The sequence below is a fragment of the Pleurodeles waltl genome, chromosome 10 (assembly GCF_031143425.1).
Source record: "Pleurodeles waltl isolate 20211129_DDA chromosome 10, aPleWal1.hap1.20221129, whole genome shotgun sequence".
In the NCBI taxonomy this organism is placed as follows: Eukaryota; Metazoa; Chordata; class Amphibia; order Caudata; family Salamandridae; genus Pleurodeles; species Pleurodeles waltl.
The window spans coordinates 56083988-56228166 of record NC_090449.1 but is presented as its reverse complement, the minus strand read 5'-3'; the positions used below and the strand labels follow the sequence as shown (position 1 = coordinate 56228166).

The 144179-nt window shown below is 45.1% G+C and overlaps 2 protein-coding genes across 3 annotated transcripts; both read left to right on the top strand.

Moving 5' to 3' along the window:
- Nucleotides 1–32319: 32319 nt before the first annotated feature.
- Nucleotides 32320–33252, top strand: LOC138262374 (olfactory receptor 1f45-like). The gene has a single exon (XM_069212272.1). The coding sequence runs from the start codon at nucleotides 32320–32322 to the stop codon at nucleotides 33250–33252; it is 933 nt and encodes a 310-aa protein (XP_069068373.1).
- A 20987-nt stretch (nucleotides 33253–54239) lies between these two features.
- Nucleotides 54240–127855, top strand: LOC138261030 (metalloproteinase inhibitor 1-like). Of its 2 annotated transcripts, XM_069209645.1 has the most exons (7): nucleotides 54240–54372; nucleotides 71094–71252; nucleotides 83691–83753; nucleotides 85313–85410; nucleotides 86144–86258; nucleotides 103616–103731; nucleotides 125999–127855. In XM_069209645.1, the coding sequence occupies exons 2-7, from the start codon at nucleotides 71129–71131 to the stop codon at nucleotides 126167–126169; spliced, it is 687 nt and encodes a 228-aa protein (XP_069065746.1). In that variant the 5' UTR covers nucleotides 54240–54372; nucleotides 71094–71128; the 3' UTR covers nucleotides 126170–127855. The 2 variants fall into 2 exon arrangements, with proteins under 2 accessions (XP_069065746.1, XP_069065747.1); XM_069209646.1 differs by lacking the exon at nucleotides 83691–83753.
- The last annotated feature ends 16324 nt before the right edge of the window (nucleotides 127856–144179 follow it).

Genomic DNA, 144179 nt, shown 5'->3' with positions numbered 1-144179 from the left:
GGCATGAGTCAGAGTCAATGGGATGCTGTTGTGGGCTTTCAGCCTGGGTAAAGGTAGCCAACAGGGTTTCCCACTATCCACAATGATTTTTACGATCACACTAGAGCCACTGGCTGCCTGGGTTTGTAGTGACCCTCTCATTCGGGGAATACGCAGTGCGGGTGACTGGGAAGAGCCTGTCTCCCTATAAGCTGATGATGTACTGCTTTACCTCACCAATCCAATAATGTGGATTGTTAGGGTGCTAGACTTTTTTTTGTATTTTTGGTGATCACTCGGGCTACTGTATTAACTGGGACAAATTGTCCCTGTATCTCTTGGTGGGTGAGGTGCCAGTCTTGCCAAGGGGAAATGTGATACCGGTGGAGCTCAAGGGCATTACCTGCTGGGGCATATATGTCACGCGAGATGCCATGGAGTCTTGAGATAGACTTTATATGAAGTTCTTAATAGGTTCCGTCGAGATGTTAGCCACTGGCATACACCGCCGCTTTCCCTAATGAGCAGGGCTGCCTTGTATAAAATGATGACCCTGTCTCACTTTTTGTATGTCCTACAGAATACACCATTCTCTGTACCCGTGGCCTTCTTTCAGAAAATAGAACAGGACATCTGCTTTCTTTGGTGAGACGGAGGGAGTGCCAGGATAGTTCTTCACAAGCTTCGGGGGAGGGCCTATGAATGTGGCCCGGCTGTACCCAATATCCTTGAATACCATTGAGCCTCCCAGCTCATAGTAATAAATGAATAGATATATGCAGATCACCAAGAACCATCTCTCCAGGTGGATAGGGAAGCCTGATGGGCTTCTCATGTTGGGGGCTACTGGGCATTGACCGTTCGTGGGATGTTTGGAAGGGGAAGGAGCCCCTACCCTTTGCGTTGCTCCAGGCAGTGTTTCAACTTGCAGTCTCGGTATATTATCACTATTTGCAGATGGTCTGTGCCCTTAGGGTACACATGCTGGGGGGCGATAGGTGGAGAAGTGTTCCTCCCTCTGAGGCAGGCTTTTACTTCACCCAGTGCAGATAAGGCCATTTCCCTAGTATATAAGAATATTATGAACAATGCATGAGACACACCAGGCTCCATCAGGAATCTTAGGGTGGCGGATCTGGCAGAAAAGGATGCTGAGTAGTAGGGGAAGCAAAGCAGGTCCAAAGGGTGAGAACAATAATGGCAGGATTTCAACTGTTCCCACTCCGCATCCTGCACAGGTCCTACTACTCAACAACACGGTTACACAAGTTAGGAAGGGCACCTAGACGATACCATAACAGACAGGCATGTTTATATATATGTTGTGGACATGCCCAATTATCCAGTCCTTCTTTGAGAGGGTGACAAGATTGATGTCCAAAGTAATGTCCATAGATGTCCTGATGGATGGCAAGTGGCTGTTTTTTAATATACACAGGGAGTGTAACTGGCCTAAATATACTGGCTGGGGGTTGGGGCTGGCGCATCAACGCCTCCCGCGATTCATGGATGGAAGAAGGTTGTGGACTGGTGCCAAGAGGCTGAAAACGTGGTATACCAGGGCAGAGGTTGTCCCAAAAAATGGGGAAAAATATGGGGCAGGTGGTGCTCTTACCAGGATGATGGAGCGGGCCTGGGATAGATAGTTGGTGGTTTTGGTGGGGACGAGAATGCAGGGATGTTGAAGGGAGGATACAGAGCTTATACAGCTGCTTGTGTATTGTGGACTGTCACAGTGTTTCTACGCTATGGGAATATGGGCCAGATGCAGGAAAGAAGCAAATTGCGACTTGCAATTTGCGAGTCCGTGCGACTTGCAAATTGCAAGTCGCAATTTGCTATGCAGAAAGGTGTCTCAGACACCTTCTGCAACTCGCAATGGGGTCGCAAAGACCCACCTCATTAATATTAATGAGGTGGGTCGCAGTTTGCGACCCCATTGCGAGTATGGGCACTCACGGGGATGGTGGCCTGCTGGAGACAGCAGACCACCATGTCCGTGACTGCTTTTTAATAAAGCAGTTTTTTTTTTTCCATCTGCAGCCCGTTTTCCTTAAAGGAAAACGAGCTGCACTTGGAAAAAAATACCGAAATCTTTAGTTTCGTTTTTTTTCAGAGCAGGCAGTGTTCCATTGGACCACTGCCTGTTCTGAATTTTTTTTTTTTTTCCATTCACAAAAGGGAAGGGGTCCCATGGGGACCCCTTCCCGTTTGCGACTGGGTTACCATCCACTTCAAGTGGATGGAAACTGCGATTACATTTGCGACCGCGAATGAAATTGCATAGCGCTGCGATTCGCAAATAGGAAGGGAACACCCCTTCCTATTTGCGAGTCGGAAATGCATTTTGCGAGTCGGATCCGACTCGCAAAATGCATTTCTGCATCGCGGAGAGGCTTTTGCAACTTGCAAATGGCGTTTTTCGCCGTTTGCGAGTCGCAAAACCCTTCCTACATCTGGCCCTATGTGCGGTTTCAATGTGAGGCAGTCTGAATCTTCCTTATCACGCTGGACCTGTACTGCTGTTCTTCAAATAAAAAGATGGTATAAAAAACATTCCTCAAATACATACATTTATAAACATTTTCTCCACTCCGTGCAGTATAATAAAATCACCCAAAGAGATAAGTACAGTAATCATAAAAAAAGAGATAATACATTGCAAGAGACAATTTTTCATGATATGAACCTAGGACCTATTAAAAAAGAAAAAGCTACAACGGACTTGTGATCGATGCTATAGACAGATTTAGAGGCCCAGTGCAGGTTAAAAAAGAGCCTTACAGGGTCGTATACATTTCCTTGCTCCTGTCCAGTTATCACGCACCGTAGAAGTAAACTATCGGCTCCGTGGTTTATAGATAAACTAAGGACTCAGTAACACTGCTGTAGGAGACAGGAACGAAAATGGAGAAAGGCATATAATAACTTAGAGAAAGGTGAATACAAGCATTGTATGACTGATTATAAAATCTTGTTGGAGAAAAATAATCTTGCCTCTTCACTCAAAAAACTGAATCTTCAAAAATGTCTCTAAAATAAGTGTTTCAGACAGTCAGCAAACTGACCAATGTCTCCAGCAAAAATTTGGTAGGGAGCAGCCAATCTTTTTTTGCAATACTCTTCCAAATATTTTTCAAAATAAAGTTGAACAGGTTTTTAGTAGGTTCTCACTAAATATGGCAACTGTCCCACCCCTTGTTCAGACAATTATATTTGTAGAGAATTCAGCTCCCGAATGGTTGAGCAGGTAAAATTGCAAATTAATTCTATAAAGTTGGGCTCTCCACTTGATCCATGCCCTCTGTCAGTTGTAAAGTTAGCACCTGAGATTATTGCATCTCATCTCACCAGTATTTTTAACGAAATGCTTGTCAGGTTACTTCCCCGTGCAGTGGAAAATAGCTTTAGTCCTTCCACTGATTAAAAATCAAATCTTAATCCTAAGGATCCTAACAGCTATCGCCCAGCTGCCAGGAATCAGCAACTTGCCTGCTTCACACAAAAAACACATTCCTGGATTCCACTCAGTTAGGATTCAGGAGTGACCACAGCATCAAAACAACCTTGATTGTGATGACAGATGAGATAGGAGCAGCTCTTGAAAAAGGAGGGAGAGTAGATTTTATCTTACTGGATCTATCGGCAGCATTGGATACGGTCAATCATGATTGGTTGATTGACCTTCCCCATAACATCGGGATCAAACGGGCCATGCTGGCTCTTGTAAGATCTTTTCTTTCTGTTCAAGAACAATCTGTGGCATTGAAGGAGTTTGTTTCAGGACCCGTTTCGTTGCCCTGGGGCCCCTCAGTGGTCCTTGCAGAGCACGACTTTGTTTAATGTTTATGTTACCTCTCTGGACACTTTGATTAGATCATTCTCCGTGACATCCTATGCTGGTGACACCCAGATTGTTGTCTCGCTCTCTAGTAATGATTACAATATTGGAACCAGACTTCACGACTTTATGAGGGCAGTGGGTGACTGGATAAATAATAACTGCTTATGGTTGAACACTGGGAAGACAGAGGTCCTCCTGTTTCACAATGAGGTTTCCTTCTGGTTCCTGTCCTGATGGCCTCATCAGTTAGGAACTCTGCCTACTACAGTTAGGAAGGCAAGGCATCTGGGAGTTATAGTTGACAACAAGCTTGCCTATGGTGATCAAGTCAATGCTATAATCGCCTCCTCCTTTTATACATTAAGAATAATAAAAAAAATTCCATACATTCATCTTGATCTACAGGATTTGGTAGTGATGGCCATAGTCATATCTAAATAGACTACTGTAATTATCTCTACCTAAACATCCAACAACAATTTATGAGTAAGCTTCAAACGCTGCAGAATGCCGCAGCACGCATGCTTGTAGTGATCCATAAATTTCTATCTGCATCTCAATCTATACGGAAACTACATTGAATACCAATCAAGCAGCTGATTACTTTCAGGGCCCCGTGAATCGCCTACAAGGGGCTGCACAACATGGGCCTTGACTCTCCGAAAGGCAACTTTAAATGGTGTTGTCCGAGCAGGATGTTGTGGCCTGCCGGGCCTAAAAAATGCCATAGTCCCTAAATTTAAATGCTCCTCCTGGGGTGGGAGAAGCCTTGTTGTTTGTATGGCTAAAGTATGGAACAATTTACCTCTCAATATCAAATCCATGACTAATCATCTAGAAAAGCACTAAAAACCTGGCTACTTGGTAATGACGAAGGGCTGTGGGGATACTCCATTAAATGTCAATAGGAAAGGAGGGCCTAGGGTGCACCTCCAGTTCTCTGGGGTCCACCGAGGCCAGAGTCACACCAAAGCACACTGTAACCTGTAAGAAACAAATGATGCAGTAGGTTACAAGAGCATAGTTGTACGACTTATGGGTCATTCATGGATGTCATCTTTCTCTGACTCAGCTCAGGATTAGGGCTAATTACTGCTCTGTCCAGTTGCTTGAGTAGGGCCTTGCATCAATCAGCCAGCTGTCATTCCATGCCAGGTGCGGCTGGAGAGGCCCTGCGAGGAATTTCAAGGAGGAGGGGCTGAGACTTTCAGAGCACATGTGCCAACTAACTCCTGGAGGATGCCATTTTGAGCTATCCAAGAAGACTGTGCAAGAAGGCTGGGGCGGGGGCAAGGAAGTGATGTGGCACATCTGGATAGGCCAGAGGTGCAGACCTGCTGGACACTTCCGCCCCCACTTAAAAGGTCCGGCACAGGGGAGAGCTCTCTCTCTTGGATGTGCTTCACTGCGGGACACTGGGACTGCAGACGGGCGTTATGGACAACTGGAAGGAAGAACCTCCTGACTGCCCTTGGGGCAGGGACTCTGCCCCTGAAGGACTCCAGGTCAGCGAGGCGAATGCCTGGGCCAGGCAAGCTGGCCCCCTTACCCCCCAAAAGGACTAGTTGGGGGAAGGACTGGGCTAGCGCAAGGAGAGCACGCTGCCCAGAATGAAAAGAGGGAACCCAGAGGAAAGGCTGGCGCAGGGAGTCAGTGGGACTGGCTCCCTATGATCTGGGACCCTTTGAGGCCAAGAGGCCTGAGGAGAGTGCTCCTGGTGGCAAGGGCTTGTCACCAGGAGCAAAACAACACCATAATGATGAAAATCAGCCTTTGGGGGCCCGAGATATCTAGGGAAAAAGGATGGTGACCTTTGACCTCTGGAGAAGCAGCTACGAAGCATGGGGCCTCCAGCAGAAGTCAAGTCAGGGGACGCCGTAGCGCCCCCGTGAAAATCCCTAGGAGGGACCCCAGACCCCATCCCGGGACCCCAAGAAAAAGGTGGCATCGGGGAGCGATGTCGCGCTCCCTGTGGAGATGAAGAGGGGCCCCAGACCCCATCCCGGGGCTGCAGGTTGGAAGGGGAGGAGTGCTGTTGCACTCCCCCAAGCGGCCCGTCCAGCCGCGAGCCTGCACGCGTCTGCCCGCTGGAGCAGGCACACACCACAGAGAAGGCCAACTCCCACGGCAGCACACGGAGGTGCTAGCCGTGCGGGGAGCCGGCGGGGCAGCGAGGGGGAAGTCTCCCCCAGGAAGAAGCATCGATTTTTGGCGGCACAGCAGCACTCCCCGGCGCAGCGGGAGAGCTGCTCATTCCAAATGGGGCCGCCCCAGCATACTTTGCGGGGCAGGAACAGGGGAATAGTCCCCTAAACCAGCTTGTGGTGGTCCCAGGAAGATGGGCCACCACCATATCCATGCCCATGGACAGTGGGAGCTGCAGGAGAAGCGTAGCCTCCCCCCAAGGCAGTTTGTGTCCCCACCCTAGGTAGGGTGGTACAAAAGAAGGATAAACCCCCAAGGGTTCTACATGTAGCTTGAGCCCAAGCTTCTGTGAACTTTTGTTCCGGCTTGTGGGAGTGTGTCTACTAGAGGTGTATGCTGGTATTACCCAATGTATTGAACTGTTATTTGATGGTCAATTAAGAGTAATTTTAAAATAATCTAAAAGTAATTCTAATGGTTAAATTGCTTGAATATGGTCCTATATGTTCCCTGTTGATGCTAATTTGAATAATGCGATTGATAGCCGTCTCTTGGCAAGATAGATGTACTTAATTGCAGATGTAGGCATGTTCATTCCACATTGCTGTCAAATGTTCAAATGTCACAGGGGGGACACCTGGGATTGTTTTGCCATGTGGGTTGATGGATTATATCCTCCCTTGGAGGAGACATGAAAGATTACACAATGCCCTCCTAGAGTGATTCCATCACTTTGTGTATATTTGTAGATTGTTGCATAGTATTGAGTAGTATGTGTGTGAGTAATAAATGTACCTTTACTTTATCAAAAGAAAAGCACAGACTGGACAATTATTTATTGAGAGTCATGCTTGTGTGCTCGTGAATGGGGATTACTAGCCCACACCAACTCCCTTGAGTAAGCCTTGGACTGCTCTGCAATGCTACTCTATGAGAGTCAAGCGCTACAATGGGGTGTTTAGTTCCAGTGGCGGTTGTGTGCGGACTCATTACTTGTGCAGGCCGCAGAACTAGTGACCCACCTTCCAACAGTTTTGCATACAGAGTCTTAGCCAGTTGAGCATGGGAGACATCCACAAAACTCCTCAAAGTAAGGTCTAGGCTTATAGACCAGAAATTGAGCTGTCATTCTCTACAGAGTAGTACTTCGTGGAGGCTTTTAATAATACAGCCCCAGAAGGAGGATTTTAGTTGCTTTTTCAAAGTCACATTTAAAGTAAGGGTCAGACCAAAAACTCCCAATATCTATTTCGGAGAACGATGATTGAACATGCCTAAGCCAAGGGAAGGTGATGTTTTTATCTTAGTCCAAATGTTTAATTGCAGCCTTTCCATAAGGCATAAGCTCCTCAACAGTCCAGATCCTCCCCCAGTACAGACGTGGCCTTAGCACTGCTATTTGTTCTACGCACAGCGTTGAAAAGCATGGAAACAAGGGAGTACTTTTTGGGAGGTGAAGAAGCGAATGAACACAGTTGTTCTAGCTATGGGTAAGAAGTTCAGTATTAGCAAAGCCCCAGAATTCAACACCATATAAGGCAGTGGATTGAGATTTTAGTTTATACAGATCGATAGCCCGAAGTATTGCTCTAGACAACTTTGCCTGGTGTTTCTTAGAAATGGCCATGACTTGGTGCTGAAGTACTTCCTTGCTTTATTTATGTGGAGCCCAGGATATTTTTCTGTCAATCATAATACCCTAATACTCAAAACTTGATACATGTTTTAGATCCTCTGGTTGTAGACATAATCATAAACTGGTTCTTTAGGAGAGGAACAACAGAAGTTTGTTTCCAAAATCTGGTAACAAACCCATTGGAGAGAGGTGAAGAACCAGAGAAAGGAGATTTTTGCTTATTGAGAACTGCTTTTTACATAATAGAGATGAAACATGGAAACCTATTCTCTGATAATGGAGGGACAGGAGAGAAATTTGTGAGAAAGCCAGTTTGGATAGGAAGCATTCTTGCTATAGGAGGCCTGTAATGTAGGTGAGATTTTATTGTGATAAATTGAGATAGACTACAATATAGAGCTTGGAAAGGAATGCACAATGAATAGCAAATAACAAGGGAGGACATATATGAAAAATGCAGAAGACCTATTTAATTTTGTTTGAAAACTGATTGATAGGTTTGCAATAATACTCAGATCTAGCTGCATGAAAGACATTTTTGTATTCATGAAGCATTTTGAATTCGAAGGATTGACATTTTGAAAGAATGTGCTTCCCATCTTAATGTGTTCTGTTACAGAAACTTTGAGATTAGAGTTCGGGTGGATTATCACCAGGTATACAGGAGAATCCCAAGTTCTTTTGTTCTTCGTCAGTGCTGTACTCATGTCTGGACATACCTGTCGCACTTAGGAAACGTCTACTGCAACAAACAAAAAAAGTGAGAGAGGATATACCTGAATATATCTCAGCCATGATTGAAGTAGACAACATACATGCAATGGGTATGTCCAGATGTGGTTCCCCTTCTCACTGTGCCACAGGGCTCAAGCTATACTTTACCAATGAAGCTTAAGGAGGCTGAAACTGGTCTGGGTTGCTTATGACCTCATTTGGAGGGAGCCTGGCTGGCTAGTTTGCATTGAATTGTTTCTCTTGTAGTGAGATCAAGAATGGTTTGCATATGGACAGTCTCTGTCTGCAATGGCGTAATATGTGAAAAACAATTGACTGTAGTCTAGCATTGAGCGATTAAAAAGTAGCTGAGATTAATTAAAGCAGTCCTTTTGGCATGTTTTTCTTTGTTGTCACAACCTACTATTAAGCATCCTCTGTTTCCTTCATCCGAGGTGCATTGTATTCTTGTATAAAAGTTGGAGGCATATTCAAGTATAAAAAGTATTTCTCCATTAAAACTTTCCTGCTAGCTTGCATGTTATTCAGGAAGGTTCGTCCCACTAAATTTATATTAAATAGTATTCAATAGCCTTTGCCTTGTTCCGTGTGTTTTTGGGACCAAAAGATACTTTCAGAATAACGACTTATGAATTTATGATTAATGTCAGAGTTATCAATCTATGCTCCTACTTTTCCAATTAATATTTTGCCAATTATCTCAACTATGTTTCAAGGCATCAAGGGCATCTTTTTCATTTTCATTTATTGAAGTCTTTTATGCATCCTTCTATGCAGTGTCTTCCTTGAGAAATCCAGTTATGTTATTCTCACACCCAGAGCATTTTTCAGTGTTGAGTTTCTCGTTGTGCGTATGTTTGGAGATCCATTGTATATATTCCTTTTTTTCTGCAATGTAATGGTAAAGTCAATGTTGAGGACAAGCCATTTTTGTAGGTTGATAGGTTAACATAATATATTGGTAGAATACCCATTATGTACTGTTATGCTTCTCTCAGTAAATATTATCTACCTTGGGTCCTAGTCACCTAGATAGCTGGAGCTTGGATCTTATTGTTTGTGTTGTTGCTGAGAACCTTTCAGTGAAAAACATCTGTACTGTTGAAATGAAACCCATGTAAATGTTTCATGTTTCTTATCTCCCAAGAAGTGTGATTTCAACTTTAGTTGCCTATTATAACTTCACAGGTACTGCAGAAAATGCAAATCCAGTTCTAATGTTATAAATCTCAATACTGTATTGTTATCTTGCACTTATAACTGATCCCTCTTCCTCAACTCAAGAAGAAAAATAACTTTTAAAGTTTCCTGCTTATGTGACCTGTGCAAACAGGTAATGTGTCACAAAGTTTAGTACCTCTCCCTTGGATCTTTGAAAATTTACAGAATTTATGGAAAATAAGTGTCAGAAGTTGGATTTTCACTAATACACTATACTATTTGATCAGTGAAAATTATAGTGCTAGAGCTCTGTGAAGTCAGATTACACCGGCGTGATTAAGGTAGCATATGACTCATAATAGTGAGTGATAGGGCCTTTGATTCTTTCACAGTCAGAGGACTAGCATGAAACTAAAAGGATCAATCATTGTAAAATCATATACTTAAAGTCAACCTGTTATATGGTTCCCACAAAAAGTAGAACTGTGTATTAGGATGACAGTAACTTCAGGATGTAGGAACTGGGTCTGTTTACATCATCAGGAAATGTTGGCCCAAATCCTAGCTCGCTGTGCCTCATCTGAACCTCTAACCTTCCTAGGATAGCACGTGATTCTGGCAACCTTGAACAGGACAACTCTGATTCCCAAGGAAATTGTGGAAACAGATCTTACCACTTTCATTGTTTACTTATGCAGGCCCAGGGTAAACATAAGAAAGATACATACAGGGATTTCAATACATGTAGTGAAATAATCATATTATTGCATAAAAAGAATGAGCTGTGATTACATGTAGATGAAACAAAGCATTGTAACCAGCGTTACCAACATGGTGATTAGAATAAACAATCCAACCATGACAACATTATGTGATTATAGTTCTGTAGGGTCCTATCTATTACCACCTACACTCTGAGAGCATAGTAGGACTGCCATTGCTGGAAGAATAGCTTGATCCTCCATAACTGAATAATGTGTCATGAAGCCGTTCCGGTGTAGAATAGGCTATCATTCTCTACATGGTGAAAGGTCAGCATCAGCAGGGCTGCATGTCGATCACTGTACTCGCTCCAGGACAAGCTCGGACGAAATGCTACTCTGATCCATGTAGGGCAGCACATTGTTTCTTTAATAAAATCACACTATGTTAGAGGCGCAGCTCTGATGCGATGATATGTCTAGAACTTTGAAGCTGTCTACAAATGGACAGCACAAGCACTAGGCTATCTTGTTCTATGTTCCTAGCCTTGATCAGAGTGTACAGATTACATGGTGAGAAAGACTTACTGAAAAGAAACAGCATTTACAGCTTATTCTCAGTAAGTTATTATGCAAGCATAAAAACATGTAAAAAATCACTATTGAAATACGTCAGCATAAAATGTGCAACTAAAATGGAGAACCATGTTGGATGCAAGAAGGCCCCACAACAAATCATTAGAATGATCTAAACTAAACAGAGGCCCTATGTTAGACTTTTCATCCTTGGAGTGGTTTCGCTTAACATTTTGCCTCTGTTTACCAGGTTGTTGATGAGTGCTGGAATCTGTTTGTGCTATTTTTGTCACTCTGGGCACTTTACCACTGCTAACCGGTGCTAAAGTGCAAGTGCTCCTATACAACAAGTGTACGTAATTGGTTTATCCATGATTGGCATATTTGATTTACTGATAAGACTCTAGTACAGTGCACTAGAGGTGCCCAGGGCTTGTAAATCAAATGCTACTAGTGGGCCTGCAGCAATGGTTGTGTCACCCACAATAGTAGCTCTGTAATCATGCCTCAGACCTGCCACTGCAGTGTCCGTGTGTGCAGTTTTAACCTGCCAATTTGACTTGGCAAGTGTACCCACTTACCAGGCCTAAACCATCCCTTTTCTTGCATGTAAGACACCCCTAAGATAGGCCCTAGGTAGCCCCAAGGGCAGGGTGTAGTGTATGTTTAAGGTAGGACATATACTAATGTGTTTTATATGTCCTGACAGTGAAATACTGCCAATTTCGGGTTTCACTGTTGCAAGGCCTATCCCTCTCATAGGTTAACCTGGGGGCTGCCTTTAAAAATGATTAAAGTGTGGATACCCTTTTTGGAGCGGATAGACATGTGGAGTTTGGGGTCTCTGAGCTCACAATTTCAAAATGCATCTTTTAGTAAAGTTGATTTTAAGACTCTGGCCCACATTACAACCCTGGCGGTCGGTGGTAAGGCGGCGGTGACACCGCCAACAGCCCGGCGGTAACAAAAAAGGAATCATGACCACGGCGGAAAGCACCAACACAGACAGCCACTTTAACACTCTGACTGCCATGGCGGTAGCAACAAGCAAGGCGGGCGTAACCGCCAACAGTCAGGCGGAAGACAATGTACCGCCCACTGTATTATCAGAGGCCAATCCGCCACCTTTTGTGGGGCGGTGGCAACCCCATCGAAAGCACATAAAAAACAGTGTTCTGAAGGGAATCGACTCACCTCTCGACACTCAAGGAAGAACCAGGACACTATGGAGCCCGAGCTGCACGTCTTTCCCATGCTGGTGTATCTGCTCATATACCAGGAGTACCAACGGCGGCGACGATGACCACGGTGAGTACTGCACCTAGCACACAGGGGAGGGGGGAGGAAAAAGAGAGTGACACACACACGCAACACGCAACACGCAACACGCAACACCCCCACCCTCAACCCCAACACCATACACACAAACAGATGCAATAACATTACATATACACCCGTAACCCTCAGGAATAACTCAAGGACAAAAGAAATTGAGACAAATTGTTATATTAGAAATAGTTATAAATACGTTTAGAAATCAAAAACAGTATTTACAAAATATACAATATTTACAAAAGGCAGGACAATGTCCACTCAAAATGTCTGTGGCCCACTGGGCCAAAGCACATAGGTCAAGCCCACACTTGACTCCTGCCTCAATATGGAGAGAACACTGCAGGGGCATCAGGTCGAAAACACACAGGCACCTCAGGGGGACGGGGAAGGAGGGGGCACCTCAGCCGGAAGATCGGACACGCCACTGCTCCTGGAGTGGTCTCCATGCCCACTGCTTGGTCATGGGGAGTGCAAGGCCACAGTCTCTCAAGTGGGTGGTTTGCTCACTGATTGCTCCTGGGGAGTGCAAGGCCACAGTCTCTCAAGTGGGTGGTTTGCCCACTGCTTGGTCCTGGGGAGTGCAAGGCTACAGTCTCTCAAGTGGGTGGTTTGCCTACTGCTTGGTCCTGGGGAGTGTAAAGCCACAGTCTCTCTAGTGGATGCCTTCTTCCACTGGTTCTGGAGGGGGCTTGGTGTCCAGTGTGCTTCATCCTGACAAGGATAGGGGGAGTGGATGCCTTCTTCCAGTGGTTCTCGAGGGGGCTTTGTGCCCAGTGTGCTTCAGCCTGCCAAGGATAGGGTTGGTGGATGCCTTTTTGCCTCTGGTTCTGGAGGGGGCTTGGTGCCCAGTGTGCTTCATCCTAAAAGGGATAGGGTGAGTGGATGCCTTCTTCCACTGGTTCTGGAGGGAGCTTTGTGTACAGTGATGCCCACCGGGGCTGCTGCTGCTGGCAGTGGTGCTACTTTCAGTGGTGCAGGTGGCGGTGCTTGTGGCAGTGCTGGTGGCGGTTCTGGCCACGGTGCAGGTGCTGGTGCTGCCAGTGGTGAGGGGAGGCTCCAGCCCTTCCCCTGCAGCCTCGGACGGCTGCCCATTGGGGCTGCTGCTGCTGACAGTAATGGTGCTTCCTGCGGTGCAGGTGGTGGTGCTTGTGGTAGTGCTAGCGGCGGTACAGGTGGCGGTGCTGGCCGCGGTGCAGGTAGTGTTGCTGGCGGTTGCGCTGGTAGCCACCAGGCCTTCACCTGCAGGCTCAGACGGCTGAAGTGCTTTGGCTGGTGTTCTGTGCCCCTTCCTGCCCTTGGCAGATGGTGGTGTCACCTTGGGTCTGCCAGTTGGAGTCTTTGACATGCTGGGTGGTTGTGGCTCCTTCTCCTTGCTGGATGCTGTCCCCTTCTTGACCTTGCCAGGTGGTGGAATCTTCTTGGCCTTGGCAGGGGTTGGTGGCACACTGGCTGGCATGACGGGTTGCCCCTTACAGCCTCTGACAGCTGCAGAAACCACAGCAGACGTGGGCTTGGTGGCTGAGGTGCAGGCTGGGTTCTGGCTTCCCTGGCCCGAGGTGAAGGACGGGGGGAGGATTAGGGAACAGGTCAATGTTGGCTAGGAAAAGTTTCTTAGGGACATCGGGGAGGGAAGAGGTTGAAGGTTTGGTGTGGAGGAAGAGGGAGTGGTTATAGGAGGTGCCAGTCTGCTGTGTTTGGGTGCAGGTGCATGAGCTGGATGCTGTTGTGAGGTGGATGGCTGTTGGGTGGGTGTGTGCTTGCGTTTGTGTGCTTTGGGAGGAGGGGTCACAGACACAGTGGGGGAGGACACAGGGGACATGTGCATGGATGTGGGGGTGGTGACTGCCAGTGAGGGGTGTGTAGTGATAGGCATGCTGGTGATGGAGGTAGTGGATGAGGATGTAGTGCATGCAGGTGTGAGTGGAGACGCTACTGAGAGGGAGGTGGACGAAGAGGAGGAGGGGGACACAGTGGAGGCAGTGGATGTTGGTGTGTCTGCAAGGGGATGGTGCTTGTGTGAGTGCCTGTGAGATGAAGTGTGGTGCTTGTGTTTGCCTGAGCCACTTCTGTGTGTTGATTTGGGTGATTGCATGTCTGAAGGTGTGCTTGGGATAGGCTGGGGTTGAGGGGATTGGGACTGGGTAGAGGAAATTGGAGGGGGAAGCTGGAGACAGGGACAATGGCTGCCATTAGTGCAGAGGCCAGAGCCTGAAATGCTCTCTGTTGGGCCGCCATGCCAGAGTGAATGCCCTCCAGGTATGCATTTGTTTGTTGCAAAGCCTCTTGACACCCTGGATGGCATTCAGTATGGTTGACTGCCCAACAGTGAGGGATCTCAGGAGGTCAATAGCCTCCTCACTGAGGGCAGAAGGGCTGGCTGGGCAGGGCCTGTGGTGCCTGGGGCGAAGGAGATGCCCACCCTCCTGGGTGAGCGGGCACGGGAAACACACTGAGGGGCTGCTGGGAGGGTGGTGCTGGTACGAGGGATGGCGGTTGCATCTGTTGTTGGGGTGGGCACAGAGGTGTTCACCACCGCCAGGGAGCTTCCAGCGGAGGAGGAGTCGCTGTCTGTAGTGTCCCGTCCTGTCTCCTTCGTGGTGCTCCCCTCACCCTCCGTCCCACTGGTGCCCTCATCGTCGGTGGATTCAGCCTCCAGGCCCATGTGGGATGCAGCTCCGTCGCCGGTGCCTCTGCTCCTCCACCATATGATGCTAATGCACACAAGGACAGGGTGACAAAACAAAAAGGTGGGGAGAGACAGAGGATACAGTTGGTCAATGCCAGCAACAACACTACCGTTAGCGTACACAACACACAGGGAGCAGCCCCATGCACTAGGCCATGCACTACCAGTTACACAGCTAGTCACCAGCCCATGGGGTACAATGCCTAACCCCATTAGCTGCACACCTAAAACCCACAGGACCATGCCCGGTAGTAGATGGCCACTAACACTATTGGGGTTGGAGTGCTTCAGAGCCTGCCCAACAAGGGACCTACAATGCCATGTTCGCTCCTGGCATAGGGGCACCAACAGCCCACATCCCCCACCCAGGTAAAACCTTAACACGTGCAAAGTCAGGAATCTGAATCTGTACTCACCCCCTTGTGGGTGCTGTGATGTCTTCAAGCGCCCATCCAACTCTGGATAGGCCATGGCCATGATGCTGAACATCAGGGGGGTCATGGTACGACGGGCACCCCTTCCTTGTTGGGAGGCCAGCCCCAGCTGGGCCTCCACCGTCTTCTTGCCCAGCGGCTCAGGTCCTCCCACCGTTTGCGGCAGTGGGTGCTGCGCCTGTCAAAGACCCCCAGGGTCCGCACCTACTTGCCGATGGCACGCCAAATACCCTTTTTCTGATGGGCGCTGACCTGCAGGGAAAAGACAGCAGGAAAAGGACTAGTCAAACCGTCTGGACGGTCATACTCATGGCCCACCATACCCCTCCCATCCCCTTACACACAGACATTGACCACCATACATGCACACTCTGACCAGGACCCCTAAGCCTCCCCACATGAGACTGTTACACACAGCACTCCATACATTCATGGCCCACGCATCATGCTCACAGTGTACTCACCTGTTTGTCTGGAGGACCATAGAGTAAAGTGTACTGGGGTAGGACCCATCTTCCAGTCTCTCCAACTCCTCCAAAGTGAAGGCAGGGGCCCTTTCCCCAGACACTTGAGCCATTGTCGCTTCCAGACACAGGTAACAGACGCACTTGCAGTGTAGGTCCTCTCCTGTTGAAGGTCAGGTAGCAAGTGAGTAAACAGATAGAAAATGGAGGTCAAGTCCGCGGCGGTGCATACCATCGCCACCGGCGTACATCACCATTGGCTCCTGGAACCCATAGGTTAACCAATGCAAAGTTGCGCACCGGTCATCGACTGCCGACCGCTATGGCGCACAACGCCAGCGGAATTACCTCATTTCCACTAGTCTCTCCACAGAGGTCAGGCAGCTGCCATTTCAGGGGAGCACAGGGCATGGCACCTAACTGCGTCACAGCAGAGATTGGCACATCAACTGACTCTCGAATTCACATACTGTTTCTGTAAAGGAAGAGATGCATCATTAATTCAATAGATGTGTGAATATGTCCCTCTGTTCACCGTTTTTCTCCCTAGACTTCAACCGCTGAGGAGGAATATGAGATGGAGACATCCTCCCGTGTACAGACCCCTGGTGGACCTGGCGACAATGGAGGACAGACACATTATCCTAACCTACACACTTGATAGGGCCACAATCCAAGAACTGTGTGGCCAATTGGAGCCAGACCTGGTTTCAGCTATCCTCCAGCCCACAGGTATCCCCCCTCTAGTGCAGGTCCTGTCAGTGCTCCATTTCCTGGAAAGTGGTTCCTTCCAAGAGACAGTGGCCATGGCATCAGGGATGTCACAGCCTATGTTCTCAAATGTGTTGACCAGAGTGTTGTCTTCCCTGCTGAAACATATGCGCAGCTACATCATATTCCCCCAGGTGGAGGATTTGGCCACAGTGAAAGCTGACTTCTATGCCCTGGGACATATCCCCAACATCATTGGTGCCATTGATGGTACACATATAGCATTTGTTCCCTTTCACTCTCTGAATGTGCAGATGGTGTGTTTGGTGGACCAGTACCTCTCCCATGTGAATGCCAAGTATCCTGTCTCTGTGCATGATGCCTTTATCTTGAGGAATAGCAGCATTCCATATGTGATGTCTCAACTCCAGATGCACCGGGTGTGGCTAATAGGTGCGCCCATGGTCCCCACCCATTTGATGTAGGTATATGGGTGTGGGTTGTCCCTAAGGGTGAGTGTATGTCTAACAGGTATCCCTCGAATATTTGCAGGTGACTCTGGTTACCCCAACCACTCATGGCTACTGACCCCAGTGCGGAATCCTAGGACAAGGGCAGAGGAACATTACAATGAGGCACATGGGCGAACAAGGAGGATCATTGAAAGAACCTTTGGCCTCCTGAAGGCCAGATTCCGGTGCCTCCATCTGACAGGTGGATCCCTGTACTACTTACCAAAGAAGGTGTGCCAGATCATCGTTGCATGTTGGATGTTGCACAACCTGGCCTTGAGACACCAGGTGCCTTTTCTGCAGGAAGATGAGCTTGGAGATGGTCTTGTGGCAGCGGTGGAGCCTGTGGACAGAGAGGAAGAGGAGGCAGAGGAAGAAGATGTGGACAACAGTACTTCCAGTGACACACAGGTAAGACACTGTAACTTCACTTTCCATTGCAGTTTTGTGTTAGACCTTGGACATGGCAGCCTGATCTCCCTATGTCTATGGCCACTTACTGTACCCTTTGGCATCTCTATTTTCAGATCTCTGTGGCCCACTCTGGCTCCTGGTGTGTTTAGTGCTGCCCACTACAGGTCATACCAATGTATATATTACTGTACATATGATTTGAAATGTTTACAGATTGTTGAACTAATACATAATTCAATCAATTGACAGACTCCATAGTTGTTTTTGTTTCCAAGGGTATTTATTTAAGTGCTAAGAGGTGGAGGGGGGTGCAATGGGCTGGGGTGATGGTGGAGGAATGTCCAGATAGAGTCCAGTCTCTTTGTATCACAGGTGCATTGTCCAAGGGGGCATAGGAAGTGGAGCAATGGCAGTTCAAGGTGGACAGGGTGACAGAGTGGGACACAAGGGTGACATTCTGGGGAGTCTTTTTTCCTGGCGGGGGTCTTGGCAATGTTCTCTGGCTTCTGCCTGGATCGCAGGGACCTTTTGCGTGGTGGTTCTCCTTCTGTGGGGGTGGGGTGCAGGTGGCCTGTTAGTCCTGTGGTGAGGCCTCCTGTCCACTAGTGCCGGCAGAGGTGGAGGGCTGTACTTCCATGTGGCTAGTGTCAGGGGCCTGTTGGTGTGCCACTGCCTCCCTCATGGTGTTGGCCAAGTCAGCCAGCACCCCTGCAATGGTGACTAGGATGGTGTGGATGTGTTTGAGGTCCTCCCTGATCCCCAGGTACTGTCCCTCCTGCAGCCACTGGGTCTCCTGCAACTTGGCCAGTGTCTGTCCCAAGGTCTCCTGGGAATGGTGATATGCTCCCAGGATCCCTGCAAGTGCCTCATGGAGAGTGGGTTCCCTGGGCCTGTCCTCCTTCTGGTGCACAGCAGTCCTCCCAGTTTCTCTGTTGTCCTGTGCCTCGATCCCTTGAACCGTGTGCCCACTGCCAATGACCCCAGGTCCCTGATTGACTTGGGTTTGTGGGGTTGCCTGGGGTCCCTGTAGTGGTGGACACACTGTGATTGACGTGTCCTGGGGACAGAGGTATGGGCCTGCTGGGTGGGTGCTGTGGTGGTGTTTCCTGAGGGGGGAGGCTCTGTGGTGGTTTGGGACTGTGGCAGGGTAACTGACTGTCCAGATGTCCCTGATGGGCCAGGTTGGTCATCATGATCCAGGCATGCAGAGCTGCTGTCATCACTGTGGGCCTCTTCTGGGGGGGACTAGATGTTGGTGGCACCTCCTCCCCAGTGATGTTGAAAGGGGGTCCTGTGGGGATGTAAATGCATTGTTATTGTAACTGCATGTGCCATCTTGTGCATGGTTGTGTTTCCCTGTATGGTTGTGATTCCCCTGACACCTTTGCCTTGTGTGAGTTGTGATTTTGTGGGCTAGGTGATTCTCTCTAATGTGCATGCTTTAGTGATGGGTGTCCATGCAGGTCTGTGATGGGTGTCCATGCATTGGTGTGGCATGCAGGGCTTGGTTTTGTGATGGGTGGATTGTGATAGTGGGGTATATGTGAGGTGGTGGAGTGATGGGGGTGAGGGTAGGGGTAGGAGTTTGTGATGGCATGCAGGTAGGGTGGGGGATATAATAGTAAAGAGTTGACTTACCAGAGTCCAGTCCTCCTGCTACTCCTGCAAATCCCTCAGGATGCATGATCACCAAGACTTGCTCCTCCCATGTTGTTAGTTGTTGGGGAGGAGGTGAGGGTCCACCGCCAGTCCTCTGTACAGCTACCTGGTGTCATGCAACCACGGACGTAGGTCGATCCACCTCTTCCTGATGTCATCCCTTGTTCTGGGGTGCTGTCCCACGGCATTGACACTGTCGACAACTCTCCGCCATAGCTCCATCTTCCTTGCAATGGACGTCTGCTGCACCTGTGATCCGAATAGCTGTGGCTTTACCCAGATTATTTCCTCCACCATGACCCTTAGCTCCTTCTCTGAAAACCTGGGGTGTCTTTGGGGTGCCATGAGTGTGGTGTGAGTGGTATGTGTGAGGGTGTGTGGGGTGCTGTGTTGGGGTGCGTGCTGTGGGGTGCGTGGATGGTGTATGGGTGACGGTGTTCTGTGGCTCAGATTGAGTGGGTGCTCCTGGCTTGTCTCTCTCTCTCAGTTGGCAATCTTGTTTTTCATTGAAAGGGTTGTGGTTAATGTGGGTGCGTGTCTTATAGTGGTGTGGGTGTGGTGTGTGTGTATGTGTGTCCGGTGTGTATAGTTCGAATTGTCCAATGTGGTGTAGTTTTGTTAGTGTGTGTGTATTTAGAGCGCAGCTGTATGTACCGCCAATGGTTTACCGCAGTTGAAAGACCGCCGCGGTGATTCGTGGGTCCTGATACTGTGGGCGTATTTCTGTTGGCGTAACGTGTGGGTTTTGCTACCGCCAATTTATCACTGACCTTTGGTCTGGCAGACTTGTGTGTGTGTCTGTATAGTGGCAGATTTCTATGTGTGGGTCATAATACCTGTAGCAGTATACCGTCGCGGTCATGGTATGTTGGCGCCCGTCAGCACGGCGGTAGGCGGCATTTACCGCTAATGTTGCAATGAGGGCCTGTGTGTTTGAAAATGCCACTTTTAGAAAATGAGCATTTTCTTACATAAACCATTTCTGTGACTATTCCTGTTTGTGGATTCCCTGTATGGGTCAGTTTGACAGTTGGGCTGGTTGCACCTCTCACTAGACAGTGACAAAGAGGGGGCTGGGGTGCAGTCTTCATATCCTGATGAGCCATCTGTGCTAGGAGGGAGGGCTGTTCCTGCCCTCCCACTGTGCAGTCTCCAACCCCCAGGTGTGTGTCTGGGGCCTGGCCTGGGCAAGGCAGGATTTCACAAACAAGAGAGACTATCCTTTGAACTAAGCCTACTTCAAAGGGCAAAATGGGTATAAGAAGGGCACCCAAAACCATAGACTTTAGATCACTTCTGGAAACCAAGATGAACCTCTGCCTGGAGAAAAGCTGAAGAGCTGAGGAAGAAGAGCTGCGCTGCCTGTGCTAGAGGACAAAGACTGGACTTTGTGTGCCTTCCTTCTTGTGAAGAACTCACCAAGGGCTTGATTTAGAGCTTGCCTCCTGTTGTTTGAAGTCTCAGGGACAGCAAAGACTTCTCTCTGCCAGCACCTGGAGCCTCTGCTGAGACTCCTACTCTACCAAGTGGTGCCCATCCAATTCCTGGGGCCCTGAAAGGAGAAGCTGGTAGGACAAGAGTGAGAAACCCACGCACAGACTGCCGTGCGTGGGAAACGATTGACGCATCTCCGAGACGCGGCTGAAAAATCGACACGCCGCTGGCTTTGTGGCTGAATTCGATGCTGGCTGGGAGATCGACGCACGCAACTGGAGAAACAATGCACAGCATCGCTGACAGAGGCTGATGAGATTGCAACCCGCGCTGTGTGGTTTTCGAATCATCGAGCGGCAGGATTTCCGACGCAAACATCGATCAGCGTGTAAAAACTACGCAAGGCATGCCCAGACCTGAGAGGTCTGTTCGGATCGATGCATCGCTTTCTTGCGGAGAGAAGAAACGATGCACGCTGGCCCAACTGAAGGAGAAGCGATGCACTGCCTCGCTCGTGAGTGATATCGATGCATCGCAAGCCCCTTTTGAGGCACACTTGCCTGGGCGGGGTTATTTCTGACGTGCCCAGGTACATTTTCAAGCTAACAGCGTTAGTGTTGTGTTTAAAAGTACATGAAGACTCTTTTTGGTTTTTAATTGATAACTTGACTTGTTTATTGTGGATTTTTGTTGTTTTGATCTTGTTTTGTTTAGATAAGTATTTTCATTTTTTTCTAAACCTGTGTTGTGTCATTTTGTAGTGTTTTCATTAAGTTACTGTGTATGTTGGTACAAATACTTTACACCTAGCACTCTGAAGTTAAGCCTATCTGCTCGTGCCAAGCTACCAAGGGAGTGAGTGGGGGTTAGCTGAGGTGAATTCTCTTTTACCCTGACTAGAGTGAGGGTCCTTGCTTGGACAGGGGGTAACCTGACTGCCAACCAAAGACCCAATTTATAACACCATAGGAATCAGAATTGTGACAAATATTTTCCAAAGTTCTCTGCAGGTATAAATAATTTTTGGAAAGAATCATTTGTTGATGAATTCTGCATTTCTCTGTCACTCATGCCTAATTGGTAGGGGCCTCTGTGTCTCTGATTTGGAGCAGGTGCAGGCATTGATTAACTTCATAGTTTGTTTGTAACCAATTAATCCCAGAGGGCACCAGGCATCTTCCCAAGGCACTGCAACATCCTATGCTAGTTGCGCTTCAGATTTGTTTCTCTCCCACATCTCATGGGGCAAATTCTCCACAGGTGCAGGAAACAAAAGATGTACCTGATTTGGAATGACCCTGAAAGATATAAAAGCACCCATTTATTAAGGTGTAAAGCTGACTCTATTGCAAAAGTTAGAGTTCATTGGAATATTGATTTTACTGGCTGGAGAACAGCCACATTTAAAATATTTTTGACTGTGTATGATCTCCAATCCTGGTAGCAAGAAAGGGCTACCTCTTCAAGAACACTGTGTTTCCTTTTGAGCCATCTTTGATTTTACCCTCCGGTAAGTACTATTTTCAAAGTCTAGGTACTTTTAGATGAGTTCAGTGTGAAATCATTTGGCTCTACACACAAGGGACCTGATTCACAAAGGGTGTCCGTGATCATGGCGGAGACCCCACAGTCGTGACAGGGGATCCCGCACTCATGGTGGGACCTCTGCCATGGGTAAATGCAGTGTGACATGCAGAGGCCCTTCGTGAATTAGCCCGCGTGATGATGCCTAACCTTTAAGCTAATTTGATTCATGGCTCTTAGTATTTATTTGCTAAATTTCTCTTTAGAACTACCTTCTTTAAACACTCTGCTGCAGCACTGATTTAAAAATACTGTGCCAATTTGTTTCCTGATTTTTAGCATTTTTATGCTAACTTTTGTTTTTTTATCTGCTTTAAAAATTTGACTTTGGGGATGGGGTAAAGCTGCCCAACACCCAGTGTTGTGTGTTGAGTTCCAAAGACCTAATTTTGTTATTTTTGCCAGCTATTTTTGATTGACTGACTATGAGGCATCAATGAAAGATGGACAGGAAGAGCTGCATGTGTTCCTTCAATTCATGAATGAATGCAATAATTTGATGGTCAAAGTTCCCTTATTCTGTGGGTTTAATGTACAAATACTTTTTGAAGTCACAAAGCCTGTGATTCACACAATTACCGGGTTTTATATGGCAAAGACAAGTCACAATGTACAAAAGGTCTACCGCTAGTCAGAAATATCTTTCTGACTCACAGTCTGCAGGTTGCAAGACATTGTAAATGAAATAGGGTATTTAAAGGTCACCTCCTCTGCTTTGCAATTTGCTATGGAATATATCAATGTTTTGGGACCACATCGCAGTTGCAAAAACATAAATCAAATACTGACTCCGAAAAGGAAGTGGTATTTATTTGAAAAGTTTAACCTATTCCTGTGGATAGCTTCCTCCTTGTGAATGTGGGCTTAACACAAAAATGAGAGCTGACAGAGTCCGGCTTTGTAGCTCTTTATAAACAGAATAGTTTGGATACACCCTCAATAGCAAGGACTGTGACAATGAATTCTGTGACCTGGAGAAATGAAGATTGTCTGTAAGTAATCCAAGTTGTACCTCCTCTTCTGTATACCTTGGCACAGGAATAGAGAGTACATCCTGATTTCATTCTCAAGGTTTCTGAGATGGTATTAGAGAACAAAGGTGACCAAGGTTTAACAGGGTTGATCTAAAAATATTTCCTGAAATATGAGAGGCCTGAGACACAGGGATGTTGGCAAAGTACAAATTCTGCTCAGGTGGTTCGCTTGATCATTCTTCTCCCCAAAAGATGACCCCTTCCAGGCTCGCATAGCCCTGTAAGAAAGGAAGAATGTTTGGAGAGCATAGAAAACTGCTGCTAACTTCCTCCAGTTCAAGAACATACGAGCCATTTCTGGAGTCCACAGATTCTGAATGGTCTTCTGGTCCATCGGTCTGCACCATCCCCTGAAGCTGCATCTGTGTGATCCTTACTGGAGCCAGTGGATGTAAAGACAATGTTTAGGCCTAGGTCCCCGGCTTCCATTAATAACTCTGTGGGGGTCCCTGGCTACCAGTAATGACTCAGTGGAGGTCCCCGGCTTCCATTAATGACTCGGTGGGGGTCCCCGGCTTCCATTAATGACTCAGTGGTGGTCCCTGGGTTCCAGTAATGATAAGATGGGGGTCCCCGGCTTCCATTAATGACTCGGTGGGGGTCCCCGGCTTCCATTAATGACTCGGTGGGGGTCCCCGGGTTCCAGTAATGATAAAGAGGGGGTACACAGAAGTCAAAAGGTTAGAAACCACTGATGTAGACAGAGGAGGAAGTAATGGTGACTGTCCTGTGACTGAATATTGCATCAGTTCCGGTACTAAACACTTGGATGAGGTTAAAGACAGCCTAGATTGCAACCCAATGTTAATACATTGAGCTCTTATATCACGAAAAATGAGAGGGACGTGTGGTAGCCTGGTTTCTGCATGTCTACTGTCCCTGTGAGTACGGAGTGATGCTGACATTTGGGGGGTTATTCTAACTTTGGAGGAGTGTTAATCCGTCCCAAAAGTGACGGTAAAGTGACGGATATACCACCAGCCGTATTACGAGTTCCATATGATATAATGGACTCGTAATACGGCTGGTGGTAAATCCGTCACTTTTCCGTCACTTTTGGGACGGATTAACACCTCCTCCAAAGTTAGAATAACCCCCTTGGTGTCTGATGAAGTGATTCTGCTTCAGTTCCAGACGTATTGGGAGAGATTTCCACAGCGCCGGTGTGGTGGGTCCCAACAACAAATGCATGCAGAAACCAAGCTGTAACATTGTGACCACAAGGGAGATTAAAGGACTCACTGGAGAACATGCGGTTTCATCAATACCGCTGCTGAGACATTCTGCTTCAGCGTTACCGCAAGTTAGGCTCTCTATATTTGCCAAACAAACCTCAACATTATTCTTTAATAATATCACCATATTCGGGTATTACACAGGATGTATTTAGCACACCGTGTTGGTGGAGACATTTCGTAGTATTTCCATATTCTAATACAGAAATACCCCACCACTGATGCAATTAGAACCCAACATTTGTGGAAACATTAGAAACGCGTGGTAATTGTGTACCGCAGAAGTTTGCAGTGAGTTTGAAGGAGTGAGAGCTCTCCAGTGTGTTCTATACCAGTGTGTGTCAGTGAGTGTCAGAGTAAGATAAATACTCACTGCGGGCCTGAACCACAAGGTGTCTGGACACACAGGTAAATCACTCCTGTTCTCACAATGAAGCTCGGCGGACGTTTCCCATCGAAGTTAGGACTGTGGCTACATTTCCAGGTTAGCTTGTTATTCATAACATTAATAATAGGGGCATGGCGGGATATTGAGTGACCCGGGGTTTGGAGTAGATACCCAAAGTAGTGTGAACATAGGTTTGTGGGTATTTGCCGCCGCTCACAGGCCAGCTGCCACACCTGAAAAACACACTTCTGTAAAAAACTAGGGTAGGAAAAAGAAAGATACACCCGATATTTCACGAGTGTATAGAAAGGGTTTTTCCAGGGGGAAAATACATCAACAAAAATGCTTTTTTGCACATTTGCGCCCCGCATACTGCAGTGGATTGTCAAACCATGCTGACAGTCCACTGTATACTTGGTGGATAGGGGATACGTGAAATACGTAAAAACCGTCCTAAAAAAAAATTGTATGCATATGGGTGATTTGAGACTGTAATTGTTAGATGCATGTATGTTCACAATGAGAGTGCTCTAGTATATCTCGTACTGACTTGTAACCGTAGTTGTGCTCCAGCGTCGAATATTCTGTCTGTGTGAAACATAAGAGTGCTCATGTGATAGATGCATTAACCGAAGAGTCAGAAAGCATTATTAGAGAAATATATCTTATGTGAAAAGGAAAAGCGCCATGCGCAACGTTCTGAACTGCAGCATCTGCATCTGCCAGAATTTAGCAGAAATAGATGTTAAACAAGCATTGACAAAGCCAATTGAGCACGCCTTTGCAAGAACTATTGGCTTTGACATTGTCTTTTAACCATGTTCTAGAACTGCGTGGCTCCGGTGCCGCAAGGCTTGCAGATAGAAAATATCACTATGATGTGACCAGCGCTGGCCGCCTCATAGCACCTTTTTTGTCTAATGGCAGATAAGGGTGGACAGCAGAAGGGTGGGAGCGAATTCAGTGGCATAACAAAACTTGAGGGGGTCCCCCTGCACAATATATTGAAGGGGCCGCCCCTCCCCTGGCCCACCACCTTACACCTCCCAGACCCAGTCAGTGTACTGTGTTGAGGAGGCCCCCTGGAGCACAGACCTCCCCATCCCCCACTCCCAGGGGTATGCTGGGGCTAATGTTATGCTACTGAGCGAATTAAAGTATAACAGGAAGGAGGTTGGGAGGTAATGGATGACAGAACGGTAAAAAATAAAATGCTATGACGTGGCCAGCGCTGGTCACATCATAGGGCTTTTTTTTCTTATGGGAGGTGGAGGACAACACAAACAATGGAGGGGTAGGAGATCTTTTAATCATTACGGACAATAAGGAAACACGGACGGTGAGGGGTGGCAGAGGTTGCAAAGCACCACGGACATCAGATGTGGTAGGAGTTGTAAAGAACCACGGACATCAGATGTGGTAGGAGTTGTAAAGAACCACGGACATCAGATGTGGTAGGAGTTGTAAAGAACCACGAACATCAGATGTGATAGGAGTTGTAAAGCACCATAGACGTCAGATGTGATAGGGGTTGTAAAGCACCATAGACGTCAGATGTGATAGGGGTTGTAAAGCACCACGGACATCAGATGTGGTAGGAGTTGTAAAGAACCACGGACATCAGATGTGATAGGAGTTGTAAAGCACCATAGACGTCAGATGTGATAGGGGTTGTAAAGCACCATAGACGTCAGATGTGATAGGGGTTGTAAAGCACCACGGACAGCAGATGTGGTAGGAGTTGTAAAGCACCACGGACATCAGATGTGGTAGGAGTTGTAAAGAACCACGGACATCAGATGTGGTAGGAGTTGTAAAGCACCATAGACGTCAGATGTGATAGGAGTTGTAAAGCACCATAGACGTCAGATGTGATAGGGGTTGTAAAGCACCATAGACGTCAGATGTGATAGGGGTTGTAAAGCACCACGGACAGCAGATGTGGTAGGAGTTGTAAAGCACCACGGACATCAGATGTGGTAGGAGTTGTAAAGAACCACGGACATCAGATGTGATAGGAGTTGTAAAGCACCATAGACGTCAGATGTGATAGGGGTTGTAAAGCAACACGGACAGCAGATGTGGTAGGGGTTGTAAAGCACCACGGACAGCAGATGTGGTAGGGTTATAAAGCACCATAGACGTCAGATGTGGTAGGAGTTGTAAAGCACCATAGACGTCAGATGTGATAGGGGTTGTAAAGCAACACGGACAGCAGATGTGGTAGGGGTTGTAAAGCACCATAGACGTCAGATGTGATAGGGGTTGTAAAGCACCATAGACGTCAGATGTGATAGGGGTTGTAAAGCACCATAGACGTCAGATGTGATAGGGGTTGTAAAGCACCACGGACAGCAGATGTGGTAGGGGTTGTAAAGCACCACGGACAGCAGATGTGGTAGGGGTTGTAAAGCACCACGGACAGCAGATGTGGTAGGGGTTGTAAAGCACCACGGACAGCAGATGTGGTAGGGTTATAAAGCACCATGGACATGGGTGCGAGAGGTTGTAAAGCACCACGGACAATGGTGTGTGGGAGGGGCTGTAAAGGACCACAGACAAATTAGAAGCAACACAGACAATGAGGGCGGTGGGAGGGAAAACCCAACATTTTCAAGGACAACAGGGAGAGAAAAATATTACCTGAATCACAGCGTGAGCAGCAGAAGGACACTAATTAGGATGAAACAATCAGTACTTAGTCCATACTCCACATGAAAGAAGAGGAAGTGAAGCCGGCATGCGCTGGGCAATTAGGAGGCAGCAAATAAGAATGACATGAAGTGAAAGAATAGTAAGCAATGGGCGGACTCCAAGTTCTTGTTGTATAAATAGCTCTCACAAGCAACATCACATGAGCGCTGTCTAAGATGAGACCTAAAAATGTATGAACACTTACTGATTGATACACATTGTGGTTCAAAAGAAATGTGGTACAATCCCGTAGTTCCTGTAGCCTAGTGATTAATTTATAATAGAGAAAATATTTAATTTGCTTCATGCTTGAATATCCTTGACTATCCAATATTAAAAATGAAGAAGCAAGCAACACATCTTCTGATTATTGTGGGTGTTAAGGGTTACTGCCAAGGTGTTTCCAATTTATCAGCCATGAGAATCACTAATCAACTAGAAATTGTGTTTGCCAGATTCTTATTTTTGCTTGACACTGCATTGGCTTAGATATCTGCTACAAACCTTGAAGGGCAGTAGTAGTCTTTCCTCACGTAGTCTAATACCATCCTACATTGGCAATGCAGCAAATTTGCCTTTTCTGTATGGCCACCCCAGACGTCTCACGATTACCTGCACCCTATGTTTGCTGGTATTAGGACACTGTGGACTGTGACGCTGCTCATCAGTACCACCGTGAGGGTGCTCTGGCCCAAAATGGAACTGGTAAAAGTGGTTTCACCCATTTGGTTTATGTACCTGTCCTGTAAGATCATTATAGATGGTGCAGAAAATGCACAGATAGCATAGTGTTAAATGTGATATGTGGGTTGAGGTGTTTATTTATACCACTCCCATGTAGGACAGAAATATATGTCTGCCAGGAGTTCCACTGTCTTTTTGCTGGGCAGCAATTTAAAAGCACTGCAGGGACAGGAGGTCGGGAAATATGCCTTTGACATGGAGGAAAAATTTATTTTTATATATATCCATAGGTAACCCCTCAAGTATGCTTTGTAAGCCAACAGGGCATAATGCTAATGTATAAAAATAGAGTGCACCATTAGTATGATCTCACAGTGAAATGAAAATCAAAAGCCATTTCACTGTGTAGACACTGCTAGAGTTGTCCCTGAACAGGCATAGATGGGATTCAAATCTTTATTTCTTAACTCAGCTTGAGAAAATCCTACTTCACTATAGGGGAAATTCTTTAATCACAGGAAAGTTTTAATTGTCAACATGAATAATGGAATGTGTGTTGCCTTTACGTCATAGTGGCAATTCTGTTCCAAAGTGTTAGGTGGTAGTAATAGACTAGTGTAGGACAAGCGAGTCCAAGTTAAAAAGATGGGTCGTTATGTTTCAAGAAAACCGGAAGCCATTATATAAGATCCTGATCAGATGTTTGGGAAATTTCAAAGGTAAATTTTTGAACAAAGCAGAATGTGAGGTATGGAGATCTTAGCTGTGTGGCTGCAGCGTATTTTCTGTTCCTAACATGAAGTGGTCCTTATTCTCTGCGGACCTTTATGTAAGATGCAAAGTCTCACATTCTCAATACAAAACTCGAAAGGGAACCAATGTGCAGATCAGACGGATCCACATTAAAGATGAGCATCTCCACCTTGAGTTGCATCCACTGAAGCTTGGTAGCAGAGTGGAGGATGGCTGACAATGAAGGCACTAACAGAGTTCAATGTGGAACAAATGACAGTAGTAACCAATGAAAGCAACAGAAATAGAGTTTGCAGTGTAATCCATTAAAAATAACCAAGACAACTAGAGACTGTAGAAAATATTAATGGTCCCAGATAAATGACATTTCAGAAAGCAGCTTCAATGATTTCCACTTTTCATAAAAATACGATAGGACCTAGTAAATTTCGAAGTCGCGCGATACCTTTAGAGAATTACAGATAACGGCCAGTTGCCCATATTAATTGCTAATTCCTCATGCCACCACTAGGGAACAATATACAAGATATCCAATCTCTATGAACAGAAAATACCAGTATGAAACAATTTGGCAGTGACTGTTCAACACACACAAGCAAACTGAATGGCCCCTAACAATGAGTTTTGTGGTGTTAACCATGTTCATTTTACAAGTCCTTATGTTTCCCTTATGCTCACTCAAGATAGGATTAGCTCTCCTTACTGATGTATCAAAATAACCCAAATTATCAAAGTATGAGGTTAAATATGAACAATATTTTGTGTCACGTTTCTCAATTTACATTTTCTGCCAGTACGCAGATGACCAACAATTTCGGAATTTGGCAATTTCACAATATATGCAATTAAAGAAAGGGCATCTAACCCACCACTTTTTAAACTACACAAAAAAGTTTGTTCACACTCAGGAACTTTATATTTGAAGACATCCCCAAGGATTTCAAATGAGACCTTTGTTGTCTGCATTTTTTTTACTTTGTCATCCAGCTCTATTAAACGATCTATGTCGCAATGTACACTTTCTGATGTGTTGATTTTGAGTCGAGTATTTGGAGATTATAGTGCATTTGTCATTCAAAGTAAGAAGCTTCTTCTTGAATAGCTCTGTCCTAGTTTTCCTTCCTATATTAAGACCTCTTCCTGTAAAACCATTTAAGGTTATTTTCTAAGCACAACATACTTTAAAATCTGATCTCATTTCGTCCAAGATTTTACAATTTATTCTTAACAGTTCGGACGAAGTTAAGTTTCCTCTGTGTACATGAGTGAAAACATGTATAGAAGCCTGATAGTTCTTCTGTAATAATTGTAGTCTCAACTTTAGATGGAAGTGACCTCCAATACTTGTCAGTCTCAGCTAAAATATAGAAAACCTGTGAGTTCTTGTCTCTCAAATATATCTCTTAACATAATTGATTTTAATTTAACCATCAAGCCAGTCTTTGGAGGATAAACCTTCCACAATTTGCTTCTATGGTCAGTTCAAATGCTGTTTCTAAATCTTTGGCCACAAATTAACGAAAATGTCTGTCAAGCAACAAATAGGAGAAAAATGTTCTCAGAACTTTTTAACTACTACATCTAGCTCCTATAACTTCATCAACCCTCACATTGACACTCACATACACATGTGTATTTTTAAAGCACACCTTCCTGGAGGAGGGGGAGGTTGATTGGCTCCTTATATCAGATGTTCTTTGTTATAAGAAATCAGTGATACTCATTGTGTCAACTACGTAGAGTTGGAAGCCAGAGTGGAATTGACAAATTTTGTTTAAACCTGCCATCATGAGGTCAAACATAGATTCATGCAATGAAGGTATTAGTGGAATAAATTGTGACGTAACAGTCCTTTGATGGCCAAGACACTGTCTGTTGTCCTACAGAAGTCATGCTCTGGAAGTGCTACCAGATAGATTGTTTTCTGATGATGATGAATGACAGACACCCACACGTTAGTGTCAGATGATTTACAAGACTATCTGGTAATGTGTCCTCACTATCACTGTGCCTGTCTGGCTCCAGGTAAATGTCTGTTCCTGCCGGCATATTCAGATATAAGATTTGTCGTACGCCTCTTACTGCTTCTGCTGAATGCAGTGAAATGGTCACCGTCTTGGTTAGCCTTCCCTCTAGATATCAATACTTTCCTTTGAAAGAAATTTACTCCGGTCTGCTTTCTGCCTCCATGTTATACAGCCCTTGCTAAGAGCTTACTAATTTAAGTTATGGTTTGTGCTCCACTTTTGTTTCTTAAAAATGAGCTCCAACTGCGTGTGTCAGCAGTACTGTCAGTCGGTGCTTGTAGATGCTGATGAGTATCCATTTGGTCCCCTGCAAACCTCTATGGAGTTCCTTCACTAATTTGAGGACCAGAGTGTCATCTCTGGGCAATCTCAGGAACCTTTATCTCACATGCCATCGTTCAGCCATTCCCAGAACGCTGCATGGCAGCCCAAAAGCACAGCACCTCTTTTGTACAAGGGATGATGATTTGTTTCAAAATCACATGTGCTGCTTATGTCTTCAACATGACAGCAATGCACATATCTCTACAAAGAACTCCCCTCTTTAAGTATTTTTGATCAACTAACTTGAAATAAACATATTTTGGTCAACCAATGAGTCACCACTGAAAGTCTATCCATATCTTTGCAAATAATAGAGTTTGAAATCAACACAAGCTGGATCTTTTTGAAAATATACTGGCACTATAACTATTTACCTGTCTCACAATGTTTCCATTATTATTCAGGAGTGCCTAGCTTTTTACCACTAAATTATCTGATTGTTTGTCTTGGAGTTTCATGGTGGAAGCAGGAGGTTCTCGTTTTCATCCTGGCTGAGTTTGGGTCTATATGTGTAAAGCTGGTGTCCCCTATCATCTTACTGCTTTTGTCCTTCAACAATTTGGACACTTTATCCTAGTATCCCTTCCAAAGGCTATTTTGAGTAATTCTACACTGTGACAGAATAGATTTGGACATTTCCCTATTCCCCTTTTAGACACAAATGAAATGGACAAAGATGACTTATTGCCTTTCAACAACATATGCCAAGTTGAATCACACGTGTGAAGGTCCTAATGTAGACATGACGTGAGCCATCCCTTTTGTTGCAGGATACTCATATTCCAAATTAGATAGCATCAACTGATGGGTCATAATTTTTGCAGGTATGCATGTTATGATAGCCTTCCAGGTGAAAACAAGGTATGTCTCTTCCTACGGTAATATTTAATTTTGTATGTATGTTGTCGACTACAAAACTGATCTAAATAGATGAATGCAGATGCACCACTTTGTGGGAGATATGGAAATGTAAGGCAACCTGTGTAACTTGTGTATTTTGTGAAATGTTAATGAGTCACAAAACGTCAGCACTAGATTTAAAATAAGAAGCTCTCAATTAACATAGATATGGACAAGATTTGTAACTATTTTCTTCCTCCATAATACAGGATTGCAAGAGGTGACGATAGCACACTCTAATTTTCCATACAGGTAACTCACAAAAGAAAAATGGCTGCCTGCAATGCAACCAAGGTGTCTGAATTTCATCTCCTGGGGCTCTCCGACAAGAAAAACAATCAATTCTTCCTCTTTGTCTTGTTCCTGTTGATGTACATTTTCACACTGTCAGGGAATGGACTCATCATTGTGGCCACATGGATCGCTCCACAACTTCATACCCCCATGTATTTCTTTCTAAGTAACCTGTCCTTTGTGGACATGGGCTTTACCTCAGTCACCGTACCCAAAATGCTTGACAACATCCTCTCTGTGAGAAAGACAATATCTGTCGCTGGATGTATCGCCCAGCTGTCCTTCTTCATTTCCTTTGCCAGTGCTGAGTGTTTTCTTCTTACAGTCATGGCCTTCGATCGGTACGTGGCCATCTGCAACCCTCTGCGCTACACCACAGTGATGCACAGGAGAGCCTGTCTACTCTTGGTGGGTGTGTCCTGGTTGTTCGCCACCATGCACTCTGTCCTGCACAGTGTCTTGACCTCCAGGTTGTTCTTCTGCGGCTCCAATCAGATCCACCACTTCTTCTGTGACATGACCCCACTACTGAAGCTCTCCACCTCAGACACCTCCACCAATGAGCTGGTGATCTTTGTGGAGGGGCCCTTTTCAGTCATGGTCCCTTTCGTGATTGTCCTTGTCTCCTACTGCTGCATCATCTCGGCTATACAAAAGATTCACTCGGATAAAGGAAGGGTGAAAATCTTCTCTACCTGCTCATCACATCTTACAGTAGTGATCCTCTTTTACGGGACAGCAATTTTCACTTACTTTCGACCTTCCTCCGCATACTCTTTAGACCATGATCGAGTTGTGACTTTGATGTATACAGTCATAGCTCCTCTGCTAAACCCTTTAATTTACAGCCTGAGAAATAGTGAGATGAAAGCGGCATTCAGGAAAGTCTTATGTTTACGACATTTCTAAATATTGTTGTTAATAAAGCAAATGATCCAATTATGACATTAGGACCCGCATTATATATAGGCCCTCATTACGAGTTTGGCGAAACCCGTACCACCACCTGACCGCCAGTGTGGCCAGAATACCACCAGCTTTATTACGAGTACACCACAATGTTTCTCCCTGCCAACCCTGCGGTGAACAGGGCCTTAACAATGATGCTGGCTTGTAATCTTGCCGGCGGCAATGTGGCGGTGCAGCGGGTGCAGCAGCACCCGTCACACTTTCCACTGCCCGTAATTCAGGCAGTGGATAGAGCAACAGGGCTTTCCATGGGGACCCCTGCACTGCTCATGCCAAGTGCTTGGGCAATCCCCCATGGGGGCCCGGCACCACATTTCTGCCAGCCTTTGCAAAGGAAAGGGGACTCGTAGTTCCCAGGGCAGCGCTGCCCTGATGGATTGAGACCTCCGAGAGGCCGGACCGCTGCTCTGGTGGAAGTCCGACCTCCACCGAGACCGCCAGGGTCGTAATGAGGCCCATAGGATGCACTGCCCCTGTTTGCCCTGCAGCACATCTTTAAGTGTGTTCCGGGTCACTGTACTCTATTACAGTAAATGAGCAACTACCCCAGCACAGCCAGTAAAAGCTATGCTATCCTCTGAAGCAGTGCATTAGTGAAAAGCAGACAGGCTGCCAAAGCTGCTAGTCTGCCTTTCAACGTGTAGGCTGCAACGTGGCCTGCATGTGAAAGGGCCAGAAATCCCTCTGCAAATTGGAGCAGAGAGTGGCTGCATCTGCCTGCACTGGGATGTCTGTGGGGGTCCCTTTCTCCCCCTTCATAGGGTACTTTTGTAGGGTGTCCCGTCAACATCCTTGCCTCTGCCCTTGTATCTGTGATATGGCGTGGGTGCAGAGGCAAACTGTTTCCTCTTTTGCATGGGGCCCTGACCTCATGCAAATGAGGGAACACCTCCTTGAGATCATACCTGTGCTAGTTATACGCCGGCATGATCTGTTATACGGAAGGGGCCGTGCAAGTGTGTACTTTCCCTTCTATTATACCAAATTGCCTTGTGGACATAGAATGAGGGTTCACACGCCCATTGAGGTCCCAGTGCACATAGGCTAAGATTTACTAATTTTTCATGCAATGCTGCTGAGCTACCAATTTGCTTCGCTGCTTTGTGCAAGGTGAAAACAGTGCAAACCACAAGCAACAGCAGTTAGTGGGGATTAACAGGGAGGGGACTACCCACTTATCATGAGACCCACAAGAGAGATCTTGTCAGCCCAACTATTCCATTAATGATCATAAAACATTTCTTAACCAATGCACCAATATATATTAAAAAATAAGGCCTCAACTTTAAACACAAAGTTCACACACAAAAGAGACACGTTGTGTATTTTCCTCTATGAAAGGCTGACAACTGTTGTCAGTTTAAAAGCCGTCTTTTAAATTGTTTACAGCTATCAGTCTCACAAGGAGGAAAATATACAATGGGCATCCTTTGTGTGTGCACCTTTTGTCCACAGCTGATGCCTTGTTTTTATTTAGGACATTATTGTGTTTGATTTATTCTGAAGTGCTGGGGTCTAAAGTGATTTTTTACAAATGTTCTTTGTGTTCTAAGCAACATCCTATTGTTTGATTCAAAAATGAATTAATGATTTATCCATGAATAAATTTGTAATAAATATATTGATGCATTGATGAAGAAATGATTTCTAATAATTGTAAATAAAAACGTGCCGGTGCCCAAAGTCTCCTCTGAAACACGTGGCTGCTGCATTTAAATGTGCGAGCACGGACAGGAGTCATACCCCCTTGCCAAATGGCCGTGCCCAGGGGACTTCTGTCCCCTGGGCATGGCCATTGGGCACAATGGCATGATGGGGGTTGCCGAAATTAGGCCCCCTTATGCCACTTTATAAAAAAAAATACTTACCTGAACTTACCTGTACTTACCTGGGATGGGTCCGCTCATCAATGGGCGTCCTCCAGGGGTGGGCGAGGGTGGCAGGGGGTGTCCCTGGGGGCAGGGAAGGGCACCTCTGGACTGCTTCCATGGTCAGAGGACATGGAAGTGAGCCCACAGGTCCCTTAACGCCTGCCTTACCCAGGCATTAAAAAACGGCGCACATCAGGCTGGGCGCCGTTTGTTAAGGCTTGCCTCCTCCTGTGCATCAAAATGACGCAGGAGTATAAATATGGCGCACAGGCCTTAAAGTCATTTTTTGGGCGGGAACGCCAACCTTGCATGTCAGTAACGCAAGGCAGTTTCCTGCATCCAAAAAATTACGCACACGGAGGAATTTCGACGTCCGCGGGGTCGGGTGTCATAGTATAAATATGGTGCACGTTTTGCGCCGAATGTGCATCAAATTTTTTGATGCACATTCGGCGCAAAGAGTATAAATATGCCCCAATATCTTCTACCTATACTTCATAGTCCTGCTCCAGACATAACTGATATTATTCCTTTAAATAGATCTTGGCCGCTTGAAATGTTCTTCATGATCCCTTGCTTTCACTTTGGAAATTACGACATTGATACTTGTGCACAAGGTGAAGAAGATATTCCATGGAGTGCACAACCTACATTATACTAGGACCAGGTAATTAGGTACGGCTCATATGTTTTTTCTAGTTGACAGTGGCCTGCACTTTCTAAGTGGTCATACAAATTCAACCCCAAGGCAAGTCTTTAAGGGTGTGTCCAATCCTATATATAATACTAAACCTAGAAGCTTGGTTAATAGATACAGCCTTATGATTTTAGAGTGATGATGGTCCCCTTGGCATCAAAACAAAGATATATATAGGATATAACAATGTTAAGTTTCAGACCTGACCACAGGACATCTCTCTTTGTATTAAAATGGACAGCAGAGAACTAATCTAGGATTGCACCATTTATAAAGCACTCCATTGGAAGGCACCTTGATTCATGGGACTAGTGACAACACATTGGTATTAAAAGTATTTGACCAAACAGTAGTCACTGCTGCACTCCATATGTCAACGGCCAAACATGATTATTGACTGATATTACTGGTTTGATGATGAAGGTTGGTGAAGGAAGTGCAAATCGAACATTGAATTCGGAAAAAGAGACATTGCTCCGTGAATTGACACTAAAAAGTCTTAATAGAGATTATAAAATTGATATTGACAAAAAAGCCAACAACAGTCCAACATTTGGGACGACTTGAAGTGGACTGGACAGTAGAAATAGGGCAAGAAATTATTGCATGTTGTGACTTGGGGTTAAAATAGACAATGACGTCACTTGTAGGTATTTATCAGGGCCCGTGAATGGGTTGTCTTCTTCAAGAAATTGTACTCTTCAAGTACAAGTGATCTATCAGAAAGGATACACCATAAGTATGATCAGGCACCAGACAGCCACCAAAATTTACCTTCACAATCCCAGAAGTGGAAAGAGCCATAACCTGCAAGAAATCAAACAAGGTACTGATGCGTTTCAATTGAGTTCAACCAAAAGGCTCCTCGATTTACCAGGGTCTTTAATGAAGTATTATCTAGTAATATTGTTCCCAGATTTTGGCACAAGGCTGCAATTATACCCTTGCATAAAAATGTCAATTATTGAACTATCCTACTAACGGACGGTGCCGGAAAAATGTAGGACCGCGCCCTACTGAGTCACATCAATGACAGGCTTGAAGCAGAAGACATTGGGCCTGATTTAGAGTTTTGCGGCTGGAGTTACTCAGTCACAAACGTGACAGATATCCTGTCCAGCATATTGAGATCCCAATTTATCATATAGGAATTGTAATATGCGGATGGGATATCAGTCATGTTTATGATGGAGTAACCCCTCCGCCAAACTCTAAATCAGACCCACTGTTGCCAATTTACAGACTGGCATGAGTAACGGTAATGGCACAGTTGACCAGGGCATGAGACTCTGCATTGTGTTCATTAAATATACTCAAGCCCCATTGTTTACAACTTTTCTAGATTTGAAATCTGCTTTTGATTTAGTGGACAGAGAGAACTATGGTCTGCAGTTCACTCACAAGTCCTTCACAGTATTCTGATAGCAGCTGTAAAGGACCTATATACAGACGCCTATGCAAGAATAAACAAAGGAAAGTAAGGTGAATGTACTAAAGCTTTTCTTGCGATGGCAGTGATTGTTCAACATTGTTTCTTCACACCCCATGGAGTAGGGGCCATCAGAGGTAGGGCATTACACTACCAGCCCTTTTAAAGTGGATGGTGTAAGGTCGGTTTTTCTGTCCCTCATCAACAGGTAAAATCTGGCAGTGAAGGACAGAAAGAAAATGAATAATGACCCCCCACAACAAGGGAGGTGCTCTCACCCTGTGACAATGGTTCTGATGTAGAATTTATATACTTTGCAGTGCCCACCTGTATCTGGGCTGTGTCTAGAGCAGTAGGCATTATAAGATAGTAATGGCTACGGGTAGAATTTAATATTTGAACCTTTTTACCGCCCTGAAGCTATCCCTCTAAGAGAACGGCACACGTTAGCAGTCACAGAAATTTGTAGCAACTTAATGTTTTAATATTTTGGCTGTCTTCTGAATGAAGCACAGTTTTTACTTTTTAACTGAATTGTTTTATTTGTTGTTATTGGTTGTTTTTAAGAAATGTTTGTGGAAAATTGTAAAGCTTTGCCATGACTTTTAGCTTGGAGCAATGAAGTTTGATTTGGATAGGAAATACCCTGTGCCACTTTGCATCACTTTGTGACCGATCTGGTCCTTTGAGAATCACATCTCCTAAGCCTGTTCACTCCTACACCATCCTTGCTTTCTACAGTAGATCCTATCTTGTGTTTGGTTGTTGTTAATCTTTGGCCCACTTTGTGTTGAGTGTCTGTGCCGTCAGAGCCATTAGTGGGGTTCGGAGAGGGGAAAGCCACATATCATATCTAATGTATACATCTAATGTATCATAAAGATTTAACTGGGTTGTCGTTGTAGTACAATTATTTAGCACTTTCCGCCCCCTGTCATGGGCTCAGGCACCACTTCAATAACCATATACAGTATTTTTGGCGTAAATTGTATTGTTTCCCGCAATAATAATACTTTCCAATCTTTGTATTTGACATTTGTACTATATTTGGTTTATAATGCGTAAGCATAAATGACCTGCATAAATGAATCTATAGTGATAATCTCTTGCATATGTATATGTTGGTCATAAAGTAGACTTTTTTGTGAATACCTCACCTGGAGTAATTTGCATGTGTCCTGAAACAGTTTTGTGCTTTACCTCAATTGAAGAAAGTGGTACTTAGATAACTGATGCAATGGTTCTTAACCAATGTTCCAAGGAACCCTGGGGGTCCATGAGGCTTACTCAGGGAGTCAGCAACTGTTTGGCAAAATTAGATAACAGTAAAATAATAAATTTAAATGAATAAAGTATATACAAATAAAAATGCAAAATTGAACATATAAAAACGTTTTCTATATTTGACTGTCAATTAAATGAAATATTTCAATATTTGAGCATTAGTTTGGTGTATACTTGTTTTCGTATGTGTGTTTATTGTTTTGAGGTTCAAATAAGAGAATTTGCTAAGACCAGACCTCTCTGGATTTCAATAATGACTCAATGGGGGTCCTCTGATTCCAGTAATGATTCAGTGGGGGTCAACGGAAGTCAAAAGTTTAAGAATCACTGATCTAACTTATTCATGGGGTACATCATGCATGCAAATAACCTTTCTTGAGCTCAAAAGCTCAATTAACAAAACATGGTCATACTAAATCATTTTTAAATGATGTTTACATGCTAATTTGACTGTTAAAGAGCATATGAAAACATTTGTGAAAGGTGCTAATTACATCAAGAACCTCGAAAAAACAACTGTTTGGATCTGTTTATAAATTTATGTTACATTATATGTTGACTCAATGTTTATTCTTGATTAGAATGACTGACAGTGAAGTTCGCCATTTTTATCTAAATTTTAAGTCTGAATGAGTTCTGATTGGAACCATAAAAGGGGAACACGGCAAGTCTGAATGTTATTTGTCCCTAATTTGGGAATGGTGTACAAGATGTGGACCATGTTTATTCATTTGTTTCAGAAATTCTTTGTTATACCCTATATTCCTAAGGCATAACGTTTTTAATTTAAAGGTGTGTTACTTTTCTCAGCTAATATGGAACATCATAACATTTACTATGGATTCTCTACATTTCATATATTTCACGAAGCAGTGGAATGTGTAAAGTTTATATTTGTAAGTGGTGCATTGAAGTGCTGATAAATAATAAAGACGGGTTGGATTGATTTGAGTAGATGGTGATATGGTATAAGAACAGAGTTTAGCAAATAGAAAGTTTCAGCCAGAGAGAGAGAAGGGAGATAATTCACCCCACACTTCTAAGAGGACAGCATGTAAGAGTGTCTAGAGTGAGGTGCCTGGTTGCAAAGGACTTCCAGTATCCTTGTACAGTTAGAGTGAGTGCTATTTCTATTATGTTGTTTTCTGTGAAATCCTCTGATTTGGTGCATCTTGCGAAGACAGCACAGCTCAGAAATGGAGGACTGTGATGGTGTGTGTACTCGGGTTTGCTGTCAGGGATATAATAAGCAGAGTAGCACATTGCCAGAGACTTAGCTTCAAGGATGGAGGTTGGTGATTGGTTTATGAAGTCCCTCACATGATTGCATTCTTGGCTTGGCTTTTGGTTCTAGGGCCATGAATCAGATGTTCTATGTTGTTTTGGTGTTTTTTTGTTGTCCTGATTTTGCTTAGAGGTTTAAAATTGTTAATTTTTTTAAATCAGGAACTGAAATATATATGCTTACAGGTTTACCAAAAAAGTAGCATATCTGCACCCATACAGGTACTTCATGAATGATGCAAATTTACTACTTTTTAGAATTCACAAACAATTGCAATATCTTGCTTGAAAAGCTTTGCCAGTCTCAGGTATCTAGCATGGTACTGCAATCAAACATCCAAAAGGTGTTGGAATGAATGATTTCAAATAATCTAACCAAATGCAATCCCTCCGGGTAACCTTCCAAAAAATTGTTTTTCACCCACTGTGCCACTCTAGAAAGAGGGCCTGATTTGGGGTTTGACAGACGTAGTAAAGTCAAAGAGTATGGCAGAGAACTTTACTTCCCCAACCAATTTGAAAATGTCCGCCAGCCCACAGACATCTTGATATGTTGGCAGTAACCTCCATCATGTTGGTTCCTGCCAATTGTGTGTAAAGGTTGATGGTTGGATCAGACAAACTTTTCCAAAGGTTTTTATTTTTCAAAACAAACTCCCAAAGCAGGATTTTGTTTTTGGAAAAAACAAAAAGGACCACCACACCATGGGGGCTTTCTTTCATGGCATGAGCTCATTTTTTCAGTCAAAGACTACCAGACAGCACAGCTATTTGGTTTGCTAAAGACATTTTGGGGGTCATTTTGACCGCCGTCCGCCAAGGTACCGCCGCTGAATGACCGCACCGCGGTCAAAAGACCGCGGCGGCCATTCAGACATTTCCTCTGGGCCGGCGGGCGCTCTCCAAAAGAGCGCCCGCCGGCCCAGAGGAAATGCCCCTGCAACGAGGATGCCGGCTCAGAATTGAGCCGGCGTAGTTGCAGGGGTGCGACGGGTGCAGTTGCACCCGTCGCGTATTTCAGTGTCTGCTTAGCAGACACTGAAATACTTTGCGGGGCCCTCTTACGGGGGCCCCTGCAGTGCCCATGCCATGGGCATGGGCACTGCAGGGGCCCCGCGGCACCCCCTACCGCCATCCTGTTCCTGGCGGGAGACCCGCCAGGAACAGGATGGCGGTAGGGAGTGTCAGAATCCCCATGGCTGCGGAGCGCGCTCCGCAGCCATGGAGGATTCACAAGGGCAGTGGTAAACCGGCGGGAGACCGCCAGTTTACCCTTTCTGCCCGCGGCTGAACCGCCACGGTCAGAATGCCCTCGGGAGCACCGCCAGCCTGTTGGCGGTGCTCCCGTGGTCGGTGACCCTGGCGGTCACCGGCCGCCAGGGTCAGAATGACCCCCTTTGTGGACTATCAGAAAGCTGACCTAGGAATGCATTCCCACCCGATGTTTACCATTACCTTTGTGGTTTGTAACTCACATTTTATGGTATACAATTTGCTGACTATATTTGCTTTATGCTGTCCAGCTTCAGTTTGTCCCTGCTGTTGCCCAACCTTGTTAACTGTATTTTTCCATGAACTCACGTCTTTAAACAGGCTTTTTAATTTTGTTATTATCTTGTCACATTTGCTGTGCATTCACAGACAGAGGACAATGACAAGCTATCACTTCCAGAGAGCTTGGTGTTTATTTTAATTTCTCTGAATTCAAAGTGAGAGAATTTATGTGACAAATGACAATCCTGCTGAGTACCCAAGTAAGAGAAGAGGGTGTAGAATATTTTTATCTTGCACACCACAAAAAGAAAGGGCTGTGCTGATGTTTCAGAATACATCAGAACTGGTAAAAATGAAGCACATGTTTTTTGTAATACTGAAGTGTGATGGAAACAAATATTTGAATACGATCAAAACACATCAATACACTAGGTGATAACATTTGCACATATTATCATTTGTGTGCAGTAAAATCTTATTTCAATGCAAACATAATAGTCATTTCAATGGAAAATGTGTCTTTAATGGCAATGTGCCACCACACCATGCATACTCCACACTATGCCACTTCACTTTATGCTCTTCCACTCTATGCCACGTCCCTCCATTCTATGACACTCCACTTTACTCTATAACATGCCGCTCCACACTATGCCCCTCCACTCTAATGCACTCTGCAACACGCCTGGCACTTTTCTCCACTCCAATCTACCCTATTCCACTCCTATCGATCCCACTTCACTCCACCCAACCTAATCAACTTCAGCCTGCTGCACTCCAATCTACCCCACCCCAATTTACCCACCCCACTCCACCCCATCCCAGTCTACCACACATCAGTCCAATATACTCCACTTCAGACTACCTCTCTCCACTTCACTCTACTCCAATCTACTCACAATCCAATCTACCCTACTCCATTACAATCTACCCCACGCCAAACTACTCCACTCTACTCTACCCCAATCTACCCCACTCCCTCAATCTAATTCATTGAGCCCTACCCCACTTCAATCTACCCCACTCTACCCCAATCTACCACACTCCACTCAAATCTACCCCACTCCACTCCAATCTAACCTACTCCACCACAAGCCACTCCAATCTACCCCACCCCACTCCTACCCAAACTACCCTACTCCATCTACCCTCCCCAATCTTCGACACACCAATCTACCCCATTCCAATCTGTCACACTCCACTCAGATCTACCCCACTCCACTCCAATTTAACCCACCTCAATCCACTTCACTCCAATCTACCCCACCCAAACCCATCCCAAACTACCCTACTCCAATCTATCCCACATCAATCTGCTCCACTTCAGTCTACCCCTATCTACTCCACTCCAATCTACTCCACTCTACCACAATCTACCCCACTTCACCCTACTGCACCCCACCCTACTGCAAATTAACCCCATCCCAATCCACTCCAGCCCGCTTCACTCCACTCCAATACCACACCATGCATACTCCACACTATGCCAGTTCACTTTATGCTCTTCCACTCTGCCACACCACTCCATTCTATGATACTCCACTTTACTCTATAACATGCCGCTCCACACTATGCCCCTCCACTCTAATGCACTCTGCAACAAGGCTGGCACTTTTCTCCACTCTAATCTACCCTATTCCACTCCTATTGATCCCACTTCACTCCACCCAATCTAATCTACTTCAGTCTGCTGCACTCCAATCTACCCAACCCCAATTTACCCATCCCACTCCACCCCATCCCAGTCTACCACACATCAGTCCAATATACTCCACTTCAGACTACCTCACTCCACTTCACTCTACCCCAATCCACTCACTACAATCCATTCTACCCTACTCCATTACAATTCTACCCCACGCCAAACTACTCCACTCCACTCTACCCCAAGCTACCCCACCCCCTCAATCTAATTCATAATGCTCTCTGCAACACACCTGGCACTTTTCTCCACTCTAATCTACCCTATTCCACTCCTATTGATCCCACTTCACTCCACCCAATCTAATCTGTTTCAGTCTGCTGCACTCCAATCTACCCGACACCAATTTACCCACCCCACTCCACCCCATCCCAGTCTACCACACATCAGTCCAATATACTCCACTTCAGACTACCTCACTCCACTTCACTCTACCCCAATCCAGTCCACTACAATCCGATCTACCCTACTCCATTACAATCTATCCCATGCAAAACTACTCCACTCTACCCTAATCTACCCCACTCCACTCAATCTAATTCATTGAGCCCTACCCCACGTAAATCTACCCCACTCTACCCCAATCTGCCACACTCCATTCAAATATGCCCCACTCTGCTCCAATGTACTCCACTCTACGCCACTCCATTCAAATGTACTCCAGTCCAATCCAATCCAATCTACCTGACTCCAGTCCACTCCACTCTACCCCACTCCACCCCAATCTACCCAAGGCTAATTTACAGAGTTCCATTCCAGTTCACTCCACTCCATTCCAAACTCCAATGTAATTTATCCAACTATTCTCCACTCCAATCTACCGCATTGCACCACAATCTACCCCCACTCCAATTTACCACAATCAACCCCACCCAACTCCACTGCAATCTAGCACACTCCAATCCCCCAATCTACTCCACTCCACTCCAATCTACCCCCTCCTCTCAACTACTCTCCACTCTACCCAAATCTACCTCAATCCAATTCACTCCAATCTATCCCACTCCAATCAATCACACTCCACTCAAATCTACCCCACTCCACTCCAATCTAAACCACTCCACCACAAGCCACTCCAATCTACCCCACCCCACTCCTACCCAAACTACCCTACTCCATCTACCCTCCCCAATCTTCGACACACCAATCTACCCCATTCCAATCTGTCACACTCCACTCAGATCTACCCCACTCCACTCCAGTCTAACCCACCTCAATCCACTTCACTCCAATCTACCCCACCCACCCTATCCCAAACTACCCTACTCCAATTTATCCCACACCTATCTGCTCCACTTCAGTATACCCCTATCTACTCCACTCCAATCCACTCCACTCTACCCCACCCTACTGCAAATTAACCCCATCCCAATCTACTCCAGCCCACCGCACTCCACTCCAATACCACACTATGCATACTCCACACTATGCCACTTCACTTTATGCTCTTCCACTCTGCCACGCCACTCCATTCTATGACACTCCACTTTACTCTATAACATACCGCTCCGCACTATGCCCCTCACCTCTAATGCTCTCTGCAACACACCTGGCACTTTTCTCCACTCTAATCTACCCTATTCCACTCCTATTGATCCCACTTCACTCCACCCAATCTAATCTATTTCAGTCTGCTGCACTCCAATCTACCCGACACCAATTTACCCACCCCACTCCACCCCATCCCAGTCTACCACACATCAGTCCAATATACTCCACTTCAGACTACCTCACTCCACTTCACTCTACCCCAATCCAGTCCACTACAATCCGATCTACCCTACTCCATTACAATCTACCCCATGCAAAACTACTCCACTCTACCCTAATCTACCCCACTCCACTCAATCTAATTCATTGAGCCCTACCCCACGTAAATCTACCCTACTCCACCCCAATCTGCCACAATCAATTCAAATATGCCCCACTCTGCTCCAATGTACTCCACTCTACCCCACTCCATTCCAAAGTACTCCAGTCCAATCCAATCCAATCTACCTGACTCCAGTCCACTCCACTCTACCCCACTCCACCCCACTCTACCCAAACCCAATTTACAGCATTCCATTCCAGTTCACTGCACTCTATTCCAAACTCCAATTTAATTTATACAACTACTCTCCACTCCAATCTACTGCATTGCACCACAATCTACCCCACTCCAATTGACCACAATCAACCCCACCCAACTCCACTGCAATCAAGCACACTCAAATCCCCCAATCTACCCCACTCCACTCCAATCTACCCCCTCCTCTCAACTACTCTCCACTCTACCCAAATCTACCTCACTCCAATTCACTCCAATCTACCCCACTCCAATCAACCACACTCCACTCAAATCTACCCCACTCCACTCCAATCTAACCTACTCCACAACAAGCCACTCCAATCTATCCCACCCCACTCCTACCCAAACTACCCTACTCCATCTATCCTATCCAATCTTCGACACACCAATCTACCCCATTCCAATCTGTCACACTCCACTCAGATCTACCCCACTCCACTCCAATCTAACCCACTCCACCTCAATCCACTTCACTCCAATCTACCCCACCCACCCCATCCCAAACTACCCTACTCCAATCTATCCCACTCCAATCTGCCCCACTTCAGTCTACCCCTATATACTCGCCTCCAATCTACTCCACTCTACCCCAATCTACCCCAGTTCACCCTACTCCACCCCACCCTACTGCAAATTAACCCCATCCCAATCCACTCCAACCCAACCCACCCCACTCCAATACCACTCCAAAACCTACTTAGATTCACCCAATCTACCCCATTCCACTCCAACCTAATCTACACCGCCACACTCCATTTTAACCCACTCCACTCTTCCCCAATCTAGCTCACTCCATTCCAATCTACTCCACTCCACACTAATCTACCCCACTCCAATCTATTGACTTCAACCCACCTAATCTACCCCACTCCACCCCAATCCACCACACTTGATTCCACTGTACCCAATCTACCCCTCTCCACTGCACTCCAATCTAACACATCACTCAAATCAAACCAACTCCAGTCCAGTCTAACCCACACTACCCCAGGCTTCCCAAATTCAATCTACCCTACATTACTCCTTCACCAGTCTACCCTAATCGAATCTTCCCCATGCAGTCTCCCCCACTCAAGTTTAACCGACTCCAATCTACCTAGTTTACTCCACTCCGATCCACTCCACTCCATTCTAGCCCACCCTAACCAAATTGACCCCACTCCAATTGACCCCACTCCATCCCAATCTACCACACACCACTCTATCTAACTCAACTCCAACCTACTCCACACCTATCTACTCAACTCCACTCCAATCTACCCTACTCCAGCCTGCCCCACTCCAAGCTAAACCACTCCAATCTACCTCACCCCAATCCATTCTACCCCACTCTACCCAACTCCATGTCAACCTACTCCTCTCCCATCTACCCTACTCTGCCCCAATCTATGAAAATCTCCCCCACTCAGGACTAAAACACTCCAATCTATCACAACCCCATTCTACTCTGACTCTACTCCAATCTACCCCTCTCCACTGTAATCTAATCCTGTCCACTCCAACCTACCACACTCCACCCCAGTCTTCTCCACCCCACCCCAATCTAGCCTACTCAAATCTCCCCCACTCCACTCTAACCTAGTCTACCCATCCCACCCCAATCCAATCTACCCTAACCATCCCAACATCCCAATCTACCCGACATACCAAATCTACCCTACACCCATCTACCAAACTCCACTCAGACCTACCCCACTCTCCCTCAGTCTAACCCAATTCACCCTACTCTAGTCCACCCATCCCACTCCACCTCAATATACCCTACCCCAATCTACCTCTTCCCAATTAACCCCTCTTCAACCTACCCCACCAAGTAAACCTCTATCTACTCCAATCAACTCCACTCCATTCATACCCCTCTACCCCAGTCTACGCCACCTCACCCTACTCCATGTCACTGTAAAATATCCCACACCACTCTACCCCACTTCCAATCATGCTTCTTGAATCTACTCCACTCCAATCTACTGCACTGCATTCCAAGGCATGCTATTCTAATCCACACAATATACCCGAGTTCTATTCACCCAAATCTATCCCACTCCACTTCACTCCAATCTACCCCACTGTAATCTACTCCATCCCATCCTAATCTACCCCATACCACTCTATCCAACTCTACTCCAACCTACTCCACTCCAATCCACCCCACTCCATTCCAACCTGCCCCAATCTATCCCAGTCCAAACTACCCCATTCTTACCTATCTCATTCCAGTCTACCCAACTCAACCTCAATCTACTCACTTCACTCCAATCTACCCTACCATAACTCACCCAAACTATTCCACTTCAAGCTACCGCACTCCACTCTATCCCACTCCACCTTAATCTACCTCACACTACTCCAGGCTACTTCTCTCTACTTCAATCTACCCCATTTCAATCTACTCCACTACCCCACTCCAATCTATCCAATCCACAGACCTCTTCCCCAATCTACCCCACTACACTTTACCTACCCCAGTATATCCCACTCCAGTCAGCCCCACTCCATCTGATGTCCCCCACTCCAAATCTACCCCACTCCACCCCAATCTACGCCACTCCATAACCAACCCCAATCTAGCACCTTAATCTACCCAACTCTCCCACTCTAATCTACCCCACTCCAATTTACCTCACTACCTCACTCCAATCTATGTGAATTCAACCCACTCCATTCTATGTCAATCTACCCCACTCTATTCTACCCCAATATACCCCATTCCACTCTACACCATCTACTCCACTCAATCTACCCCACATGGCCCTACCCTACTACACTTCCCTAACTTTTAGCGATCCTGAACAGCAGTCACACTGGTGTACAACATGGCTAAATCACTTTGCTAAAGCCAATAGCTCTTGGATAGGAGAGACCTATAGGCTTTGCTAATGCTGGTCTTTTTTAATTTTTTACTGTCCCTTACTTCCAGGAGATACATGGCAGTGACAGTAAAAAAACAGTAATTCGGCCATCCATTTTAAATAGGGCAAATGGTGGGATGGCTTGTCTTTGACGGTGCCTACTACGTTGGGGGAAGTTTTACACTAATTGAATCTATTTTACTCATTTGGCGTAAAACTTGCAGTCAATGTGACTCAAAATCAGGTGGGAAGACTTTGAACTTGGGGGACAGGGTACTCCATAGCCATTGCAATAGAGTACCTGCCCACCAAATAACAAAGAAGCTCCAGAGGCCCACCTAATGTGAATCAGTAAATCAGTACTGACCTTGCTCCTCATGGGAACAGTCCACCCCGAACCGTAGTCATCTCACTCTGTGGCCCGCTGCTTTTTTAGCTGGAACATTTGAGAATCACACCTACCACCGAATCTCACAGACTAAGCTACACCCCTGCGGTTGTGCCTAATTCCTCAACTCTACTGATTAAACTTTTTACAGGGATTTACATGTTTGGAGTAATCATGCCTAAAAGTTTGCTAACACTAAGGTATGTGAATGTCATAGTATGCCAAAAATTAGGAAGTCTTTCACTTGCATTAGACTTGTTTCTGTTCTTTCTTCCTTTTCTTTTTCAATTCCTTCTCTTCGTAACTTAATTTACTTTTTGGACATCCGTTGCTCCTACATGTCGTGGTTTGGAACATTTTTATTTCTCTGGTGGATTTGGACAAAGATCATTGTTTTGCACTTAAAAAAGTATGCAAACGTCCTTTTTGTTGAATCACAGGTTTCATTTTCAGAACAATAATTTAAGTGAATTTCATTTGCTGATAAAGATGCATATCTATCTATCTATCTATCTATCTATCTATCTATCTATCTATCTATCTATCTATCTATCTATCTACCTATGTCAGTCTATCTATCAATCTGTCTTTCTGTCTCCCTATTTGTCGGTCTGTCTGTCGATCTATGTATTTTTAAAGTGCAAATATGGATAACCCAACGGTTAAAAAATCGAGATTAAAGTACCAAAATAGCCCAATTAGTTTACAGCTTGGATGATGAGAGAATGTTCGTGAATAAACAGTACTGCTGCAAGGAATCAGTGTCTAAGCATTTCAAGCTTGATTCCCTGATCCCGCATGCTGATATTTGTGCACAGATCACAAGGAATAAATGTTGTCTAAACTGCTGTCTTTGCAATGCAGGCACCTGGGCGCCAATATCAGCATTTGCACTTGGCTACAAATCGTGTGATTTAGGAAAATTATTTAATGTCACTCTGACCAAAAATATGAGATGGAATCGTGTAACAGAAGAATTTAGATCACCCCCTGGTACACAGGATCACTGCTTCCCTGTTTGGTTTCCACTGTATACATGCCAGCAGAATTTAAAACTCTTTTTCTGGTTTGTTTAGGCTCATATGCCAATGTACTACCCAGGGTTTAGTACATTTATACACGAAGGTCCCAGGGAAGTGTGTAGTATGGACGGCGAGATATAACACAACCATACTGATTGTAAACCTAATTATAAAAGAAAAACAACCTTACGTGTGATGTTCTATACATATGATATAGAAGTATCTGCCACAGGGCCTGCGTGGACTTAAACCTTTTGCTAGACACACTTAAGCAGGACTAATAATTTGTCAAATAACGTAGTAGCTCTTTTTCTCTGGGAGCCACAAACATACCTAAGGCACGTTCCTATAATCTCCTAGAGCTACAGTGGGGTGCACCAATAATGCTGAAACTGAATCCTTCTTATCTTTGCATCGCCAGAACCATCATATCTCATGGCGGAATCACGAGATTAGATGAGACCAATCGAATTTCATTACACGCTTGTACTTACTCTGAGCCTTGCAGGGGAACTGAAACCAAGCACTACATTTCACATCCCAAATAGACTGCAGTTTTGCTCTCAACGGGGATATTCCTGACACCAATTTCTCCAGGTATTGACACAACATAACATAACATCACATCCTCTTCTACTTTTACAAGCAATGATTGTCACACATTGTTTTTGTTTACGTGCAGAACTGGGAAGATACATTTAAGGGTTGATTTAACTTGAACTTGAACCACACATAAGTTGTAAAATTCGTCAAACCTCGAATCACCACAAACCTCTAAACATTCAAGTTTTTACAAGTTTGAGATGGTCAGAGTTATTCAAAAGAGATATAAGGACCATCAGTTTCAGACTATGGATGTTAATGGCCAGTTCGAAGAAGCAACATAGGTTGTAAATGCGCACTCACCAAAAAAATAACAAGTTTATTAAAAAATAACGCTAGTGTAGGCAACACCTTCGTGGGAGGTCTCTTGTGGTGTTAACTTCTTAGGAGGGAAGGGACTGGGAGAAGGCTTGTGGCTTTTGAAGGTTTCCAGGTTCACCCCAGGTACGTTTTTTTAAAACCTAGAAGTCATAAATACTCACCCAAATACGTTCATAGATCTGTGGTGCCTCCTTGCTGCCACTACCCACAACAAATAGAGATCACCGGCCAATTATTTCCCAGCCTCCTTGCTTAGTGAAATAGGAGGTGAGCTCCAGAGGGGATTGGGCTAGATGAGAGCTGGAGGGACGGCTCAGGGTCTTGACTTGTATCTTCATCTTACGCAGGTCCTCGTGTAGAATCGCTTTCTCCGTCATATGCATAGTTTGCGCCACCTATTGCAGCAGGAAGACACATTTAAATCATCACAGGAACACATTTCTGTAGAATCTATTCCTCTTATTGCCTAGTGGCCAGCGTGTAGGCCTGAATGCAGTATGATCATTATCAATGTACCAACAGGCAAGGACTGAGTCATTATGGCAGAAAACTGCATGGTGAGACAGAAAGAGAAGGCTATCTGAGCAAACCCTGTGCAGCCTGGAAGAGACACCTCACGTTTATGAAGAGAGGTGTGTGAGCCAGGTATCCTGGAAGAAGTACATGGGAGCCCGACAGCTACCAGAGCCCAGCGAAATTCACAATGAGTGAGATCTGAAGATGTCATCCAACCTACAACATGGGAGTGACCACAGCACAATACCAGAGACAGAGCTGTGAATTAAACAGGGTAAATTGGTAGCTGTCAAAGTCCAACAAAATCCATAAAACAGGATTTCTCTTTGCAAGGGAGGACCTAACGTATGGGAGCAAAGAGAGAAGGAGGGCAAACAGCTGAGCCAGCATTAGCCACACAAAGGGAGACCTGTGAAGTCCCTGAGCGTACAGCATGAAACTCATCTCAGGGAGCAATCTCAGCATGAGAATAAGACAGAGCTGCAGACCACATGGAGAGAGGTCTCCTTTGGCAGCACCAAATAACAGCCACTTAGCAGATCTCGGAGAGTACACAATATCAGACTCATTTTAAGGGAGTTGTACTAAGTGAACAAAGACAGGTCTGGACATTGAGGTTCAATGATCAGCTGCCCCATTGTATCAACATCAATGGATCTCAAGCAGCACAAAAAGGCAGAGCTGGGCATTAACAGTCCAGTGGTCCGTCAGTACCCACTGACATGACATGCGGGTGGGGCATCCAGTGGATCACAGAATATGCAAACTACCACAAGGGGAAGAAAGAAAATGTGTTAATGCACACAAACACCTCAGTCTGTGGACATTCACACACGTCTACCAACCTTTGCCTCCCTAGATATGGGCAGTGACTTAACCCACGTAAGGACTGGAGTAAATTCATGTTTCGGGATGGGAAGTGGAATCTAACACATCCAAACTTTGACGGGGGTACGAATAGGGTTTTTGCCACAGAAACAATTATTTTAACTGTGGCAATAACAATTGTGGGATTACTCTTTTATCTACACAAGCACTTCAGTTATTTCCATACAACCAAGAAGTATTCTAGGATAATTGGCAATACTCCAAAATTGTTAGATTTTACAAATGTGTGCATGTTTCTAATTTGAAAACACTATCAGCAATGCAAGCCAAGCCTTACTCTATTACCCTACAGCACTCACATTAACTGTAAAAGCTTTGCATTAATGAACACATATAAAACTTGGATGATGTTACATTCTTTGATGCGAGTCTTGTGGTAACAGCAGAGGGAATCTCTATCTATTCACTACTATGTGATGCTATAAATTTGCACTTCCTGGACTTGTGCAGGATGAGTTTTGATTGAGCCTTCAAATCCAGTTGACAAAATGGAAATTAAGACATCATGTACTTGTTGACATCCTTTTCCACAAACTATAAAGTATATCCTGAGCATTGGGTAACACATTCCACATCCCAGAAAACACTGAGGGCAAACTAACTGCTTGCAAGTCAACAAATGTTGTCCTGGAGTACTAACTGAGTGAGCGAGTGCCTGCCCTGATTTGTGGTGCTGAGTGCTTCCTAAGTGACAGTGATGTAATAGGCTAATGGTAGTTAAGTAACTGATTGGTTTCCATAGACATTAGAATGTGCTTTTAATGGGCACCACTTAGCTTCCAATGTGCTTGATTGGGAAAGGAGTTGGAGGGATAAACTCTCCAGTCGTGACTCACATGCTTGCAGTGTGTCTTCAAGGAGATTATCCTTATGCTCCTAGTTGTGCCCAGAGCCAGAATGCTGCAATAACTAGGTTTTACAATGCTCAGCTAGAGGAATGACACCAGGCATGAGTTCATATTCTTTCAGTCTTCTTCAGTGACGATTAGTCAATGAGGGCCTCAGGGCTCCAATACTCTGATGTGCAGGACCACTTAAAGATTTTCATTTCACGGCTCAAAATAAATTACTGGTGCATTACATCAGTGCCTGACTGCCTGATCTGAGGTCCGATTCAGGGTCAGGCAGCCAGGCACTGGCAGGCCTGAGTGTATAAGAGCATGAATGGAATCGCTTCTGCATGATGCTGGCGTCATTATACAGAGTTCACCCTTTCACAGTCCTTAAATGCCCTAAGGAGACCTGGTGCTATAGTGGTGCATGGCACTAACAGACACAAGTCTGATCAGGCCTTGCACGCAGAAGCCACGTGTGCTAAACACCGTGCCACTCAAGGGCTTTCACTTCCACCTTTTCACTCTCGCCTGATTGGAAGATTCAGCACACACGGTTCCACTGTACAGCGGTTTGTCTTCAAAGACTTCTTGTTTTTACCATGCCGCAGCAGTCAGTGTTGGTAGATTGGGCTACTTCTCGTACAGTGGGGCTAAATAATTCCCAGATCTGCAAGAAAATAATTATTTGTGCTGGTGCCAAAATACTAGGCTATTTAAAAAAATACTTTGTGATTTTTTTAGGAGTTTTTGTGCTAGGTCTTTGAGTTAACCAGAATTCTAATAAAAATGTTGGGACTGGTCTAAGAACTCACACGTGGACAGCGTCAGACCGGGAAGAAAAATTAGGCTAAAGGAAAAGTATGCGCGGGTGGTGCACCAGATAGCTAAAAAAAGTGTCCCACGTTGGAAAATCAGGTTAGCTTTCAACCTGTAGAGACATGCTGCATGGGTATTTTGCAAGGTATGGGAGAGACTGCAAGCATTTTTGTTCGGTGCAGGCAATGCTTGTGGTAATATCATGACATAAAAAGTACAAACTGGCCCACATGTCAATACAATCGGCCCACACACTGCTAAAAAAACCACTGATCTGTCAGACCAGCCCATCTGGCACTGCCTTACTTACTGCACTATAGGTCAGTCCAGCCTTGCACATTGACAGAGCTGCTATATTCCCCATGTCCATGCATGATGTGCTGCTTCAGACCAAGTTTTTGCCTTCAGGTTCTGGGGCTTGAAGTCATGTTTTATAATGTGATAAACAAGACTACAAGTTCCAGAATTTGAATAAAAAACTGAACTAGAGCAGCACATCACACGTGGACCTTGGAAACCTGGCAGGGCTGCATGGACCTGGGAAACTATGATTTGGAACAAAAAATGTTACTTCCAGAAAGAGGAATTCCATAAATGCCAACAGACCCATTCAGACTGGAGACTCCAGATTATTAAGCAAAAAATGGCTTTATTTTAGCAATCTCCTGTCTGCAATGGCCCTTGCTGCAGTGCGCTTCTTTAAAATCTCCCTCTTTCTTCAACGCACCTCTACATGCTGGCCCAGCAGCCAGTGTGCATTCCTGGTAGCACCACCGTACACAGGCCCTTCTTTGTTAGAGGAGCACCATTGGGCTATGTGGGGCTAGTTTTTGGTTGGCTTTGGGCTAGAGAGGCGTGCTCTTTAAAGAAGCTTGTATGTGCCTTGCATCAAAGGCAGCTGTACCATCGGAAGACAGCACGGGTTTGAGGCTGGTTAAACAATCTTGCCCAGCTGTTGCTGACTGCATGCAGGGATTGTGCTATCCCAGGTAAGGCTTTTGCTACAGCTTCAGTCACTGGAGCACAAAACCATTTGTCAGTAGCAGATTTCAAAAGGTAAATATTTTTCTTTTTTTTGATTCATGGTATCCAAAGCGTTCCCACTGTAATTCAAGCTCTCTGTCAACAGATATCTCAAAGGTGGCGAAGCGCCAATGGTGCCGCCTTTGGACCTCGGGAATTAAGTTCGAGTACGGCGTCGGTATATAATCCTGTAATTCTGGTCTTAAACCGCTTAACCTTCCCGTGCCCGGAACAAATTGAATGTGAACAGGTGTTCCCGTAAAGCGCTCTGATACCTTCGGGTTGAGTTCAGCGCTTTATACAACTGTAAATTACGTATAAGTATTTTGGATAAGATTCTAAGCCGTAAATCGTCCAGCTCCGATAATTCATACTTACGTTGTGCTTGAAGTCGCTTCAAAGTGTACACCCTCCTTTGTGGCGTGGACTGTGACCAAGGAAATGTATGTGTGCCATATAGTGGGTGTTCCACAGACTTCTGCAGTTCGATCCGCCTGTTGCTGTGTTGCCCAAAACGTCTCATCACTTTCGAGAGAAGACGCAGAGTGTGGATGTGATGAAAACATCCAGCACCTTGAGCCAGGGTTCCGTTCGTACGTCTGCGAAATATTAAAGCTACTAGTGTGTTTCTACCCCTGAAAGAGTGGATGGAAGAGAGCGCCTACATAGAATAGCGCTTGTCACATTGATTTGTAGCGGCTCTTCCAGTTGAGGCGTTAGAATCAGCAGAGAAGAGATGTCAGCCTTACAGACTAAATGTTGCCTCAGGTAAAAGTCCACATCCGCCTTAACTTAAACTCTTTAACAAAGGCCCCCTACACACTCTGACTGAGCCTAATAAATGTTTCTCCCATGCTAGCTAGCTTCATGGCTGCCGGTGTCCCCTTGAAAAACAACAAATACCTGTCCTCTGTCCGAGCCACTGCGTCCAGACTGGACTATGCCCAAATAGTTCAATTTACACTGTGTATCTCTTTAGGAGGCCTATATGGGGTTCGCAACAAAGCAGTATCTTAACAGGACGGTGGCATTGAAAGCTGCCTCCAAGTCCCAGTGTGGGGATTGCCAGGTGTTCTGGGATGAAGGATGCTCAAACTGAGCCTGAGAAAGAAGGTAGTTGACCTCGGTATTTGGGCACCATAATCACCCTTGTGGTAGGGGAGCTGCATTTTTTCCATGCAATCCTGGGGTGGCGGATCCCCTGATCATTGGCGATCTAAGTTGTTCAATCAAGGCCCCAGTGAGTGGCATCAGGACACTTTGGAAGAGGGGCACTGGTTTTAGGGGAAGCACCATCTTCATGAGAAATACTTTTCGAGCTACTGAAACCTGAAGCCTAATCCACTTCTCCACTTGTGTAACAACCTTTATCATACCTGTGTCCTGGTTCTGTTACTACTTTACGCTTACATTCAGGGCCCAGTGATACTCGGCGCTTAAATAACGATTCTGCTCAAATTGCATTTGATTGGGGAAATCCAACCAGTGAAGAAATGTTTTCTTAATGATATAAGCGTGGCCCAATTTATAGCCAGGACCGACAATCTGTCAAAACTAAATCTCTCATAAGTAACAGGGCTCAGGTTGTCCTCTTGGTCTTTCACTAATAGTAAAATGTTGTTGGGTACAGTAACAGCCGGGTATTCTGAGCACCAGATTTTACGCCCCCCTGATGGTGATATTCCCTCGATATGCGCCAGGGCAAGAATGCGCTCTGGTCTCATGCTTCTGCTAAACCCAGTCTCATGCTCCTGCTAATCCTTATCAGAGGGGACAGAAGGTTATTGATTTAATTTCTAGTTGTGGGTAGGGAGTAAAGCAGTGTTACTCATGCTGTGTGTGTACTTTAGGCGACTTTGTCGATGCTGGCCTCCAATTTTGTTCTCTTGTTTGGGGGCTTCACAGCCCCTTTTAATGTTCGTGAACCCACATAGGTTTGCAGGCCTTAATTTGTCCTTTTGAGGGTTTGCTATTTAAAATTAAAATTAATTACAAATGACTCAAGTTAATTTACAAAAAAGTAACTAAAATATCAGATTTACGTAAACATAAAAATAATTGAAACAGCTGAAAACAACAGTATATACTTAATACTCATCGATGTCGATTAAGATGTAGTCTGTATAATGCTAAATCTGATGCCTATATTTGCCCGGATGATGCAGCAGTAGGGAAGGCAGTCCACGTAATTCAGTGGCAAGGCATTGTAGCAGAGGACAATGAAGAACTGCACAACCTCAAGGTGCTCACTGATCATGTTTTATCTGTATTTTTCCTAAATCAGAAGGTGGGGCTCTTGCAATCTTGAAATGTTTTAAATGCATGTTTCCCAAACTTGAAAGGTGAGATATTATTCTTGGCTAATGTACACTATTAGCCTTGGTGCAGTGATGCAAAAATCGTCATAAAATTATTATTCCCCTTCTTCAGAAAACAAATCTACCTGATAGAATGTAACTGCCCTGTGCTGGGGGTTTGTTAAGTACAGCATATCACACCTTCCCTGGGGCATTACCACCCTGTCCCTTTTCCTCATCGGAGTCCTTCCTCTGTTAGTCTGAGTCCTCATCTTGGAGATAAAACCTAATTTTTATATAAAATCAAGGGCTGATTTATCCTCCGGGTGAGAATAAAATATTTTTTCCAAATTATTATTTTTACTGAGGGCTCTATTTCTTTACTATTTCTGGGAACTACTAAACCAAGATGCTGTTTAGTGGAAGAATACGCATCCGAGTGGGTCCAGCGTCTAATTGCATGAGACGAAAGGGAAACTTAAAGGACAGTGACTAGGAAGTGTTGCACTCAGAGTCATGAAGATCACTAGTAAGTAACTGGGGATTTGTTGTTAGCTCCTAGTAAAGCAGCAACACAATTTTGATGGTGCGTAAAGGCATCAATGATCGAATCCCCAGTACTCGGGCTTTGGCATAGTGTCACTAAGATATTTTGCCTATCTGGCATAGTGTCATGTTTCCCCTAGTTACAGTTATACTTCTTTCCAAATACCTTCCAACATTCTTGTGTAAAATAAGCCACTTTAGATTAGATGATGTAGTTATTCTAGTAAAATTCATCTAATATGTCTTCATAATCTAAAAGATGTTTGAAGCTTGGTACCTTGCTGTTATTTCCTTAGGAAGCAGGATCTATACCAGCCACTTGTGGTACTTTGGATATTTATTGCTATATACACAAATAGGTGGTGTAAGAGTTCCTCAGAACAATCCATACTTTCTTAGAACGAGATGCAATCAGCTGAAAAATTGAAATTAGAGTTGGCTAGATCCACAAAAATGAATTTTGCAAGGCAAAACTTAGCAACCCGACATGAAGATTTGTCATCCTTATAAAACTCATAAATTAGCTTGTTGCTACATACTTTGCTACAATATTTTGTTGTGGGAAAAATTGCTAGAGGTGGTACTATAAAAGAATTAAAAAACTTAACAAGTTGGTGACATACAGAAATGATAAACGCTGTCAAATTTCAGTACCTTAGTATGAGAAAGTGGATTATTAGTTGAAGTGGATGTCAGTCATCTTTGAGTAATAATGACACTATTCCTTACTAGGTCCAGTTGGGTATCAATAATTTAAAGCTGAACTCAACACTTGGCAGCTACAGCACAGAGGAGGAGGCTTAACTTACGAGAAATGTGTGAAGCATTTATCAGTATCAAAACACTGAAAAAGTAGAAAAGACATCATAATAAAAATCCCACTCCAATTTATAAAAGAGTATATTTTAATGAGCAAATGGACACCAAAACAACAAAAATCTGTTTTAGTGAATTGGAGAAATTATTTTTCAAAGTTCTAGATGTGTCTAGCGCCCAAAAGCGCAAAGTACCAACTGCAGTTATCTAATGACGCTAGACTTGTGGGTCAAAGTCAAAAGTTGTCAGCAGGCAATGTCAGAAGTTGTGCCCCGGAAAGTGTTGTCATCATCTGGGTACTGCTTCCAATTGGTCCAGGAAAAGTTCAGATGAAGTTGGACTTAGAAACATTTCTAGAAGTCAGGATCGTTTAGAAGGGAAAACCATCAAGGTGAGTCTGACCGGCAATTTGGCGTGGATGGCGGTCTGGTGGTAGTTTATAGTTCTTTTAGCAAGAGGTTCACTGTTAGAAATGGGGTTTTTGGTTGGCAGTGAGGTTACCCACTGTCCAAGCAAAAGCCCTCACTCTAGTCAGGGTAAGTCACACACAATCCAAGATTATCCTGTGCCCACCCTCTGGTAGCTTGGCACGAGCAGTCAGGCTTAACTTAGAAGGCAATGTGTAAAGTATTTGTGCAATAAATCATACAATACCACCATATAGCACCACAAAAATACACCACACAGTGTTTAGAAAAATATATAATATTTATCAGGATAATTGTAGGTCAAAACAAATAAAGTTGCAATGTGAATTTGTAGAGATATCACTGGAAAGTGATATAAAGGCCCTCATTCCAAGTTTGGCGGGCGGCGGTCGCCGCCCGCCAAGCGGGAACCGCCAATTGGCCGCTCCGCGGTCAAAAGACCGCGGGGGCCATTTTGACTTTCCCGCTGGGCCGGCGGGTGCCCGCCAAGGGAGCACCTGCCGGCCCAGCGTGAAAGGGCCTGCAACACAGAAGCCGGCTCCGAATGGAGCTGGCGGTGTTGCAGGTGTGCGACGGGTGCAGTTGCACCCGTCGTGCTTTTCACTGTCTGCTAAGCAGACAGTGAAAAGCATACTGGGGCCCTGTTAGGGGGCCCCTACACTCCCCATGCCAGTGGCATGGGCAGTGCAGGGGCCCCCAGGGGCCCCAGGACACCCTTTCCCGCCATCCTGTTTCTGGCGGTGAAAACCACCAGAAACAGGCTGGCGGGAAGGGGGTCGGAATCCCAGCGCCGCCATGGAGGATTAGCCCAGCCGGGGCTAATCCGGTGGGAAACCGCTGGACCCGGTTTTCCGACCGCGGCTTTACAGCCGCGGTCGGAATAGGCAGGGAAGCACCGCCAGCCTGTTGGCGGTGCTTCCGTCATTTTAGCCCTGGCGGTCGCAGACCGCCAGGGTTAGAATGACCCCAAAGTGTCTTAAGTCTTTAAAAAGCAAACAAAGGCGGTCATTCTGACCTTGGCGGACGGCGGAGGCCGTCCGCCAAGGTACCGCCGTCAGAACACCGCACCGCGGTCAAAAGACCGCGGCGGTGATTCTGAGATTTGCCCGGGGCTGGCGGGCGGCCGCCAAAAGACCGCCCGCCAGCCCAGGGCAAATCAACCTTCCCACTAGGATGCCGGCTCGGAATTGAGCCGGCGGAGTGGGAAGGTGCGACGGGTGCAGTTGCACCCGTCGCGTATTTCAGTGTCTGCTAAGCAGACACTGAAATACGTTGTGGGGCCCTCTTACGGGGGCCCCTGCCGTGCCCATGCCAGTGACATGGGCACGGCAGGGGCCCCCAGGGGCCCCGCGGCACCCCCTACCGCCATCCTGTTCCTGGCGGGAGAACCACCAGGAACAGGATGGCGGTAGGGGGTGTCAGAATCCCCATGGCGGCGGAGCGTGCTCCGCCGCCATGGAGGATTCTGACGGGCAGCGGAAAGTCGGCGGTACACCGCCGGCTTTCCGCTTCTGGCCGCGGCTGTACCGCCACGGTCAGAATGCCCGGCGGAGCACCGCCAGCCTGTTGGCGGTGCTACCGCCAACCTCCGCCATGGCGGTAATTACCGCCGGGATCAGAATGACCCCCAAAGTCTCTTTCAAGCACAAAGTACCTGGTTTGGAGTGGAAAATCTCCTCAGAGGGCCACAGAAGAAGAGATACGTGGAAAAAGGGTGTGTGCGTCGATTTCTCCCCAGCACACACGGACTTGCGTCGTTATTTTTCAAGCGGGGAAGTCGTGCGTCGTTTTCCGGTGCGCGGACAGTCTCTTTCAGTGGATCGCAGGGATTACCAGATGTCCCGGGTCTGTGCGTGGATTTTCCTGCTTGTTTTCCGGATGCGCGTCGTTCTGCGGGGCTGGGCGTCAAAATTACGATCTCACGGCGGCGGCGCGTCGATTTCTCCTCTCGAGATCGGGCGGCGTTGCCCTTGCGAAGTCATTCGTCAAAGTTCCGGTCGTCCCGAAGGTGTCGCGTCAATCAGCGTCGGTGTGCGGCGTTTTTCTCACCGCGGAACAAGCTGTGCGTCGAAATTTTCGGCACACCGAGCGTCCAAGTGAAAAAGAGAAGTCTTTTTGGTCCTGAGACTTCAGGGAACAGGAGGCAAGCTCTATCCAAGCCCTTGGAGAGCACTTTCACAGCCAGACAAGAGTTCAGCAAGGCAGCAGGCCAACAGCAAGGCAGCAGTCCTTTGTAGAAAGCAGACAGGTGAGTCCTTTGAGCAGCCAGGCAGATCTTGGCAGGATGTAGTTTCTGGTTCAGGTTTCTTCTCCAGCAAGTGTCTAGTGAGGTAGGGCAGAGGCCCTGTTTTATACCCAAATGTGCCTTTGAAGTGGGGGAGACTTCAAAGAGTGGCTAAGAAGTGCACCAGGTCCCCTTTCAGTTCAATCCTGTCTGCCAGGGTCCCAGTAGGGGGTGTGGCAGTCCTTTGTGTGAGAGCAGACCCTCCACCCTCCCAGCCCAGGAAGACCCATTCAAAATGCAGATGTATGCAAGTGAGGCTGAGTACCCTGTGTTTGGGGGGTGTCTGAGTGAATGCACAAGGAGCTGTCAACTAAGCCCAGCCAGACGTGGATTGTAAGGCACAGAAAGATTTAAGTGCAAAGAAATGCTCACTTTCTAAAAGTGGCATTTCTAGAATAGTAATATTAAATCCAGCTTCACCAGTCAGCAGGATTTTATATTACCATTCTGGCCATACTAAATATGACCTTCCTACTCCTTTCAGATCAGCACCTACAACTTCAATACTGTATGAGGGCAGCCCCAATGTTAGCCTATGAAGGGAGCAGGCCTCACAGTAGTGCAAAAACGAATTTAGGAGTTTTACACTACCAGGACATGTAAACTACACAGGTACATGTCCTGCCTTTCACCCACACAGCACCCTGCTCTAGTGGTTACCTAGGGCACACATTAGAGGTGACTTATATGTGGAGAAAGGGGAGGTTTAGGCTTGGCAAGTACTTTTAAATGCCAAGTCGAGGTGACAGTGAAACTGCACACACAGGCCTTGCAATGGCAGGCCTGAGACAAGGAAAAGGGGCTACTTAAGTGGGTGGCACAACCAGTGCTGCAGGCCCACCAGTAGCATTTAATCTACCGGCCCTATGCACATAGAGAGCACATTACTAGGGACTTATAAGTAAATTAATAGTCCAATCAGGTATGATTCAAGGTTACCATGTTTTAAGGGAGAGAGCATATGCACTTTAGCACTGGTTAGCAGTGGTAAAGTGCGCAGAGTCTAAAAGCCAGCAAAAACAGTGTCCAAAAAGTGGAGGGAGGCAGGCAAAAAGTTAGGGGTGACCACCCTAAGGCTATCAGGTCTAACATGTGTCCCCCCCAGCTGAAAGTGGGGAGAGCTACCCGACCTCCTGGGAGCTCTCATCGCTAAGGCGGAAGTATCTGGAGAGACCATCAGCATTGGCGTGGTCAACCCCTGGGCGATGTTCCACCGTAAAGTCCATCCCCTGTAGGGAAATGGACCACCTCAAGAGTTTTGGATTCTCACCCCTCATCTGCATGAGCCATCTGAGGGGCCTGTGGTCTGTCTGAACCCGGAAGTGAGTCCCAAACAGGTAGGGTCTTAGCTTCTTCAGTACCCAGACCACAGCAAAAGCTTCTCTCTCAATAGCACTCCACCTCTGTTCCCGTGGTAATAGCCTTCTGCTAATAAAGACTACTGGTTGGTCTAGGCCCTCCTCATTTAGCTGTGCTAGGACTGCCCCTATGCCATGCTCTGAAGCATCTGTCTGCACGATAAATTCCTGGGAGTAGTCAGGGGCCTTGAGCAAGGGGGCCGTGCACATGGCTTCCTTCAGGGAGTCAAAGGCTTTCTGACAAGCCTCGGTCCAATTCACCAACCTAGGTTGTTTCTTGGAAGTGAGTTCTGTCAAGGGTGACACAATGGTACCATAGCCCTTGACAAATCTGCGGTAGTATCCTGTGAGGCCTAAAAAGGCTCTCACCTCAGTCTGAGTTCTAGGTGGTTGCCAGGCATTGATAGTTTCAATCTTGGCCTGGAGTGGCTGCACCCTGCCACCACCCACTAGGTGTCCCAAGTACACCACGAAACCCTGCCCAATCTGGCATTTACTAGCCTTGATGGTCAGGCATGCCTGTTGCAGGGCCTGAAGCACCTCCTTGAGGTGGAGCAGGTGTTCCTCCCAGCTGGAACTGTAGACAGCTATGTCATCCAGGTAGGCTGCACAGAAGGCATCCTTGCCAGCTAGGACCCCATTAACCAACCGTTGGAAGGTAGCGGGGGCATTTTTCAATCCAAACGGCATCACCCGGAACTGTTAACGGCCATCAGGGGTTGAAAATGCGGATCTTTCTTTAGCCCCCTCAGTCAGGGCGATCTGCCAGTACCCTGAAGTAAGATCAAACGTACTCAGGAACTTGGCAGCGCCCAGCCTGTCAACGAGCTCATCAGCTCGGGGGATGGGGTGAGCATCAGTCCGTGTGACTGAGTTGAGACCCCGGTAGTCCACACAGAACCGGAGTTCTGGCTTCGCACCTGGGGCAGTAGCCTTAGGGACCAACACCACTGGGCTGGCCCAGGGACTACTGGATTTCTCGATAACCCTTAGAGCTAACATCTTGGTGACCTCCTCCTTGATGCTGGCCTTCACCTTATCCGATAACCTGTACATTTTGTTCTTCACAGGGAGACTGTCACCGGTGTCAATGTCATGAACACAGAGGTGGGTCAGTCCAGGAGTAAGGGAGAATAGGGGGGAGAACTTCTCCAACAGCTCATAGCAGTCTCCTTTCTGGTTTAGAGTCAGGGAGTCAGAAAGAATGACCCCGTTCACTGACCCATCACCTTCTTGGGCAGAGAGGAGGTCGGGGAGAGGTTCACTCTCCTCTTCCATTCCTTCATCTGTGACCAGAAGCATGTTGATCTCAGACCTCTCAAAATGAGCCTTTAGTCGGTTCACATGGAGCACCCTTAGGGGGTTCCTAGGGGTTTGGAGGTCCACTAGGTAAGTGGCCTCCCCTTGCCGCTCCTTTACTTCAAATGGGCCAGACCAGCGGTCCTGGAGAGCTCTAGGCTCTACTGGCTCCATTACCCACACTTTGTCTCCAGGTTGAAACTCTACCAGGGTGGCCTTCTGGTCATACCAGCGTTTCATTACCTCTTGACTGGCCTCAAGGTTACTTTGGGCCTCTTTCCAGAAGCTGGTCATCTGGTTGCGGAGGGCCAACATGTAGCTGACCACGTCCTGAGGGGGTGCCTTTGGAGCTTTCTCCAACCCCTCCTTGACAATGCTTAAGGGTCCCCTGACAGGGTACCCATAGAGAAGCTCAAAGGGACTGAACCCTACCCCCCTCTGGGGGACCTCTCTGTAAGCAAAGAGAAGGCATGGTAAGAGGACGTCCCACTTACGCCTCATGGCCTCAGGGAGGCCACCAATCATGCCTTTCAAGGTCTTGTTGAATCTCTCCACAAGACCATTAGACTGGGGGTGATAGGGTGTGGTGAACTTGTAGGTCACACCACACGCATCCCACAGAGACTTCATGTATGCAGACATGAAGTTAGTGCCTCTGTCAGACACTATCTCCTTGGGGAATCCCACACGGGTAAATATCCCCATCAGAGTTCTGGTCACCACCGGTGCAGTTACGGTCCTCAGAGGGATTGCCTCTGGGCAACGGGTGGCATGGTCCACCAAAACCAGGATGAACCTGTTGCCTAAGGCAGTTTTGGGGTCCAATGGACCAACAATGTCGATGCCCACCCTTTCAAAGGGGGTGCCAACGACAGGAAGTGGCATCAGGGGGGTTTTAACCCTTTTTCCTGCTTTACCACTGGCCTGGCAGGTAGGACAAGATCTGCAGAACTTATCTGGGTTTGTCCTCATTCTGGGCCAATAAAAGTGGGTGACAAGCCTGTCAAAGGTCTTGCCTTGCCCCAAATGTCCTGCCAGGGGAATGTCGTGAGCCAGACCCAGTAGAAAGGTTCGGTAACACTGGGGGACCACCAGCGTACGCGCTGCCCCAAAGGTTGGAACCTTAGGCTCACTGTAGAGGAGATCATTCTCCCAATATATGTGGTGATCGCCAGAGGCTTCACCTGCTGCCTGGTCTGAGGCTTGTTTCCTCAGACCTTCCAGAGTGGGACATTCTTTCTGCGCCTTGCAGAATTCCTCCCTGGTAGGTCCACCCTCAACTTGCCAGCCAGCAAGCTCAGGTAAGTCACCTAGGGTGGCAATGTCTTCCCCAGTTGGCTCGGGAGCCTCCTCCTCAGGAGCCCCGTCAGCCACTGCGGGAACTTCTGGGGCCGGTTTCCCGCGCCCCTTGCCCCTCCTCTTGGCAGCTCTCTGGGCCATTGTTCCAGGCTCCAGACGCCCTTGACTTCCCTCTCGGTCAGCCATGGACCGTGTGGTCATGCAGACCCACTCAGGTAACCCTAACATCTCCAGGTGAGACCTGAGCTCCACTTCTTTCCAAGCAGTATGCACAAGATCATTGCCTAACAGAAAATCTACAGGCATGGCAGGACTCACAGCTACTTTCAGAGTACCAGAGACCCCCCCCACTCAAAGGGAACCAGAGCCACCGGTAGGTGACTCTCACGATTGTCAGCGACTATGACCTGGTGGAATGTATTAGGGACTATCTGCTCTGTTGACACCAGCTGGCTCTTGATAGTAGTCATACTGGCTCCTGTGTCACGCAGAGCCTCCACCTTCTGCTCATCAATGGTGACCCACTGCCTGTACTTGGAAGTATTATGGGGCATGTGGGCTTTGGGCACCATTTCTCCTTCTCCCAGGGACACTAGGGAAATCTCTACCTGTTCCCCAAAGCTATCTGGGTCCATCTCCCCCCGAGCGCTACACTAGTCAACCCAGGTGTCTGTCCGGTAGTGGACGGTGCTCTCTTGGAGCACTGGGGGTCGCCTTTATAGTGACCATACTGGTAACACTCCATGCATTTGGGGTTGGATTTTCCTGACCTATCATATGTCCCTGGCTTTTTCCCAAATCTGGAAAAGGAAGGGTTGCCACCCCCTCCCTGGGAATTCTTTTGGGGGCCTTTGGAGAGTTCCTTATCTGTAAGTGTATCTCCCCCCTCTTTCTTCTGTTGGGAACCCTGACCACCTTTGTGGGTGTCCCCCCCCAGGTACCTTCTTGGACACTCTGGTGCTAACCCAGAGGTCTGCCTCCTCAGCAAGCTTCCTGGGATCAGTCAGCTTACTATCCACTAAGTGCTGGCGCAACTCTGTATAAGTAGTATTAAGCATATGCTCTCTCAAAATCAAGTCATATAAACCTTTATAATCATCTACTTTGTTGTCCCGCACCCATCCATTCAGTGCCTTTCTGGAGAAGTCAAAGAAATCTACCCATGTTTGTGTGGTTTGTTTGGTGCTGTCCCTGAACCTCTGACGGTATTCCTCAGGGGTCAGCCCAAACTTGGCAAGTAAAGTGGCTTTCTGTAGTGGGTATGTGTTTTGATCAGGTTGATCCAATGTGAGAAGTGTCTCCCTCCCCAATTGCGGTACATAACCCCACATAGCTACCCCCCATTGCCCTTCAGGAACCTCATGAGCCCTTAGTGCAACTTCATAAGCGGCTAACCATTTATCTATGTCATCTCCCACCACAAAACTGGGCACCACATTTTTGGGTATACGAACCTTCTTTTCTCCAGCAGGTCCTGTCAGTATGCTGCCACCATTATTGCTGGATTCAGACTGCTTTGCCTTGAGATCCAGCTCCTTGAGACTCGGTTCATGAGCCAATAACAGTTTCTTTTCAGCCAAGGCTCTCTCAGCTGCAGCTTCAGCTCTTTCAGCTTCAATCTGTTTGGCTGCTCTTTCAGCCTCAGCTTGCTTGGCTTCTCTCTCTGCCCTTCTTTCCTCCTGTTGAGCCTCAATTTTCAGTTTTGCCATTTGCAATTGGAACTCCCTTTCCTCTGCGGTCAGGCTTTGCACAGAGACACTGCTCCCTGGTCTGGAAGGGGGCACAATTGCAGTGGTAACACCATCCACAGATAGTGACAAATCCTCTGAGGGGCCATTTTCTGGCTCCTCTTCCTCATCATCCTCTTCTAAATGGGCTTCTGCCCAGGCCCTCAGCGCCACTTGAAAGTCCTCCTTTTTGGAGGCCCCTTGGGTGGGTACCCTCATTGCCCTGCAGAATCCTTTTAGTTGTTTGGACGGTATATGTATCCAACATGACTAGGTCAAAGTCTCCTATCTGAGACCCAGTCAGAGACATGTTGAGTGAGGATTTAGTTTTTGAAAATTGTCAGGAAAAAACGAATTTGCAAAAAGAGATAAAAATCAAGTTGACCTTCAACTGTGGGTAGGTAGTGAAATACTTAGCTACTGTATGTCACTGCACAAATACAAGTCCTATCCTCACCGCTGATCACCAATGTTAGAAATGGGGTTTTTGGTTGGCAGTCAGGTTACCCCCTGTCCAAGCAAAAGCCCTCACTCTAGTCAGGGTAAGTCACACACAATCCAACATTATCCTGTGCCCACCCTCTGGTAGCTTGGCACGAGCAGTCAGGCTTAACTTAGAAGGCAATGTGTAAAGTATTTGTGCAATAAATCATACAATACCACCATATAGCACCACAAAAATACACCACACAGTGTTTAGAAAAATATATAATATTTATCAGGATAATTGTAGGTCAAAACAAATAAAGTTTCAATGTGAATTTGTAGAGATATCACTGGAAAGTGATATAACTTGTTTTAAGTCTTTAAAAAGCAAACAAAGTCTCTTTCAAGCACAAAGTACCTGGTTTGGAGTGGAAAATCTCCTCAGAGGGCAACAGAAGAAGAGATACGTGGAAAAAGGGTGTGTGCGTCGATTTCTCCCCAGCACACACGGACTTGCGTCGTTATTTTTCACGCGGGGAAGCTGTGCGTCGTTTTCTGGCGCGCGGACAGTCTCTTTCAGTGGATCGCGGGGATTACCAGATGTCCCGGGTCTGTGCGTGGATTTTCCTGCTTGTTTTCCGGCTGCGCGTCGTTCTGCGGGGCTGCGCGTCGAAATTACGATCTCACGGCGGCGGCGCAGCGATTTCTCCTCTCGAGATCGGGCAGCGTTGCCCTTGCGAAGCCGTGCGTCGAAGTTCCAGTCGTCCCGAAGGCGTCACGTCGATCAGCGTCGGTGTGCGGCGTTTTTCTCGCCGCGGAACAAGCTGTGCGTCGAAATTTTCGCCGCACGGAGCGTCCAAGTGAAAAAGAGAAGTCTTTTTGGTCCTGAGACTTCAGGGAACAGGAGGCAAGCTCTATCGAAGCCCTTGGAGAGCACTTTCACAGCCAGACAAGAGTTCAGCAAGGCAGCAGGCCAACAGCAAGGCAGCAGTCCTTTGTAGAAAGCAGACAGGTGAGTCCTTTGAGCAGCCAGGCAGTTCTTCTTGGCAGGATGTAGTTTCTGGTTCAGGTTTCTTCTCCAGCAAGTGTCTAGTGAGGTAGGGCAGAGGCCCTGTTTTATACCCAAATGTGCCTTTGAAGTGGGGGAGACTTCAAAGAGTGGCTAAGAAGTGCACCAGGTCCCCTTTCAGTTCAATCCTGTCTGCCAGGGTCCCAGTAGGGGGTGTGGCAGTCCTTTGTGTGAGAGCAGGCCCTCCACCTTCCCAGCCCAGGAAGACCCATTCAAAATGCAGATGTATGCAAGTGAGGCTGAGTACCCTGTGTTTGGGGGGTGTCTGAGTGAATGCACAAGGAGCTGTCAACTAAGCCCAGCCAGTCGTGGATTGTAAGGCACAGAAAGATTTAAGTGCAAAGAAATGCTCACTTTCTAAAAGTGGCATTTCTAGAATAGTAATATTAAATCCAACTTCACCAGTCAGCAGGATTTTATATTACCATTCTGGCCATACTAAATATGACCTTCCTACTCCTTTCAGATCAGCAGCTACCACTTCAATACTGTATGAGGGCAGCCCCAATGTTAGCCTATGAAGGGAGCAGGCCCCACAGTAGTGCAAAAACGAATTTAGGAGTTTTACACTACCAGGACATGTAAACTACACAGGTACATGTCCTGCCTTTCACCCACACAGCACCCTGCTCTAGGGGTTACCTAGGGCACACATTAGAGGTGACTTATATGTGGAGAAAGGGGAGGTTTAGGCTTGGCAAGTACTTTTAAATGCCAAGTCGAGGTGACAGTGAAACTGCACACACAGGCCTTGCAATGGCAGGCCTGAGACAAGGAAAAGGGGCTACTTAAGTGGGTGGCACAACCAGTGCTGTAGGCCCACTAGTAGCATTTAATCTACCGGCCCTATGCACATAGAGAGCACATTACTAGGGAATTATAAGTAAATTAATAGTCCAATCAGGTATGATTCAAGGTTACCATGTTTTAAGGGAGAGAGCATATGCACTTTAGCACTGGTTAGCAGTGATAAAGTGTGCAGAGTCTAAAAGCCAGCAAAAACAGTGTCCAAAAAGTGGAGGGAGGCAGGCAAAAAGTTAGGGGTGACCACCCTAAGGCTGTCAGGTCTAACATTCACAAAATGTTTTTAAGTGTCCAGTCTTGTAATTGTGAAGGAAAAGGACTACACTCTAACATCAGTCAAGGGTCCAAGACCTTTTGGGCACCACTTAGGGTGAAGACTTAATCTCACAGAATCCACAAGCAGGATCCAGGGCAAATCCAGTTGGAACTAGCCAGAATGGGTCAGCAGAGATTTGGGTTTCTTGCAGCGTTCGTGTTTCTGGTGCTGAACAGGAGGATAGGCAACTACCACTTGGAGTCCACTCTTCTGTTTTGGGTACACATGGCTAGCAGTCCAGCCCTTGGGGTTTCTTAACACAAGTTTAACAGCAGGTACAGTCCTTCTTCTGTCTTCCACAACTCCAGAGGTTTTCTGAAAGAGGTATTCAAGGGTTCCACATTTACCCCAGACACTAGGTTGTGGGTAGGCGGAACTCCTTGACCAATAGGGAAAAGGTTCCCAAGGGTTACCCTACCCACATTGACATCACTTTATGGTATGGTGGTTTAGTGCTAAACAATCACCCAACACATTGTTCTTCCAGAATCCAAGATGCAGAACCCTTCCTTAGACAGAGCTCTTGGAACATCGTTTAGGTGGGTCTAGGGAAATTAAAAACTTCCCCTACAAACCAGTTTTGAAACAGGTTTTCTCCCCACTGACATAAGTGCCCATCTTGCTACTTGGACAATGACTGGGCAAGCTCTGGTGTGCGTTATATCCAAGTGTGACAGGGTATGCCCTGTTAAAGCTTGTGCAGTTGGTGGGCAAATCCACCTGACCATCCTGTCTGGAGGGCACATCTCCTAACCAAGGCCCATCTGTTCCCCTTCCTGAGAGCCCGTCACAATTCCTTGCAGAGGGCAAGCAGGCTGCCAGGTCACTGTTGTGGGATGAACTCTAAAATAGATACTAGAAACTTTAGGCAAGATAATGCCAAATGTCTAAAAGTGGCATTTACAAAATGGCGATTTAATATCCAGCTTAACCAGCAGAATACATTTGAAATACTTTTTTTTTCTTGAACTGTTGTTCTAGCTATTCTCAAACTCAAGTTATGCATTATAAGTTATCATGGAACCCAGTGCTTTTCTATGGAAGATCTAGCTTTGCCACAGTGAAAAACGTATTAGGAGATTTCACTGCAGGAACATGTAAAACGTAAGTACACATGTTCTACATTTTAAATACCATGCACCCTGCCCTAAGTTCTTTTAGGGCCTTCCTCAGGGGTGACTAATCAATAATACACAGGAAGGTTTTGGGCTGGTAAAAGGATTATTTTGTCTGGTAAAATTTGCAGTTTTAAAACTGCACACTCTAGCAGCAGGGCAAGGCCTGAAGGCATGCTTTGCATTGTCACTCTAATGGTGGCACACTAGGTGCAGCAGTCCTCCAGTCACATTTACCTTCAATGTCCTTGGTACAGAGGGTACCATGTACCAGGGACCGATAGGCAAGTTAAACATGCCAGTGCGGGATTAATCAATTCTATATATTTGTAGGAGTCAGAGCACATAGAGTAGGCACAGGACATCTGTGCCCATGTGTTCAGAGTCCATACACAAGCAATCAAAATCCAATAAAAAGTTAGGGGGAGATAATTTTCTTACCCTGGACAAGTATTGTGACCAACACTAGTTAGGACATGGTGACAAATTTAAATGCTTCAAGTGACGACGTAGAGACAGAAATGTTAAAACATGACTTTCAGTTTTGATGGGATGGTTAGTTGTCTGATGCTTCAGTAGTTCTTTGAGGAAGGTAGGATTTATAAAATTGATTAAACTTGGTGTGTTAGATACTGTAGCATAAAAGAGAGGGGACGGAGCCATGTGAGCAATGTTGCTCTGCAACTTTATTCTCTGTATTGCATCACCAGTGAAAGGCTGTTCATTCACTGGTATGTTTATTTTGCGTATCATAAATTATGTGTTCTAATTTCATTTGAAGGGATAGATTTGTGGAATAAGGGGATAGATCAGCCCAGGAGAAAGACTCAAAGACCTATTTTCAACTTTTCTGTTTCAAAGATTTGAAACATATACCCTACGTTTTCTCTTTCATTGTCTTAGGGCCATAGACGGTTCTGCCACTCCCCATTATCACTATGGATGCCAGGATGCGGTTGTTGCTTCTAATGACTTTGATGTCAATTTCAGCTTATCAATTCACAAACTGCTGCACCTGTTCACCAAACCACGCACAGAAGGCCTTCTGCAATTCAGATCTTGGTAAGTATTACTAAATCTGAATATCTGACACTGGGTATGTTTTCTCTGACTATATGAGATTTTTAACATCAGTTGAAGGGCTTTGGTCCTACAAGGTTCTCTACACAACAACCCAAGGAATGCTATGGAACAAACACAGCAGTGATGTCATGGGGTTAGGAGTGGGTTCAGAATGTTCTGAATCTAACTTACAATCTGTGCTTCTGTTGATGATTTTGTGTCTGGTGAGGACCTGTAAAAATAAAAGATTCCAAATCCGAAGGAAATGCACTCTAGTATTTATTTTGTGGATGTAAAATAACTTATATCAATGCCTAGCATGCCATCTTTTTGTCTCCCCTCAGAACACAAGTTTAAACTTGGAAGTAGCTGGTGATAGAAGGCAGCTCACCAGTGCCAGGATGCACTATGCCCTTGTTGCAAAAAAAGGCAAAATAATTCTTTTGAATATTGGACTACAATTCATCCAAAATTAAATTTCAATACTTGATTATCAAACTTCCGATTCCATAATTATCCTCTTAGATGTAATTTCCAAAAGAAACAATTCAAAATGAAATTAAATCCATTCAAGTTCAAGGCTTTTACTATGTAAAGACACTCAAGTACCTAATGCCATTGTGACCGAGGGGCGAACTTGCACTAGTGAACCTCCTCTCTCCGTGATTCAGAATGACTCAGTGACTCTGAATGTCACCTATAAACACATCCATCCAAGAACACTAAAAACCCTCATCAGCCCTAAACTCCACCTATCCCAGATCTTTAAAAGCCCTTTCTACACCTAAACTCCAACTATCCCTGAACCTTAAAAAATCCTAACCACCGCCAATGATCCCTCTAATTTTTTACCACTGTGTGCGGCAGTGTGCAGTCTCTGTGCACTGCAGCCAAGGATACGTGCGCCAAGAAATTGACCATTCAAGCGCGCGCAGCGCATAACTAGCCAAGATCTTTGGCATTAGCCTCTCCATACCACTAAAGCAAAAAAGGGATATCATTGCTCCATGCAATAGGGCATCAAGGCAGTTTTGTGACCTGGTTGCACACCCCAAGGACATGACCTGTTAATGATGTTTAAAACACTCCCCGCGGCATTTAAACACTGTTTTCATTCACTTCAATCCAGATTCAAATATGAGCATTATCTGCCTTAGGGGAGCACGTATACCGCTCTAAAAGGCTTATTTGATCTGAGAAAGTGATAATGCATATGAACAACTATGAAGTATGACAATGATGGAAAAGTTGATAACAGCACATTTCCTACTGTTCTGAAGCATTTCCTAGCTCATTAACCATTAATTTTCAACATAAATATCACTTGCTCACTTGTATGCTAAAGTACGCCAAATGATGTCTAAAACACTCCCCGCGCCATTTAAACGCTGTTTTCATTCACTTCAATCCAGATTCAAATATGAGCATTATCTGCCTTAGGGGAGCACGTATATAGTGTACTAAAAGGCTTATTTATTAACGTGCGTGCTTGCCAAAGGGGCCTGCGCGATGGGGGAAGGAAAGGTGCGCGCGCGCCTTACAGGGAACATTGACCACCCCTAAGCTCCATCAGTCACTGAACCCTGAAAACTCCTATCTACATCTAAACTCAACCCGTCTCTGAACCCTTAAAACCCCTCACCACCTTAAACTCCACCCATTCTTGAAGCCTAAAATTCTTTCTTTCTATAAACTCCACCCACTGCTAACCTTTACAATCCCTCGCCACCCATAAACACCACCCATTCCTGAAAAGGAAAACCACTTCACCAACTGTAAACTGCGCCCATCACTGAAACTTAAAAAACTCTTATCTGCCGTAAACTCCACCCATCCCTGAACTCCACTCATTTCGGAAACCTAATACTCCCTCATCACCCTTAAACTCCCCCTTCCTCATTACTAAAAACCCTCACCACCCCTAAATATCACCCGTCATAGTACTTTATACGCATGAACTACCCCTAACCCCTAAAAATCCTTTATCACCTTTACACACCACTATTCCCTTAACCCGAAAACCCTCACTGTCCCTAAACTCCACCCACCTTTAATGGCATTTTGGATTTTTCAGAAAAATTATCACTCCTTAAAATGTGTCCTTTAATGTTAAATTTTCTGTATTTCCATAAAATTGTCTTTTCTTAAAATTGTTTTTTTCAGTATTATTTGTTTTCCTCCAATGTGCTTTCCCAGTTGTAGTTTTTCTATTAATTCACATACATAAATGCTAAATACCCCTTACCCTACAAACAAGGGAAATAACATTGCTCTATTGAAGCAAATCATACAATAATCCCCTTTTTGTTGTTGCTTGAATCTTTATATATATTTTTTCAGTTAGAAAAACAATCACAGTTTGTTTACATCTACTGCACTGAGAAAAATCAGGAGCACAACTCCCATTACAGGTTGTTTGGTTTGATAACGCTAACTTACAATATACCTTACATCTATTGGTAATTAGGATGTACAACCAGAGCTGATAAATTGTTATATCAGGACTGCGTGTTGTTACGTGTCTCCAATCTGCGGAATATTCAGCATTATGAGATACATAATATACCGGGACATCTTCTTAATAGGCCGCTATCAAGTACAACATAGTAAAGATGTTAAGATCCAGCATTAACATTGCATACAACAATATAGCAACAAAACAATTACCTTAACTGGAAGCCGTTTCCAAGGCCCCCAAACTTCCCTTCATATCCTCGCATCTCCGCCTGTTCACTCAACCAGATCCCACAACGCGTGGTCGCAGGACTCCTCCCAGCTCACCGCGCTAGAGGTCAAGCACACTGCGAGGGGGGTCAGCATTAATCCACCACACACAACCAGTTCAACAGATCACTGTCAGCGTGGTTTCTACACGTGCAACTTCTGCATCTGACCCATGCTGTAGCTCTTGAAGCTCTAACAGCATCTCATCCCATCCAGAGGCCAGAGGATATTTACGTAATCCCAGGCTGTCTTCCCTCCGCAGTGCCACTCCCTCTGCTTCCGCCCATACCATAAACAACATCCTCCATGCCTCTATCAAAGGGAGTTCCGTGGACTTCCATCTCCTGATAATGAGGCTTTTAGCCATCAAAAGGCCCAAATCCAGGAATCTTGTGGAAGCCTTGTGTTTTTAGCTTTGGGAAAAAGGCCCAAAATACATGCTTGCCATGTGGTCAACGGCAGACGCATCGTGCTAACCAACAGCTGCGCCGACACATCATGCATAAGAGCATAATGAGGGGCAGGACCATAACATGTGTAGCAAGTCTGCCGCCACCAATGCGCAGTGGGGACAGGCTGCATCTGTGCGATAAAAGTACTGATTGACTTTAGCCGGCGTAAGCTAGGCTCTATGGAATTTATAGAATTGGAAAAGACGGAATCAAGGATTACGCAGAATGTTGGTGTGGCTTTTCAATGCCGGGTCCTATTCTTTATCTGCACAGGGCCTGGCCAGCTCACTCTACCAACTGGCCTGCAATGCGGCGCAGGTATGAACTGTGTGTGTCTGGAGCGCGTCGGGAAACCAACGTACCAAATGTCTACCCTACCCAATAACGTGCATGTATTGTACCAGTAGGTGCATTGGCAGTTCGGCAGAGAAGTCCCCCCAATGCCGGGATAATGATGCTATCAAGGAGTTATGCAGCCAAAACTTCCCTGGTGTCAGGCTTATCTTCTGCTAGTGTAGCAAATGGGTTCAGCTCGACCTTGGTATAAAGATCTCCCAGTGCTTTCAGCCCAACAGCATGCTAAGTTTCCAGCTCCATCAGACTCGTGCGTTGCGCACCATGCGGCGTGCCCAGTAGGGCCAGAGCCAGTGCATAAGGAGTGACCGTGTGTGTGAGCTGCAAGCTCCTACGGTAACAGCAATGCACCACATTCACCAGGAGTGAGTTTGGTGTCTTCACCCGCGAGCTTGGGTGAAGCAGATGGGATTCCTCAGAATTGTCCAGGGCTGTGTCACCGCTGCTGTTTCTGACAACTGGGGTCCAGAAAGCCACCTAGCCACACACTGCATTTGGGAAGCCAGGTAATATTGCACCGCAAGGCCACTTCTTTCCAGTGGCGAGTACAATTTTGTTAGCCTCACTCTACAGCTGCTTTTGTTCCAAATACCTTCCCTAATTCTGGGCTCCAGCTCCCTAAAAAATGTAGCCGGAATATATAAAGATAAATTGTCGAAATAGTAGAGCATCCGAGGGAGGACCACCATCTTCAGAAGCGCTACCCTTCCCATCACAGAGAGCAGCAGTGCTTGCCAAAAATTAATTTGGGCACGAACAGATGTTACTGCCCGCTTGAGGTGTCCATCATGCAGATTCTCCACTGCGTGATATATATTAATGCCTAAGTATCGGAATGTCCTGGGCTGCCAGGGAATGAGTACACTGGATACGTTAAGAGCAGGATCTGGCAAATCGGGGCTAAAGAGGAATAAGCATGATTTCGCCCAATCGACCTGCAACCCTGATAGAGTGGCAAAACGTTGCAGTATACCCGCAACATCCTTAGGAATATTGGAGATGTTTTTAAAATACAGGACAAGATCATCTGCGTAGAGGGACATAGTATGTCGACCTTCCCCAAGCGGGAACTCCAGGCCTCCCCAATCAGCGGAGTTCCGCTGCTGAGTACTTTATCGCCAGTGAGAACAGCAGCGGGGAAAGGGAGCAACCCGAATCCCTCTGCCCACCATGATTGGCTCCAAGATAGTCACGCCAGTCCTGACCCTGAGCTGAGAGTGAGTATACAACAATTTCACTAATTGTAAGAAGCCAGGACCAAGACCCAACCAGCACAGCACTTCAAACAAGAAGGGCCATTCCAATGAATTGAAGGCCTTTTCCAGATCCAATACCAGGCAGCCTGCCCCAGGCCAGTCCTGCGTTGAGTACTTTATGACCCAGAACAAGCACCTGATATTTAGTGAAGTGCTTTGTGCCAGCACAGAGCCATTATGATCGGGGTGGATCAACTGAGGTACCAGGAGCGCCAGCCGTGTTGCCAGTAGTTTAGCCAGAATTTTATAATCTGTGTTAAGCATCACCATTGGTCTATAGGAACCCAGTTTCATTGGATTTTTGCCAGGCTTAAGAAGGTAGATCAGTAGTGCCTCCCGCTGCGATGCAGTCAGGGATGCTGCCGACCGAGGCACCTCATACAGCGGAAGCAGCTGAGGGGCGATCATAGAGCAGTATGTTTTATAAAATTCCGACGGGGAGGCGTCAGGACCTAGTTTTTTTTTCAGCAGCCAAAGCTCCTATACTGTCCTGGATCTTTGATAGTGTTAATGGCTCATCTAGTTCCTCCCGCTGCTCCTCTGTGAAGCAGGGCAGAGGGAGCGAGGAAAAGAACTCCTCATAATCTGCAGGTCCAGCTGTTATCTTCAATTGATACAGGGCTGTGTAGTGACGTGTGAGTTCATCATGTATCTTGCTATGGGTGTAGAGCACACTGCCCGTCGCCTAGTGCAGCTCCAAAATAGGGGTGCGCTCCGGCTCTTGGCAGATCAACCTAGCTATTAGCTTACCCGACCCGACCTGTCAGCTGCAGCATGTGTGTGAGACGAATGGGCTGCATAGTTTAGACAGCGCATCCTGTCTACCAGAGACACATGTTCTGTCTGTTTAGCTGCAAGTCTATGTTCTCCTAGAGGGTTCTGAATGGCGCACTTTTCTTGGTGCAACAAGGTTCTCTCCACCCGGGTTAGGTTGCGTTCAGTGGATTTGTGCATATGCCATTGTGTATCCAGACATTGCCCTCTTATAAAAACCTTGAACGCATCCCACTCGAGAAGCCCGAACGATGCAGTGCCTTCATTATTTTAAAAAAACTTCAGAGCTGGCTGTGCCTAGTGACGCCCTAAATGGTGCATCCTCCAACATCTCCGGCCGTAACCGCCAAGTGGGAACAGCAGGGGTGGACTTCTCCCACCCTAGTTGTAGGAACTGAGGATTATGATCAGAGTGAGTGCGGTTGAGGTAATCAGTCTGTAGCACCGCAGAACACAAGCTAGCTGTACAAAGTATTCTATCAAGTCGCACATGCAGCTGGTGCAGAACTGAAAAAAACAAATAGACTCTTGCCTCAGCACTGAGGTGTTGCCATGGGTCCAACAGCTGCCAGTGCTGGAGCCACTCTCACAGGGAGCGCACAGTTGCCATTGTGGGTGCAGTGGATAATGGAGGGAAGGAACGGTCGAGGTCCAGGTCTAGGACAGTATTAAAACCCCCTTCCACAAGTCATGGGAGACCACTCAAGTGAGATAGCCTATGGAGGAAAGAGGCCTTGTCTGTGTTTGGCGCGTAAATGGACCCCAACAGCAGTGTGCGCCCATCTAAGCATCCGCGCATAAACACAAAACGGCCCTCAGTGTCAGCCTCACATTCTTCTGCCACAAACGGGGTACCTGGCCTGATCCAAATAAGAGCCCCCCTAGCAAATGAGGGGACATTTTTTGCGAACAGTTGTTCTCGCCAGTGCCACTGCAGCCGGGTGTTCTCTGACAGCGTAAGGTGTGTCCTGCAGAAGCACTATGCGAATCCTGTGTCTCTTCAGGTATGAGTAGATGGAATATCTGCATGCAGGCGTGTGTATGCCCAATCAATCAGGAATTTGTAAAGCACACTACTCACCAGTGAGGGTCTCAAGGACCTGGGGGGGAAAGGGGTGAGGTGATGCTACTGCTTCAACAGCCAGGTCTTGATAAGTTTCCTGAAGGTAAGGAGATCTTTGGTCTGCCTCTAGTGGGTGGGAAGAGTGTTCCACGTTTTAGCCCTCACATTCCATGTAAGAATAATAATGGGATACATAGGCAGTCAACAGGGAAAGGTACTGAGTGCTGCATAGCAGACCAACAAGCCACTGGGGGGAGGGGTGTAGTGGAAATCCAGACTCCAGTCAATCACCAACAAATGTAGCATAAAACAAGCAATAGCTACAGAATTAAAACAGTCGAATACCATCCGAGCAAAGGGACAACAGGTGTCTGCCCAAACCGCCTAACTCATCTGTTTGGCATAACTAATTGGGGAAAGAAGGTACCCACAAACTCAAAAGTAGAGGAGGGTTTGCTTCACCAAGGACGCCCAGTGGCAAGCGCCTCTAGTACGTCCTATACACAGACAGCAGCCAGGCACACACCATAATGCACTCCACGGCTGCCCAACAGGCCATACACAGACCTGCCGGCTGCAGCGCCACCAGAAAGGAAGGGGGGCATCATGGAGTGATGAACTGAATGGAAAGCAAGCAAAACCAACATATTTAGTATAGCTGTAAGCATGCAGCGCTGCCTGAGTTTGCAGCCATCTATATCAATGGTACCAGGCACCAAAGCTGAACAGAGAAATTAGCATGCAGCACCAATACAGTTTCAAATCATATCAGCTGCAATCTGCGGTGTGACAGTGGGAAGGGCCCTGGACCCAGTGTCAGAAAGGTTTCCACCAAGAAAGTCATCATCGGCATCAGAGTCGTTAAGTTATTTTTCAGTGCCTGAAGTAGCTACTGGTTTCTGATAGCTCCTACATGATCTGCTCTAAGTCAGGAGCATGACCCAGTTGCACAGGAGATGTTTCATGATGCCAGCGATTCCTACGTCTGCAGATTTTTTAGTCCCACAACTCCCTCCACTCCGCTGCCGTCTCCTACTGGTTAACCAATCCCCTCAACTCCTACCAGTCCCATGTAGCCTCCAGGGTGTTGGAAAAGCGTGCTTTCCCTGTGCTACAACGCACAGTCTGGCAGGGAAAAGGAGGGAGTATGTCAGACTAAGGGATCGAAACTTGCGTTTAACGGAAAAAAAGGAGCCCCTTTGTCTTTGCACAGCAATGGTGTAGTCCGGGAACATCATTACTTTGGCATTGTCCACCTGGAGGGCCAGGAGCAATCACACCACGCGCAGGATGGCATCTCTGTCCACAAAGTATAACAATCGAAACAAGAAGGGTCGTGGGCCCAATCCCGGCGGCTGGGGTCTCACCTTTTGTGTAAGTGACCCCGCTGAAGCCAGCTCACAAATCCACTTCTGCTCCTTCTGGAAGGCCCACAAAGCAGAAGTTGTTCCTCCTGCTGCGTCCTTCCCCATCTGTCGCCTGATGCTCCAACGCCCCAATGCCGTGACCCTGTTGAGTAATGCCCCCAGTGAGGTGTCCAATTAGCTAGCATTGTGAGCGAAGACATTCAAGGTACACTCCAGCAAGCAAGTCCTGTCTGCCAGTTTGCAGTGGTCTGCATGGAGCAGAGTGAGGTAGCTAGTCACCTTGTTGATTTTGCCCTCCAGTGAAGATCACGTCTGATCAAGGCATGCACCAATGCGCTCCACTGCCTCCAACACCGTGTCCAGTTTCTGGCTATTTGAGGCCGAGGTTTCAGGTCTCGGTTCCTGTGGGTTGCCCCCCCGTCCCAGAGCGGAGGCAGCCCAGTTTCGCTGCCGCAAAGTTCTGGCGATCCAGGCCCGGGGAACCGAGTGCTCAGAAATGCAGCGTAACAGTCTTCAGCTCACTATGATTCGGGTCCCGGTGACCCCTCCACCATTGGCCCTTCGATCAATGGCCTCCACACGGTTGTGGGTGATCCTTCACGCAGCCTCCCTGTTGTACATACGCGCCAACATAGATTCAGGCACTGTGGCATGGGGAGGACAAGGGTAAAGGGGGCCCGCTTGCATGTGCAGCGTGATCACGGGGGAGGAGCAGCAGCATGAGCAGCCTCCTTCATCGGTGGTGACAACTTCAGGCCGGTTTCAACTCAGGGCTCCACCTGAGAGGCCCCCTTTGCGGTCCACACAACCCAGTCTCTGTGTTTCTTTTGGCCCTCCCTCCAGTCCATGTGGCCTTAAAGCAGTGGCCTCTCAAAAACTCTAGGCTCCTCCGTCGACACTTAGGGTCCACTGCTGAGGGATCAACTAAGCAGAGGGACAAGGCGAGGGTCAGGCTCCAGTTTTCAAGGGCGAGGCCAATCGCACCACGGGCCTTGGGCCCAGTGAAAGATATGCCCAGCTGTTGGGGGTCTCCCCCACTGTTAAGGCCCGGGAGGCAGGCACACGAATCGTACGGAAACCAGGGGGGCATATTCCAGTCCCACCTAGGCCTTGGAACACAGGTCCCACCCGGGATACTTGCCACGCGCCACCACTTCCACCCTCCCACCTTCACGGGCTCACTCACTGCCGCTTGCCCATCCTCGATCCACCACACTCCTTTCCTCTCCTTTGAGACCCAGCTAGGGCCGAATCAGGGCCACGTTGGGCTGCTGCCGCTTGTAGGCCACCTGGTACGAGCCTCGGCCAATGCCTCTCCAGCTGCGCGAGCTCTGGCAACCCCGTCTCCTCACCCGACACTCGGCCCCCGTCCTCTCGGCCAGCACCGTCCGGGCTGTGCTGTGCCCGCTCACCGCACTGCAGCACCCAGCCTCTTGTCCGATGTCGGATAATAGACGGATTATCGGGGCTTCACCACGGAGCCTTGCTAATCCGTGTCCGCCACTTTGGCTGTTCAAGCCACGCCCCGTCAATAATCCATTTTAAAATAATTGAAAATACAGTGTGGCTTGGACAAAAGCAGTCTTGAATACTGCAACATATGAGAACATCTCTACTAGACTCCCTCCTAAGGCACGCAGACAAATACATTTAATTCAGTACAAAACAACAACTCCATGAATTGAATGTAATTTCAACAATTTTGTGAAAAGGAAAACACAGGAAACTAGTTCATGCAGTTTTAAATAGCACATTTTGTTCAGTAACTTCAAAATGAATGTCAGTGCAAACAGGCAAAGGCTCAGTACATTAAATTTGCAGCCTAATTATGCCAACGAAAACACATGTAAATAAACATTATTTTCTAATTTATTTAAGCTCTTTAATATTCTGGTGCTAGCTTGAAGGATTCTGCTTACACAAACATTCTTTTGATGGACATCAAAAGCCGAAAAGAGCCCTGATTTCCTGATTAGCATTTGACCTGGCTCAGATGCAAGTGATTGAGGAGATATTGAGACTTTGGGTCCGATTTCTATAAGAAGCAGGCAGTCATTTAAAAAGGCATTGGCAGAAAACGAAGTCACAGCGGTTCCTGTCACTGCATTGTACTCTTTGCTACAGGGCTGCATCGGAAGGACACAGTCCTGCGGGGAACAATAGTTTCTAGTCTTTTCAAAAAGAAAATCCCAAAAAAGGATTTTCTTTTTTGAAAGAAAGATATATAATGCTCCCATCCCTATGGGAGTCTTCTCCCCTTGTGGAGGGAGCATTATAACAATTTTACTATTCCTTACCTCCGGGTTTTACCTGGTGGTAAGGAACAGTAAAAAATGACTACATGTACGCCCATCTAAATTGGGTGGGTGACATGTAGCAATGTCTCCAATGGCCCTCACTCCCTAGGGCTGTCAGAGAAGTTTGACCTCAGTGGAGACCACGCCGTGACCAAACTGAAGTTCTGCCCGGAATTAAATTAGGTAGGTAGACCTTTGATTGGTGGGGTGTATACCCAGTCACCATTGCAGCACAGTATACATACTGTCAATATATAAATCAGGCCTTTTGTCAGCTACTCATGGTATCTTGTCCAGCACTGAGATTATTTAATCCCACAATTCATCACTGCAAGAATCATCTGCGGTTGTTAAGACTCAATGCTTGTAATTAAATGCCACACATATAAAAACAAGAATTGTGCCAAGTATCAGCTGCCAAGAGTCACCCCAAGTCTGTCAGTTGGTCCCAAGAATAAAGTAAAGAGACAGATATATGCATTTTTCTTAATGAACTAAAGAAAATATATGAGTCCTTGCCTGGAAATATGCATTTCTTCACCGCTTTTCATTGCAACCTCTGGATCAGTTCATACAACTTTGACAGGATTTTGTAGGATCAAGCCTTTAGATAACCACTATTTGGAGAAAGGGAGCAGCATAAAAGGTTCTAAGGTTGAAGCAAACTTTATTTAACAGTGAAAGCCGTTTAGTCCTGTGAGGAAACTGGGCTGATTGCAGAAGCCCCCTTACACTTTACCCAATTTTTCACTAATACTGATGATTTCTGACTGTGCCCTGGGCACTGCAACCCTGTCCCAGGGCCTGTGCTTTGATTAAAATGGTCTATGCAAAATAGGCCTAATTATAATTGGCCCCGACAACCTACCTATAAGCCACTAGTAAATGGTAGGGCATGGAGGTGTAGGGATCCCAGTATAGTCAGTGCACCCATAGGTGCACTGCTGAGGTGCCCACTGTCATTTTAAACACTGGCCTGCATTGCTGGCTGCTTTAAAGTTAAAGTTAAACCAAAATTCGACTTTGGAATTCAAAGTACTTCCCAAGTCCTAACCTACCTTATTTCAATCTACAAGTCACCCCTAAGGTCTGCCCTAAGTGCCCCAAGAGTTGGGTGCTATGTAAATATGTGCAGTGACTTTATAAAAGATGTTTTATAAGCCCTGGTGAGGGAAAAACAGCCAAAGTCTTTTTTCCCCATTGTAGTGAATTGACTCGATAGGCTAACATGGGGAGGCTTTATTTACACATATTAAAGTCTCATTTCCACTAGAAAAGAACTAAAACCACCAGTTTTGGTATTAAAATAAGTCATAATAAATCCAACAACTTGCCAAGGTTAGACTTATTATAACTAGTACAGAGAAAGAGTTTTACAACCCTTTCTGAAAGGTACCAAATCAGCCCTGTAGTGCCCTTTCCTGATTGGTCAGCCCCTGGCAGCCTGAGCCAAGCTGCCTTGTGTGACATTTTTTTAACCCTTTGAGTGGTATTTGCTTCTAAGCACTAGTTTTACTTTTACTTTTAATCCTTGCAAAATCATATCTCTGGTTCCCTACATTGGATGTTTACCATTTTGGTGTCATTCTGAAGATAAAATATTTCCTATTTTTATAAATTGGTGTTGGATCTTTCTTATGTGTTGTGTTTTACCTATTTACTGTTTTGTTGATTTTAAATGCTTTACGCACGTGTCTTGTAAGTTAAGCCTAACTGTTCGTGGGCCAAGCTACCAAGGGTTGAGCAAGGATTAATTTACTGAGACCTTGACTGGACATAGTCGGGGTTTGTGGCCTATTGTTAAGTTTTGGTACCTATCTGTCCTTACCAATAACCCACTTTCCAATAGGCCCTATCTTACTGAATGCCAAAGTGAACAACAGAATATTTATTCTGATCCTACTAAAAAGATCCTCAGTGACGCTAATTCCTTATGGGTGAACATTTTTGTATAGACTTCCTTGTTAATTACTAGCTGCCTGCGTAGCATTTCACGAACACATGTTTAAAGATATTTTTATATGGTTTTCTTTTATCAGGTTCTCTCTTAACTTTTAGGTTTAGCTTTTTTGCACTTGATTTTGAAATGACACTTCTCAGCTTTTATGAAATTAAGAGAAGATACCATTCATATCTCATTACTTTTCATAGGCTTACCTGAGCCCTTGCTGCCTACCACTCCCATTACTGTTCTTCTTTTACAAATTTTGTGTGGTAAGAACTTCAAACTTGTTGGTGTGCATGTTACAGTTCTCTCTTTGACTTATTTACAACCAGTGTCAGTTGATGTCTATGACACATATTATAAAAATGATGCAATTGCCCATAAATCAATTTGCTGATATGTTGAAGTTCCCAAAAAAGAACAGTGTAATAAAAAAATAAAATAAAAAAAAGATCCTTTATTGCTCTCCATCCTGAAGTCAAGGGTCACTCTCCTCCTCCTCGTCCTTCTCCCCGTCTTCCTCGTCCCTTCTCCTCTGTCTCCCCCTCCTCCCTGCCCCTCCCCTCCCCTGCTCCTCCTCTTTCACCTCCTCCCCCTCCTCCTCCTCTTTCCCCACCTCCCCTACTTAGTCCTCCGCCATTCTTCCTCTCCTGCCCCTCCTCTAAATAGGGTGTGTTAGGTTATCAAGCAGTTTAATTAATTCCTGTATCAGGCATACATCATCAGCTATGCATTGTTTCAAACTTTATACACAGAAATACACAGCCCTCCTCTCCATAGTAGGTAATATGACCTTGTATACACAAATCACCAAATCAGTAGTTCATAGAACACACATTGTTGTCCATCCATACTGTATACTTTCCAGCTGCCACCATCAAAGATAGGCAGAGTCAATAATTATATATTAGGCGGCCAGAAATTTAGCACCTTCAAAACGCCATCCTCGTTCGTAACGATGACCCTCCATCTATAGTCAAGCGCCTCTTATTGAAGGTGTTTTTTGTTATTAAGGCCACCAAATGGTGCACTGACCGTTTGTTGAGCCCCTTGGCTAAAGACACAGCAATAGAAGACTGAAGAGGGGTCCCATTAGGAAGATAACGGGGGAGGGGGAAGAAGAAAGTATTTTGAGGATGTGTGACTGTGTATGTCTGGTATGAATGCGAGAATGGTTTACTGTTTTAGCTATTACAGTTGATAAAATTAAGATGATGAAATGTGTTTTAATGTAGTTTTGAAAGAAGCAGTTATATTAGATGTACAGAATTACTGAAAACTTACATCATTAATATCTCTATTCTTTATGTATAATGAAAGACAATGCATTAAAAAATATTGTAGTAATGGTGTGTGATCAATCATTGAATATTCATTCTTTGAAAGTTAAATAGGCTAGTGGGTTTTTGTTTGTGTAGTTTGATGTACTGTCTCACGTACCCAAGCCTTAAAAACACCTTTGGGGATACCCTTTATGGACAAGCAAAGCATGATTAGGGCCTGTAGTAAGCTTTTATAAATCAGCCTTACACAAATGTATGATTGTAACTGGCGTAAATGCAGGGTGGAAAGTGGATACTTTTGCATTGTTCTGTAACAGTTGCCTGAACATGAAAACGTCACCAAAGAGTTGCTGTACACTGCCAGATCTGTAAAGAGATGTGACTCAGTCCTAATAGCTTTCCATTGCTAGGTTGGCTTGATATCCCAGTGCCCTCCATTCCATACCATTCCCATAATTGTCTTGATAATGCTATTCATTATCAATAGGTAATCTGACTGAAGTTGAAAATGTTCAATATGTTTATACTTCCTCTGTTTTTTTCAGTAATACGAGCCAAGTTTCTTAATGATAGCTCCACCGATATGTTCAGCGAATCTTTTGGCAACTACAGTTTGATTAAGTATGAAATTCAGACGCTTGAGGTAAGAACATTAGCCTGTTTTCTTGAATTATAAGAATGGGGTAAACCATTTGACTTGTTAGTAGGAGTGCACCACTCTCTTGTAGGATAGCTGTCTACAATTCAGTTAACTTATTAGACCATGCCCCCTTTCCACTGAGCTAATAGCTTTGCAGTGACAGTATTTGTTGTGGGGTGATGCAAAAGATCATTCTGAAACATTGTTACAAACTGAAACACAACTGTTTGATTTATAGAAGATAGTTCAAAGCAAGCAAAGTGTTTATGATAAAGATGACAAATGCTGCTGCTGCAAATGATTTGTGCATCCCAGTGAACATAATGTCAAAAATGAGTGGGACTGATTTTGACTTAATTCTTCTGATGTTCGGTTGGTAAATAAAACAGCTACTATTCAAGAGGCTAATGAGTTTGTGTTGCATGCTTTATTAGCTCATGCCAGCTTTTAGAGTAACTGGACAGTGGACAATGATAGAATAGGATGGGTTCAATGGTCAGGGCAATGAACACAGAAGACAGACTGATCACTAAGTTATGTTTGTCTATTTCCTACCACTGATCTGCACCTGAGGAACATCTATCACCAGCTGCCTGCATTAGACTCTTCATTCACTGTAACATTCTTTCTTGGCTGAGATGTAGAGGAGTAAATGCCTTTGGATAAAACTGATATCATACCTGATACATCACTTAAATCATTGAAATTGTGAATTTTCTTTCAACAACTTTTACAGGTGTTCAAAGGTGCAGCTGAGCTCCAGAACCTGATGTTTATCTACAGCTCAATGGAATTTTATTGTGGCCATGACATCAGTCCGAGCAATTACAATAAGGAATACTTGATCACAGGTGAGACCTTTCTAATGATATTGTATTTACATTTAGGGTAAGATTATTAGCACCAAATGCCAGTAAGAGACAGTAGCTGTATTCTTGAAACTGAATAGAAGAAACAACAAACACAAACTTTACTCACATTCAAATCTTATTCATATTCCTTCTCAATATCTTTTGAACAATTTTAAACTCCCTTCTCTTGAGTCTCCTGATGGCTGATTGAGTGCACAAATATTTTGGTGACATTTTGCCTGACTTTTATGTTCATGGGTAAAGAATTTTAAAACTAATTCTTACCCTGGCTCTATAGATCAATCAATCAATCAATCATTTGTTAAGCGCGCCACTCACCCGGTAGGGTCTGAAGGTGCGGGGGAGGGGCTACTGCTCAAATAGCCAGGCTTCATACGCTTCCTGAAGGTCAGAAGGTCCTGGGTCAGACGTAGGTTGACAGAGGGAGTTCCAAGTCTTGGGGGCGAGGTAGGAGAAGGACCTGCCGCCGGTCATGGTACGGTGGATGCGGGGAACGGTGGCGAGTGTGAGGTTGGCGGAGTGGAGCTGGCGTGTCGGGAGGTGGAAGTTGAGATGCTTGTTGATGTAGGCAGGGCCGGCGTCGTGGAGAGCCTTGTGAGTGTGGATCAGGAGTTTGAAGATGATCCTTTTGTTGACGAGGAGCCAGTGGAGGTCTCTGAGGTGGGCTGAGATGTGTTTGTGGCGAGGGAGGTTGAGGATGAGTCGTGCTGATGTGTTCTGAATGCACTGAAGTTTTCTCTGGAGCTTGGCCATTGTTCCTGTGTAGGGTGCGTTGCCGTAGTCCAGTCTACTGCTGACGAGGGCGTGGGTGACCATTCTTCTGGTTTCAATGGGGATCCATCTGAAGGTCTTGTGAAGCATGCGGAGGGTGTTGAAGCTTGAGGATGAGATGGCGTTGACTTGCTGGGTCATAGTGAGCAATGAGTCCAGTATAAAGCTGAGGTTGCGTGTGTGGGTGGTGGGAGTTGGAGTGGCTCCTAGAGTATATTGTAGCCACTTAGAAACACCACTCTCTTTCCCACTTAAAATTAGACTTGATCTAAGCGAGGTGATTGAGGTGATAATCAACAGCCTATAGAGAATGGCCCAGGGGCCTGACAGGGTCCCGGTGGATCTCTACAAGGTGAACATTGAGTTTTGGGCACCTGCCATTGCTATTGAGGCTAACTGTGCCATTACTGGTGTTCTCCCTAGTTCATGGCATACTGCTATGATAATTGCTGTTTATATGAAAGTCTGTAGACAAGACCCTTGCTCTTACAGGCCTATTTCTCTACTAGACTTGACTGATAAAATAATTGGGCATTTCATCTGTAGCAAGACTGGGAGCATTGCTGGGCAAAATCGAGTGATCTCTCCTATGCAATATGGGAATAGAGAAGGGCTTGGTACTCTAGAATAATGCCATGATCTCCACTTGATTAACAAATATACAACAATCAAAGGGGCAGCACTGTTCCCGTATGGATTTAAGTAGTGCCTTCGACAGAGTAAACTGTAGCAAGTTCTGGAAACATTTTGCTAAACAGGCTTGATGATAACTTGGTTGATTTGTTTATGAGCTTTACATTGTGGGGTAAGTGCCTCAGTAAGGATGGACCTGGAGCCTAATGTACCAACCCCTTTTATTTGTAGCGAGGTGCACACCAAGGATGTGTCCTGGCACCCATCTTGTTTCTTTTATTTACAAATGATCAGGTCCCCCACAATACTGGCCCTGCTTTATGCAGATGATGCTGTGTTTATGTCACACACCCCTAACGGCCTGAGGATTTAAATTGATAGTTTTGTTGATTTTATGGACAATTTAGATCTTGCCAATATGTCAAAACTAAATATATGATATGCCGTCCTACAGTTTCTAAAACTGGTCATTTTTGCAGTAAGGGTTGGCGTATCGAGCAGGTTGTTAACTTTTGTTGCAGGGAAACTGAAAAAAATAAAAACAAGACTCCTTTTGGCAAGGCAAAACCTGTTTTAGTGTTGCAGCAGGGAGAGTAGCTATCCCCACACAGGTAGACAGCAGGTCTCAAATGGCTGTTCACAGACAGCTGCTTATATAGTTACATGAACAATGTCTTTAAAAAAAAGGTCAAATAGGTTACTCAATAGTCATATATTTGTTGCAAAACATCACCTTTGATCTCAAACCTCTAACCTTTGCTCTATAAATTCTTTATCATAATTCTAACAATGCTTAACAAACATTTGTTTCCTTCTTTCGTGTGCATGTGTATGCATGTGTCTTTTATTGCTCTGCTCCCAAGACGTCTTACCTGATTCTGTGTGTACACTTGGCTAACTCTATCTCCTGTTCACATTCTTTCAGTCACATTTTCAATTTACCAAGAACACAGAAAAAGTGTTTGTGTGCTATGACCATAAATTCCTTCAAGTTGGCAAACACGTTTTCCTTTAACTAAGACGTTGTGGATCGTGCGCTCTATTTTTTAGTGAACTCTTCACCTGTCTTGCAACTTTGTGGAACTTGGGCCTTCACATGTATAACTCTGTAACACTCTCTACTAATGTCTGTGATGATGCATCTTCTTCACATTTCATTTCCTCTCTAACACTTTCTGTCCTTGGGAATAATGTTTGATTCTGAATGCTCGTGGAGGCCCTGTGTTTCCAAAAGGTGTATGTGTTTTAATCACTCAGATGGAGCTCTGTTTGATTTTGCTAAGAGTGGGCTACAAACCGATCAAGCCCTTTCTGGAAGTCTATGAGCAAAAATGCTTATCTATTTTGATGCATGGTGCTGGAGTTTAGGGCTACTTTGACGTTGCCAAGGTACAGGTGGAGGAGAATCAATTTTCTGGCATTTCATGGGTCTTTCCCCAGTGAGTCCTCACTTTGTTTTTACAGATAAAACTGAACATTACATATGTATATAATTAAATTAAGGCTGCATCATTTTTTCTCTTGGTTTCAGTTTGGGCTAGCAAGCATACATTCTTAATCTGGATTGTGAGAACGGTAACATTATCCCTTGACTAAACTATGTCCAATCCACCATCAAAATGATAGGGTTGGATTGATTTATTTAAATCACCCCCACTCGCTAACTAAGGTGGATATCTCCTGAACAAAAAAGCTTTTTATGAGCTGTTGTGTGAAATCCAGGGAAAAGGAGGTGATGAGATGAGAAAACTTCTCCATAGTCTAATCTTCATTAAACCTTGAACCATATTTGAGTCTGACAAAGAACCCCTGGGAAAGTTCACTTTAAGCTAAATTTCGTTTTTATACTATGAACCCAGCTTTGCTTTCCCCTGGCCTGAGCCATTGTGATCAAACATCTATTTCAATATGCCCATGCAATGAGAACTCTCTGCACAACCCAGAAAATTTTGGTTTCTTTTGGAAATATTATGAATTTGAAATCAAGAAGTTTTTATAACCAGTCCCTACATTTTACGGTTTCCATCAAAGAAAGCCAGCTTTATATTTCCTGTGCACACTCCCAAATTATTTGGTGTGCTTCTATATGAGAATTTTTTCTAAATCAGTACTACATAAATGAAATTCATTGAATATCTGATATGCGGTTTCCTTTTTTATCATTTAATATGTGCATCTATGATTATTTTTAAATTGATATCTGTGTATGTAATGCTTTTATGATTGTTTTTAAACAATCAAATAAAGCTTTTTGATTGATGGCATCAATATATTCCCACAGTTCTGCGCCATATGTTCTTGCTGCAACTGCCTTACGTTAATACACCTGAATTATTGCACACTGAATTGCTGTTATTTTGGTCTAGCATCTCAGGATTTCCCTCATGCACTGTCCTAGGCTTTTCCTTTTGTTGTGTCCTCAACAGCCTATTCTCTATTATGATGCCTAGATATGGAAAACTCTCTTTCTGTGGGCACTTTTGAGGTAGTGGCATTGGTTATTGTAGCATGATAGCCAATTTTATTTTTAGAATAGTATGTTTTAAAGCACTCCAATAAGCTGTAAATTCATTACTCTGTAAATGTTAATAACGCATGTCATCCGTAAACAAAAGAATTGCAGTTTTGTCCGCTCTTATGTTAGGCATATGCCAAGTTAACTACATAGATTTTTCCTGTCAGGAGAACATCTAAGCTCTGTTTTAATAAACATTTATGTGAGTAATTATGGAAAAAATATTTCCTTTATCTTTTTCTCTCTCTTCTTTATGTATAAAGGATGCACAAAAATCCATCAGTGTATACATATTAGTAGGGGCTTCCTGAGAGAAACCTTACCTCTATGACCTTACACTGAGTCCAACCAAAGTGAAAAATGCTGAACTTGAGAGGGATATTCTGTGATGGCTTCTAGAAACGAAAAGTCTGAAGGTAGTATCATCTTGCATACCTAGTCCATGCCAGAGGCAAATGGGAAGCAGAAACAAAAGCAAGAAAAAACAATCCTTGGTAACATGGATGTCTGTAACAGAGGTACATGGACCGAACCAAATTCTTCTTCTCGCTGTTGCTGGCTTATTAATCGGTAAACTGAATCAAAAGAAAGGTAAAATACAGCACACTGCTCCACCGAACAAGTCTTGAGAATAGCCTATAGTTAAGACCTTGTTCTGGGACAATATGAAGTAATGGAACCTCCTCTGAATAGTATAGACCCTGCAAACATGAAAATCAATTCTGACCCAGAAACCAGCAGGTTCACCAGACCATATAGACATGACAACAACCTTTTGAGATATTGTTGCTCTAATACCGGAAACAAGTAGGAATCTAGCAGTCCCTGAATCTACAACTAAGGGCCATATTTTGGTATGTTCTTCAGAAATATATTGCATCTACTGTCACAGATGTGAAATGGTCGGTGACCCTTAACTGTGTCAAATGATTCCCCAACTCTTCAAGTCTGGAACAACATTAGGAAAGAAGGACTTAAAAAACAAAGTGAATTATTTTATATGGTAAGCAGAGTAGTGATATCAGTTACTGACAATATGCTGATGATAAATCTCATTGATGAAAATAAGTCATAGGCTGGTTGATGGACCACTTAGTGATTACACTCAGATGAGTTTCCGATAACATGAAAATTTAAATTGAAAATTGAAAGGTGCTAAATATAAACTCTGATCACCAAATGATAACACATGCTATAATGATTTTATTTTTATGATAAAAAAATGTAATTTATCCTTTTGCCGCCATCAATTTCTTTTCTAAATTCAATCAATCATAAAACTTGTAAAGTGCACTACATACCCGCGAGGGTCTCAAGCCGCTGGGAGAGGGGGGGCGCTAATCTGCTCGAAGAGCCAGGTCTTGAGGTGTCTTCTGAAGGTTAGCAGGTCTTGGGTCTTCCTTAGGTCGGTCGGGAGGGTAATCCAGGTCTTGGCGGCGAGGTAGGAGAAGGATCTACCCCCGGAGGTTTTTAGTTGGATGCGGGGGACGAAGGCGAGGGCGAGGTCGGAAGAGCGGAGTTGTCGGGTGGGGGTGTAGAAGCTGAGTCTGTTGTTCAGGTAGGCTGGTCCGATTTTGTTGAGTGCTTTGTGTGCGTGGGTGAGGAGCTTGAAGGTGATCCTCTTGTCGACGGGGAGCCAGTGCAGGTCTCTCAGGTGGTGGGTGATGTGGCTGCGGCGGGGTATGTCGAGGATAAGTCGGGCGGAGGCGTTTTGGATACGTTGGAGGCGTTGCAGGTGCTTTGACGGGATACCTGCGTAGAGTACGTTGCCGTAGTCGAGCCTGCTGCTGACGAGGGCCTGTGTTACTGTTTTTCTTGTTTCTGTAGGGATACACTTGTAGATCCTGCGGAGCATGCGGAGGGTCTTGTAGCAGGAGGAGGAAATGGCATTGACCTGTTTTGACATAGAGAGGGATGAGTCGAGGATGAAGCCAAGGTTGCGTGAGTGGTCAGTTGGTGTCGGTGGGGTCCCCAGCGAGGTTGGCCACCACAAGTCTTCCCAGGCAGAGGGGGTGGGCCCAAGGATGAGGACCTCTGTCTTGTCTGAGTTCAGTTTCAGGCGGCTGAAAATTTAAATGCAAATAGAGTATAGCACAAACAGGTAAGAGTGCTTAGCACCAGTGGAAATGTATCCATGTCAGGCATTGGAATATAGCTTCATAATTTAACTATTTTCTTTTGTGGGGGAGGTATGTGTAACATTTAGGTAGTAAAAAATACATTTAACACTTCTAAAAGGTGACAATTTCTCATAGAGATGGGAATTATATGAAGAAGTTATTCAAAAAAAATAAATAATAAATTGCATTTATTGAAGTGGGGAGCAGATTTCTTGAGCTCTTCTATTGAAATTAGTGCCATTTGGACAGAAAATAGGAATTGCAGTTTCCTAATTGCAGTTCTTACCAAGTCGAAACTAGGAAATCACAAATCCTAATGTACAAAATAAAGATTTTGAAAATGGCAATTCCTAGTGGGTTTGCAGATAGACCTACCTCCTTAATATTCATGAGTCAGGTCACAATTTGCAACCCATTAGGAATTGCGGCCATCAAAGGGATCATGGCCTGCGGAGGTTAGCAAACCACCATGTCTGTGATTACTATTTAATGAAACAATCTTTTTTGTTTAAATGCTACCCATTTTCCTTAAAGTAAAGGGGATGCATTTAAAACAAAAGAAAATGAAACATTTATGTTTCATTTTTTAAGAGTATGCAGTGTTCTATGGGACCACTGCCTGCTCTTAAGAAATATTTATTTCAACATTCACAAAGGGATTGAAGTTCCCTTGGGTTCCCCTTCCCATGTGCGAATGGTTACCACCTCCTTTGAGGTGTCGGAAAAAAATAATTGTTATGCAACCGGTGTTCGTGGAAATAAAAGGCATTGATTATATTAATCAATTGTATAGGAAGCCCAAAGAAAGGCAGGACATTCTAGCAACATGCTTAGCAGAATTCGTCAAAAGTTAGTTTTGACATCAACCCAGATTACCTGTAGGAGACACTAATAAGTGGTTGCCACATCAGCGCAGACCAGGAACTCAGCTGTATTGTATCCAAAATGCACGTTTATCAAGAAATCCATGTAAATTCTTCACATATCATTTTCCTAAGTACCTACTTAGTAGCTAATAACTTAGAAAGGTTCTTGCTATCCATATTTAGCAGAGATATTAGTCTTTAAACTTAAAATGTGCACAATTCTTACATTCTTGCATCTTTTTTTGCCAGGACTGTGGGCATCTGTCTTTCTTCAGAACTTCCTGACAGAGCAAGATGAATCAGTCTGAAATTTGTCATTTACGTATTCAAAATTCAACCAGATAGGGTGACCATCTTTGGCAGTCTGAAGAATGTTCCCTTTTTAAAAATCATGAAGAGTTTTGTTAACATCGAGCATAGTGATTTTGGCTCCTAATGTTTTTATTCATTGGCTTTCATATGTGCAGTGGTTAAATTGGCTGCAAATCTTTACATTCAATCATATCCACCTGCCCACCTGAATAATTCACAGGTAAGTAGTGAATTCAGATCTGTTTCCTCCCCACCATACATTATCCCACCAGATTTGACCTGATGACTTGATCCTATTGTCTTTGCTTTTCATCTGCCCTGGCAGTGATTCACTAGCTTTCTCATGGACATGAACAAAGCTTCTCCAGTTTTGCTGAAAGATTTACCACACTTGCCAGTTGGAGTTCTACTATAACTTACATTTTCTGGCCAATTCACTTTGATTATGATCCATATTACTAGGAGACGCTCTTTCTGTAACTGTCCTATCTCAAAACAGAATCCCTGATTTTGGGCCCATTTCTCCATTTTAAACAGAGCATTTATTCATTAATCAAGCAAGCCTTGAAACCATGATAGAAAGCACAAATGAAAGAACACTGTGAAAGAAAATCAGTTGTCTGATTCTAGGAATAAACAAAACATTCTGGGGGTCATTCTTACTTTGGCGGGCGGCGGAGGCCGCCCGCCAAAGTAACCCCGTCAGAACACCGCACCGCGGTCGAAAGACCGCTGCGGTGATTCTGAGATTTGCCCTGGGCTGGCGGGCAGCCGCCAAAAGGCCGCCCGCCAGCCCAGGGCAAATCAACCTTCCCACGAGGACGCCGGCTCAGAAGTGAGCCGGCGTAGTGGGAAGGTGCGACGGGTGCAGTGGCACCCGTCGCGTATTTCAGTGTCTGCATAGCAGACACTGAAATACTTTGCGGGGCCCTCTTACGGGGGCCCCTGCAGTGCCCATGCCATTGGCATGGGCACTGCAGGGGCCCCCAGGGGCCCCGCGGCACCCCCTACCGCCATCCTGTTCATGGCGGGTTTCCCGCCATGAACAGGATGGCGGTAGGGGGTGTCTGAATCCCCATGGCGGCGGAGCGCGCCGGTGACCGCCGGTTTACCCTTTCTGACCGCGGCTGAACCGCTGCGGTCAGAATGCCCTTCGGAGCACCGCCAGCCTGTCGGCGGTGCTCCCGTGGCCGGTGACCCTGGCGGTCACCGGCCGCCAGGGTCAGAATGAGGCCCTCTGTATTGGCTGTTACTCAGGGGCTGATTACGAGTTTGGCGGTCCAAGGACTGCCAAACTGGGGTGGCAGCCGGACCGCCGCACTCCTGGCAGTCTGACCCCCAGATTATGATCTTGGCAGTCACACTGCCAGGAGACTGCTGCCACCACCAGGATCATAGATCCCGAAAGGTTGGTGGTGTTCGGAGTCATGGACAGCCACGTGGTGCTAAGTTCGGCACCCCCATGCTGATCATAACTCCACTTTCCACCAGCCTTTTCATGGTGGGGGTCCCCACCTTGAAAAGTCTGGTGGAAAGGCAGTACTGGGGACCACGGGCCCCTGCACTGCCCATGACCGTGTCATGGGAAGTGCGGGGTCCCCGCTGCCAGCACCCTTGGAATGCTCACTGTCTGCAGCTCAGTGTTAAATAGCCCAGCTCATCTTCTTCTTGTGTTAAACATTTGTGTTAATATTGATCTCAGTGAATGATCTGCAATAGGTCTAGAATATATTTTAATGTTAACATACTATTAATACTAATTAATGACTTAAATATCATAAACACATGTATTGTAGTAAAAACGCTGTATGAACAAAGAAAACTGTGTCCATCTGCTATATTTGTTCTGCCAGACATTATAATATCCCAAATTCTAAGATACGTCTTGTATTGCTTTTTTGCATCTCTGGTTTTTATAACGACCACAGTGTGGTTCATCTTTCATTTGAAGCCCAAGCAATATTCTTGTCATCTCATTGGGTAAGGTTGCTGACTTAGGCTCTTCTTTTAGGAAATCAGGAGGATCGTCTGAGTTAGGACCACATACGCTGATCATAGTGAAAAGCGAGATCCACAGTTCATCTTTACTTAACATAAGATCGAGTGGTAACCATTATATGAAAAGGATTCACAATTAAAATGCATGTCCTAACATGTTATTTTTTTGCAGGGAAATGGCCACAACTATTCACCAGTGTGTTTGCAGTAGGTATCCCCTGCTATGATGAGTATGATTGTTCTGTAAAAAGATTACATGGGCATTTGAATCTTCAAAAACCTGAAAAATAGTCCAGCACTGTCTTACTTTTTGTGAATGACCATTACGTTTGCTCAGGGTTATGTAATATAAGTATTCAGTTCAAATATGTTTGCAGTATGTATTCCTCTAATATACAGACATGTTTTGAAAGAATTTATAAGTTTATGAATAAGAATTTGCTGGCTTTGGAGTATTTTCCTGACAAGTTACAACTTTCAAATTCCCATAGCTAGAGAAAGGAAAAAGTTCAGCACATTTTAAAAAAGGAATGCCTGTTTCTGTGGAATATATGTGCAAGGAAAGAATAAACCATATCTTGTTGGCTATGGAGAACTGGAAGATGGAGACTTTCTAGAGACATGCCATACACAAGAGTGCTAAGTGAGCACTAAGGAACTTGCAGGATCTGAGCAGGAGTCCCAGGCCATCTTAGGCAGCCATATCAACTTGATTTCAGTTCCATGCTTAGCAGTAATTTCCCTAGTCGCATTGGCTCCCCATTGCAACTACTGGTTCCTACACTGGCCTCTCCATTTCCACTGTTTTAATTTGTTCTCCCCAGGATCTTTCCTCCTAACTACCTGGAGTTTAGACTCATTCCTTCCTGTCTCTCTCTGTGCTTCCTTCCTATAGTATTCTTCTTATCGACTGCTCCGAGTAATTTGGTTTCCAAAGATGGTGGAATGTTTTCTGGTCTTCGTTATGCTGGTTTTTTTTTTTCTCATTTACCTCCTAATACAAAACTGAACTACCTAGTACCAATACCCTCCCTCAGCTCAGGGATTGTGATATTATATTTTACCTTCCGAGGCCAACGGACCTTTACAGGTTAACTTAACCAAGGTCAAGTCCTGAGTCAAGGTTCAGATGTAATCATAGACCAAGTGATTTTTGTAAGCAAAAGCTCAAATAGTCATATTTGAGATGGCTTGGTGTGAAGTAATTGCACGCTAGAGTAAATCTTTAGCTTGATCGATCTTTAGTATCCATCTGAGCGCATGTCTTACAGAAACAGCCCATTCTGTCCTAGTGGGGGATAACTTGGACAGCCACTTTCTACAGATTTCTCGCCTTGTTAAAAGTACCAAGTAGAGCAGTAGCTTGCTTTTGTCCTTGCTTAGCAAGCTTGGCTCGTCTGTACAGCCAAAAACAATAGGTGTAAAGCTTACCTTTATTTCTTTTTGTAAGATAATTCTTATGATTTTACCCACACTTTCCCAATACGTTCGGATCAAAGGGCAGTCCAAAAACATATGGATGTCATCTGCTGTCACTGCAGCACACTTCATGCACTCTGCTGAATTCCTCTTTCCCATCTTTTCAGTGTTGTAGGTCATCCAATATACCTAATTGAGAGTGAACAAATGACACCATCTTTAAAAAGCGGGTCCAACAGTACTGTAAAGTGTAGATATCGAAACTTGCCATTTATCTTGTAACTCTGTCATCTGCAAGTTTCCTCTCCATAGTTCCTCAGAAGGTTGACGTCTCCATTCACGGTATTTAGTATTAGCCAGTACCACATTGCAACTTCCTTTTCCCCGTGGATGGATTTTGATAGCTGTGTGTGAGTGGACCCCCCAACATGCATAGTTTGAACCCAACTTCACAGTTGATTTGCTCCCAAAGTCTTGCATCAACTTATCTTTCACTGTTAACGCCTGCTCTAAGTCAGTTGTATATCATAAGATCATTGGCCTCACCTTTTCCACCCAGCCATTATACCTGAATGGACAAAACGCTGACTCCTTCCTTAGTTTGCTCGCTAGGGGTCTATATAAAGGTTAAACATCAATGGGGAAGTGGACAACCTTGTTGTTGTGTACCTCCTGTAATTCTAAACTTCAATGTTAAACAACCATTCAACAACATTTTCGCTTGAAAAGGTTCTCCACAAGTTGCTTTGGAGCTCAGATACCTCCAATTCACTGATCAAATGCCATCTGATGCTAATATTGCTAATGAAAAATTTAACATAGAAGCTATATCAATCACACAACCAATCCATGGGTTAATTCTTGGAGGTACCTCCCTTTTATAAATGCCTTTTGATCTTTCTGTATTAAACCACATACTTAATTGCTTAGACTTTTAGCTTATATATTAGCAAGATTTTATAATCTCTTATAAGCAAGGATACCAGTCTGTATGATTCACAACTCGCAGGGTTCATATCTTGTTTAAAAACTAAGGTAATTATTGCTTCTTTCCTAGAGTGTCATTTCAGCACCATTGCTAAAAATCTCCCCAAAAATTCAGTTAAAACAGGTATGATCATTTCCTCAGTACGTCATACAAATCGTTTGGTAGCCTACTGGGGTCAGCTGCTTTCCCACTTTTCACTAACTGTAACGCCCTGCAGGATTTTACTCTGTTCAATTCCCCTTCTTAAATTTATTTCTTGAGCCCCAGAAAGTTTCACTGGAGGATCAAAATCTAACCACACTAGGGGGGTCATTCTGACCCTGGCGGCCGGTGACCGCCAGGGTCACCGACCACGGGAGCACCGCCAACAGGCTGGCGGTGCTCCCAAGGGCATTCTGACCGCGGCGGTTCAGCCGCGGTCAGAAAGGGTAAACCGGCGGTCTCCCGCCGGTTTACCGCTGCCCCATTGAATCCTCCATGGCGGCGGAGCGCGCTCCGCCGCCATGGGGATTCAGACACCCCCTACCGCCATCCTGTTCATGGCGGGAAACCCGCCATGAACAGGATGGCGGTAGGGGGTGCCGGGGGGCCCCTGGGGGCCCCTGCAGTGCCCATGCCAATGGCATGGGCACTGCAGGGGCCCCCGTAAGAGGGCCCCACAAAGTATTTCAGTGTCTGCTTTGCAGACACTGAAATACGCGACGGGTGCAACTGCACCCGTCGCACCCCTGCAACTACGCCGGCTCAATTCTGAGCCGGCGTCCTCGTTGCAGGGGCATTTCCGCTGGGCCGGCGGGCGCTCTTTTGGAGAGCGCCCGCCGGCCCAGCGGAAATGTTTGAATGGCCGCTGCGGTCTTTTGACAGCGGTGCGGTAATTTGTCGGCGGTACCTTGGCGGAAGGTCTGAATGACACCCCAGGACCCTATGTTCCATCACATTTAGATCTTCCCTATATATGTCTCTAAAATGAGCGAGGAAAAACTTGTTGTTGGGTGCTATCTCATCAGAGCCCATCTTTTTATTTCCCTGACAAGGTTCCTTGATAAATCTGTTTTAATTTTCCTAGCTAGTAGCTTACCACTGCTTTCTCAGTGTGACACTTTGCCCCAACTCCCAACTCTTCCTTACTTTTTCCTCCAACAACCTTGCAAGTTTGTGTGCTTCCTGAAGGTCAGCATCTGATGCTTTCTTCTGCTCATTTGTGATATTCTGGCCAACAACTGTTATTCTAATTTGTTCATGTTATCCTCCAACTGCCCACTCTCTTTCTTTTATATCTTATTTCTCTACCTTGTAATGCAATTTAATCTTCCTCTAATATAAGCCCTAAATGTGTTCTTAACCAAATTCAAGTGTGCTGCTCCTTGATTAAATGTAAAGAAAACCTCTACGGCATCCTCTGTTAGATCCTCCACCGTCTCTTTCTCTCTAAAAGTAGACTATGATTTAGGGCCCCCTTTTCAACTCAGACTCATTAAGCTGTCTTAACTCTAACAAAATAGCTAAGTGGTCAGATAGGTGTGCAGGCAGTTGAGTCAGACTGCACATTACACACTTCCTCCACTAATAGTTGGTGAACTAAAAAGTAATCAGTTCTAGATGCATGACCATACTTTTTATTTTGAAGAGTATAATCCCTCTTTTTGCTACCCTTCTTCTCCAAATATCTCACACCCATAACTGATATCATGCTTTTAATATATCATTGCATCTTTGGGACGTGTGTCATCCCTAGTCTTAAACATTTGTCTAAAACATTATCCAATAATACATTAATGTCTCCTGCCATTAAAATGGGAGCAGGGAATCCCAATAGTTTTAGGTGAACATTTTTTATTAGATTAATGTTGTTCATTTTAGGCCCATATTATCCTGCTTAGGTGTAGCTCTTGTCTCACATTTGTAAAGTCCATTTTATCCACCTTGCTGTCTTGTCAATGACATATCCCATAGAGGTAGTCTGGATATTAGTTTTTTACCAGAATAACCACAGTGTTATTGCAACGCTTGTAGTGTTTACCACACACTTGCTGAAGACATTTGTGTGTTTTAAAGATCTCCAAGCATTCTTTGAGTTAGATGTGTTTCTTGCAAAATAATTATTTGCACTTGACAGTCTTATAGATATTATAAGCTCCTCTTCTGTCTATTTTCTGTGTGCAGCCCGTTTATATTCCACAACAGTTTTCATGCTGAGGCTACTCCACCCCTACTTTGTACTCCCATATGTTTGTATTTTCATAAAATCTTACCTCACATTGTCCCTATTGTTATGTTAACTAAGGTGTGCATAAGTCTTCTGAGGATATTTTTTTTGTTTCTTCTCTCGATGCTTCCTAATCAGTGTTCCTCTTTCCGCCAACTCCTCCTTTCCCTCCCATGGAGAACCCTCCCAATTTCCATGTGAATATAACTACTGTCCTTTGAAGCTAAACATATCTGAGATGAGTTGGCTAAAAAAAAGTACAGAACCAGCAAATCCCGAATAGCACAAGCAAATTCTAACAAACTATATTCTTATTTGCTTGATCAGAAGTCAATTCTGAAGTACCTGTCTTAACCTATATTGTAAATAACTAACATGCTTTAATTTTGTCGATCAATTAATCTGCTTTTTTGTGCCCCCTTAGGTTATACATTTTGTTGTCATGAATTACTTTTAGTATGGCTGGAAATTTCATTTGGGCAGTGGCATCTAATTTTTTAAACCCATCAATCCATATTCTTAGTTCCATTTTCTCTCTCTGGAGTTATTCAAGAGATACCTGACCTGATTTCGAAGTTGAATCCCCTTGCAGTTAATGCTTTTGATTTCAATATTTTCGTCTATATCTGTCCCTTACTCAAATATGTTAGAAAATTCACTAGTATTTTCTGAGGTTTCCTTATATTAGGATTCTTCTTAAAGGAATCATGATGCACTCTCTGAATGTCTCCCCCTATATCAATCATGTCATCCTCTAGGGGGATTACCGCTTTTAACAATTCCACCACAAAAGTTCTCATACCCTGCCCTTTATGCTCCCTTGGAACATTTAGGATCCTACTGTCATTTCTTCTTGAGCTATTTTTCCAAATGATCCTCTCATGGAGTTCATTCCTCTTACGCTTTATGTTCAAAATCTCCTCATTGTTCTGTGCCACTGATGTTTTAGGCTCACTCACTGCCTCTTCTAAGGCCAAGGACCTTCCTAGCTATGGAGTCATTTTTTTCACTAGGTTATTACATACCCCTTAAATCTTTTTATGATTTGCTTAAAATATTGTGAATCTAGATTTGGTGTCTGGTACCAATGATAACAGCATATATCCACTGCAGAGGTGGCAGGGATTGTTTGATCCAACTGAGGATGTCTAAGATCTAAATGTGGCAGCCCCAAGAGTCTAATCTTCCGGTTCTTTCTTCAACTTTCTCAAATGTTGACCCTGGTTTGATGTGAAGGGCAAGTTCAATGTCATTACTTCCTGCATAGGCATTGGACCTCCACCGATTCTCCTGCCTCCTTCATGTCTATTATGCCTGTTAGTGAGTGATACCTGTTTGAGGTTGTAATTTCCACACTGTTACCATTTACTGTGGCCTCAGGAGGTGAGGACAGTTCTATATTTTCACCATGGACATTAGTCTTCCAACCTGCATGGAGGACCTCCCCATTTAGAGTATTCATGGCAGCTGTATCCTGCTGACTTTCTGCCATCTCTGCTGAACTGTTGTTGGGTAGCACCTTAAAGAAGGATCTCATTGAGGAAGTAATTTTCAAGTCTCTGCTGGGCTTTTTCATTCAGACATCTGCTGCATTTAATAGAAGAATGCCCCCGTGTTGTGGTCCTAAACCATCAGTCGCAGACCTCCCATCACCTATTTTATCATGCTTATTAGGTTTATATCCATCCGAGTTCTTTTTATGTGCAGCAGTATTGTTAGATAGTCCAATCTTGCTTTTTCAAAACCTGAGGCAGAGGAGACGGATACACTCCGCCCTACCCTAATAATTTCCCTTGTCTTGCTTCTAAGAATCTATCTACTCCTGCTTCTACCTGAGACCTCCTTTTGCTTCCCTATGGGATTGTCTAGATGCCTCATTACCTCCTTACCTCCACCCTCCTCCAACCCTCCACCTCCAACCCTTTATCCATTGTGCCAAAGTTCAGCAGACTTGTGCTTCCTGCTGCACTTTCTTCTTCTACCTTTTGCAGCTGAGCAATGGGGAATTGCTCTGTCACTGGTTCTGCTGTGTGTGGGCTCCGATGCCACTTGTGCTGCCTCTGCCTCCCAGTCCTCAGACAAGATGTTTGCTTCTGCTTGAAGGCCTTGCTTGACTTTCAACGCCGTCCTCCTCCAGGTTCAGTATTGGTGCATAGTGAACACACCACCACCTTGACCACCAGATTCGCTCACAGACGATGACAGCTAGGAAGCATACCATATGTTAAGGTCCATCTAAAATAGTGTTTTATGCCTCAGCGTGAAGGTCCAAAAGTGATTGCAATGAGTACACTGTCAGGGTGCTACCAGCACCTACTGAACTTTAGGGGGAATTGCACCTCTTCATCAATTTAGTGCTGGTGACAGGGGACTGGGAAGGTGCGGATTGTTGATATGTCTAACTTCAGTGTACTAGAATAAGCGTAGCCACTTCTAATCTTTGGTAGCCTAGGTCAGTATGCCTTTTTATTCCCCTTTTTTCTCTGTGTTGCATGCAAGTGTTTCCTTTTTCTTGGTGGACGTCTGTGAGGTCCTTCAAACTTGACTTCTTGTTTCTTGTATTTCGCTCTTGAGGAATTGCTGCATACTTTTTGATTATCATTGACTCTTACTTTTCTCTCGATTAGCACCTTAGAGGTAGTGTTAGAGCCTGTCACTGGTTTGACTGTTGAGTGTAGGTTTCCTTAGTGGACACCAAACACAGAAAATGTTATTATGTCCTTAGGTATTATGTTTCTATTTTGCTTGCTTTTGTGCTGGGAGGGTTCTGTGTTCTATGATGTATGAATTTCTAATGGTAATGTAGCTTCGAAAGTGGTTCAAACTGTAGATGATAATTGCGATGATCTGTATTGACTAACTGCATTGTGCTCCAGCTGCTGGGCGGCAATGAAGAGACTTATGTAAACAGATGCATAAGCCTGCCTCTTAAATGTTGGCTGTTACCTGGTCATGATAACCACAAGATCTGTTCCATTGTGGACTTCTGCTGGAATGCTCAATGTGTGATGGGTTATCTGCTTGGGTTGCTATAGCATTGCCACACCATGTTCATTAGACCCTATGAATTGTTCTAGATCTAACTAGTGTTGCAGTGGCATGCCAGCTGTGTTGTACACTGAAGAGCTGTAAGCGAGAAAGTGTTTTTATGCCATTGAATATGACACATTGTGCTTGCAAGAGGCAAATGTCTTTTAGAGCATGAGAGCTGGAGCAGTGACAGATATTCCAGACTACTACAGGCTATATAATGATTTTGATTTATTGTCCGTGAATATCCACAGGCTCCTGCATGGTTTCAACCCTAATGGATGTACTGTGGCTACCTCTGTTGAAAATGTAAGACAATTGAAGCTTGTAGGCAAGATAAAACAGAGTCAGCCAATTATTGAGGGAAGTTGCGGGGAATATCAGAAATGATTCAGCTCAAGATTTGTTCAAAATTTATGAACATAACATATTGTGACATAGCAAGAGTTAATCAGTGACTTTTTCTTATCACAAACAGGTCCCAGCTGGAATGGTCGTGTGGATGTGAACTTATGTAACTACCTTGTGCCTTGGCAGACATTGTCTGAGGCACAGAAAAAGGGGATCGAAGGTGCATACAATTGCGACTGCAAAGTGAGTAACCATTGCACACTGATACTGCTATTGAAGTTAGACAGTGGGCCTAAAAAGGACAGAGGCCATTCTCCCGCCACCTAAACAAGTTTACCTATCAATTCCTCAGATTTTAGGATAGTTGCCCTTTTATAATTAGGCTTGTAGGCCTGGTGGCCAAATAGAGAAAGACACTTCTTTCTACTTTATTGCCCCCACCAGGGGACTAACAACAATCTAATTCTTCATGCAGCCAGTGGTCAGTATTCTTAATTAATATATGAAAAGTCAGGGAAATACTGTAAAAAAAGAGCCAGTCAAAAAGTGCAGTTTGCGCTGACAGGGTATCAGTGGCAAGGCAAAGATGTGCAAAGCACATGCATGTGTGGCCATTAGGCCATTAATCTTTCCCTTCTTTTGTGGCTACTCAGTTTTAACAGTTTATTTGTCCATAATTCCGTGGGCGCACAAGCATGAGCACAAGGTCAGTAGCAACATGATGTTAGGCACATCTGATATAAATGTAACCCTTCTTTTAAATTCTTTATTACACTGCTGTGCCAACTGGGAAAAGGTTTCCATTTTACCGAATGACATTTTAGACAGCTAGACCGCATCAAATAAATTGATGCTAACCAAATATTGCCACCTGAAACCAATTATGATGTCTGTAAAGGTTGCACAATATGAACCCCAAAAAAACTTTAAACAGGGCACAATGGAGATTTTGGACATACCCACAATTCTCATCCACTAGTTTATATATCTGTTTCGCCCACAGACCCCACCATTATAAGGTATCCAACCATCTGTGACTTCACCAACCTATTGCCAAGTCTAAGGAATGAACCTCACAACCCAATGAGAATTCAAACTATTTTGTCATCATTTCATATTTTTAGTACTGTCCTCTTGGACCCTACAGAAGTCAGAGGTTGCAACCCAGGAAGCGCTATTGATAATGTAATGGCCTTGGGTGCGCTTGTGGTGTGCACTGTGTCAAAGGAGGAACAAAACTATAAATTGTGGATTTTAGAATGCACTATGCTGCAAAAACTGTTCAATGTCAGTCTGTACACTCCTCAGTCTTTGCTGCTACTGTAACATGCCATCCTAGTCATATATAAAAGAGCAGAAGTGGCTCCTATTCATTATTCTAACTGACTAAGGAGGAGTACATATCAGACATTGGCTAGGTTGATAAGGAAAGAGTTGGTACAAGTATATCAGCTACAAAGGGGGTAGGGATTAAGAACTATCACAGAGACAGAGATTTGACAGCCATACCTAGTGAGACCAAACAGAGATGGAAAAGGGTAAATTTAGAGCCCTGGTTTGGTAAAGAATGTTAAATAACATGATGGATACGTTCTTTAAGAAACTGAAACTAGGCTACTTATTTTTTTTAAACTTTATTTATCATGTCTTTTTCAAGAGGAAAGTAAAACACAGAAGTTGCACATTGCAAAAAACTATATTTGACATTCCAAAAAAAGTTGTATGTCCAGTCTCTAACGATTCTAATAAGTAGATATTTAGGACTCTATAATATACTGGTGGTTTCTACATCTGAACAAATGTTGTTGTTTTTGTGGTTTAAATCCAGAGGCCTGGTCACTTCTTATCATCGCATGTCCTGGATTGAAGAAACATTGGGACCGTTTTGTGAAAGTCATGTTAGAGAAAAAGATTAGAAATTGTGGAGAATCATAGAACACTTCCATGGGCAGAGAAATGAATAGGATTGCGTATTGGGTCAAACAATCCAAAACAAAAGTAATGCTCTTACTGAAAGTAAATACAATTGTATAGGTGAGAGATAAAGTAAAAGACATCCTTATGTAACCTGGAGGAATAAACTCCACTAGCTGATGGTTACTAACAATGTCTCATTTTATGCAATGAGGCCCCATGGCTATTGGTACCAACTTGAGAACTGAGGAACCAGGTTTGAGTTCCACCCTCAGTTCAACATCCTGTGATTCTGGCCAATCATCTAATATTCCAATGCCTAAAAATGTTACATACTCTGGTTCTCATGTAAAGCACTGTAATGCCCTTGGACCAAGATTGTAGTATATAAGACTGCAAATAAAAATAAATAAATAACTATTTGCTGTCACTTTGTAAAATTAAGGTGCCCAGCAATTAATTTTTATTTATTGCCTCACTCAAATGTTTTATTGATAATGCATTGCGCCCACCAACATTTTAAATAAGGAGGTTTTGCACGGATTTTATTAATTTGTGCACTATTTTGAGATTGACTTCATTTTTGATATTGTACTGCATAATTTGGTATGTTTTACAAAATCCCAATAAATTCATTCTGTTCCGTTTTTTTAGAAAAATGTTCTCCTTTTAACACACAGCTCCCCTTCTATGGAGAAAGTGAATAAATGTTCAATCTTCAGAACACATAGGTACTCATTACGACCCTGGCGGTCGGTGGTAAAGCGGCAGTAAGACCGCAAACAGGCCAGCGAAAAAAAAAGTGGAATTATGACATCGGCGGTTACCGCCGGGGTCATCCGCAACTTCACCATTCCGACCGTCATGGCGGTGATGACCGCTGGGCTGGAGATTTCGGTCTCCAGCCCGGCGGCCGTCACTAGACCGCCAACGGTATCAGGACCCTGCATACCGCCATGGATTTCGGGTGATTGGGAACCGCCATGAGATCCATGGCGGTAGGCACTATCAGTGCCAGGGAATTCCTTCCCTGGCACTGATAGGGGTCTCCCCCACCCCCGCTACCCCCCACGAGTCCTCCCCCCACACCCCCCCATCCCTCTGCCACACCCCAAAGGTGGCACAACCCCCCTCCCCACCCTCACCCCAACTTGCACATATACACATATACACACCCCTACACGCACACATACATCACGACAACACATACCCGCACACATACAAACTGACATGCACACCGACCGACCCGCCCACATTTCCCATACACACAGCACCCCCGCACGCATACACACACTCACACACCCCCTCTACACACTCACACACATACCCCCATGCACGCACACAACACACATCCCCCCGACCCCCCTCCCCTAACGGACAATCAACTTACCTTGTCCGTTGGCCCTCCGGGAGGGGACGGGATCCATGGGGGTAGCTCCGCCACCAGCACACCGTCACCAGAACACCGCCACACCGAATCATGGGACGTGATTCTCTGGGCGGTGTTCTGTTGACGTGGCGGTGGAGGTTGAGCAGCCTCCACTTTCCCGCCGACCGCCAGTATGGCTGCTGGCGGCTTTCCGTACGGAAAAGGATGGAGGGCTGCCAGCGGTCATAATATGCGGCACGGAAGACCGCCACCACTGGCAGTCTTCAGCACGGCTGTACCTCGGCGGTCTTGCGAAAAGACCGCCGAGGTCGTAATGAGGGCCATAGTATAAGTTGTAACTATTTGGTGTGGTGTTTTGAAAGTCCTCAATCTTTAGGGACTGTTCTGTAGGGACCACACCACAGTAAGAGGAAGAAAATACACAGTACCTATTGGCAGACCTGTAACAACTATTTACCTTTCTTTTCCAAGTGTTTGCTAATCGTAAGGCAGTATAAAAACCATAACAGTGGTTAATTGAGGTAACATATTTATGATTATTTGTCCAATTTTTTAGTTGCAATTAAAGTAAGTTGGTTTGTCCAGTTTTTTTAGTTGCAGTTAAAGTAAGTTGTTTAATGAATGAGCAGCTTTCAGTCAAATACGTTTAATTTACAAAGTGTTTGCAAGGCCAGACCACACCACAATCCAATGTTTTTGTGCTCAGAGTGTCCACACTGTGAATACGTTGAGTTAGTTGTGTATATACAAAAAGAATAACTACATAAGACTAATAGTGAGCAAGTGGCTAGGCTGGTTTAGACAGACGTTCCAGACACATAACCAGACAGATGGTTTCCATACCGTATTGTCATAAGGCTCAGTTATATGACATATTATCGATCAGAAAAAAAAATGCAATAACATGGAGGACAACAATATCAACATTATATGCTTTTAATGCAAAATAAAATAATAATGACTACAGAAATATTGTGGACCAAAATGTAGACTTTTCATAAGTAACTACATGTCTAAATATAGTTTACAATATTGGACATTTGAAAGTGAAGCAAAATAAAAACATAAAAATATTTAAAACTTAAACCTATTAGCATGAATTTAATAGTTTTATATACTACACAGAATCACAATAGCACTCATTCTGGGTAAAAATCTAGCTATCTGCCTACGTTGGCGTAGTTCTGTTCAGCAGTTGTGGCTTTAACACTATCTAAAATTCCCTATGGAAATTGTATGTGGAAAATTATTTTGGAGACACCCCCCTCCTTTTGTCCTTGACCCTGCTTGATGAATCGCTCCCAAACTTTCCAGAACTGAGATGAGGTGGAAAGTTTAATGAAGATTCATCAAATGGTGCCAACATTATTAGCAAAACAAGTTGCTGCCTGTCAATCAGCTCTCTTGGCCAAAGATGTCAGATATCTATAAACTTTGATACTTAATTTCTCAAAAACTTCTGAACAGATTTACACCAAATCCCAAAAAGCACGCTTTCTGGGTATGTATCTAGCTGTCTACCAAATTTTGTATAATTTAATGTAGCTGTTTTTTCTCAATTGCTGTTCAGTTTTACTGTGGACAATAGCTAGGGAAAGATTCACTTTGGGACCACCCCTCTCTCTTTTGCTCATCCTCCGCTTGACGGTTCACCTCAAACCTTTTCAGGGAGGAGCTTAGTAAAGTACAGCACTTTTTTGGAAAGTTTCATGAAGATTCATCTAACAGCTCCAGATTTATCAGCAAACCAAAAAAGCCATTGCCTTTGGAAAGATAGTCCTATTTATGATAAATATATTAATATTAGACATTAGGTGATATAAATATTTAAGTACATATCTTACCTGAGAAGTAAAGGTTTATAACATCAATTGCGATATGTCTCCTGATGTAACTTCTGAGATGTAATGACTCCTGATGTACAGCTTGCAAAGTAACAGTAACTTACTGTCAACAGTCATTAGTTCAACATTGCAACACTGAGGCCTAATTCATCATGAAAATACAAATATAAAGCACAATTCACAACCGTCCTCAGTGTTTTTCATAATAGTACAGCAACTGTCTCAGCAAAGGCCTCTCTCATTCCATCCAACATACTAGAGACACTCTAGTAGACATATCAACGAGCAAACATTAATGCCTAGGTCTCACAACTCAAGCTAAATTGAAACAAAAGAAGACAAAATAGAAGTTTGAAAATGTGAATTCAATGAGAACCAAAGTATTACATTTTACAGGTGTGGGGTGCAACAAATGAGTAACAGCAAAAGAGAAACAAACTCCCAAAATATGAAGGGCTGTACAATATATTTGTTCATTTGAGTTGCCCTGACAGAATAATAAAAAATGGGCTAGAGTCTCATCAGTCATATTATAGCACGAACAAAACTTAAGATCATATTTATGGTTTAAGAAAGCCAGAGAAAACTGGAAACCAGATGTCCTTCCAGCCCACATATTCCCCAGTTTGCCTGCCCCATTTAGAGATTGGGGAACTGTTGGGTTTCTGCTGGTTGAGTCTCCGTTGGTTACACCATCATCATCATAACAAAGTTTATTTTGGATTAAAATCCATAAAACGACATACATCAAAATACATACCCACATAAATATGCAAAATATTAAAAATCAAGTCAGAAATGATAAACTATTGAAAAGATAATACACAGATCTTACACACTAAAAAGAAACAGTACAATGCCACAGAGGTTAACCAATATAAAAATAATAATTCAAAAACACTTGAAAGGGTGAGTAGCATTGGTTATCTGGCACACACATATCAATGATTCTGATACATTAAATAAATCTCCCACATGATAGATAAAGTTAACAAAGTTAAACTCAAAAAATAGAATCGTTAAATCAGCTTCTATCTTGCAGCACTAAATGCACCCATAAGAAACTTTGATGAAAAAAAAAAACTTTCTCTGTAGCTAAAAGTTGCAAATATAGTAAAGCGGGCCTCTCCTGATAAAAATGCTCATTTGAGAAAAGTAGTTTGATACATTTATGCTGTATAAAAATATAAAAAAGACATAACAATACAATATGCATGGTATCGCAAATGGAAATCATGTTACAGGAACAAATGGGGGGATCAGAACATTTGTACCATGTGCCCACTGGAGCAGTCAACTGATCAAATAAACCTAGCCTAAAATAAGTAAGTAACTGACTCAAGCGGCTGGGCATTTCCAAGAGGAGAGATGGCTCAATGCTCTTTCTTACAAAAGGCCTCTTTCAACTAAATAACATCCTGTCTGGTGATACTCTGGGGTTTAAGAAAAGCTCCAGTCTCCCAAGAGCTCTAAAGGTATCATTAACATATATCAGCCAAGTTATACTGGCAAGGTCATCTGGCCGCATACAATCTTGAATGACTAAGCTGTTAAGGCTCAAGTCAACCTTCAACCAAATGGCACATATAATAGGAGTGGTGCAAACAGATATAATCCCCAGTAGAACCCAATCCCAGCTCTTCATGTAAAATCTCAGGGCAGTGCTTTGTCTAGCGTCCAGGAGACCCCTTTAAGTGTATTCTCTGCCACCCCCAAAGAACCTATATTCACATAGCCCCATATATCAAAGCCAAAAGAAATGGGTATACATTTAGCTTCATAAATCTCCAACATGGTCCTCATGGGCTTATGACCTAAGCGGGATGAGAAGTCACACACGGCCGCACAGGCCCTCTTAATATTCCCTACATTTTTTTTGTTCAGGGGTTGCCAGTTAAGTTTGGAATCTATTAAAACTCCCAGATAGATAAAAGATTCCACCTTACTTATATTTTGACCCTGAAAATGAAAGGTTACACTTTTTGTACTTTTTGACCCCACAACCATCACATGTGACTTTTTAAAAATTGTAAGGAGATCCAAACAGGCCATGAAATTGACAAAAATATTTAAGAGCTTTTGCAGACTTTTACCAGTGCAGGCAATTAAAACAACATTGTACGTGTATAAAAGAGCAGGGAGTGGCCTACCCCCAGCTTTTGGCACATCAATCCTGCGCCCTAAGAGTGCCCTCTCCAGACGATTAACATACATAACAAAAAAAAGGGGGACAAAATACATACCTGATGGATGCGCCTCCCAAGTAAAAAGTGCTTACTGCATTCGCCGTTACTCCCATAGTGAACTGAAGCCATCAACCTCTGATGAAGTTGCCTCAGAAAATGTACCAGATTTGTATCCACTCCCATGGACCCCAGTTCTCTCCAAAGCTTCTCTATTCACTTTGTCAAAAGCAGAGCTTAGCTCTATAAATGTGAGATGCAGAGAGCCCATGTTTTGCCTGGATACATTTATTAACAATAAGATGAAGACTCAGGTTTTGTTCCACCATGCCCAGGCCTGGGTGATACCCATATTGAATGTCAGACTAAATATTCTGTTCTACCGCCCATTGAGTTAATCTGTTCAATATAACCCTACCAATTATGTTAACCTCAACCTCAATTAAAGAAATGGGTGTGTAACAAGATGGGACAGGGTACAATAATAGAATGATGCCTCAAGGCAGGGATGGAGCAGCTGATGGCAGTATTAGGATCAAGAGTGAGAAAAGGGGCCCAGAGGCCAATAAGGGACTTAAACAGGTCCCCGGGACACCATTCGCCCCGTGAGCCTTTTCTAAAGGAAGAGATGCAATTGCGTCTCTAACTTTTTCCCATGATAAAATAACAGTAGTTTCCTGGACCGGAAAAGAGGGTAAGTGAGTGGGCTCTTCACCATTATATAAGGCTGAAACATGGGACTCCCACGCCTGGTCAGGCTCATTCCCATTATATAAAGCTGAAGAATGGGACTCCCACACCTGGGCAGGCACTAAGACAGTCTGATCCCCTACTTTATCATCCTTAAAAAAGGAATGGTTAAACACTTTCCAGAACATCGCGCTGGACTTCTGACTACTGGCCTGGAGCAGGTCCTCCCATAATTTTTTTTTAAGTCCACCTTCCTAATTTGTAACACAGCTCTATATGCAGCTCTGCACTTTCTTACCTCCCACCATCCCAGTTTTTTTTTAAACGCAGGAAGGAGTGCCTTTTTGGCCCGTGTACAATCATTATAAAGCCAGCAGCAAAAAGTTGGAAGGGCCGACCTGGGCAGCTTTGACAAAACTTCATTAATATTACAACAAATCTTAACATATGTCAGTAAAATACTGTTGGGAGCCTCTATATTTAAACAGGTCTGGAATTCCTAGGGGCAGGATGCAATTAATGTAGCAAAAAACTGCTCAGGAATTATTTTACACCACTAAAGTCCACAACCCCGATCTGAGGACCTCACTTGGGGAAAGTAGCGACTAGATTCCCCGACTCAAAATCCCAGTGAAAACTGGCTGTATGTGGATTGTGATCACTAAAAACATTCAGGTTTACGGAAAAGGAGGAAAGTAAGGAGAACAAAACTGTGGAAACATAAATATAGTCAATATGGGACCCTCTCCCATGGCCTTTAAAAGTGGGGGTGGTATGTCCTTCTTGCAGGCTCTTTAAACTCAGGCGATTAACCAAACTGAACTCAGCTGACAAATTGTTCATGATATCCCCTTGTCTAGTGTGTCTACGCTGAACTTGGTTATGAAAATCTCCACCTTCTTGACCTTCCTCTTCATAGAGATAACAACCTTTACAGGGGTGCATATTAAACTCACCAAAGACCAAAAATGCTATATTAAGACCAGGGTGGGTTAAATAAAACGTATTAAGAAATAACATTAACAGGATCATAACATCCTCTGTTTCATTCCCATGTACCGCATTATAAACGTTGACACACAAAACCCCAGTGTTATTTTTAATTTTAAGAAACACCCATACCCGCAATCACTACCATACTATGGGCTAAATCTACCTTACCCAATATCATTAAACCCTCACTAGCCCTTTCACTTGACGAGGACAGAGCATTACTAGAGAAAAACACAAAACAAACCATATGAAATCCCCCACTTACGGCCCACGTTTCCTGAAAATATATAATATCAAAAGGAATAAGTGATTTCAACCAATCAGCCTCATCGGACTTCGCCCGCAGGCCAGCTATTTTCCAGGACATGACTTGAAGGGCTCTAAAAGATGTTACTGCCGAATAACAAGTACTAAGGCTAATATCCACCCCCAGTCAATCTTGCTTCTTCAGATCAGAAACTGTTTCAAAGCAGTTGGACAAGGCAAGATTAGGGTCTGTGTTCCCAACATGAATTCTATTAGCAATATCAGTTACCTTGTGGGAATCTAGTAGAGAAGCCGGTGAGGATGACCTCCGGTTTATAAAAGAAACACAGTGGTAGAATATTAATGCCATCATTGGCAATAGGTCCTGACACAAGCATACTAATTAGATGACCCTCCCTAAATTTGTTGGAGAAATTAACAACAATACAGTCCCCACCAATGGATTTAGAAGAATGGCCAATCCAGCTCACCCTACATTCCATGATTATTTAATCATATAACTGTGATCGACTGTCAGGTGGTGACCTCTCCATTAACCTTGTGGCCAACTTTATTTTTGAGTTGGTGGTAATCCTCTCTCACTGCTTGCACCTCAGGCGGAACACTGGCCAAAATTATTACATACAGCATGCAAGCGGGAGGAAGATGCAAAATATTGAAGGGTTACCCTTATGGGCAAGCCTGAGACAGAAAAGGTGGCCCTTGTGCAGATGTGGTTAAGGTAGCGTTGGAACACCCGTCAAGAAGCTGTACAATAAATTTAAACCGACAGCCCCCTTGACAGTAGAGCCTTGGACAACAAAACAATCATTAGGGATTTTATATATATTACCACAATCAACAGATGGGGCACTTACGGGGTTCACCCGCTGAGAGGCATCGTTTAGAGCTTGCGAACACTGACTAAGAGTGGGGTGTGTGACAATGTTCGATTCCCTCACACGGGCAATAATGACAGGTTCAATATGCGTTGGAATAGGGGTGGGTCTGCTGATCAAGGATTCACATTGATCTCTCAAGTGACCAACAGAACATACCAGGGATCCCACCTGGTCTTCCAACATGACCAGCCTATCTTTTCTAGAGCCTGTAAAATGTTTGCTTCTACAGAGTGTTCTGTATATTCTGGTGTCAGCTGACTTCCCCCTTTTAGATTTCTTTGAGTTGCTAGCAGTGGAATGTGAAGTGGGCACAAACACCCTTCTGCCGTCAATGCGTGTTGCAGTGAAATCACTTGCTAAATTTTCCACCTCCAGTACACCCTTGTTTTGGGCATCTGACGCAGCATCCAAGGCTATGGAAAGCAGACCAGCCCCTTCCCCCAGCAGAAGGTCTTGATTAGTAGGAGTCCCAGTAAATGAAACAGGTGAAACAGAAGATCCACCTACAATAGCTGAATCGAAAACTTGTTTTGAGTTAGTTATTTGTTCCTCCATGGAGGAAACCTCACTGGCAATAACTCCCACTGCATTATTTAAAAAAGTTAAAATCGAGCTACTAGTTCTAGGGCGCTTATCAGAAAGATTCTTCCCCTTGTCTTTCCTTTTCCCCATGGTTCAAGTAAAAAAAGCAAGTAATAAGTAGACCCAAACAGTACCTAGAACTAGCAAAAGCAAAAAAAGAAATTACACAAATGAAGACGAAACCAAGAGGGGAGGCTTAGCCTGACGGGCTGAGATGGGCCTGGTCGTGGCCCGGGCAAATGCCCGGACACATCCCTTTGTGGCAGAGTCCTTCAGGCATTCAAGTAGTCAAGACAGGCCCAGCCCACTAAAACCTTCTGTCAGCTGGGGGACCATGTCCCACCCCAGCCATATGGTCACCAGGTAGGCATGCAGGAAAACCAATCAGATAGCATCCCGCGCCACAGGCTCCCTGAGGTGATCAAATAGTCAAGGCAGGCTCCACCCACTAAATCCTTCAGTATGTACACCACGTTGACGAAGCCATCCATCAAACTTTTAATACATTGGCAGGAAATGCTGTGGAGGCTGTTCCAACAAATGTAAGGAATATCAGCTGGGGCGGCAGGCCTCCCTAAATTTGGAGGCCAGGTACTCTTTCAGGGTGATAAAGTATTTTAGTCCTTTGCCCTGATGGAGTAATAACGATGCTCTGAAGTCTAAACTATGCAGTGGAACCAATGTTATTAACCCTAAGCTCTAAGAGCAAATGTTTTAAGAAAATGGCTCTCACAGACTGCCGATTTATTCCATGTGGAGTAGCCCATGTATGTCAGCATCATAAGGGTCACTGCTTGCATGTGGCCTGAAGACCCAAAGGGCAGGTGATATTGTACAAAAGTTTGTTCGAGTAACCTCAGAGTAGTATTTCTTCTGGGCTTCGCAGTGAAAATGCCCTTGTCAATCTGTCTTGTCCAAGATATTTTAGCAGCCATTCTACTCCCCAAAAATTCAAAGTCCAAGACCTGCCTGAGGTTGTGGTTGCCTCAGAAAGATCAGTAGTGTTTGAAGGCCATAAAGGCTCACATTTGGCAGGTATCTATAACTGCCTGCAAAAAATAGGAGAGATATTTTATCACCTGGCAGTGTGGGCTGTCATTAATGTGATCATGCAATTCATGTACAGTGTGAAAAGAGTGGAGGCCAGGGCACCATCGTGGCACACTCTTATTGACACTAATCATATCAGTGGTCTCCCCAATGATACCCCATCTAACTTTTGCAAAGTTGTTGGTGTGAAGTAGAATAATCAATATTAACAGTTTGTGGGAATGCCCAAACCCTGAAGTTCTTCTTACAACATGGAGTGGACCACTGTAAAAAATGCTGATTTTCACTTGACAAATGCCTTGGGTAAAGCTTCATTGTTCAGTCATACATATTTACAAATTAGCTTAAAAAGCCGAAAACCTCGTCAACCATGCTAACATTTTTCTTGCATCCGGTTTGGCAGTGAGACAGAGTGTTCATTGTATTCATTGAACTTGGCTCGTCACAGACTAATTGTTCCCTTAACTAATCTCAGAACCATTTCCCTGTTGCTTTTTTACCAGGATGTTTAGCTTGGATAATATACCAAGAAGTAATTTAGAAACTGTCAGTAAGACTTTGGGTCAAATGCAAGACTTTCAGGTCATAAACTGCAACCAGTATTTTTTCGACTAGTGAAGTTTTTTAAGAAAATCCGAATGGTAGTGGGGTGGAATCTTACCTACCTCATGCATAACAGTGCTAACAATCAATGATATAAAGATTGTAGGTGATGACTAGCGAGGTAAGCAAGAATCAGCAGCACTATTTACTGTAAATCCTGAAGAAGGCCACTGTCCACCAAGGCTTTCTTGGTACCTTATGATGTTCCATAGTTGTCATCATCTCAAAACCAGTTCCTTAACTAAGGGGAGATTTTAAAAGTTGCAGAATATATGTATGCAAAATATATTTCTGTAGATTGCAATAAAGAGCACTCAGCTCTATTGATACCCATTAGCCATGCTTTCCTTCTTTACTGATGTGATGTTATGGGCATCTTCTACATGACAGCTCTAATTCATCCAGCACCTCTGTCACTAATATTAAATAGGTTCTTCAGTGGGGCCTGGAAGACTTAAACTATTTGACTTTGGTTCTGTAGGTATTTGTATTGCTTCCCCATACCGAGAATTGTATGTTGATGTCATGCCTCAGCCTGGGATTTCTCTATTCAATTGTTGGATGATACTAAAGTACTATGATCTTCCTCATTCCCTTTTCTTTTCTGCCTCCTTGGGTTTTTATCTCTGACACCAAGATTACCTTTAACCTGTATATTGTTTGCCTACATGTTAGTCACACTTTCTGCGATGGTTCCACAAAAGGTTTAAGTCTTAGATTTTTACAGAGGAGATCTTCGAGAAATGGCTAAGGTAATTCCTTCATGAAGGTACAAGGTATTTGGAGTACTAAGAAACAGCTGCTGTTCATGTGAACATGTGCCTGTTAGATATATTTGAGGCTGTACAATGATACCATAACATGTGAACACTGCAGCTAAATTATGGTCAGAGCAATAGTGGTAACTCACTTTGTTTATTAATTATTGAACATGTATGAAGGTCCTCAGCACTCCAGTGGAGTATCTGGGTCATTTGGTATGTGAAACACACAAAAAGTGATAGAAGAAATGCCTGCAACTTGTTTAACCACTGTCAGTCGCTCGGGGTAGCATTCCAAACCATCATTCTTCTGCCCACCATGCCACCTCAGATTAAACCCAACAACACACACATTAGTCCTGATCCTGCTTAATATGAAAAGTCCAGCCCAAACTGCAAGATCAGCTCGTCTCCAAACCAGAAAGCAAGCATTACTCCCATTACCTTTTGCATGGTCATTTGGTACATGCACACAGCATGGCCTTCTGCTCCACCTGAATCATTCCTAAAAACAGTGATCCTCCACTGGTTCCAAATAAAATCAGTGGCAGAAACAGCAGATATCTCCATAGTTTCAAATATGCCCAGTAGATTATGAATACAAGTTTACTAATCAGAAACTTTGCCTCAAAGCAACTAAAGATATTAGAAGGATAAATTGGTCACTCAAAAGGTGTTCTTTATCTACTTATGAGTATTCAGGTTCATATTAAGCTTCAGGCTCAAATATGTGTGTGTAATTTGTCAAAAATGTATTTTTTGCTCTTCAGTTCAAGTAGATATCTGTTGCCTGATTTTATTGAGAATTGTACCCAGGTTTGGTGAGCTGTATGCTTGGGTGCTTTGTTTGTCTCATGTGCAGTGTGGCTTTTACCATGCTACTTCAAGCATGCCTCATAAAGAAAAGAAGCACTGACAAAACCAATTTGTCTTTCTTATGTAAGAGGTATTGGCTTTGCCAATATGTTTTAGCCATGCTACACAACATCGTGGCTGCTGTTCAGCATGGCTAAACTTTAGTGGGGTAAAGGAGAGTGGCATGGAGTGTTGTAAAATGTGGTAGAAGAGAGTGTCATGGAGTAGTGTAGAGCAGAGTGGGGTGGCATAGAGGGTGTTGTATAGAGTGGAGTACAGTGTTCCATAGTAGAGTGGTGTAAAGCATACTAAATTGGCTTAAAATTGAGTGCGTAGAGTGGAGTAGTGTAGGAGAGTGGAAAAGCATAGAGTGAAATTGAGTGTTGTAGAGTGGAGTGGCATAGAGTGGAGTGGCATAGAGTAGAGTGGCACAGAGTAAAGTGGTGTACAGTAGAACAGAGTGATGTAGAATGGAGTGGGTTAGACTAGAGCTGTGTGGAGTGGCATAGAGTAGAGTGGTGTACAGTGACATAGAGAGTAATAGAATAGAGTGGAGTAAAGTGACATGCAGTGGCATAGAGGGAGTTGCTTAGAGCTTCGTAGAAAGGAGTATTGCTGTAGAGTGGAACAGAGTGGAACACAGTGGAGTAGAGTGTCATAGATTGGAGTAGAGTTTAATGGAGTAGACCATCATTAAATGGAGTGGTATAAAGTACGGTGTTGCAGAGTTGCCTGGAATAGAGTGCATTGGTCTTGAGTAAAGTGGTGTAGAGTGCAGTGACATAGATTGTAGTGGAGTAGAGTGGCATACAGTGGAGTGATGCAGAGAACAATGGCATACAGTCCAGTGGTGCAAAGGAGAAATGGCATAGAGTGCAGGGATATAGAGTGTAGTGGTGTAGAGTGCAGTGGTGCAGAGTGGAGTCTTGTTGAGTTCAGTGTTGGAGAGTGCAATCTCGCAGAGTAGAGTTTCATAGAGTGCAGTGGGGCAGAGTAGAGTGGCATAGAGTGGAGCAGAGTAGAGTGGTGTAGAGTCCAGTTGTGCAAAGTAAGACAGAGTGGTGTAGAGTGCAGTGACATAGAGTGCAATATTGTAGAGTGCACTGGTGCATAGTAGAGCAGTGTTGAGCTCAGGCAAAGAGAGTGCAGTCTTGCAGAGTAGAGTGTTATACAGTGGTGCAGAGTAGAGTTGCGTAGAGTATAGTGGTGCAGAGTAGAACAGAGTGGTATAGAGTGCAGTAGTGTAGAATGCCAGAGGTCACAGTGGTGCAGTGTGCAGTGGCATAGATTGCAGTGATGCAGAGTAGTGGCACTGAGTTCAGTGGCCAAGAGTGCAGTCTTGCAGAGTAGAGTGGGATAGAGTGCAGTGGTGCAGAGTAGAACAGAGTGGCGTAGCATGCAGGGCGTAGAGGACATTAATTTTGACTAAAGTGGTGTTGAGTGCATTGACGTAGTGGTGCAGAATAGAGTGGTGCAGCCTATAGTGCAGTGGCGTACGGTGGCACAGAGTGGTGTAGTGTGGTATAGAGTGCAGTGGTGTAGAGTAGATTGTTTCAGAGTAGAGTGAAGCGACATAGAGTGGTGCAGAGTAGAGTGGCATAAATTGGAGTGGCGCAGAATGGAGTAGAGTGGCATAGAGTGCAGTGGTATAGAGTAGATTGTTTCAGAATAGAGTGAAGAGGCTTAGAGTGGAGTGGCTCAGGATAGAATTCAGTGGCATAGAGTATCCACGTCAATTTCATTGGTGCAGAGTTCAATTGCATAGAGTGCAGTATTGCAAAGTAGAGTGGATTGGCGTAAAGTGGATTGGAGTCAGGTAGAGTGGAGTGGCCTAGACAGGACCGGTATAAAGTGCAATGGTAAAGAGAGCAGTGGTGCATAGTAAAGTGGAGTAGAGTGCACTTGCATAGAGTAGAGTGGTGCAGAGTACAGTAGAGAGGCATAGAGTAAAGTGGCTTAGAGTGTTGCACCAGATGCCACAAGTGCTTAAGCTGCCACTGGTGGTATGCTATTGTTGTTTTGACATAGGGAAGATGTTTAAGGCTGTAGTGTACATAATGTAGTTGTTTTGTAGGCTCCTATTTGTAGTTTTCCAGAAAGTAGTAATCTGTGTTGTCTAGGTTTTTATGGCATAGTGCTAGTGCACATGTTGCACATATTGAGGAGATTGCTTCTTAAGTGTAGTTGTGTAGGCTACACCTTTTGGTTTGCCAATGTGTGTTGTTATTAAAAGGGTTTGATACTCTGACTTGCTGACTGTAAGCATACAGATCATTAGAAATTCACTAGAAGGTCACATTAATCGAAAGGCAACAGTGCTTTGTTAGAAGAACATAGAAATGAATATGTGTTGCCAGAGAAAGTGTGTGAACCTCCTCCCTGCAGGCCTGCTTTAAGGGTTATGGTGCAGCCTTGTAAGCTGGAGCACAGGAGGGGCATGAACGGGCTTCATGGGGAGATTAATCTACATTCCTCTAACTTTCCTATAGAAATTTTCACTTTGAAGTCACAGAGAGAAACGTAAACACTGAGCACCTTCAGAAGATGGAGCCTGACATGTGACCTTAGTATTTAAATGCAAAGAGAATGTGACAAGATAAGAATAAGATTTAAAGGCCTGTTTACTGAAAGCGAGAGATCAGAAGGATATAATAAACAAGGTTTGGGCAATGGCAGGGACAAATTCAAGCTGGACAGCCTAAAACAAATAGATCCTGCAAATGGAAAGCGAGGAAAAGTGAGTTATAAACCACAAAGCGACCCTTGACCCTAGGGTAGGTCGCTTCCCCCGCCGCTGCAGCTCCACCTGCCCAGGCTCCTGCCACCTCCCAGCAAAACCGTAAGTGCTCCCTGTGCTCCCCCCGTCCAGCCCCTCGTTACTCACCTCTGTCTCCTTAACTCTCTCTCCTCCAACTTTTTTTCGTACCACTGCTGTCCTCTCTCTGTCCATTTCCCTTCGCTTTCTGCTCTTCCTTCTGGTAGCCATTTTCCTCTGTCTTCTGCTCCTCTTCTGTAGCCCATTTTCTTTGTGTTCTGCTCTTCTCCTGTGCTCTTCTCCTCCTCTGCACCCCATACTTCGTGTTCTTTTCTTCTTTTGTGTTCTTCTCCTCTTCTGCACCCGATCCTTCGTGTTCTTTTCTTCTTCTGTGTTCTGCTCTTCTTCCTCACCGCATTTTCCTCTTGTTCTGCTCTTCCTCCTCACGGCATTTTCTTCTGTGTTCTGCTCTTCTATCTCACCGCATTTTCTTCTGTGTTCTGCTCTTCTTCCTCACCGCATTTTCTTCTGTGTGCTGCTCTTCTTACTCACCGCATTTTCTTCTGTGTTCTGCTCTTCTTCTTCACCGCATTTTCTTCGTGTTCTGCTCTTCTCCTGTGTTCTTCTCCTCTTCTGCACCCCATCCTTCGTGTTCTTTTCTTCTTCGGTGTTCTTCTGGTGTTCTTCTCCTCTTCTGCACCCCATCCTTCGTGTTCTTTTCTTCTTCTGTGTTCTTCTGGTGTTCTTCTCCTCTTCTGCACCCCATCCTTCGTGTTCTCTTCTTCTTCTGTGTTCTTCTGGTGTTCTTCCCCTCTTCTGCACCCCATCCTTCGTGTTCTTTTCTTCTTCTGTGTTCTTCTGGTGTTCTTCTCCTCTTCTGCACCCCATCCTTCGTGTTCTTTTCTTCTTCTGTGTTCTTCTGGTGTTCTTCCCCTCTTCTGCACCCCATCCTTTGTGTTCTTTTCTTCTTCTGTGTTCTTCTGGTGTTCTTCTCCTCTTCTGTGTTCTTCTCTTCTTCTGTACTCCTCCCTTCTCTTCTTCTGTGTTCTTCTCTTCTTCTGTACTCTTCTCTTCTCTTCTTCTGTATTCCTCTCTTCTCTTCTTCTGTAATCCATCTCTTCCCTTCCCTCTCTTCTTTCCCTTCTCTTCTATCTGACCCCCACGCCCCGCCCTCTGCTTTCCCGCCGCCACGACCCGTTCGGCCCGCCCCCAGCTCCCATTCGTCGCCCCCCTCCCGCCTCCCACCCCCAGCTGACCCCTCCTCCCCCCCTCCCTCTTATGGCACCCACTGCGCGGCAGAGACAGCGACCCTTGACCCTAGGGTAGATCGCTTCCCCCGCCGCTGCAGCTCCACCTGCCCAGGCTCCTGCCACCTCCCAGCAAAACCGTAAGTACTCCCTGTGCTCCCCCGTCCAGCCCCTCGTTACTCACCTCTGTCTGCTTAACTCTCTCTCCTCCACCCTTTCTTCGTACCCCTGCTGTCCTCTCTCTGTCCATTTCCCTTTGCTTTCTGCTCTTCCTTCTGGTAGCCATTTTCCTCCGTCTTCTGCTCCTCTTCTGTAGCCCATTTTCTTCGTGTTCTGCTCTTCTCCTGTGCTCTTCTCCTCCTCTGCACCCCATCCTTCGTGTTCTTTTCTTCTTCTGTGTTCTTCTCCTCTTCTGCACCCGATCCTTCGTGTTCTTTTCTTCTTCTGTGTTCTGCTCTTCTTCCTCACCGCATTTTCCTCTTGTTCTGCTCTTCCTCCTCACCGCATTTTCTTCTATGTTCTGCTCTTCTTCCTCACCGCATTTTCTTCTGTGTTCTGCTCTTCTTCCTCACCGCATTTTCTTCTGTGTTCTGCTCTTCTTCCTCACCGCATTTTCTTCGTGTTCTGCTCTTCTCCTGTGTTCTTCTCCTCTTCTGCACCCCATCCTTCATGTTCTTTTCTTCTTCTGTGTTCTTCTGGTGTTCTTCTCCTCTTCTGCACCCCATCCTTCGTGTTCTTTTCTTCTTCTGTGTTCTTCTGGTGTTCTTCCCCTCTTCTGCACCCCATCCTTCGTGTTCTTTTCTTCTTCTGTGTTCTTCTGGTGTTCTTCTCCTCTTCTGTGTTCTTCTCTTCTTCTGTACTCCTCTCTTCTCTTCTTCTGTGTTCTTCTCTTCTTCTGTTCTGTTCTCTTCTCTTCTTCTGTATTCCTCTCTTCTCTTCTTCTGTAACCCATCTCTTCCCTTCCCTCTCTTCTTTCCCTTCTCTTCTATCTGCCCCCCTCTTCCCCCGCCCTCTGCTTTCCTGCCGCCACCACCCGTTCGGCCCCGCCCCCCGCTCCCATTCGTCGCCCCCCCTCCCGCCTCCCACCCCCAGCTGACCCCTCCTCCCCCCCCTCCTTCCTCTTATGGCGGCCGCTGTGCAAGCCCGTCTGCGCCCGTCCGCACCTGGACCGCGCCCAGTGCCACGACCCCTGGCCCCCAGCACTCCCAAACCCCGCAGCGCTGCTACGACCCCACCTACTTCCACGCACTCAACCCTGGACACTCTAGAACCTGCTTCCAAGCCAACCCGAAACGCACTCATGGACCCTTCGCATGCCTTACCTGCAAGCACACCTTCCCGGCGACTGCACCCCGCCCGCCCGCCAGCCCACGCGCCAATAACCACCTCAAATGCATCCTCATCAACGCACGCTCCGTCCACAAGCACGCCATTGAACTACGGGACCTCCTGGACTCCACCGCACCGGACGTCGCCTTCATCACTGAGACCTGGATGAACGCCTCCTCGGCCCTGGGCACCTGGGCGCCTGGGACAACTCTTGGTGGCCCACGGCCCTATGCACCGCACCAACCCCCTCAGACCACGCACGCAACCTAGGATTCATCCTGGACCCGCTTCTCACCATGACCAAACAAGTCAACGCTGTATCGTCTTCCTGCTTCCTCAATCTCCGCATGCTCCGAAAGATCTTCCGCTGGATCCCCACCGACACCAGAAAAACTGTGACCCACGCCCTCGTCACAAGCCGCCTGGACTACGGAAACACCCTATACGCAGGAACCACCACAAAACTCCAGAAACGTCTTCAGCGAATACAAAACGCCTCCGCTCGCCTCATCCTCGACATACCCCGCAACAGCCACATCTCCGCCCACCTGAGACACCTGCACTGGCTACCCGTCAACAAAAGGATCACCTTCAGGCTCCTCACCCACGCACACAAAGCCCTCCATAACAAGGGACCCGAATACCTCAACCGTCGCCTCAGTTTCTACACGCCCACCCGTCAACTTCGCTCAGCCAACCTCGCACTCGCCGCCGTCCCTTGCATCCGCCGCACAACAGCAGGTGGGAAATCCTTCTCCTACCTGGCGGCCAAGACATGGAACTCCCTCCCCGCCAACCTCAGGACCACCCCTGACCACTTCGCATTCCGGAGGCAGCTCAAAACCTGGCTCTTCGAGCAGCAGTAACCACCTCCCCTAGCGCCTTGAGACCCTCACGGGTGAGTAGCGCGCTTTATAAATATTATTGATTGATTGATTGAAAGCCAATGGTAAGCAGTTGTGATGCTATTAATTGTGTTTGACCAATGACTTTGTGTTTCACCACTGCGCATATTAGTTGCTCAATGTTCACCAGTAGCACATTATGGGGGTTATTCTAACTTTGGAGGAGTGTTAATCCGTCCCAAAAGTGACGGATATACCACCAGCCGTATTACGAGTTCCATAGGATATAATGGACTCGTAATACGGCTGGTGGTAAATCCGTCACTTTTCCGTCACTTTTGGGACGGATTAACACCTCCTCCAAAGTTAGAATAACCCCCTATATGTTTTGTTCAGTTTAGCTGCCTATTGGCTTTAACATGGAGTTAGACATTACCCTCTGTATTCAGCTTAGCTGCCTATTGGCTTTGACATGATATTAGACATTACATTTTGTATTCAGCTAAGCTGCCTATTGGCTTTGACATGACATTAGACATTACATTTGATATTTATGTTAGCTGCCTATTGCCTTTAACGTGGAGTTAGACATTGCAGTTGAGAATCCAAGCTGTATTTTTCCAAGCTATGTTTTTCCACAAGATGAACCAAGCTGTTTTCTTCACACCAGACTAGACCTGATAAGAGAGAGTACATTTGGTGTTTTCCTTTCTGCTCAGGCTTGGGAAGAGGAGCAGTATAGGAGATCTGGCCAGTCTCCAAAGGCTTGCGTCGTTTTCCAGAGTATGAGAGGAGGAGGCACGCTTTTGTAAGGATGACTCAGTGCTACAGTGAGTTAGATTCGAATCTGCTTGACTTCAGGCTGGAACTAGGCGCCAGTTGCCAGTCTCCCGTGTGGGTAGATAATCTCTTTCTCGCAGTTGACCGGAGTCATCAACTTGCAGACCCCAGAAAGATGAAGCTGAAGATAGGTCCTACTTGCTCATACGGTGATGAATTTTAATTTTTATGCTTTGCTAATATAATCATATAAAGGTATATATATCAGCTGTGTACATTGCAACTAAGAAGTACTGTGATATATTTTGTTTTCATTGCTGCGACTACTTTTACTCTTTTGAACGTGTGCTTGAAGTCTATTAATTCGTCTCTCAAGAACTTGTGGGTGGGGAAGAATTAACAACAATAAAAGTCTTCTTTGAACTCAGAAGTGCATTCCAGAGAGGTTCTGTAAGCTCTGATATGAGATAAGTAGGAAAGCAGAACAGCAGTGTGCAAAATGCTTTCCTAGGTAAACATTTTGAATGTCCCAAAATGTTAGTAGCAAACCAGACAGCTATGCTGTCTGGTAGGCTTCAACCTAAAAACACTCCTTTAAGATGAGAAGTGGTGCTGGATATAGTTGTAAAAATTGTAAAGCATGAAAACTGCTGCACTTCAGAGCACTGGCTTTAATGGAATCTCCTTGCTTAAGGAGAACTATATGGTTAGTTTGAGACAATTTAATCTTGCTATTGATTATTCCTCATAGGGTCCTATTATAAGTGAGCTGTAGCAGTATCTTGGTGGAGGGATATTGCTTCTGCCAATCACATCTGCCACACTGTTCAAGCATCACAAATTACTTGGTGCAGGAACACAGGGCCTAATTCTACTGGGTGTGGAAAGAACCCAGTAAAATCTAACATGGATCCGGGGGAATGGGGAGACTGTGAGCACAATGTTGCCTGACCCTTGCCAAGCCATTTTCCGTGGCATGGAGATGATGGAAACGGTCCCCTACCTACCAACAGACTTCTCTCAGAGCAGGTGGTAAATGGGAGAAAAATAAAGGGACCATTATACATATTTGAATAGTGATCCTCATGTTGTTTTGATCCATTAAAACTGGTGGGCTGGATTTAGGCTGGCAATGTTCATTTCAGACACTAGTTATCTCCACACTTCTAACAGGTTGACTTGTAATTGGCCTCTAATGCGGTTGTAGGAAGTGTATGACGCCCTACTTGCCACGGACTGTCCACTGTGATTCATATGTAAAGAGCACAATAAAAAGCGTTAAAATGCCAAAAAGAAATTAGCAAAAGTTAACATTGTAACAGGTCTAATCAGCCCATCGCAAATTGTCTTTATGTGCATTGGAACAATTTTCTGTGACAAAATCTATATTCTGGGAGTTGTATAAAAAGCATTGAGAACTGCTTTTAAAAAATGTCATCTGAAGAGTTATTTTGCTATATTTTACTCTAACCAAAATCTGTAGTTTTCATGTTAGCTTAGTTTCATCTTAATGACTGTGTTTTTTTTTCTCGTTCATTTAGATCTGTTCCCAGTGGGAATGCAGAGAAGATCCATACAATTATTGCAGATTAAATGGAGATAGCCCATGGGATTTCTACCCAGACCCACAGCTAGATGGTCTAGAACTGAACGATCAAATGTGTGCACTTGATATGAATGGTGAATGCACTTGGCAGCCAGTTGACACCTAGCTCTCAACCTCATCCACATCATAGTGGAAGGAAACAGAATAGCATAGATCCATTGCATGTCTTTGAAGGTAACACACTAATCAGAAAATCAGAATGGAGTTCCTATAGTTCCAAATTACCTTAGTCACATAAAGCCAGCTCAGACATGCAAATCTAACCTGTAATTGGATTGATCAGTCCTCTACAGATGTCCAGGGAGAGAAAAAGCAGTCAGAGAAAACAAGTTGAGCCCATGTGACTGCATAATATGGTGAAATGCAACAAGTTCTTCTCAGTGAAGACTGTTGTTCTCTTGCCTCTAACATCGTAACCTCCTTTATTTGCACCCCGAAAGAATCCAAACTCATCACAGCAATTTCCAGTGCTTGAAATGGAAATCTAGAAATGTGTGTACTCCCTATTCCTGAGTACCTGTTAGTTACTCAGAAGTGCAGATTCTCTTCAGTTAAAAGTATTGCACTCCTGCTGAGAAGTGCCAGTCCTCGCCCTTTTAAGTTAAAGAAGTGCAGGTACTCAGTACCTGACTGTGCTCACCCATGGAAAGCACTTGCAATGTCACCAAGTGGACTTAAACTCTTAGGGTCGTCCTCACAGAATTCTACCAAAAGGAACTCTTTGAACACATCTCATTGAATAGTGATGATGTAGCAAGGTCGATGATTGTGAACTGATTTTATTAAGATGACAAATGCTATGCAATTATGTGACCTCACAGTGCCATGAATCGTTTTGAGTAGTGAACTGTGACTAAGCAGAATCATTACATTCTGCTAAAACCAACTGAAACATGCAAACTACATATTGAGTGAGATAAGCCAGCAGAGAGATCCCTATGGATTGGATGAGCAGATTTGAGGACAGATACAAAAGAAGCAAATTTGTTCAAAAGTTCTGATATCAAAGTTCAGTTTATCAAAAACTAGTATATAATGAAATGATCATAAGGCTCTTGATAGCAGATCCTTATTCGCAGTAGTGAAATTAGGCTCCAACAGCATAATAATTTCAAGATTTCCATCTTCTTTCATATGTATATCTGTTTCCATGCACTGTAAGAAACTTAACAATAATCATTTATATACATATCATTTCTCTTTTGCTCCCTTCCTTTTCATTTATTGAACGGAAAATATCACAATTCCTTCCACTTTTCTGGTTTATTTTGCCTGTATCCGACCTCCACACTTGTCTTCATTCTGCATGTTCAGACCTCAATGCTCTCAATAAATCAGAGCGACACATATTGTCCCTTTCTTTATGTTCTCGCAATTCCTATTGAAGATGGTGATCATGCAATAAGAAGGTTACCAAAAGGACCAAAACCCTTAACCCTGTAGGAAAATCACAAGATACGTGATATTCCATATGTCCTTGTTCACCACACTCTTGAATCAGAGGGTTTGCAAACGCTAAAACCCTTTGCGCATCTGGCCTTAGTTCCTCGTGTTTGACACTTGTCTCAAGGATGCTGTTGATTCCTTTGTGAGTGGCCGAACTTAAGTTTATTGAAATAGAGTGATAGATTTAGTTTGTGAATTGCATCTTTGTTCCTTTTTTATATTTTAAGCATGTTGAATACAAATAACTTAAAAACGAATCTTATTGATCAACAATTATGTCCTCATTGTCGCCTGTGATGATTTGTAGTGGGTGTTGCAGCATTTAAAAAAGGCTAATACAAAATTACCATTTTTCCTTATCTTTGTTGTTATCATGAACTCTAATTGATTTGTTAATATGCAATGGGAAGATTTGTACACAATATAGACATGAGAGGCTCAGCATTATAGCTAATCCATCGACAGCCCACGGAGTAGAATGTACTCTGAAATTGGGCTCAATCTTTTTCTAAATTTTGCTTAACCCTATTGGCGGTAGGCCTCTCCCCCCAGTGTTAAGCCTCTTTTTGGGATATTTGAGGTAGTTCACTCTTAGGCCTCCATAACCTTTTGACTACATAAACTATCCACGCCAAACTTGTGTCCTCTTTTTTAAACATCCTGGGATTCTAAAGGTACCAATGGATTGTGGATTCCCCTGGAGGGGACTGAGAAAATAGGCAGTTTCTTGTGAAAAATAGGGAAAAGTGCCCCAGATACAAGTGTTGTTTTTCCCCCCTAAAAATGGCATCCATCAATGATTTGCTGTACTAAAGTTACCATCTTCACAGCTTTCAGAAACATGCAGAGCTGAATCAAAAAACCTAATTTTGTACCACGGTTTTGGGATTTTTCAAAGAGGTAGCGAATTTTCCCTATTTTTTGTGCTCTCAACCCATTTCCTGTTTGTGGTGGAAAACAGGATGAAACCCCTGGGTGATCTAGAAAATCTATAGATTTGTAGATCCTTCACAGTTTTCTCAAGGAAAATAACTGTTGAAATAAAGAAATATTGAAAATGAATAGGAAAAAATAGGCATTCGTGACATTTTCATCTGTAACTTTTTGTCACAATGGTAGATTGACAAAAGCAATATGCCATTACTTCTACTAGACCCTTTTGGTTGTGGGGATATATAGGATTTGTAGTTTCTCCAACAACCCAAAGTACCTAGAGCAAACAACTCAGCTGCACTATACAATGTTTTTTCATTGAGTACACAGTATAGACCAATTCTTATAGCGAAATAGGGAAATTGAATAAAAGTTCTCAAGGAAACATATGTATTTCTGAAATGGGCACAAAATGTAGAGTTCAGGAGTAGTGGTCATTTTTGCATCTCCAAGTTTGTGGGTATCTGTACTAGCGTATGATTTAGAGGGTACTTTTCAAACTGTCATCTTTCTTATACACTGTCTTATATTTCAAAGTCACAAATGCAGCAAAATTCAGTTGGTAATAACAAATGTTCTACTATTCTATGCTCCTACAAGTCTCTCAATAAAAATGGTACCTCGCTTGTGTGGGTAGACCTAGTGCCCACAACAGGAAATAGCCCAAAACAAAACATGGATGCATCACATTTTTCCACCCAATTGTGGGTAGCTCTAGATTTTGGACCCTAGCTCAGCTGGCAGCGAGGGAAACCTAGCCACCCTGTCCATTTGTGAATACAAGACACCTGGGGTTATCCAGAGTGGGCTGACTTGCATGGCTCTTGCCACATTTTTCTACCCAGAATCCCTTGAAAACCTAAATTTTGTACTTAAAAAATTAAATTTTCCTCATATTTCTATGATGGAAAGTTCTGGAATCTGTGGGGAGCCACAAACTTCCTTCCACCCAGCATCCCCCCAAGTCTCCCAATAAAAATGGCACCTCACTTGTGTGGGTAGACCTAGTGCCCGTGACAGGAAATGGCCCAAAACGCAACATGGATGCAGCACATTATTCCTCTGAAAACGGACCCCCTTTTACCAATGAGAGCAGCTCTAGATTTTGCACCCTAGCACAACTGCCACCTATGAAAACCTAGCCAAACTGTATATTTTCCAAAACTAGACACCTGGGGGAATTCAGGATGGTGTGACTTGCGTGGATCCCATTAACCCAGTTATTTTTTTTTTACCCACAATGCCCTGTAAATATCAAACTTTGCCTGAAATCTAAAATTTTCCCTGCATTTCTGTGATGGAAACTCCCAGTATCCACAGGAATCCACACAATTGCTACCACCAAGCATTGCCCCTCCTGTGCCATTAAAAACGCTGCCCCACTTGTGTAGCTGGGCCTAGTGCCATAACAGGAACGGATCATACCAAGGACAATGGGAGCCCTTGGGTGGAGACTCCTAGTGAACTCAGTTGGATCCGTTCCTGTCGCTGGCACTGGGCCCAGCCACACAAGTGGGACAGAGTTTTTATCTGTACAGATGTAGCAATGCTGGGTGCAGGAAGTTTGTGGATTACTGTGGATTCCGGAAGTTTCCATCACAGAAATGTAGGGAAAATGTGTGACTTCAGGCAACGTTGAAGGTTTGCAGGGCATTGTGGGTAAGAGAATGGTGTGGGATGCATGTGAAGCACACAACCTTGGACCCCTCCAGATGTCCAGTTTTCAGAAGTGTCTGGTAGGTTTTTCCATGTGGCAACCTACCCAAGCCCAAAAAGTGCAGCCATTCACCATTGTAAGTGGGATGTTATTGGGAGTTAGCCAAACTCTCCTAGCCCATATGTAAAATCAACACCAAAAAGAGTCAAATGTCCTCTTGGTTGCCATTGGGAGGAGATGCTTCAGACTACAGGGAGAGCAGAAAGGCTGTTGCCCCCTTTAGTTGGGTAGGGGGCATAACCATGCCCATGGTGGTGGGCAGCTCCAACCCTCCATATATGTTTTTAATCCTGGGCTGTCCGGCTCCCCCAGGCTGATTGGGAGTAATTAAAACCATGTGTCCCCCCAAGTGGGCAGAAAGAATGTTTCCCCATTTATTTGGGGTGGGGCCATGGCCATGTCCATGGTGGGTAGCTCCCACCCCTCTGTTTTTTTTTACAAAAAATATTCCCTGGTGTCTAGTGGGCTTTAGTTCCCCCTGGGGACAGATTTGGGGTTATTACCCCACCTGACCATAGACTGTGTCCATTTTTGGGGGGATGTGGTCATTGGCAATCTGGGCAATACCCCCAAAAACAAACTACCTGGGTGCCTAGTGGGCTTTCTGCCTCCCCGGGGGGGCAGATCAGGGGTAATGGGGAAGTTCTTCCTCCCAGCTCCCACGGTTGTTTTTAGGGACAAGAAATCCCTCTGGTGCCCACACCAGAGAGATTTCTTGTCTCGTATCCAAGAATGGCTTGGAGCCATCCTGTGCACACGAGCACCGCAACGTCGGACAGCTTAGAGGCGTCCAACACATAGAAGGGGTTAAAGAAGTGAGGTCCCAGCTGGACCACCAGATGGGAGCACTTCGTAGGATGCTAAATTTGAACTTCTTCTGCTCCGAGCTTTTGCCACCAAAATTAATGGCTTCAACTGGACCTCTTTCAGCAGGTATCCTGCTTCGAGCGAATTTCAGTGGATAGAGCCTGCAACTAGGGTCAGACTAGGACAAAAAAAGTCCTGGTCACCGAAATAAAAGGGGCCCCCATAAGCGAAGCAGATAGCTAAAGTGGTAATATCACTGAAATCACCATTGAAATCTGGCCCAGCATGCCATAAACCCGGCTTACAACTGCTAAAAAACTGGCCCTGTCTGTCAAACAGACTCATCAGACACTGCCTAATTGCCTTTTGGCCATTCTGACCCTGCTTACAACCTTGCCCCACTGAAGGATTTTTGCTTAAACTCCACAAACTAATTCAAGTGGTAAAATCTTTGACCGGGACTGAACCTGCTTGTGTATCCACCGCGCATTCCATCTCAGTATGCCTGCAATGGCATGCAGCTCCTGGTCAACTTCAAGCAGTGACTGCTAATTTGTGCTTTACTTTTTTGGTGCTTTTTGCCATAAATCTTTAAAAATCTGCATCTCCAGGTCTTATTATTTGGACTTTTTACATTTTGGTTTTAGACTTTTCATCCTTGGCGTGGTCTCCCTTAACTTTTTGCCTCTGTTCCCCAGGTTGTTGATGTGTGCTGGACTCTGATTTTACTGTTTTTGTTACTCTGGGCACTTTACCACTGCTAACCAGTGCTAAGGTGCAAGTGCTCCTTTACTAAATGTGGATGTAATTAACTTATCAATGAATGACATATTTGAAATACTAGTAAGTCCCTAGTACAGTGCACTAGAGGTGCCAGGGCATGTAAATCAAATGCTACTAGTGGGCCTGCAGCACTGGTTGTGCCACCCACATAAGTACCTCTGTAAACATGTCTGTGTGTGCGTGTGCAGTTTTAACTGTAAATTTGACTTGGCAAGTGTACCCACTTGCCAGGCCTAAACCTTCCATTTTCTTACATGTCAGACACATGTCAGACACCCCTAAGGTAGGCCCTAGGTAGTCCCAAGGGCAGGGTGCAGGGTATGGTTAGGGTAGGACATATAGTAATGTGTTTTATATGTCCTGACAGTGAAATATTGCTAAATTCATTTTTCACTGTTGCAAGGCCTGTCCCTCTCATAGGTTAACATGGGGGATACGTTTAAATCTGATTAAAGTGTAGTTTCCCTTTGGGAGCGGATGGACATGTGGAGTTTGGGGTCTCTGAGTGCACAATTTAAAAATAGATCTTTTAGTAAAGTTGATTTTAAGATTGTGTGTTTGAAAATGCCACTTTTAGAAAGTGGGCATTTTCTTGCTTATACCATTTCTGTGATTCTGCCTGTTTGTGGATTCCCTGTCTGGGTCAGTTTGACAGTTGGGCTGGTTGCACCTCACACTAGACAGTGACACAAAGGGAGCTGGGGTGTAGCCTGCATAACCTCATGAGCCATCTGTGCTAGGAGGGAGGGGAGGAGTGGTCACTCACACCTGAAAGGGCTGTGCCTGTCCTCACACAATGCAGTCTCCGACCCCCTGGTGACCGGGGCTCGGCTTGGGCAAGGCAGGATCTTGAAAACAACAGAGACTTTTCTTTGAAGTAGGCCTACTTCAAAGCCTGAAAAGGGGTATAACCCCTTCGCTGCCAGGCCTTTTCCCCCTCCTATACCGAGCCTTTTTTTTGGCTATTTGGGGCAGTTTGCGCTTAGGCCCTCATAACTTTTTGTTCACATAAGCTACCCACGCCAAATTTGCGTCCATTTTTCCCAACATCCTAGGGATTCTAGAGGTACCCAGACTTTGTGGGTTCCCCTGAAGGAGACCAAGGAATTAGCCAAAATACAGTGAAAATGTTGTTTTTTTACAAAAAAATGGGAAAAAAGGGCTGCAGAAGGCAGCTCGTGGTTTTTTCCCTGAAAATGGCACAAACAAAGGGTTTGTGGTGGCAAGATCACCATCTTCCCTGCTTTTAGGAAGAGGCAGACTTGAATTGGAAAACCCAATTTTTCAATACAATTTTGACATTTTACTGGGACATATCCCATTTTTCCTATTTTTTGTGCTTTCAGCCTCCTTCCAGTTAGTGACCAAAATGGGTGAGAAACCAATGCTGGATCCCAGAACGCTAAACATTTCTGCAAAGTAGACAAAATTCTGAATTCAGCAAGGGGTCATTTGTGTAGATCCTACAAGTGTTTCCTTCAGAAAATAACAGCTGAAATAAAAAAATATTGAAATTGAGGTGAAAAAAACAAGAACTCTAGGTACCCAGAGCCAATAAATGAGCTGCACCTTGCAATGGGTTTTTATTCTATACCGGGTATATAGCAATTCATTTGCTGAAATATAAAAAGTGAAAAATAGGTATCGAGAAAACCTTTGTATTTCCAAAATGGCCACAAGATAAGGTGTTGAGAAGCAGTGGTTATTTGCACATCTCTGAATTCCGGGGTGCCCATACTAGCATGTGAATTACAGGGCATTTCTCAAATAGACGTCTTTTTTACACACTGCCTTACATTTGGAAGGAAAAAATGTAGAGAAAGGCAAGGGGCAATAACACTTGTTTTGCTACTCTGTGTTCCCCCAAGTCTCCCCATAAAAATGGTACCTCACTTGTGTGGGTAGGCCGAGCGCTGACGAAAGGAAATGGCTCAAAACACAACGTGGACACATCACATTTTTTCACAGAAAACAGAATTGTGGGGCTCTGACCAGGTTCTGTTACCCAGAATCCTTTGCAAACCTTAAAATTTGACCAATAAAACACTTATTCCTCTCATTTCGGTGACAGAAAGTTCTGGAATCTGAGAGGAGCCACAAATTTCCTTCCACCCAGCGTTCCCCCAAGTCTCCAGATAAAAATGGTACCTCACTTGTGTGTGTAGGCCTAGCGCCCACAAAAGGAAATGGCCCAAAACACAACGTGGACACATCACATTTTTTCACATAAAACAGAGGTGTTTTTTGCAAAGTGCCTACCTGTGGATTTTGGCCTCTAGATCAGCCGGCCCCAGGGGGGGCAGAAATGGCCTAAAATAAATTTGCCCCCCCAACCTCCCTGGGGAGCGACCCTTGCCTAAGGGGTTGCTCCCCCTGAGTGACATTGGCGCAAAAAAAAAGATCCCGTGCTAGTTGTTTCTGCCCCCCCCACCCTTGGGGGCAGATTGACCTAAAATCGGCCGGTTTGCCCCCAGGGGGGGGCAGAAATGACCTCAAATAAATTAGCGCCCCCACCCCCCAGGGGAGCGACCCTTGCCTACGGGATTGCTCCCCTTGCGTGACGGCGCAAAAAAAAAGATCCCTGGTGCCTAGTGGTTTCTGCCCCCCTTGTGGGCAGAAATGGCCTAAATACAATTTGCCCCTCCATGGGAGCGACCCTTGCCCAAGGGGTCGCTCCACATCTGTAAAACAAAAACAAAATAAGAATCCCTGGTGCCTAGTGGTTTCTGCCCCCCTTGGTGGAAGATAGGCCTAATTAAAATAGGCTAATCTGCCCCCCAAGGGGGCAGAAATGGCATAAAATAAATTTGGCCCCCAGGGGAACGACCCTTGCCTAAGAGGTTGCTCCCCTTGCGTGAAATTCACGAAGAAAAAAAAAAACTCCCTGGTGTCTAGTGGTTTCTGTCCCCCTTGGGAGCAGATTGGCCTTATAAAAATAAGCCCATCTGCCCCCAAGGGGGCCGAAATGGCCTAAATATAATTTGCCCCTATGGGAGCGACCCTTGCCTAAGGGGTCACTCCCCACCTCTAAAATAAAAACAAAACAAAAAAAACACAAAAAAAATGTATCCCTGGTGCCTAGAGGTTTCTGCCCCCCCCGGGGGCAGAAAAGGCCTTAAAAAAAAAATGCCCCCCCTGAGAGCGACCCTTGCCCAAGGGGTCGCTCCCTCATGCCAGTTTCATTTAGAAAAATAAATCCCTGGTGTCTAGTGGGCATTTCAAAAGCCGGATTGCTTTACAATCCGGCTTTTGAAACACTGAGAGAGGCTTCAGAGGGAAGGAACTTCCTTTCCTTCCCTTTGAAGCCTCTCTTGCCTCCTCCGGATCTTCCGATCGCGCTGGAAGCTGAGCTTCCAGTGCGATGGAGGAGGCCCACTGTGACAATCAGCGCACAATCGTGCATGACGTCATGGGGGGGGGGGGGGTTCGGGGGTGGAAGGGGAAGGTCTTTCCCTTCCATCCCTGCCTTGGGGGGTGGGAGGGGGAACCCCTCAGAGGGAGCGCTAGCGCTCTCTCTGGGCTCTGTGCCCAGGATGTAACATCCTGGGCACATGAGCACTGTGCCTCAGGACGTAACCATTACGTCCTGGGCACAGAAGGTGATAAGAAGCGCCCCCAAACACCCTGAAAATGACATCACTTCTGGAACCAAGAGGAACCTCAGCCAAGGAGAAGAGCTGAGGAGAAGTGCTACCCCTGCCTATGATTGTGCTTTGTTGGGCTATCCTGCAGTTGTCGCATCTGCCTGTGAAAGGGGAAAAAAGCTGGACTTTGTTGTACATTCCTGCTTGAGAAGAATCTCCTAGGGCTTGAACTGAGCTTGACTCCTGTTGTTGAAGTCTAAGAGCCATCAAAGACTTCCCCTGCCAGCACTTGGACTCTCTGCTGAGACTCCTTCCCTGCCAGGTGGTGCCCTATCCAGTTACTGGGCCTTGAAAGGTGAAGTTGACAGACAAGAACTGAAAATCCACGCACAGACTGCTGTGCAGGGAAATTTTCGACGCACCTTCTGAGACGTGGCTGATAAACAACGCGCTGCCGGCTTCGCGGCTCAAATCAATGCTCCACCTGCATCATGGCTGGATGCAACGCGGCTAGAGAAACAATGTGCAAAACCCACTAACAGAGGCTGATAACGACGAAAACCACAAGCAGCGCAGGTTTGTGAAACCGCACAACTCGATTTTCTATGCAACATCGCTGGGCATTGAAAATCAACACAAAGCCTACCCAAACCCGAAATGCCTGTCTGGATCGATGCATCGCTCTCTTGTGAGAGAGAAGAAATGATGGACGCCAACCCAACCGGAGGAGGAACAACTCACAGCCTCACTTACGAGTGAGAAATTGACACATCTCTGCCCTTTTTCGACACACACTTCCCCGTGTGACTTTATTTTGACACTACCCTGGTACTTTTGTGAAATAACAGCATTCTCACTGTTTTCAAAGGATTAAAGGGAGGGTCCACTCTGGCTGGCTAAAAAGCATATTATGGGAGCAGTGCAGGACATTGTGACCACTGTCAGATCTAGGTAGTACCCTCTTATTCTCTATGCCACACCAAAGTGAGAGGGCTATAATTATGTAGTCAATCCTACTGGTGGAGCCAGGATGATTAAAAGTATGGGATGTATTTTGGGCAGATCGGGTGCTGTTGTTGAAAGCCCTCGGCCCAAACATAGCTGAAAGTGAGAGGAGCTGTGTCTGTCCATCGCTGCACCGGGGCAACATCAATAGACAGAACACCCCATGTCTTATCCTTGGCATCAAAGATGGCAGAACTACTATAGTCTATGGGTTCATATGTCTTGCTAAAGTCCCCTGTGAAGATGAGATCATCATGTTTCACGTACAAGTTCCTATGAGTACAAATCAGGTGTGTGGTCTGGGGTTTGCCAACCCCTCCCCAGTCCCTCAGTTAAAAAACATTATAGATGTGATATCGGCGGGAGTCAACCCCTGTGACCATAATGCCTATGATGCCCTGGGATGCAATATGCAGAAGCCAGAATTTTGTGTTCAGTGATACGCCAACCCAAATTAATAGTCCACCCAATGGGTGGGCCTTTCGCTATATTATGCAGGTCTAAAAAAGTTAACAAACCCAGGCCGATGGACAGGATCAATGCTCTAGGTTTTTAGTAAAAGGCATATATCAAATTGGTCGATAAATGCTCCCCACTTGGGATTATTCAGATTGGATTTCACCCCAGCCACATTCCAAGATTCAGGTTGGTTTTTGTCAAATTCTTGGTGTGGGCATCGGGTGATGAGTCATTCATACTGGTTTCATATCAAGGGTATTTTGTCCACCCCTTTTGAAATTAAGGTCTGATATTACTTCCTCCCTTTAGGCTAGAAGTCCCATTAGCCCACTGGGGACTGGTAAGGGCCTTGTTTCCAGTCAATCCACCACGGAGGTGTCTGAAGTGGAAATAGGGTGAAGGTTTTGCTGTGGGGCACCACCCAGAAGTAAATATAACTTAAACTGCATGGTGGTGCCAGAGAGGGGATTTTTGTGCAACTCTAGGCAAACTTGCGCATCCGCCAGGGTTTTCGCTTTAAATGTTACATGGATCAGGTCAAATAGCCTTTGCTGGGCTGAGGGGTCACAAAAGACCTGACATGTAAGATGTCTGTGTGTATTCTATTCTATTCTAGTGGTCTTATATAGCGCTTGGCTAACAGAGGGCCTCCCAGCGCCGTTACAGACACTGCGAAGGGCTGATGTTACTGGTAGGATGAATCGAGCACTAAAAAGTCAGGTTTTTAAAGCCTTGCAAAAAGGAAGCTCATGCTGCTGAAGACGCAGTTCCAGCAGGAGGGTGTTCCAGAGCCCGTGGGCCAGAAAAGCCATAGACCGGCCCGCACAATGGGACCTATGAATCCTGGGGACCTTCAGCAGATGGGCTAAGGAGGAGTGACCGATTCTCCTTGAGTTATAAGGGGAGGCTTAGGGTATGATGGTAAAACAGCAACGCACTGCACTGATATGGTGAAAACACTTATTGGTCAAGGAAGCATCATCCTCATATGTTCCTGGGGGTAACTTTGGGAGTCCTACCATGTAGGCAGTCCCAGAGGCATCCTGTTGCACTAATAAGGTTCTTCCCTGTAGGATGGGTCCTAGCTGGATTATTATATGGTGGATTGCCACTCCTTGGCTCAGCTAAAGGTTTGTGAGGTGCAGAGGGAACAAGGGCGGGAAGAGGGGTCTATGCAAGGGGCATGTCAGGATGCATGTTTTGTGGCTGGCCTGTTGCATTTGGTTGAGCCCCACTCTGTTATCTTTGCACCCGCTGTGCTTTGAAATCAGGGCAGAAGAGGAGGGAACATCCTTTATTGCGGGTATGTGTATGGTTGGGCGTGTTAACATTTCTAAATGCACTACCTCGACTGTTAGAGAAGTCACTTGGGCCTTTAATTATATAGGGCCTCATTATGACCCTGGCGGGCGGCGGAGGCCGCCCGCCAGGATCCCGCCCTCCATATTACCGCGCCGCGGTCAAAAGACCGCGGCGGGTATTACGAGTTTTCCCCTGGGCTGGCGGGCGGTTCCAGTAAAACCGCCCGCCAGCCCAGGGGAAAACGACCTTCCCACGAGGATGCCGGCTCGTAATCGAGCCGGCGGAGTGGGAAGGTGCGACGGGTGCAGTGGCACCCGTCGCGTATTTCAGTGTCTGCAAGGCAGACACTGAAATACTTTTCGGGGCCCTCTTACGGGGGCCCCTGCCGTGCCCATGCCATTGGCATGGGCACGGCAGGGGCCCCCAGGGGCCCCGCGACCCCCCCTACCGCCATCCTGTTCATGGCGGCTTTCCCGCCATGAACTGGATGGCGGTAGGGGGGGTCAGAATCCTCATGGCTGCGGAGCACGCTCCGCAGCCATGGAGGATTCCAAAGAGCAGCGGAAAGTCAGCGGGAGACCGCTGACTTTCTGCTTCTGACCGCGGCTGAACCGCCGCGGTCAGAATGCTCATTGGAGCACCGCCAGCCTGTTGGCGGTGCTCCCGTGGTCGGTGGCCCTGGCGGCCACCGGCCGCCAGGGTCAGAATGACCCTCATAGTCTCCCCCTGTAGCTGCTTGATTAAGGTAAAGCATCTAGCAGCATCCATGCGAGTGCTCTCTAAGAATTCCTTGGTCTTGGATGATGAAAATTGATTATTCAAAAAGGGACCTATGGCTGCCTGATTGGTAACTGATGTGGGTAGGGTACTTGAAATGGGGCCAGTGGGTGCTCCCCCTGGGACTGCTTCTTCTCCTTGTGAGGGAGAAAGGGAAGGAAGGGCTGCAAACCTGTTAGAGCACTCAGGTAGGATGATCAATGGCCCTGTGTCTTGGGTGGATGCAGAGATGGAGTCCGCAGGTGGGGGGAGGTAAATAAATGTGACATCTTGTGTGTCCACAGCCTGTTGGGTGGAGCTAGTAGCCAGGGGTTTACACTTTTTCCTCCTAGCAAATATAGGGGTAACTTTGTCATGCGTTTTAGAAACATTTCCACCCTGGCCTTCCCCCCTCCAAAAGTGACTCAACCTCCTCAATTAGAGTGTCTATGTTGTCAAAGTTTAGGGAGGACTGAGGCTTGGTAGAGATAGTGGATGATGTGAGTTTACAGCCTTTGATTTTCTTCCCCACTTCAATATCTGCAGCTTTGTGCTTACCCATACCTGAGGCTCCCGTGAGGGCCCTAGATGAAGGATTGTGATGAAGTGAGTAGGCACACGATGAGGTGGGTCAACCTTTAAGTCAAAGTTTAGCGCAAGAGCTTTAGCTCACTAGCACACAATTTGCATATACGTATATACCATATGATGACCAACGAGAGAACATAACCAAAGAAGGGGCCTTTTCAACAGAAGCAACGTGTGTGCAACCCACTCTTAAATGAAAGCTACCGAAACAGCTTACCTAATCAGCTCAGTGTACAAGTCTAGAAACCCCCCAGAAAGTGATCCCAGTCAAAAAAAAAAAAAAAAGAATATACAATTGCAGGTAAAGATAGTTGCAATGTACGAAAGATGATAGACCGAGCAGTAAACCAGCGTGGCCCAGTGGCATAAAACCAGAAAAGTGCTGCTGTGTCAAAACTCCAGTTATCACTACTAGTCACTAAAACAGATTTGTCCAGCCTCAGGCTTACAAATGTCTTGACCTCTGGATGCTTGGGGAAACGATACACAGTGCAAGAGAGTACAAGGCAGTTTAATTGATAATCTCCTTGGTTGCAGGTCTCTCCACTGGCAGTACACAACAAAGGGGCAAATTAGTCATCCACCATTGTCATCAGTTGCTGAAACATAGATGGTGATATAATGCACTCTTACTACTTGTGGGCCCAGAGTCTCCACGCTGCAGGGCCAAGGGGGGGGCGCAAGGAGGGGGGGGGGAGGTTGCCCTGCCATGCCTCTTCCTGTCACTGATGGGCACAGGACAGTGCTGGCGCACATCCCACGTTGGCGAGAAGAGCTTTTGTGCTATACAGTGCTTCTGAAAGCCTCAGCAACTAGAGATGAGCAGGGACTACCTCCTTGGGCCCTGTATAATGCTGGTCAGTGTAGTCCCAGAGTGTTTGAGCTCCCACACAACAGGATGAGCATTTCCACAATATAGCATTTCTGATGGCCACAGCCACTGGAGATGAACAGGGACTGCCTCCTGGTGCCATCTGTAATGCTGGTTAGTGTAGTCCCAGGATGTTTGAGCTCCCACACAGTGTGATGAGCGTTCACACTATATAGAGCTTATGATGGACACAGCTGCTGGAGATGACAGGGGCACCTCCTGGGGTCCTGTGTAATGCTGGTCAGTGCAGTCACAGGATGTTTGAGCTCCCTTCTCCGAAGCACTTTTCTTTCCCTCATAGACTGTTTTATAGCTATGTTAGCCATATTTTAGACATGTACTTTCAGCAAACTAAGCCTGCGGATGTGAGCTTTAGCCCAGTTACATTTTATTCAGCATCACTTTAATTTTCTAGCATTAGCCACATTTGTGTTTTTTTTTTCTCTATTTGTTCCTTTGCTTAGTAAAGCATCACGTTTTAGCATTTCACTTTGTGGTTTCTTCAAGGCTGCAGTCCGATAGGGTTGCCGGCAAAAGTGGTACACTGTGGTGGTCATTCTGACCCTGGCGGTCTTTGACCGCCAGGGCGGAGGACCGCGGGAGCACCGCCGACAGGCCGGCGGTGCTCCAATGGGGATTCCGACCGCGGCGGTAAAGCCGCGGTCGGACCGGCACCACTGGCGGGGTCCCGCCAGTGTACCGCGGCCCCATTGAATCCGACCCTCCCTACCGGACCGCCGAGATCCGGATGGCGGTAGGGGGGGTCGCGGGGCCCCTGGGGGCCCCTGCAGTGCCCATGCCACTGGCATGGGCATTGCAGGGGCCCCCGTAAGAGGGCCCCTACATGTATTTCACTGTCTGCTGCGCAGACAGTGAAATACGCGACGGGTGCAACTGCACCCGTCGCACAGCTTCCACTCCGCCGGCTCGATTCCGAGCCGGCTTCATCGTGGAAGCCTCTTTCCCGCTGGGCTGGCTGGCGGTCTGAAGGCGACCGCCCGCCAGCCCAGCGGGAAAGTCAGAATTTACGCCGCGGTCTTTCGACCGCGGAACGGTAACCTGACGGCGGGACTTTGGCGGGCGGCCTCCGCCGCCCGCCAAGGTCAGAATGAGGGCCTGTGTCTCCAACCTTCACAGAAACATACATATTCCTACCTGGGGACCCTTTTTTAGAATTTCAACTGTCTTATTATAAAAACACTTCTTTGTCCCTTAAACGTTAGAGGGAGATTCCAGCCAGATAACCACAACTGCATGCTGATTGCTGATTACCTTCGCTACAGCCGCTTGCATAGACTACTGAATACCTGCCCTACATGGGGACCGTGTCTTTTCAGACTTATGCTGTGCAGATTGAGACTTATGCTCTAACAAAGCTTAGGTAGGACAGATATATACCACTCCTAGAGACAGTATGGTGGGACTGTTTTTATGTTTCACACTCCTTGTCACCCTTTTGTTTTTAGTGTGTTTTATCGTTCTAGTTATTGCAATACATGCCATTTTATCTAAGATGCAGTTACTTCAATAAAACCTTATTGAACTATATTCTACCTCTGTTTTGTGAGACTAATGTAACTGAGAGAAAGGGGTGAGATCTGATCGACTACGATTCCCCTGTGGAGTCTTCTTGTCATGCGCCCGGTTACCACAGTCATCCCTGTTTTTGGGCAGAGATGAGGCACTGCTAATTAGCCAGAGAACCCAGAATATGCTCACAGGTGTCACATGGTGTGGAATTGTACTTAGTACCCCACAAACTATGCGATTCTGCTGCCCAAATCGAATAGCCTCATTAGGATAACGAGAAGCTATGTGACAAGACAGGATTGTACATTTGCCACCAAGTCATTCTTCACCCTTCCAAGGTACTCTTGTAGTCGACTTCAAAGACTTTAAATTAGAGAATAATGCAAGCTTATGGCCATATTGTTTCATATTATGTACAGAAACATTACTTGCTCCTATCTCCACACATACCTTTCAACCAATGATACAATTTGTTGTGAGAAAGTGAATTTACTCTTACACGTGCATTAATGCTTACATTTACTACGAAAGTGCAAACACTCCTTTGTGCCTTAACACATGCAGAAACACTTCATTAATTATTTTCCCTGCAATTTCTATCATTTCTTGAACATCTCTAAAGTTTTATCAATCCAGCATGGTGGTTCCCAGACTTTTTAGAACCACAGCCCACTTTTTAGAACAAACGTTTGAGGCCCCACATACCTTTAATAGACAGAAGGCACAGCAATTTCAATTACAAGCAGCACATTTTTAATTGAAATGTCCACTACATTTGCACAGAAATACTTTTACTGATAAAACAATATAGCACACAACTGTTAATGTGTGGAAATTGGGTTTCTGTGAATATCTATCATTTGTGCATCACCAAGTAAGTGTCTTGATTTGTTTTCATCCTATTAAAATCACTGGGCCTGATTTAGGTCCTGGCGGCGGGAATACTCCATCACAAATGTGACGGATGTCCCGTCCGTCTTATTACGATTTCCATAAGAGGTCAGAATAAGGCGGATGGGATATCAGTCACGTTTGTAACAAAGTATTCCCTTCTGTAAAGACCTAAATCAGACCCTCTGTTTCCAGCACACATCAGAATTACAAAGAAAGTACTTCATTTTTGCTTTCCTAAAAGCTAGATGCATACAGTTCGTTTACAGGTATTTGCATTTCATTGTATATGGAAAAACGCCAGAGTCCGATTTTGTGCATAGAAAGAAAAGTAAACACCAACCCCCACTTCAAAAGGATAAAGCCGTCTGACATTTGACCTCTGTCTCTGAATCACCAGCATATGTGACAAGTTAAACACAGAATTTAAAGGCATTTTTATTTATTGCTATTTCGTGACCCATAAAATCAGATCGACCACCCAGAGATTGGGAAACACTATTTTAGCAAATTTACAAGCATTTCAAATGTGCTGTGGCCATTTGACCTCGAGTCGTACACTACACATATACTGAAGTGTGTTCAGAAAGTGTTGCATCTCTCTGAGATTGGTTCAAGAAACCGAGGATTTTGGAAAGGAGAGGAGTTAGCTTCTGTCAGTGTTACTTTTATCACATTAGCACGAACTTCTCACATTCTTCCCTAAGAGTAGATCTAGGCACCTTCTCAATAGTCTTTATCTTATAGTTTCTACTTTATTATGTGGCCGCATGCGTATTCACTTGCATTGAGAGAAAATGTATAAAAAATACCTTTAAAAACGTATAATGTATGCATTTTAGCATCACATGCTCCCAGTGATCAAATGTGAAGTTCTGGTCCATTGAAACGGCGATTGCTTTGCATTATTTTTGATTGCTCACTGGCTGTTTTGATTTAAATGCATATTAAACTATATAAGCTCCAAAAGCTACCCCATGATTTGTGTTTTTACAATTTCAAACAAAAGCTAAGCAATGCATGTTAATACCTACAGATCAAACGTAATCTACCTTGTACATGATGCTCTCATTGGTCCATAGGATTTCCCTCTCCTGCACCATGGCCTTCCAGGTCAAACATGAATCAACCACTCCCTTTCTGAGTTCAGACACACCCTGAAATCACACATCCAACGTCCCCAGAGAGAAGTAAAATTGAGGGATTTCCCCCGAACTACTGCCTTTTAATACTAGCACGTATGCAATCAATTGTAAGCAGAACTACAGAAATGCACCCCCTGCAGGATATTTAGAATTCTTTCCTCCCCTGCAAAAGCCAACATGGCAGCATCTCTGCAGACACTGAAAATTGGTCAGCGGCCACCATGTGTCAGAGGCTACTCGGCAAACTTTAAAAAAAAGAAAAAACAAAGCTCTAGAGTGGTGTTTGTTTTTCAAAAACA

Excerpts from the sequence above, each read along its gene's own strand:
- LOC138262374 (XM_069212272.1), top strand. The coding sequence starts at position 32,320 with ATGGCTGCCTGCAATGCAACCAAGGTGTCTGAATTTCATCTCCTGGGG.
- LOC138261030 (XM_069209645.1), top strand. The coding sequence starts at position 71,129 with ATGGATGCCAGGATGCGGTTGTTGCTTCTAATGACTTTGATGTCAATT. Across the intron at positions 85,411-86,143 it reads ATGAAATTCAGACGCTTGAG|GTGTTCAAAGGTGCAGCTGA; the intron begins GTAAGAACATTA and ends CAACTTTTACAG. Across the intron at positions 86,259-103,615 it reads TAAGGAATACTTGATCACAG|GTCCCAGCTGGAATGGTCGT; the intron begins GTGAGACCTTTC and ends TATCACAAACAG.